This window comes from Vulpes vulpes, chromosome 10 (genome assembly GCF_048418805.1).
Source record: "Vulpes vulpes isolate BD-2025 chromosome 10, VulVul3, whole genome shotgun sequence".
Lineage (NCBI taxonomy): Eukaryota > Metazoa > Chordata > Mammalia > Carnivora > Canidae > Vulpes > Vulpes vulpes.
The window spans coordinates 78,771,384-78,915,562 of NC_132789.1; the positions used below are offsets into that span (position 1 = coordinate 78,771,384).

The window sequence follows — 144,179 nt, forward strand, 5'->3', positions numbered from 1 at the left end:
TCTGATGGCTGGGCTGGGTTGGGGTGAATAAAAAAAAAGGATTAGTGACACAGTAAGAAAATGCTAGGTTTGAGATTTTACATTTGTCTTTGTGGTACAAGGAGTTTTACATGCAAACAATGCTTTTCACCTGATTTTGCTAAATCAGATCAAATTAGGGAAAAAGGTGATCACTTGGTCAATGTCAGAAAAAACAAAGCTATGAACCAGAATGTACATAGAAAAGAGTGTTAGGGTATTATGCTGAGTGAAATAAGTCAATCGGAGAAGGACAAACATTATATGGTCTCATTCTTTTGGGGAATATAAAAAATAGTGAAAGGGAATAAAGGGGAAAGGAGAAAAAATGAGTGGGAAATATCAGAAAGGGAGACAGAACATGAAAGACTCCTAACTCTGGGAAATGAACTAGGGGTGGTGGAAGGGGAGGTGGGCGGGGGGTGGGGTGACTGGGTGATGGGCACTGAGGGGGGCACTTGATGGGATGAGTACTGGGTGTTATTCTATATGTTGGCAAATTGAACACCAATAAAAATAAATTTATAATAAAAACAAAACAAAATTAAATGTATTTTGACAAGAAAAGAAAAGAAAAGAAAAAAAAGAGTGTGACAAGGGGCACCTGGGTGGCCCAGTCTGTTAAGCATCAAACTCTTGGTTCCAGTTCAGGTCATGATTTTAGGGTCATGAGATTAAGCACCCCCCCCGCCCCAACGCTCTGCACTCAGTGTGGAGTCTGTGTGAGAGTCTCTCTCCCTCTTCCTCTGCCCCTCCCTCTGTTCACATGCTTTCTCTCTCTCAAAACAAACAAACAAACAAACAAACAAACAAATATATAAAAATTAAAGAATGTGACAAGCCAATGGAGAGGTCCTACCTTGGATATCTTAGATCTTTTGTTTTTAATAATAAATTTATTTTTTAATTGGTGTTCAATTTGCCAACATACAGAATAACACTCAGTGCTCATCCCGTCAAGTGCCCACCTCAGTGCCCACCACCCAGTCACCCCCACCCCCCGCCCACCTTCCCTTCCACCACCCCTAGTTCGTTTCCCAGAGTTAGGAGTCTTCCATGTTCTGTCTCCCTTTCTGATATTTCCCACTCATTTTTTCTCCTTTCTCCTTTATTCCCTTTCACTATTATTTATGGATATCTTAGATCTTTAATTAATTCTGTCATAACTAATAATAACAATGGAAGTGGTGATACTAAAGGTAATTGTACAAATGTTAGGAACCACACCATACAAGAGCTGATGAGCACACCAGTCAGGACTGTGCCCGTGTTTTAATCTAGCCATAAAGAAACTGAAAAGATGAAAAGAACAAATTAATACAAAGTGATAAGTTTTCATAAAGGATAATGTATTAAACTCAAGAAACTTCTCTTTATTCTGAGATTATATACTTGTTATTTAAATGAATTCCCTTATAATGACTTAAGGATCGATTTTTTTTACATGTCCTTATTTTAGTCAAATATATTTTTCCACCTTATATCAATTATACTTTTATTTTTTGGAAATTTCACTGTTTTAAGAAATCTAGAACTTTAGGGACTTGCATGATAATGTTCAATCCTCAAATAATATGAGGTAGATGGTATTATTATTATTGTCACTTTATAGAAGAGGAAACTGAGCCTCACAGAAGTTGTTTTAACTTGTCCAAAGCATCTAACAGAAGTTTCAGAACCACAACATAACCCACATCTTCCTGATTTCAGTGCTCGTGCTTCTCACCCGTAGGTGATTCCTGTGGGTGTTAGTTTGAGTCTAGTGAGGGGAGCAGAAACCACTTTAGGTATTGCAAACAGTATTTAATTTTTTTAATTTATTTATGATAGTCACACAGAGAGAGAGAGAGAGAGGCAGAGACATAGGCAGAGGGAGAAGCAGGCTCCATGCACGGGGAGCCCGACGTGGGATTCGATCCCGGGTCCCCAGGATCGCGCCCTGGGCCAAAGGCAGGCGCCAAACTGCTGCGCCACCCAGGGATCCCTGCAAACAGTATTTAAAATGGATAATGGAAGAGATGAGCAGCCAAATAAGAAAGGGGGGTCAACCCAGAGATCAATATCAGGAAGTCACTCCCATCCCTTAGACTAGGAAGACCCAGAGAGGAGGTGGTGCTCCTATTTGAGAAAATCTACCTGGATGGGTCTAGATCCCCCCAGGGACAGGGTGCTTATCGGGGTGGGGGTGGGGGTCATGGAAGGAGGAACTGCCATTGCTGCCATAGAAGCTATTTAACACAGAGAGAGAAAATGGGGTGAAACACCCTGGCTTCTTCCCTCCACCTGCCCTGCTTCTTTCATTAGTGCCTCTTATTAGGCAAACCTACTCAGAAACCAGAGAACATGGGGACTGGGAAATGGTGAATTGGAGCCAATGAAGGGAATGTTGGGAGAAGGATATCTGCACAGACAGATAAACAACCATTTATCGTAGCCTAAATATGTATTAAATCATTTCAGTGTATCTCTTACCATGGCAGTGAGGCCTAGAGATACTAGAAGAAACTTTTCAGTATTAACAGTGTAAGAGAATTTGTTTGGCTACAGGAGGGGGGTGGGCATATTTCCATTTCCAAATGACCTTTAAAGCAGAGAGAGGCAAAAGGAATAGGAAAGAATTCTGGTCTTGGTAACCCTGCCTTTGAATATTTTAGGTTCTATATGGGTGGCTGAATTAGAAGTTCTGGACCAAATAAGGTGGCAGAGCAAAGCTTTGGGTATCATTTCTGCCTGTCATTGTGTCTCCTTGCCTCTTTGGAGGAATAATCACTTTCTCCTCACACTCACTCTCTCTTTTCCTCTCCTAGATATTTAGGGTTGGGAAGGACAGTTTCATATTTGTGGAGCAGAATGCGATGCTCAGCCATAGCACTTGTATAGACATGGTCATGAAAAGACTATGATCTCCCTGCCCCCCGCCCCCAGGCCCCAATTTCCATTTGGAGAGAGGCTGTTACTACTGCTTTTTTTGGAGGAGGTTAGCGGCTAAGCAGGAGCAGTTTTGACTTCCCTGGTAATAGCCATTCACCTCCTGGGGTGCCAGGTGGCTCAGCTGGTTAAGTATCTGACTCTTGGTTTCAGTTCAGGTCATGATCTCAGGGTCATGAGGTCAAGCCCTGCCTCAGGCTCCATGCTCAGCAGGAGCAATCTCTGCTTGAGATTCTCTCACTAGCTGCCTGCCCTTCCTCCTACTCTCTTTGTCTCTCTCTCTCAAATAAATAAAACCTTTGAGAGAGAGACAGACACAGGAGAGAGGGACAGAGAGAGAGAGAGAGAAACCTCCTTTCTAGGCCACATTTTGTACCTTGCTTGAAATCCAAGGTCGAATTTTACTTCTGATACACTGCTGTAATTGTCTCAGATCCAATTTACATCTGTTCCTGTTTTTACTGATTGCTTTATTCTTTTCAAAATCATCTCATCCCATCACCAGGTGAAGGAAAGAACCTTTACAAACCAGATGTTATATTAGCCATAACCATTATCTTTTATGAGATCCCAAAGAGATCTAATCTCCATCCATAAACAGGTGAGGAAGACACCAGCTTTCAGCTCAGCTTCACACTTGTGCTTCACTGAGAAGAGGGCAAAGGCTCTGCCATCTACCTGCCATTATGACCCAGGGAGGCTTGTGGTTGGTATGGAAAGCCCAGTGGTTCAGTTCTTTCAAACCCAAAGCTCCCTTTCATGTAACAAATATTTCATGATACTCCCTTTGGTGTCCCAAAGAAAAATTTATAGATAATGCTGGCATATACAATTTCAACCACAATATGAAGGAGAACTAAAATGAAAACAGTTTGTCATAAGATAACATGCATTACAAAGTCAAATGCTCAGGCACAACTCTATTAGCACACATAATGAAGCGGTCAGATGTTTATGGGTACGGAGAGTCCTGAACTGGATGGCTGCAAGTTGACTGATCCACTCAGAGAATGGAGAGATTGAATTAGCACAATTAGCATAGTCATCAATGCTGTTTTTTTCTAAAATAGTGGATGACATTTGGTAAGGTTCCAAATGAAATAAAGTACCACCTTCCTCTCAGTTTACATGGTAATTGCATGCATGAAAATTCAGTGTATATTAAAATCATGGAAAAATACTTTGAGTTTATAAGCTTAGGTGATTACAAATACTTCTGTCACCTACATGAAATGTCTGGAGCCCTAACCACTGCCAATTTAGATGCCAATAATGCCATCCTCAATCATCATGAGTGACAACCCCGAATGTCCCTATACATTTCTAAAATGCCATCTAGGGCTAGCATTATACCCGTTGCAACTCCCTAGACTGGGCCAACTACAGTTCTTTTGAAGGGCTCTGATATAAGAAATGGGTCTCATGAAATTCACTCCCTGAATCCACATTTTTCTGTTGCTGTTGTGGAAGCCCTGATCTAATGATGTCCCTTGAGACCACACTAGCTTTCACAAACTGTCAAGAGAACAGCAGGTGTATTATTGCCAAAGCTCTTGCTGAGGTTCTTCATCAGCAGCTTCTAGTTTTACTTATGTGGGAATGATTTATTTCTGAACTGTGAAAGGACCCAAGTCGTACCTCCTCACTGAGGAATCCTGAGATTGGTTTACCACCGGGTGTTCCATGCACCACGTGAAGGACTCTCAGGAACTGACATTGTGTGAATGAGCAGAGAAATGGCAGCAGAGAGGGTTGAAAGCCCAGTGAGATATGTTGGTTATTGAGCAAAAATGCTTACTTATCTTGATAATATAATATTCATAAATAGTTTATCACTCAATGGTACAATTAGGTAGATTTCTGCCTGGAGCACATAAAAATTATTTTTAACAAAATGTATCTCTCACCATATGGAACTGTTCTTGTATCTGGTTTGGGGCATGAACAGCAAAGTAGTAAAAACACAGGTTTTGATATCCTCAGGCCCAGATTCAAGCCTGTCTGTGACCTTTAGTAAGTTACATAATGTCTTTGAGTCTCCCTCCAGTTCCTCACCTGTAAAATAGGGTTCATAATAGTGCCTGCATGATAGAATCTTTGTAAAGGCTAAAGAGATAAGGGGTATAAAGCTCTTGGCATAGTGACTGACCCATAGTAGTTGCTCAACAAATGTGAATATAATTTTTATTTTATTTATTTATCTATATCTGGGGGAGAAGGGGGCAGAGGGAGAAGGAGTGAGAATCTTTTTGTTTTTTTAAAGATTTCATTTATTTATTCATGAGAGACACACACACACAGAGAGAGAGAGAGGCAGGCCTCAGAGACACAGGCAGAGGGAGAAGCAGGCTCCATGCAGGAAGCCTGACATGGGACTTGATCCTGGGTCTTCAGGATCATGCCCTGGGCCGAAGGCAGCACTAAACTGCTGAGCCACCCAGGCTGTCCAGGAGTGAGAATCTTAAGCAGGCTCTGTGCTGGGCATCTCACAACCCTGAGATCATGATTTGATCGTGACTTGAGCCGAAATCAAGAGTGGCACACTTAACTGACTGAGCCACTCAGGAACCCCAAACATGAATGTTGTTAGTCAACAATATTAATCATTATTGTTGGGGTGGTAGTAATTATCACTCATGTAGATCTTGTGGGAAGGAAAAAAATGACATTTTTAGAAAGAGGCTACAATTGGACTTAGACGACTGTAAAGGAAGACAGAATTCCTCTTAGGGAAGAATTGCTCTTTTGTTTAGGAAAAATTACCTTTGGGGTATATTCAGTAATAAAAAATGAGCAGGCCCTGCACCAACTCCCACCCGGGTGAAGCTGGGTTGGGTAAGATTGCTCTGCCTGAGAACGAAATAGAATTTCCTTGCAAGGCTTATTTTTTAAAAAGTGTATGGTGGTGGGGGAGCAGCAGAGGGAGAGAGAGGGAGAGAATCCCAAGCAGGCTCAATGCCCAGCATGGAGCCCCACTCAGCGCCTGGTCTCACGACCCTGAGATCATGACCCAACCTGAAACCAAGAGTCAGATGCTTACTTGACTGGGCCACCCAGGTGCCCTCTTAGCAAGTTCTTTCTAAGGGAGGAGAGGAAGGATTGAGTAGGGGGTAATTCTGGGGAGAGTTTGCTGAGGAGATAAAGAAGTCTTACTAAAATAACAAGAGGCCCATGAGGAGCCAGAAATTCCTTAATGGATTTTAGTGACAGTGATATTTGCCATTGGCAGCCAGTGTCTGCCACGTGTTTAATTGCCTCCCACTTCATCATCCCCAAAAGTACAGAGAGAGGCTGTGCTCAGACTAGCCTAGTATGAATGAAGGGGGGGAAGTGTCATCGAGGGAGAGAAACAGTACAGTTAGAAGCTAATGGCCATAGGACACAAGATGCTGAGCACAAATAGGACAAGGAGGCCCGGAGAAGAAGGTTAAGGAGAGCTACAGAAGCTGCAAGAGTGACAGGAGCAATGGTGAGCTGCACGTGGGAAAATAATACACTGAGGTTGCCAGCAGTTCCTTAAAATCAAGTACAAAGCTCCTGAGCATTTTTTTTTTTTTTTTTTTTACATTTAGGTAACTTTCCAAACAGCTCATGAAAGAAAAGGGAAGTAGAATGAGATGCTTTCAAACAAGAGGGAAATTACTAATCTTTCCACCTTTGTGCTTCTACAAATGCTGCTGTGAGTTTGACATTCAGTAAAGAATTAGAAAGATTTATTAAAAATAAAAACTCAGTGCTGAGAGACCACATTCTTATGAAATCTTACCATATGGGAAAATAGTGAATGTTACTTGCATATCATGTGCCTTATATAATGGAAAATCTTTTCCCAGTCCCTTTGTGTCATGGATTATAACTCACTGCTGGGTTACAGTGAGTGGGGTCAGTTAATTAAACCTGCTTTATTGTTAATGCATATATCGTACAATTCATACATCTCTTACACAGTTTGTACAAGTTCTTTGAAACATTTATTTTTAAATATAATCTGTAATGGATGAGTAATATTCCATTGTATACATATACCACATCTTGTTTATCCATTCATCTTTTGATGGACACCGAGGCTCCTTTCAGTTTGGCTATTGTGGACATTGCTGCTATAAACATCGGGGTGCAGGTGTCCTGGCATTTAGAAACGACAAATACCCACCATTTGCTTCGACGTGGATGGAACTGGAGGGTATTATGCTGAGTTAGATAAGTCAATTGGAAAAGGACAAACATTATATGGTCTCATTCGTTTGGGGAATATAAAAATTAGCGAAAGGGAATAAACGGAAAGGAGAGAAAATGAGTGAAAATATCAGTGAGGATGACAAAACACGAGAGACACCTAACTTTGGGAAATGAACAAGGGGTAGTAGAAGGGGAGGTGGGCAGGGGGTTGGGATGACTGGGTGATGGGCACTGAGGGGGGCACTTGGCGGGATGAGCACTGTGTGTTATGCTAAATGTTGGCAAATTGAACTCCAATAAAAAAATTAAAAATATATATATAATCTGTAAATTCTGTAAGATATCTCCATTCTGGTGTATGATTAGTTTTATTGTTTTTCTGGGTAAGTTTTCTTGTTTATTTGTTGCAGTGACCTTAATCGATAGTAATGCTACAGAAAAACAGAATTCTTAAGGAATGACACACCAACATTGTCCAAAAGAACTAATTAATCAAATGTGATTAATTTTAATGTAATTACTAAAGAAAGATATATCATTTTATTATGACGCTCTAGCCATACATTTTTCCAAATATGCTTACTTAACAGTAAATGTAAGATAATGATTCAGTTAGTTACAGTTTTAGAAGTCATTAGGATTGATATTCCTCTGCCATAAATGAATAATGATTTCAAATACAATCAGAGTTAATTTAATAAAAAATATGCTCTTGAACTAAGACAGATATAATGAATGACCAATCATTATTTCCCAGTTTCAAAGTAGCAGGGAAAAAAATTCAGTGTCTGTATGTGTATTTATCACACTTGGCTTGTAAGTGTGATAAAACCGTATGAAGCAAAACACATGATGTAATCCCAGTTCTCATAGTTCATTAACTCCCTTAGTAACAAAAGATCTGATGTGATATTTGGGGCCTTTATGTAAACTGAATACAAGCTGCATGGTGTTTGAAAGTTTTTAATATTTTGAATAGACATTCTAATGATACATAGATACAGATAAGAGATGTGAGTAGACAGTTCGAGGTTTCAGAGTCCCTCCTGCAGTGTATTTAGCAGCAGGTACAAGATAAATATCCAAACAATCAGATTAAGGGATTAACAGAAGTGATTTTGCTCTCAGTAGGTAAATGGGGCCAGTGGGTGACTTGGAACTTTGAGTTTTTTTTTTTTCCCCTACTTTTACATCAGTGCATTTTGGGCAAAAGGAAATGGATAATGTTTACTTTTAGGATGCAGTAGGCCTGGGCAGTTAAAAAAAAAGGTAGATTAGAAGGGTTGTGAAAAGTAATTCTGAAGGTGATTCAGCAGGGATTAAGCAGGAGAAACTATTTCCATTTTAACTCACATTTCAATTGGGCAGTAATGTTTGTACTTTTTTGTTCCCCTTTTAAAATTATATATATTTTTTCCTTTAAATACCCTGTCAAGGACAGCTGAAGAACAAGGAAGAAAAGAGACCATGTTTAAGATCAACGTGTAGTCATAAATTAAGAGGGAATGTGTAGAATATGTATTTTTTAAAGAAGCCCCTTGAATTCCAGGGTTTCAGCTTGGTGACCCCCCTGTACAATTTTGAGGCAAATACTAATTGAATAAGGACTGGGAGGAATAGAGATAGTTTCAAAAATTCCCTGGGCCTCTGTCTTATGTATGAGAAGTTCCCCCGCCAAAAAAAAAAAATATTGTTCTAGGATGGACTTGGTTATTTCAGTTGGTATCTTTATCCTGTACCATATGTACTTTAAAGCTTCAGTCTTCTCATCTCCTTTTTTTTAAAATAGAAATCACAAAAAAGATATCTATGTATCAGTTTCTAACACCTAACAGGAAAGTCTTTTAGAATATTAACATAGCAATAAGCAAATATGTACTATAGGATTAAACACTAGCACTGAAAACAAACCGAAAACAAAGAATCCACAAAATTTTCTTCTTGTTTTTTACCCCTCATATTTTGAACTTCATGATCATTGCAAGAGAGGGGCATAAAGAATTGCAATTCTTGTATTAAATTTTTTAAAAAAATAAATGATGCCATAATGATGGATAAATCAGATTTATCTTTTGAAAACATTGATGGGAAAGCCCAGGTGATTCTTCTTTCTTATGAAGAGAGCCAAACAGGATCTGTCTCTAATAAATTAGTACACGTTTTTAAGATTAAAAATAGAAAAAACATTTTAAATAGTCTGATTATAGCTTTAACAAGTCAAACATACACTTCTATCTAGCCTATAGTTTTAAAGAGTCTATGTGGGTTTAACTTATCATCCCTCATTCCAATACAAAAAAAAAGAAGAAGAAGAAGAAGAAAGAACCAAATCAGTTTTGAACATTAAGATATTCATAAAGACTGTATAAAGTAAAAAAACAAAAGAAAACAAAAACAAAAAAAATCTTCACAGATTGTTAGCCATCTCTTTCAATGATTTCTCATAAATTCTTCTTTCCTTATCAGTAGATAACCCCCATCTCATAAGGAAATTCTTCCCAACACTTCCCAATGAGATCAGTGATTGCTTTTTAGGAGAGCTACTGCTCCTTGAGATGTTTAGACAAAGGGAGAGTATCTTCTATAAACCAGTAAATGCCAGAGAATGACTTGAGGGGGAGGTGGCGGAAGCTGTTTTTAACAGATTTAATCTATGCAATTTTTTCCCTCTTTTTTAAAAAAAATTTCTCCACTTGCTGAATATCTGTTTTAGAGCAGAGCACAAAAAATCGAGTGACTTTATCATCTTTTGTTCTGCCATTTGCCTATAAGATCCTTTTCCCCCCACATGTACTCTATGCTCTTGATCGAGGTGTTCAGATTGGATAACGTATTGCTAATTTTGCTGAGTTTAAGAGCCGACAGAGTAACAGAGCCTTCTAACTTTACAAAATTCCATCTTCTGCCCCTACACCCCCAAACTCATAATTTGGAATTTGGTGAACAGTATGCTACTTGTGAGTGATTAAAAAGTTGAAAGTTGGTGGTGATGAGACCTCATGCTATTTTATTAAGCCATCTATCTATAGAATTGTTGTTCTCATACTTTAAAAAAATATGTCTATGCTTTTTTTTTCCTTTTTTTTTCTTTCTTTTTTTTTTTTTTTTTTTTTTTTAGTCAAGTACTTTCTTAAAGAAACAATAGCACCACATTGGCATAGCCGGCCAAACAATAAATGGGAAAGCAAAATGTGCTACATCTTCCATTTAAGCAGTCTCCCAAGTGCATAAACTAGTAACAGAAACTCTGGAGCCACAGTGCATGAGATGGTTTCATCTACACAAACATTGACATTCCAAGGAGGGGATGTATTCTCAAGGGAGGCCAGGCTTGCTTTTCTTTCTTTCTTTCTTTCTTTCTTTCTTTCTTTCTTTCTTTCTTTCTTTCTTTCCTTCCTTCCTTCCTTCCTTCCTTCCTTCCTTCCTTCTTTCTTTCTTTCTTTTCTTTCTTTCTTTCTTCTTTCTCTTTTTTCTCCCAATAAGTTTTTTCAAGGAATAATTTCTTCTCAGTCTTTCATTGGACTTTTAGGGTGAGTGTGTGTGCACACATGCACTTGCGTGTGTGTGCACACATGCACTTGCATGTGTGTGTATGTGGGGGGAGTGGGTGTTGCGAGTTTTTATCTCTAGAAGAGTGGATTCTGATAGAAAGATAAGTTAACTTTTTCAGTGGAGCCTCCTCATCTTCAAGTGTTCAAAAGACACTGTTATGTTATTTGGGGAACAGGGAACAGAAATTTGATCTAGCATTGTCGGTTAAATTAGGACTTAAGCCTTTAAGCTTAAGAATTGGCTCATTCTTACCAATATTTACAGCTTTTTCATAAACATTTTGAAATTGCCTTATTTGAAAAATCCAAAGCAAAGCTTATGAAAGTTTTGAGTTGTGAAGTTTTAGGTGCTCCTTTCCATCAATCCTGGGTCATTCTGCTGTAGTGTATAGATAAACTGACTTTTGAAGTTTTGCACTGATTTGTCTTCTAGTTTAATGTCATTTAAAAGTAAGATAGTGCATTAGTATAATTAGTCAATTTTTGATTTGTTGATTTATGATACAGTTGGAGAGGATTATGTGTTAGAAAAATTAAGAAAGATAATATGGCTTTGCACATTTAAGCTTTCCTCACTGGGGTAGTTTTGGCTGTGAATTGAATTATTAAGTGAATCAAATAAGTCAGAGACACTTAGAATCACCATATCCAACTGTGTCTGGAAACCCACAGGTCTGCAGAGGATTGCACATAAGGGTATACGTGAAGAGCAAGAAATAAAAACCAGAAGTGCCATTTTGGGAAGAGGGGTCCAGCATCTAAATCCACAGAACACATCTGTCTGGAAAACAGATAAAGGGAGTTTCTTTTACCTTTGTCTGTAATGATCACAGCATGGCTCAGCATGCCAGCGGTGCTCAATTCAAGTAATGCTGAGGGTCTGAGGGTTTAAAGACTTACTGGCTGAGTGGGGGACCCACCATATAGGCCCTTTTTTTTGCATATGTTTGAAGATCCAGGAAGTCTTAGACTTTCTCTGGTTTCTGAAACTCAAGGTGAACCAGTGGGATGAAAACTAAAGATGCTATTTTTGTTTTCCATGTACACTTTCCAAGAATAAAGAAATACAATTTGCATGAAGTAATCAAGCCTGGTTGCTTTTCACCAAAATGTTTAAAGGCAGATAAAAAAGATCTGAATGATGGACGATTCATCATTCTAATAAGAAAATCTTAATATGTATGTAGATGGGAAACATTTTTTTAGGTCACCATGGGCCTGTCCTCACTGTTGGATTTTCTTGATATTAATTTTCAGTTGAATGGGTAAGATGCACCCACAGAGGGCCAGGGGCCACTCTTGTAAGCAGACATGAAGGAAAATTTCTAGTTTTGGAAAAGAAAATTTTGCCTCTCAACTAGCAACTCTAGTCAAGTATGTTTTAACAAAAATTTATATATATATGTAAATACAGCTAAGGATAAGAGCAAAATTATTAAAGAAAGTAATTTTGTGATTTTAAAAAGTTAGATACTATGTCAATATTTGGAATCTTGGGCAATTGTTTTTAGATTGCCCAAGGAGTAGGAATAACTATATTGTTCACAATGAATGGAGTATCATTTATAATATTACAAGAAGTATTGTCTTAGATTACTAGTAACTGCCTAGAAGAGTCAGTGAGTGCTAAAAGATGGAGTAGTTGCCCTTTCACTGGTGGAAGTCTTTTTCCCCCTTTTTTTCTTTTACTTTCTCTCTTTTCACTTTGTATTCATACATCCAAATGCAGAATTCAGACGAAACTGTAAATCAGATATTTCTAACTTATTTTGAAAGGGTTTTAAAAGAGATGGAACTGGCAGCTTTTCACAACTAGGAGAGTTGGATGGTCTGTGGAACAGCTTCATTAACGAGAGTTAGCGTGTCAGGAACGTTCAGCTAATCAGTTTCCTAGCTATACCATGAATGGGTTGTTTCTACAATTCCTCGCATCCCAGCAACTGAAGGGCTCTGACCTTATGCCCTCATAGCAACCCAGGATAGAATCTGGAGCTTTATCTGTGTAATCTTCATACCACCCCCATGAGGTAGGTAGATGGCATATTGCCCCCATTTTGTAGATGAGGAAACTGAGGCACAGAGAGGTGAAGTGACTTGCCCAAAGTCACACAGTGGTGAGTCCATGATGGAGTCAGCAGATGTTTGTTTCTTCAACGAGAACTAGAAGCCAGGACTGTTAAATTCCTAGCTTCTCTGCTTTTTCCACTCCTCTCTGGACTTGCCAATCGAATTGGCATCAGTGGACTTTGTGTCTTACGTTTTTCCCGGAAGGCATAATTGGGGGAATTTTGCCTTCTTCCCACATGGATGGATTTTTAGTACTCTTCCTCTTTGTGTCATCTTCAGCTCCAGGCTTCTTTTATTTTGCTTTCACCTTTTACCGTTTTGGCCAGACTCTTTCATATAACAAACTACAAAATAGCACCATTGTACTAAAAAAAACAGAGTTTTACATACTGTTTGTGATATATCCTGTATTCTTGATATGCTAAATTTACATAGTGCTCTATATGGAAAAAATAAAAAGAGAGAAGTTACTAATCAGGTTGTACACTAACTCATCATTTTAAGGAACTTTTAAGAGTTTGAGACTTTCTATGCTTAAAACATATGCCTAAAAATGATTGGCCTCAATATTGCAACTACTTGCATTTTTTTTAGCAAGATGTGGAAAAATAAAGCTTTTGTCTAAAATAAATGCATCCAACTTATATTTTGGTACAAATGCCACAGATGGAATCTTTTGGGTTAAAATCTTTTGGGTGTGCTATTTGACTGCTTGTTGCTGCTCTTGAGGAGGCCAAATTTGGCAAATGTAAAGAAGATGAAGTTGAGGGGGTGGAGATAGACAAGATCATCAGACACTGTAGAACAAACGGCCTGTGTTGTGTAGAAAGAAGTGCAAATAAAAAAAGATTAATAAACCACTTAGGCTGCTGAATGAATGGCTTCAGCAGCCAAGACTCAGAAACAAATTTAGTGCAACTGGATCTATACAACACCCATGCATTTGTGGCTCTTGAGAGGCAGGGATTAAGATATATATATATTTTTTTCTTTTTTCTCTATAGAACATTATTGATAAAGGATCAACAGCAATCTACCAACTCCAGGACCGTTTTTGCAAGGTGCAAAGCTTTTAACAATCACTCCTAAAGACAACGTTGGAATGTTTACTTGCGTATTTCATTGAGGGGAATGCCCATCTTTTAAAATGTGATCAAACATTTTTTGGTAGGTCTTCTGGTGTTTATCAGGTAACTCCTACAGAGCAAACGATCCTGCCGGTGGCATGTCATTCTTCACAATTCAGGAAGGTCTTCCTACATTCTGTAGTTCTTGTTTCCTGCACTCCCTCTACTTGCGTTCTTCAAATGTACTTCCTAAAAGTAAGGGAGAAACAGCAACATTAACTGATGCAGTTTTATGTGCCCCCCCCCATCCAGTTCTAACATGGGGTCTCATATTTTATGTCTCATTAGTCAATCTCATAGATAGCTTTTTTCTAAGAAAGACATATGTAAGTAGATGGGCCTTTAGCTTTTAATTTAGTCAAATCTCACTCAGGCTACTTTTATGTGCCCTGAGGGTGTCATGAGATTGTTTTATAATCACACAGAAATATGTTTCTATTCATCTGCCGCTGTCACAGATTTGTTGACAGGAAGGAGATTTTGAAAAATCCAGAATCCTGTCCTGTGGCATCTTTTCCTACTGAAAGGGGAAAAGAGAGAAAAAAAGAAAAAAAAAAAAAAAGGAACACATTCTGGGATCATCTGTTATTTTATTGCATTTTGTTTTGGTTTGATTTTTATAAAAAAGGAGATCTTTCTTTTTCATTTTTTTCTCTTTCTCCTATGGAGAGAGGGAGAGTTTTTAGAAGTAGAAGATTGGGAAGTTTAATGATTGACTTAGAATCTGTAAAATCATAGACATACTGAGCTGAGTTCCAATCCTGACTCTTTCAGTTTCAGTTATGTAAACTTGTGAAAGTGGCAATCTCTTATGTCTCAATTTTATCTATAAACTAGTATAATAATAGTTCCTACTTTGTAGGATTAAGAGTTAAAGAAGTAGTACCTAAGAAGATTTATAATAGGTCTGACACATGGTAAACACTACATAAATATTAGCTATTTATCATTATTATTATTTACTAATTATTATTATAATTTCATCTTCATTGGAAAGTAACCATTCCTAGACTACCTGGGTTCCTTCCTTTGGTGCTACCATTCACTTATCAGCAAGCAATGCTGTTGTCCAAGGCATATTAAGTTTTGCTTAGAATAGAAGCTCCATGTAGTAGAGACCAGTTTGTTCACTGTTATATCCTTGTGTCTAAAACAATGCCTGGAATATTGCAGTTGCTCAATAAATAGCTACAGAATGAATTTAACGAATAACTATAATAGGCCCTTTAACAGTGTGTGATCATACTTTTCCTATAGTTATTATTTTTCCTTGAATATATTTATGTAGCAAAGTTTATTTAGATGAATAAGAAGATATGGATTAAATCTGGGAGGACATGGCATCTGCGTGCATAGAAATTAGGTGCTGCTTCTCTTGGTTTCACCTTGAGCCAGAAGGACCTTAGAGGAGGATATAGTAACTATTATGTATAACCGGTAACTGTTACAGAGTGAGGTTCAAGAATTCACAGTATACCTTTGTAACCCCAAACATGTTTTCATCATGACCAAAAATAAGAGTTCTCACTATGGCGGCTGGAATCTCTAAATTCTTCCCTTCTGGCTAATGACCTCTCAACCCAAGCATTCTTAGGAACCCAGGGGTCATTGTAAGGGACCCTGGAGATTGCTCACACCAAAACCTACAGCGTGTGAGAAGCTGGGACAGAACCAGCTACTATCCCTGGAAATAATATCTATTGGCCAGGGCCCAGAGGGATTTGGTAATTTTTCTCACACCTATTTTTTTCAGCTCTACCTGGAACATTAAAGTTATCACCGAGTCCTTCAAAAAAGCTAGTAGCACTTTGCAAATTGATGGTCAATATCCTATATTGATTAAATAGAAGGAAGATAGCATTATTGTATAGATATGTTTATCAAAATAAACATAGCTCAGTGGCCATTGAGAAAAGGTTGTGGGAAGAAGTTTGGTATTTGGATAGCTGGAAATGCATCTGTTTTATTTATTTATTTTTTAATTAATTTTTATTGGTGTTCAATTTACCAACATACAGAAAAACACCTAGTGCTCATCCCGTCAAGTGTCCGCCTCAGTGCCCGTCACCCATTCCCCTCCAACACCCGCCCTCCTCCCCTTCCACCACCCCTAGTTCGTTTCCCAGAGTTAGGAGTCTTTATGTTTTGTCTCCCTTCCTGATATTTCCCAACATTTCTTTTCCCTTCCTTTATATTCCCTTTCACTATTATTTATATTTTAAAATCCTGGCACTTTCCCCCCAGATACCATACAATTTTACTACGTCCACTGAACATGCATTTGTTGCTGTTAAAGCACCTACTCTTAAGCTACCAGTAAATTTGTATTTCCAATTTTATATGCTATTTTCCTTTCTTAAAGGAGTTCTCCTGAAAAATGGAAGAAAGACAAATAGGGCTATATAGTAGGCTCACTATTGTCCTAAACACCTTGAAACTTTTCTGTTCGATATGCAATGGATCCTGCAAATGGTATGTGGCTCATCAAAACCCCCACCAATGGCTATTATTAAGGATGCTACCTCTCTATCAAACTACTAATCAAATCAAATAACAGATCTAAAAAATATGCTAATCTGAGTTTGCCTTCTTTTCACTTTAACAGGCATACTCGCTTAGAAAAATAAGACTCTTAAGAATCCTAATGATGCCCACACTTGGAAAATGCTCAAGAATGAAATAGTAACAAACTAAAAGATGAAGTATTTAATCTCTAGTCTTTCTCTCAAGCCAAATTAATCCCAGATTTACAGAAGAAAAAAAACTCAGGTTATATTTATTCTATATATCCCTTTCCAAATTCATGAGGGCTGTAAGTCAAAGGACTGAAGTCAGATTGGTCAAGCACATGGATCTTATCCTTTTCCCCAACAGAGAAATTCTTCTTTTCTCTGGATGGCAGAGGTGTAAAGTGTCAGTGAGCACAGAGATCCTCTGGCCTGTTTCTTCTGGGTCTGTTTCGACCTTGCAGCAGAGCCATGGGCAGAAGCTCACTTGAGTCGACAGACACTGCGCCAAGTAGCATGGTTCCCATGCACACACGCGTAAGGTGGAGGCCATTCAAAACCAGCTGGGATGTTGTCTGGTTTGCATTTGGCTCCCTTCCCAGGCTCTCACATGTGACTTCTTTGTTGCAGACAATGACAGTGACAAAACAAAAGCACTCAGGGATTTGGTCTCAGTCGCATCTGTTGCTTTGCTCATTGTCTTAATTTAATTACGCTGGCCACCCTCGACAATGGGCAGCAAGTGGAGGCATGTTAGAAGCAGCCGGAGCTGGCACCCACCTTCAGTGCACTTCTTGAAGGGTTATGAAACTGTCCCACATTCAGCCAAGCAAAAACTTTTCACTTCAACAGCTTGTCCAAGACAAACAAACCAGCTGAAACTGTTTCTAGTATGCAACTAGACAGATTTTTGAAAGGAAAACAGTAGTGAGTAAATACTGTTTCCTATTGACACCAGGGAAGGTAAGATTATTTAAGAAAAAAAAAGAAAAACAGCTGGTCCTCTAGCTTGCTCAGGTTGGTTGAGGAAATTGATCACTCCAAGGGAAATGTTAACGAACTCATAATAGGGAATAAGTTCCAGAAGGTCTTAATTTGCGATATACATATGTACATGTATACCATGTACACGGTACATGTGTACCATGCACACAATTTAGGAAGCTGGAAATTGCCCTGGATTATTACATGATATACATATCCTTCCATTGTCTCTTGGCTTTTATCCTAGCTCCTCACTTTACAAATGAAAGCAATCCACAAACTTTTTGATTAAAAAGATCACCAAGAGGGGCACCTGGGTGGCTCAGCAGTTGAGCATCTGCCTCTGGCTCAGGTTGTGATCCTGAGGTCCTGGGATTGAGTCCCGCATTGGGCTCACCATAGGGAGCCTGCTTCTCCCTCTGCCTCTCTCTCTGTGTCTCTCATGAATAAATAAATACAATCTTAAAAAAGAAATGGATCACTGAGTGTGAATAACAATGGCAGTAACAATAATCTTGATTAACCTTTGCAGACACTTCATAGTTTACACAGTAATCTCCAGTAGGTGATATTATTTGCATCAGTTTTATTTATAATCTCATGCTTGCTAAGATTTGGTGACTTGCTTGAGGTCACATAGGAACAAACTGATAGATCTAGGACTAATAATAAGACAGTTTATTATGTTAATAAGATACTTCTATGGCTTAGCACCTGGGCTCTATATTATGCATGTTAGTTGCACGTATTTTTCTTAATTAATTCTCCTAGTTCACTTGGAGGTGGATACTGTGTCTTGCTCATTTTACCTTTAAGGAATCTGAAGCTTAGAAAAGCCAACTTTCCTAATTTCTTACAGGGAAGATGTGACCGTGGTTGGGATTTGTACCAGTTTCCTCTGATTCTGGAGCTCACCAGTTAGCCATTCTATCATATGGCTTCCCCAAAAGATAAAACATTATTGGGTACTCCAAGGTCCAAATATCTTTCCAATAATATTGGAATAATGATTATTATTATTAAACATTATTGGGTACTCCAAGGTCCAAATATCTTTCCAATAATATTGGAATAATGATTATTATTATCATTATTGACAATATTATAAGCTGCCCATGATCCTAGACAGTGTTAGATGCTTGTTTAGAGGGCAAGGGGATGTCCTCCCTACCAGTGTGAGCTGGGCCTCATTTATATTGTTAATCATAGGAATCTAGTAGCAGAGTATCAAGTTAGCCAAAGCTAATCCTGTGGATATTATAAGCCTTTCTTTTTTCCCCCTGCCCATCTTTATGAGATTTTGGCTCGAAAAATATTATCTAAAAGAAGAATGATAATAGTCTCTTTAAATTCAGAGAGGAAGGGCAGCCCTGGTGGCTCAGCGGTTTAGTGCTGCCTTCAGCCCAGGGCCTTAATCCTGGAGAGACCCTGGATTGAATCCCATGTCAGGCTTCCTGCATGAAGCCTGCTTCTCCCTCTGCCTGTGTCTCTGCCTCTTTCTCTCTCTCTCTCTCTCTCTCTGTCTCTCATGAGTAAATAAATAAAATCTTTAAAAAAAATTCAGAGAGGAAGCAGTGATGTTTTCAATAGATTATGTTTCCATCTCAACTACTCCAAACAAGTAAGTATTGTATGACACAAAGTCTAAGAAAATCCTGGCACCCTATAAAAATGGTGGGAAAATAATGTCCAGTACAGAATATTAGCAGCCTACTATATCCCATAAAGTCCTAACTCAGCATTGACCTTTGCCCAAAAAGGGCAAAATGGGGGGAAAAAGGAGAGCAGATAATTGGAAAGATCGCCCAGGTATCAGCTCTTTACCTGCCAGAAAGGATGTGCTCTAGCTATTTTGCTTGGTTCGGCCTGGAGACACATGAGATTGTGGAGGACAATTTAGATATTTCAGTATCATCTTTGATATTTCTTTACTTGAGGGAATCATAAGTTCAAATTCCAGGAAGGTGGTCAGCCTTTCATCTCCAGGAGCCAAGAAAGTAAGTATTCTGCAATCTACTCAGCACTTTGGGATGTGACTTTTAAAGCCAAAGGACAAAGGTGCACATTTCAAGAGACTTGTGTTCCTGGTGCGATGGTTGCCTCTTAACAAAGTAAAAGGTATACAGTTTGGATGTAATGTCGGTCTGCTCAGCCTCTTACTTTTTTCCTGGAAATTACCTCATCCTACCATTTCTGCAGTTACAGTGGGAATGGCCATTTTTTCCCAATATGACCCTCTTCTCTGGCCATGGGGAGTGGCCCAGAGCTGGCACCTCCCCCAATTCCAAGACTGAGCATGGTGGGGACACAAGGTAGACCCATTCCTGGGACATGCAAGACTCCTTTCTTGGCAAACTTTTGGTTCAAGGACCCCCAGGGCCTTTTCTGCACTCTTCCTTAGACTGTAAAGCAGTTCGAGACACTTCCACCCAACACTCTCTCCCCCTGCCCTTCTCCTTCACTTGGGGTCCTTCACTTGCACTGTGTTCTGATGGTCTGCCCAGACTTCCTGGTTCCTCCCCAGTTTCCTTCCTCACAGGTATTTCTCCCTAATAAAGTCCTGCTCATGTAACCCAGTCCCATCTCTTTTCCCCCAAAGACCTGGGCTTATTATACACCTGGTTAGGATCCCACCTCCCCACACAGGAATTAAGGGACTTTGACAATCACAACATTGTTTGCTCCTATTTCCTCTTCTGTAAAGTAAAAGGCGGGGGTAAGCACACCCACCTCATAATGCTGTTATGGGGACATGTGATCACCCTTACACACTTGACCTGGCATAGTTGTGTGTGAGCCTACTGTTTCAAGGGCCCTTGCTTTTGATTCATTTTATGAGCTCATTTATTAGCAACATCCGTCTGTGTAGACCTTTATGCTCTCAAAGTCCACTCTGCCTCTATCTTTGTTAGAGCATTGAGGTGCATTCAGTAGAGTGAATTATGTCTGTGTGTCCCCACTGAAAAGTAAGCTCCTTGAGGGCAGGTAACATGTTTCCTTCAACTCTGGATCTTCCCCAGACTCATGGTGCTTTGGACAAATGGAGCAAACCAGGAAATGCTTGTCAAATTGTTTAAATTTTCCTACAGTTAGTAGAACAGAGTTTAGCCCCCTTGTCTCAGCTTCCTACTTCCTGCCATGTTCTCTGTGGGGACACATACTACGGAGGCCCCTCCTGTTTTGGAACTTACAATCAGTGGATGATAGTACAAGACACATATGTGAAAAAATGCAGAAGAAAGAGTGCAGTTCATGGCTAACGCCCTGGAGTCCATCTTGAGTTTAGATTCTGATCTGACCACTTGTTAGAGCAAGACCATGGCAAGACATTTAGCCTTACTCAGCCCAAGTTTTTAGATCGGTACAATGGGGATAATCGTAGTACTTATCCTACAGGCTAAAGATGACGATTAACTGAAATAATTCAGTATAATCCTCACCACAAGTGTGTGTTTAACAAATACCACCTATTCTTATTGCCCACTGCCCTTTTTATAATTGATGTGGTCAAAGCACATCCCATTGAAGGGTGTTGACCTTTCCCTGGCTGGAGAAAGGGAATCTTGACTTACTGGGTACTCAGTACTCCCTTCAGTGCTGGGATAGCAGATGTATACCTCTTTTTTTTTTTCTAGTGACTGGTGCATCCCTAGGAATCCCTAGGATTTAGGGAATTTATATTTGTCCTGTAATTCCTCGAGGATTATCCTGATTTAGCAACTTTCTTACTCTTCAAAGGATACCACCTGACTCTCTATTTCAGATATTTCTGTCTGTGATGTAAGAAATCACTACCAAAGTTGTTTAAAAGCCTGTAGAGAAAAAAAGAAAAAGAAAAGGGGAAAAAAAGTGCTGAGGGGTATTTTGGCAAGAGGTATTTAGGTTGCCTTTAATAGTCTTGAAGGATGTTGTAAAACACTTCAGGGTTCAGGTTGCTTAGACTGTTGATTTTATGGGCAGCTTGTTCAGTTAGCTGTTTGTGTCTGTGATATATATATATATATGTGTGTGTGTGTGTATATGTATATATATATAAAAGTTTAAGCCCACTATCTTTCCCAGAGGGAGTTGATTTTGGAATTGCTGAAAGGTTCAACTATTGTGGTATTTTAAAAAGTGAAACACCACATTCTAGCAATTTCACTGATAATGTGCTAAAGATTCAGTACATTTTTACCTAAAAACTGGATTTGATTATTATTATTTTTTTCTTTCTCTCCAGCCTCCAAAAGGCCTTTGTTTCCTCTGTCGTACAACTTATGCTGGGGTCCTGAAAGTAGTGTATGCAGCGATTCACATTACAATGTTCTGAGGAGATGTGAGGCCCAGGGTTGTACCTTTTGGTGTCATTTCAACGTTGTAGTGATGAGTTCACAGGATCAGTAGGAAAGGGTGTTGCCCACCTCCACTCATTCTTTGTGTGTGTGACACATCTGGGCACAACACTCAAAGGCTGTGTTCTAAATATTCCTCCTCGCTGAATTGAGAGAAATTTTGGAAGTTTGGAAGGCTTGTCTGAACTTCTGGGATGAACAAAATAACACTATGACAAGTTAAAGTGATTTGCATCTGTTTGAGGTTGATGGGAGCCTTTCAGCATATAAAAGTAAACACACAGGGTGCCAACCAGAGCTTTTCCAAGACAGAAAATGGTGCAAGAACAATTCATGCGCATATACAGTTTTTAGAAATCAGAATTGTTTCTACCTTCATCCTAATACTCACTTGAAGAAGAAAATAAATGTCATTGTTTACAGACAGACCCACCAGAGCATCCAACAGTGGCCTAAATCAACAGATATTGAGGAAGTAACAGTAATGATGCTGTCTTAATTGATTCATTTATGCTTCTCTGATTTTCTAATCCTGCAATGCCTCATGAACTACTCAGTCATACCACACTCACACCATAGCATAAATATGGCATACTCCCAAGTCTGCGACAGTCAGCTGATTAGGAATCCTTAAGCGGCCATCAACCTGCTGTGGACTGGCACCACATCATTTGGTAATTTTGTCTTACTATGATTGTTAGCTACAGTTGTGAAAAGAGCACATCATATTTTCACAGGTGGCAGAGATGCTTAGTCTTTGATTGCTTGACCTCTTGGAGCTGGCCAGGCAGAAAGCCCCATACAAGTGTTTATATATTTTACACAGAATTTTATAAAAACTTCAGGCATGTGAATCCCATCTTAGAAGATTAGGCCATTTGGTCAGCTTGGGTTTGATGTAAAATCTCTTGGTCTCTCACTGGGAACTCCAGGGTTACTTCATGAGGCAGAAGAATTGCCATCATGCTCAGCCTTTTATAGGCCTTGCTCTTAACAACGCCTATTCTCTGATAGAAGTAGGGGCAGGGCTTGCTGGAATGAAGACAGGCTGGATGCAACTGACCTTTGATTGTGCTGGGTCAAGAATTAGACCTCAAGGTTTCTAGAGTTTCAGACTGGTTCTATGTGAAAGTTTCTGTTTTCTAACCTACGGAGCCATTCTTTCTACCTCTGTAGATGAGATTGGAGGTAGTTGAAACCCATGGATCCTTAGAAGAAGATACAATAGAAAGAAAACCAACTTCTTTCTGGCACTTCAATAATGTTCCCGTTGTTTCCTGAATATTTAACTTGGGACTAAACCTTTGAAAAGACGAAAGAATAATGTGATTTCTCTCAAATGGTGATTAGTTTTCACATAAGAGTTTGCCTTTACTGAAAGAAAAGCCAAGAAATTGTATTTACCTATAATTTTGAAAGTGATTCACTCCAAATCACTAGTGGTTGCAAGAATCCTAGAACACAAAACTGCACACACACACACACACACACACAACGTGAAAGTAGAGAAAAGAATCCCTTTCTCCTCAAAACTATTTTCTGTAGTTAATTACAGATTTTAAATTACCAGCAAGGGCATTTAGAATAAAAATTAGTTGGATGCTTCTTTAACATTCTTATTTCTATCAAACTTCTACTTTTCAAGAGTCAGTTTCCTGACCAATGGGTCTTAAACCTGTAACCACATTAGTAAATAAAATAAAGATAAAAATTTTTCAGAAATGTTTTCCAGCTCTTGTTACTTATTTAGCCCATCAGATCTGTAATTTTGCCTCTAATATATGGTGAGAACTTTCCTGGCTGCTTGTTAGAAGTACCAGTTATAGACTCACAGGCCCATTGTCCCACATTTCATGTAATTTCCCTGATGTTCTCAATTCCTATTTCTCTCTTTTTGAGTTTAAGCATACGTCAGTATTTCTAAATAACCTCCTTTGGTTGCTGGATAAAAGGGAAGTAGCAGTAAAGGCATTAAAGGGTCCCATCAAAGATGAACCCCAAACCTGTGGACATCAGGGCAAGGTGCTCACATTTCAGTTAGCACCCTGAGGACGGAGAAGCTGATTTCAACCTAGAAGTTTAGTGGCCTCTGAAGAACCTTTGCCAACCTCACCTGCCCCCTTCTTTATAAGTGGACTTGTCTTGCTTAGGTCAATAAAGACTGTCACTGATTTTCATAGGAACCAGTTGCTGGGCTTTTAGCCATTTTGATGAGCATACAAACCTGAGGAATTCTTCACTGAAAGAAAAACCAAGAAGTTGTATCTACCTATAATTTTGGAAAATGATTTACCCCAAACCCCTAACCCCATAAAGGGGCATTCTGCTTCATCTCAAACAATGTATCTTATCGCTACCAAGGGCTTCCACTTTAACTTCCAACTGTCAACTTTGCCCTTGGATTAAAAGTCAGTTCCCTATTACCTATTAAAGAGTAAAAGGCCTTATTCCCATCACACAGACAAGTAAAGAGAATGGACCTCATCTTTCCCCATGGATGAATGCTCAGGGCCTGAAGAAATTGCAAAATGCATTACTTAAGAAAACTATTTCCTGTTGGTGGTTGGCGGGAGGGAGGTGGTCAAGGGGTGGAGGGAGGGAGGAGGGGCTCTTTGAGGACTTTTTTTTTTTTTTTTTTTTTTGCCTCTTTTTCCACCCTTACATCCCAACAGCACACACATTCGAAGCTGTATGAGGTTTTGTTTGTTTTCAAGAGATGTTTGAAAGAAGATCAAATGCTTGTGAAAGGCACTGGATCGGCAGCCCTAGGAACTGAAATGTCCCGGAAGCTGTGTGAGCCCGGAAATATCCCACATTTCTATTTATTTTGGCAATTTTACTTAAAACTAGTAAGAGCTGGAGTTCATGCTACAATTAAATTTTCCTCAGGCACCATGAAATGAAAACACATATTACATTTGATTCTAACTGGTTGAGAAAAATGGTGGTTTTTCTTTCTGAAAGTTCATTCTGTGACCTTGAAATAAAAGTTAATAGTTCCTCACATGGGAGAGCTGAGCTTCCATTTAAGATGGAATTATTCATAGAACTGGGGTTTTCTGGGTTGGAAGGACTCTAAGGTCACTGAGTCCTCTTCTATCATCTGCTTGAAACCTGGCTACCACCTCACCAAAAAGCACTGGCAAACGTGGCTTTGAAGGTTTTGGTGACAATACAAGACTCGCTTCCCCTTGAAGAGATCGATTTTTTACGTTTGTTTCAGATGGCTCTAATTTTCAGAACTAGATAAAATAATGTAACTAAAACTCTAAAGGTGATTACCATATGCCAGGAACCATTTTAAGCAATATAATATGTGTTTGTACACACATGCTCCCATACACATTTATATAGATGTTATCTCAGTGAATCCCTCACAACCCTAGGAAGTATCATCAGTTAGCACCCTTGTTTGACAGATGAGAAAACCAAGGCACACATAAATGTCTAAATGTCGTGATTTGCCCTGGCCACACAACCAGTGAGTGAGAGTCGGGATTTGAACCTGGGCAGTGTGGCTCTAACATCTGTGTTCTTAACTGCTATGTTTTCCTCCCTCTTCAATCTATTTTAGGATTCCCCTTCATGCCTTGTGCAGAGGTTGGTGCACTGTAGGTGTTCAATAAAGATATTTTTCTACAATTTGGCACATTGTAGATGCTTCATAAAGATATTTTTTGACGATTTTACTTCAGGATCATGATTCCTTCCATCTTCCCATTAGTTTTGCAGCTGGTCATCAATTTGCCCCAAGACAAATGGTAGAAACAAAAGAATTCTAAATGATGATGAATACTCTGCCTACTTTAAGAAAGCATTGGGGAGAGCAATAAGTGTACAACATTCACTATAAAGGACTATTCAATCCGTGGCCACCTTTCTCAGTAAGTCCTTGAATGCTTTCTGTGTAAGCTCTAGAAGGAAGTTCAAAACACGCAAGGCTGTGTCAGTACAACTCCTTTGCTTCCTTTTTTACTCTGCCTTTGTCTCGCTGTCTCATGCAAGGACGAGAGGAATCATTCATCTCAGCACTGCTACTTATTTTTATGGTCTTCTTTACCACTATTCAGCTGCCTCTCTCACCTTTTTTTCCATCTGTTTTTATCCAGCCATCCATCTGTCCACCTGTCCATCTAGCATTACATGTATCACTGGGTGCTTAGCATTGACACTAGAGAGGAGGAGATGGAAAGACAATAATAATAGGTTCTTCCCATTTAGTCGATTCATATCCTTCAGAAACCATATGTAGGCATTCAAGGTGACTGCTTTAGAGCCAATAAAACCCATTCCAAAAAGAAATTATTTTAATCCATAGCGTGAGAGTCAAGCATTCTTTAACTAGGAGGTTCCATTCTTTTGTTTTTCTTTTAAAGTCTTTGCCTCACTCCTTTTGAATGAAATTTATTGTAGAGTATAATTATAGTTTATCCAAAGCTTTCGGTCATAATTGGCATATACTCAGTCAACAATGAAAGAAGGAAAAGAGATAATCCTCTGAGGAACCTTTCCATGGGACATGAGTTGTTAGTTCTTCTGTGGAACTTGAAGAGCCATCTGTATTTGCAAACCACTCTTAGGTGGTGGTCACAGCAAGCATCAGCTCACTTCTGAGCTGGTCTCAAAGCATGGATGTCTTAGTGGAATAACTCAGCATCTCCTGAATTAGGTGGCTGGCTAGGTGGGTTTAGATACCAGCCTACCTGGTCTATTCAGACAGGCCAGGCTTTTGGAATCACAGCAGAAGTGGCTCGGCTCCCATCTGGGGCTTGACATGTATCTGACTAGAACTTTTCCTCCTGGGCTGAGCCTTGGGCATGGCCTGTTATGTTACATTATGTTATATTTATTATATTTTTCAGTGCACCACAGAGGAAGAATGATCCTGAAGTAGAAAGCCAGCAGAGGCATGAAGGACCAGGCAGAAAGGAGGTTCATTTATACAATTGACATCTTCAGAGTAGGTGATTTGGATGAAATGCTTCACTCTTGGTTTAGTCATCTTCTCACCACAAGTGTTGTCATGTGCTTGGCTAACCACTTCTCTCTTACACCCTCTCTCAGTTCCTATAGTTCATAATTTGGATGATCTTGACAATTTTTGTTTTATATCTACGAAGACTCCAACCCTACTAGTTAGATCAAAGAAGCTGAAGGAAAAGATTTAGAAGACCTAAATTCTGTGGTTCTACTTAGCTTTTTGTTTTGTTTTGTTTTTGTTTTGTTTTTACCTTCAGGGAAATCCAGCCCCTTGCTCTCATTCATGCCCTTCCTTCCTTCCTTCTGGTGGAAAAATAGTAAGCTAATGGAAGATTTCGTGTGCTGTGTATTTCTGCCCTGACTTTTCCTTTCAGAATTCTTTCTCAGTCCATGTTGATTATTTGTGCTTTTCTCTGCCAGCCAGAAGGAGTGTAGCTTGGAACTCAAGCGTGCCTTCACTCTTCTATGGTTCTCAGTATTCTTGTCTTTAAAATGAAGGGATTGAACCAATCAGTTTCACAGGCTTTTTGTCCTAGTGTTTCCATGGAACAGAAACTCACAGGATGTCATATCTGACCTAGATTCGTGTCTGTGTGTGTGTGTGAGAGAGAGAGACAGACAGACACAGAGTTTTCATAGCAGATGGCATCAGAAGACAGTAATCAGACAGTTATGGACTGAACCATGCCTCTCCTCAGCTGTTCATACATTCAAGGCCTGACTCCCAGTACCCAAAATGTGTCCTATTTGGAGATAAGGTGTTGGCTGAGGTAATTTAGTTAAAATGAGGTCAACCCCTTCATCTGGACTTCCAACTTCCAGAAATGTGTGAAAATATCTGTTGCTTAAGCCACCCAGTCTGTGGTACATTGTTAGCACAAACCCAAGCAGACAAATGCATCTTTTATATCTGATTCCAAAGTGCAAAAATAAAAAGGGAAGGATCAATGACCTCTTCTTCCAGGTTACCTCACTGGCCCCACAGGCCTTTAAGCAAACACTGAGTGCCCTTTGGCCTGAACATGCACTTGACTAAGAAACCCAGCCTCCAGTGACACCACAGGAAAGGAAATCTGGGAACTTCTGTGACACAATTCAGTCTTGCTGAGAATTTGGGGCTAATATTTAACTATGGACATATATTGACATGGGCAGTTCTACAATAGCTTCACACAGAACTTTGCATATAAAAAAACCTTGATTTTTTTTTAAATCTTAATTCTTTTACTCTTATTTGTTTGTTTATTTTTATTTTTATTTTTTTTAAGCAGGGAGGGGAATGTAGTGTCTTATTTGCCTCTTTCATAATTTGTGTTCCTTCTTTCATTCTGGCCACTTTTTTTCCTCTGGGCTTCCTTGGGCATTACATTCGTCTTTTCCATCCTCTCCATATTTGTTAGCCACATTCTACAGCAGCTTCCACCTCTTTCCATCACATGCACCATCTAGCTCCACCACGCCTACCGTTCTTCATTCCTCTATAGCACTTCCCACTTTTCTTTATCGCTGTCTGCTTCTCTCCCATCGTCCTTGCCTCTGTCTGCTTAGTCCTTCTCTCCTCCAGTTTCCTTTCTTGCCTCTGCGTTCAGTTTCTAGCTCCAGTCTCCCTTCTCTGCTCTTTCTTCTTTCCTTTCATCTGCTGACTTGCTTCAGTCCCCACCTTCTGTTCCCCTCCTGGGCGTTTCTTTGGCCCACCTTTCCTTCTCCTCTGAGACTTCATTCTCTTGGTGGTAGATGGGGGATGATACTGCAAACATCACAAAAATAATTGCATTGAGAACGAGTGGCTCCCTGGGTGTGTCCCAGAAAACAGAGCCTTTGCGTCAGCCCGGAATGCCTGGGCTTCATGTGCTACAGGAGACAGCATTGGTGGTGGAGGGTTGGCTAAGGCCTCAGTCACAAGACACAAACTTCTAGAACCCTAGGACTCATCTCTGACCACCCCCCCACCCCCCCCCACCTCCCCCCCACCCCCACTAGACACTGTGAGGCAGTGGTCACCGGGGAACAGAAAGAACTACCCTGCCTTTATCTCCCCAAGCACACTTCTCAGCCACATTCACTTACACAGCTTCTGTGGTGCTTGCTCCCTGACTTGCCCCCACCCCCCAGCTACTGCACTCCCCTCCCAGCCCCTTTCCATCATTCATGGTGGCTCCCTGGGGGTCACATCTCCACTGAGCTCCTGAGTCCTCCCCCCAGCTTGGCAGCAGTGTAGGACCAGGAAGCAGCAAATGTGTCACTGTGAGCTTCTCGGTTTCTCTTAAGCTCTCTGCACAATGCTAGCTAACTTTGGCTCCAGGGATTAAAACCACAGTTTTGTTTTTGTTTTTGGTTTATGGTTTTTTAAACAGTGTCCCAAAGGGGTGCTCCTTGGGCTTTGCTCTCCTTACCCACCCTTCCTTATTTTTTTTTCCCTCCTTCACCTACCCCCTACTCTTCAGTATCATTTTTGCTACTTCAGGACTAAAATTTAAATCACCAAATCACTTCTATTCATTTGTTCATTCATGTATTCACTCTTACAACAAAATTTATCAAGTGACTAATATGCATCAGATAATTTATGTACTTTTGATGGCATAAATAGTAGCTCTAAGGTACATTTGAAGTCTAGGTTTTTTTAAAAAAAAAAAAAAAGAAGTCTAGGTTTTAGAAAAAGACACCTATGGATTTTAGTCATTAGAAATTTCTAGGTTATTCTTAGAGCCAAACAGAAATTTCTATGTTTAGTGGTTTTTTTTCTTTAATTAAGTTTGCCATTGAATGTGAACTTCAAATAATTCCCATTTTAGCATATATTTTTTCTTTGCACCTTCACAGATTACTAGGACTTGAAAAAAGTTGCATGCCTTGTTATTAATTACAATTATGAAAGCTGTTAACACTTGTCCAACAGTTACTTCGTGCAGGATGAGGAAAGAATTGCATGTGTATTTATTAATTCTGAAAACGAGTTGATGTGGTAGGTATTATTATCCCAATTTTACTGATGAAACAGGTTTGGATAGGTTATGTTACTTGGTCAAGGGCTCTCAGTTGGCGACTGGACTTCAGTTTTGTCTGATACCAAAGCTCATGTTTAGTGACTGTTCTCCATTGTCTTCTGGTATCAGATCATCCAGAGGAGTGGAAAGGAGAATCTACAATGTGGAGTGACCAGAGGGATGGAGCTCTGAAGTGAGGACGGTGTCTTTCTGACCTGTGAGCCAGGATATTGGCCGTAATTCCTATTTGGCCTCCCCACAGATAGAAGACATTTCAATGTCTTGAGGATGGTAGATCCTTCCCCGCCAGCTAGCTTACCTTCTGAGCCTTGGGCATGTCGGTGTGGCGCTGGGCACGGACTGAGCGGGCAGACTTGGCAGGCTTGAGGGGTGCACAGTACATCTCTAGCCTCCTCAGATCACAGCTCCGGAAGCAGCACTCATCCACGATGCCTGTCTGAGGTGCCCTCCGACTGCTGGAGCCGTAACCTGTGGGCTTGTCTGTGCAAATCAAACACAAGGTGGCCTGGCTTTAGAGGGGAATATGCTACCTCCACAGTTCCACCCAACCCCGGAAGCCTCTCCTCCCCACAGCTGGTCAACCTACACATCCCAATCTCTTCCTGAAGCTTCCCCAACAATTCCTGGCCCCACAAATCCTTCTGGATCCCAGTGTGGCTCTGGACTCTGCCCCACATGCCTTAGCACTAACTTGTGCACTGGGGATTTTGTGTTAATTCTTGAGTTCTCAGAAACCTGTTGTCAAGGATCTCGTCTACACCCAAACTGAGTCTTTCCTTATATATTTGCTTAGTTTGGAGGCAGCTAGGAGTATTAATTAAATGAAGATCATGTGTTAAGTTTTTTTCATCTTTTTAGCAAATCTGCCTAGTTTTTATGCTCAGGATGGCTCAAGTGTTTGCTCTTTTGCTTAACTGCTTCCATTATAACATCAGGTTGAGTATCAAAGGAATTTTAAGTCTGGAAAGGGCTCCTCATTTTACTGATGTGAAAACAGGCCCAGAACGACTTGAAGCAAGTCATTCATGCAGTAAGGGGTGGAACCAGGATTCAAGGTCAGATCTATCCCTGCATGTTCTGTAATTAGGGACAAGTCATTTAAACCTTCTGGGCCCCAGTTTACCCATTTGTAAAGTAGGTTTATAATGTCTTCCTTATAAGGATTCTTTGAGGATTGCATGAGATAATCATAAAGAAAAGATAAAGATAAAGAAAAGTACTTAGAACATAATTTGATACGGAGCAGATCCTAAATAAATGTTGGTTCACTTCCTCTGAGCACCCTAGGGTCAGGGTCTTATAGAGTCTGTGAAGAAGCAGCTTTCATATTAACTGCATCCAGGTGCTTTGGAACTTGAAATTGGTAACAATACTAGTGTAATGGGCCTTCCTCCTCTATCACCATAGAGAGAACAGAACAATTGATTCTGTTTTCTCATAGAATAGCTACTACCCTGAGAGAGAGAACGAGCTAAAAGTCAATCCTTCGTGTGAGTCTCATTGCCCAGAGGCACATCATGAATCCCATTTCTTTTGATATTTGCAAATCAATTAGACCTCTTTACTTGGCAAGTAGGTTTTGGTTTAGTTTTATTTCTTATTGTTTTGATTCGGACACAGTTTTCCTGGCTCTAGAATTAAAAAGAGAGGGCAAAACAAGCTTACGTGTACTTGTCATAGGAACTTGAAAAGCACCTGAGTTCTTTGTAAACTTTTTGTCAAAGTAGAACTTCTGTTAAACCAAACTTTGCTTATACACCAATCGATAAAGCAGACAGAAGTGAAACTGCTGTGGCTCAGGGGAAGGCAGGGAGACTGGATCTTGGCTTTCTCTCATCTCTCTCATCTCTCATCTCCCTTGGGAGGTGTAGCGCCTGGTCTTCTGCACTGATATTCAGCCTTCACGGAGGAAAATTTGTGAACCACTGATCTAGGAGAATCCAACTAATCAATCTGGCATATGTTCAGTCTTTATTCCTGACACAGAAGACAATGTCATATTTTAAATAAAAAGTCTTATGCTTGTATAATAATGACACTATTGTTGGGAATGGTGTTCTGAAAGTCAAAATCCCCATGTGTATTTTGAACTCCCTGGTTGGGAAGATCAGACCCATGGAAATGGCCTGCTACCAAACTAGTTTGGCTGCTTCACTGCTTGAAGGGCCAACCGTTCATGGCATCCTCTACAAACCCAAATGTTTTCCTGATGTTTGGCACAGGAGCCTGGGGATGCTTCCTCCCCATAAGGCAGGTTTATTGTCATTCTTAGGGCAGCTGGGGGCAGTAATTCAGTGAGGGTTCATTTGTGGTCTCTTTGGGTGGGGTCTACTTTCTCGCTTAGGGGCAAACCCTGTGGGTGCCTCATAGTTGAGGGGTTTGGGAGGGACTAGGCAGCTGGCCCCAATTGAAGACTTAGTAGCGTTTTCACTTGCCATTGGAGGATCCACGTGCAGAAGACTCTCGTTCTGTTCGCAAGCCTGGCCCTGGCAAGCTGAGACTTGGCCAGTCCCTTGGGCAATGTAAACAATGTTTTTTGTTTTTATAGTCTTTTCCTGGGACTATAAATTAGAGGAAAGGCACAAATAGGCTTACATGGTTCTTTGTAATCCACAAAGGACTTCTACATACTTTTTGCTAAGTGGTTATTTCAAGAGGTTGAAGGGGTCAGCCAGTTACGAGTAGCTGATACACTTTGGTTTTTCTCTTCCGGTGGGGAGAAGCCTACTTTGAGCTCTCCCTGTTGTCCACCACAGGTAATGGCTGCTCTCTGTCGAAACTATAAACTTCTTAATGAGACATAATTGGGATTTTTTGTTGTTGTTGTACAGTATAGAATAGTTTGATGTTTTAGAGGTGGGGTGGTAAAGGTGGTTCCAAAAACATCCAACCTTGGCTAACTCAGAAACAACCCATTTCAAAATTCATGCTTATGGGTTGAAGATGGAGAGGGATAGGTTTTGTAACTCCAGACCTCTTTAGCATTTCCATTTCATGCATCTCTACTGTAATCTTCCTTCTGGAGGAGGAAAGCAACCTTAGTCTTGGGAAGGCAGAAAACACTATGTACTGCATATTCTCTTCTTGACAACTGTCAATAGCCATGAAACTCACCACACATCTATTTCCTTTTATGAAGTAGAAAGTAATCATCAGTGCAGAAAAAAAAAAAAACCCACACTGGGCATCTGCTTTGTCACCTTTCTTAGATGAGCTCAGAGTTTGACATGGCTCAGTCTATAAAATAGCTGTGCTTTCTCAGTCCATAGAGCAATGAATTTATGAACAGAAATTTAGGACTTTTCTGTAATGCTCCATAAAGAAAGTTTACCTTATGTTCATCTATTTCTTTTTAATATTGTTGAAATGGTGGTAAACAGACTTGGATTTTACCATAACAAATAACTACTGGTTATCTCTAGCTACCATAATGCTAGAGAAATGTTTTTCTTTGTCTATTCATGGTATCTACAATGGACTAATTGTACTTCATTGGGAATATATGAATATAACAAATATTTACATATTGCCCTTTAAAGTTAAATTCACCCTTTGAAATGTCCTATAGACTTGATTTCTGGTTCTACATAGGACATGTAACAACAAAAACAAATCATTTTTACTAATCAAGAGGCCACAGTTGAAGATCAAATTTCGTCCTTTATCTTCGAGTGCCTCATATTCTTTCTTTCTTTTTTAATTGAAGTGCAGTTGACATTCTACTATAATATGTGTACAAATGTGAAGTTTAGTTGATATACTACTATAATATGACTATTATATTATTAGTTTTAGGTGCACAATATAGTGATTCAACATTTATATACATTAAGAAATGATCCCCATGATAAGTATAGCTACCATCTTTCACCATACAAAGCTGTTATAAACCCTGTGTTGCACATTGTATCCTTGTTTTTCATTTATTTTATAACTGGAAGTTTATATCTTTTAATCCCCTTCCCTTATTTTGCCCATCCTCCACCCTTCCCCTCTGGCAACCACCATATTGTTTTCTGTATCTATGAGGCTGTTTCTCTTTTGTTTGTTCATTTGTTTTGTTTTTTTAGATTCCACATATAAGTGAAATCGTGTGGTATCTGTCTTTATTCATCTGATTTATTTCACTTAGTGTGATACCTCTAGGTCTATCGATGTTGCTACAAATGGCAACATTTCATTGTTTTTTATGGTTGAATAATATTCCATTGTATGTACTATATACCACACTTTAAAAAAAAATCATCTATTGATGGACACTTAGGTTGCCTCCATATCTTGGCTATTATAAATAATGTTGCAATGCAATGGGCTTAGATGTGCACATAATCTTTTCAAATTAGTGTTTCATTTTTTTTTCAGATAAATACCCAGAATTCCTAGATTGCATGATAAACTTATTTTTAATTTCTTGAGGAACCTCCATACCATTTTCCATAGTGGCTGTACCATTTTGCATTCCTACCATCAGTACACTCATATTACTTTTTTTCTAGAACCAAAATATAGACATTTGTTGCTATGGGCTGAAACTAGAAGTCTCAAACAATGTAGTGTAATAGAAAGGCTGTAAATTCATTTCCTCCAGTATCAATTTTGAGAAAAATGGGGATTTTTAACGACCTGTAAATTATAACTCTTGTCTTTATGATTGATTTTTATTATTTTTTGTATATTTTTAAATTATTTTTAAAGATTTTATTATTTATTTATTCACGAGGGACATGGAGAGAGAGAGGCAGAGACATAGGCAGAGGGAGAAGCAGGCTCTATGAAGGGAGCCCAATGTGGGACTTGATCCTAGGACTCCAGGATCATACCCTGAGCCGAAGGAAGACGCTGAACTGCAGAGCCACCCAGGCGCCCCTATGATTAATTTTTAAATGAGATAGAATGAATTGTTCTATCCTTGCCTTTAAAAACTCCTCATTAGGAACTATGTAATTCTGCTTCTGTGGGCAGAGTCAGAATTGGTAGGTGAATAGGAAACAAATATTGCCTTCATATTAAAAAAATCCTAACAATTTGTACTTCAAAAGTATTAAAAATGGGACAAACTTCTTTTAAAGGTAATGAACTTCCCATAGCTAGAAACAGTGAAGCAAAGTCTTTATGAACACCCACCAGAGATCGTGGGTGTATATTCCTGTATTCTGCACAGTGTACGGCTGCCATAGACCTGTCTATTTCAGAGATTCTGTTAAAAGTAAAGAAATGGAGGAGAAAACCCATCTAGGCCAAATATTCAGTATGGCTGGAAGCTACTTACTTTGTCTTGAAGAAAGACGTTCAAATATTTTTTAACTTAGAAAGTGAAAATATTTTTTTCTATTTATTACTTGAGTTCTCCAAGAGTCATAAAATATTTTTCTTCACTTGAAACTACTACAAAAGGAATAGAATAGAAAAAGGATAGTCCTTTCTGCAAGTAGGTGTAGTCCCAGAGTTCTGTGGTACTGGCGTTATGAAGGGACCATTAGCGTGAACAGACAGACATGTATAAAATTTCACAGAATTTTTCTTGCTGACAGTATTGACATTGAAAATTTTATATATTTATATATTTATTTTGTCAGTAGTTTTGCTCCAACGCATGCACACCAAATATTGCTTAGCAGAAAAGTTGGCCACCACCTAACCTAGGCTTTGACTCCACAATGAGTAGACATAATGCATAGTCACAGTGCAGTGCTGCATCTTGAAAGTTGGCCAACAGACAGAATTCCAATGGTGAAGCAGCTGGCTTCTATAATAATAGCACTTCCCTTTAAATAATGCATGGTCAGTGGAGTAATTCAATAATCTTCAGGGCAAACTTGCTAGTTACAAGGGTTTCGGGCAGAATTGTGGCATCATCAAAACCACACCAATTAGCTGAGTCTCACATTTTGTCATAGATGCAAGCAACTTGCTTCCCTCCATCTCTGAAGGAAAAGGTGTAATGCTGAGATTAAACTGGGATCATCACTGCTAGAACAAAGAATTCTAGTTGTTCATTACTGGAGGAGATGGTACTACGTCTACTGGCACTATATATGCTTGTGTTATAGGTTTCTTGAAATGCAATTAGGATGCTGTACTCAATTTTGATTTCCTTTGAAACTTTCTGTTTCATTGAGGAAAACTTTAATTATTTTAACCCCATCAGTGGAAAGAGGAGACATTGATTTGAAGAATCGCTAAGCAACGAAAAATGCAAATATTTTGCAAAGAGGGAAATAGCCAGTTCTGAAGACACAACTTGCTACTCTTTTGGTTCTGAGGAGTAAAGCTGTTCTTTAGAAATTGCGAACAGGAGTAGGTTCTGAGGTCAATCATATTTTGAAGGCAGAAAAAAAGAAGTAAGACAATTCAAGTTGGCTATTTCTAGAAAATTCACAATTATGTGTTTGATAGAAAACATGGATGCAGTTATTAAGTAATAAGAAACTACTTCCATTTAACTTTGATTAACTGAGGATTGATCTCAAAATTAAATACTACAATAAGAATCTATAGAAGCCAGAAAATTAGATTCCTTATACCAACTATTTATCCCAAACCTCCAAACATGTTGACAAGTTTAGAGTAACTCAGAATAACTAATTTTTTAGGGCAATGTTTCCCCATGGGCCACCCTGTCTAATAAAAAATGTCTGAGGCACCTGGGTGGCACAGTTAATTAAGCGTCTGCCTTTGGCTCACATCATGATCTTGGGATTGAGCCCCACGTAAAACCCAACAGGGCTCCCTGCTCAATGGTAGCCTGCTTCACCCTCCCCACTCCACTCACCCCTCTGTGCTCTCTTCACTCTCTCTCTCTCTTTCTCACTATATCACTATCTCTCAAATAAATAAACAAAATCCTTTAAAAAATCATTCAGCTGGCATAACTTTGGATGGTATACTCTAGGAAAGTTGAGTGAAACAGGAGCAATCTTAAAGTTACTTCTATTTTAGCATTTTAATTGTTATTTTCATTTGTTGGAAAAGTGAGAATCACCTCCCAATGCTTTTTACACATTTTATGGCTTCACAGGGAAAACTAGACTCCTTTTGTTAATTCCTAAAATGAGGAAAATTGTGATAAGACTATTTATCCAAATTCAAATGTAATACATTGTTGGGTTGATAGTTTCTGAATTTGTAGGATTGGCATTTAGTTTAAAGCCCTTTTGATGCGTCAATATTTTACCTTTAAAAAAATTTCTGTGGAAATCACACGAGTGAAAACATTATTAAGATCTATGTTGTCACGTGCTCAGTAAAGATACGGAAAGAGGCTTTCACTACTAGAAACTAGGCACCTCATTATGCAGTTAGAATAACACACACTTAAATGTGTCAGGGAGTCGAGTGAGTTACCATCAGTATCAAGGCTACTGTCAGACACTTTGAAATTAGGATTATTTTTGAAGAAGTTTTTCTAAAGTATCTATATATTCCCTGCCTTAAATGTTGCTACTGGACTCCATACATTTCTGCTTTTTGGCAGAAGGATCTTTCCAAGTAGGATCGACCTTTAGCATCTGTAAAAGTGAACACTGAGAAAATGTCCTCTCTTCTATGAACTACATGTCATGAACTTTTCTGAAAAACCTATCACATTTAGGCATTGATTTCATTTTGGCCTATGTTAAATTTTAACTGCTGGCGTTTGCTGGTCCCACTACTTCTCAGTTGGACAAGGTCATCTTTTCTAGGAATCTTGGCCCTATTTGACCCACGCCCACCCCCATCACTCCGTAACTCTTTCTCAGCTACTAAATCCCCACAACCCCAAAAGACCAAACTCTTCTCATCACCCAATCAAGTCAGTGTTTGTGTATCTGTGGGTCTGAAAAGAATGAAGCAAAGATCTATGGGGCTTCCCCTTTCTTTAAGCACTCCTTTCTTTTGGAAACCCTCAACTCAAGGGCAGGTGTAAAAATAGTGCTGTTTAGTCCACCTCTATCTCTAAGATCAGGAAGCTAAAACACAAGGCCTAGGGACAAGAAAACTAGCGATTCAGAGCAGAAACATTACCGTTTTAGGACTCTTTGGAGAAATGGGCCAACAGAGTGGGAAGCAACATGATGTATTACTTTAGCCTGATACAATCCCCTGGAGGACAAGCGTCTTGCCAGGACAGCACAATTTACTAGCTTAGGTCTGATTCCAGGGCTTGGAGGAGATAGATGTAGCCAACAAAATTATACTTTGGCAAGAGAAATGCTTTGCTGGACAGAAATGTCATCCTAAGGGAACAGTTTGGTTTATCAACGTCTAAGGTAAAAGATAATCAAATGCCAAGAGGTCATTTTTATGTTTGAATTACTTCAGTTGGGTCTGCTATATAAGTTAGCTACCATTTTCTGGTCACATTGTTTCAATTATTTAGAACATAGTACAGGATTCCAGTATGATCTGCCTGTGACAGGAGACATACCAGTGTCAGAGGCAGTATGTGGAATGGCTGGCAGCACAGGGCTTAGAGTCAGGCGGACCTGGGTTCTGCCACCTATTCGCCATTCACCTTGGGCAAGGAAGCAAATCTTCTAAGACTCAGAGGCTGTATAAAATGGACGTATGTAAAAGACAGCTCCCCGGGCTGATGGAAGATTAAGTGATAATGTATGTTCAGTGTTTTGCACAATGTCTGGTATGCACTAAAGTCTGAATAAATGTTAGGTCTTATAACTAGTATTATCATAGACTCGAGTTGGATAACATAGCTAGCTGGGCAGGTATCCCCTTCCTCTCTTTCTCTTAAAAGTGCATCCTTTCCAAAGTTTGGTTGCAAAAAGTCCTTTCCAGATAAAGGAGGACTGTTCACCATTAAAGTAAATGCATAACTATTCCTTTGAAAGGATACCCACACTCTATGTTGTATAGTCTGTTCTAAGAAATTTTAATCCACAAGAGACACCGTGACAATGGATCGTCCTATCGAGTTAAACAAGGCAAAGTCATATGGTCTTATGACCAAAGATAAGCTATCTTGACCTCTTGTAACCTTTGATTTCTCCTCAGTAGTTGTTCAGTGCTAGCATCCACATCCATCCACTTATTTCAAAACAGTGTTGTAAGGTATGAGATGGCTGTGAGAGAAAGAGATGATCAGAAGTGGTTTCCCATTCACTTTTAGCCAGCATATTTATTTATGTTTCTCCTCTCTCTTCATTTTGTGCCTCATCTCTTTCCTTTCTCTTCCTCTACATCTTCTCGCCTGCTGTTGACAGCCAGTAACGTTTTTACTCACTGATGAATTTTAGGACAAAAGTCGATGCTATGCAGACTAGGCTAGGTATTGGAGTTTAGTTCCTGCCCTGGAATGATGGAAAACTAGTGCTCCCTCTCCTGCCAACCAAACTTTGGGACTAAGCAGTCACCAAGGACACAGTGTCACCAGGCCCACTTAATCACTACTCCATCTTGGACCCATACTTGAATGAGATGAAAACAGACAACAAGAGAAAGAACACTAAGCGATGTTGAGGAATTACATATATGGACTTTACTTATCTCACATTTTTGAGAAAGACTATGACGGAAATTGTAAGATGAGTCTGGCTCCAACTTGTAGATTGTAGCCATGCTACCAACATTATCTCCTATACTCACATTGTTACTGCTTGTTTACTCTTTCAAATGTGGTAAGAGAGCCCTTGTGGACAAAACATAAGGCACTGGTGAATAGAGGGTAACGCCCCTCTCTCTGGTGCCACGGAAAGATGAATCAGCCAAAAGGGCATTAAAACACATTCTCTTTATTTTTAGTTTCACTCTAAAGTCTATCATTTCTCTTTTCTTTGCAACTTGGCACCTGCTCTGTGTTCTCAGGGGCCCTGTTCCCTGTCAGTCTCCTCACTCAGGCCTCTGTGTTTTGCTCAGGGCACATCTGGAGATTTTCCCAGGGGTGGGTGTGACATGGTCAGGATGGCAGGTGAAGGGGTGACAGCTGCCAGGGCAGTCTGGCATGTCTGAAGGGAGAGTGTTGGGAGGAGGAGGCCCCATAAGGAGAGGCACTGGGCCTGAATCAGGGAGTGAGCTGTTGGAAGGCAGCCTCCACAGCAGCAGAGACAGCCCTTGGCATTACCACAGAGAAGGAACAGCCAGAGTCAGTGACAGATTGAACACAGGGAGAGGAGGAGGGGGGAGGGAGAAGGTGGTTAAGGCGTTACATGATATAAATAACCACATGGTGTGCACTCCAGTCCCAGTTGGGTTGTGTGTGATGTCCCTTTCATGCTGGGATGTCAACAGTGCTGTTCCTGAATTGAAAGGTCCTGGGAAGTGTTTCTGTAGCACCTACAAGAGTGCCATATGCAGAGAGTGAATGAAAAGAAGGCAATGTGGTATGTGGAAAACAACATTGGATTTTAGCCCCAGATCCTTTGTGCAAACTCACAAGTCACCCAGACTCTCTGAGATCCAGTTTTCTTGTGTTGACAACCAAAGTACTGCTTAGTATCGAGCACTCGTTCTAACAATATGACCCTAAGGATTATCTGGATGGTCATGCTACCCAGTTTTTACTCAACCATGTATGTAGGGCCTATCAGTGCTTCTCTCTAAGAAGAGAAATTTGATGAAAGAACCAGGAGTTTCCTCTTTTTCAGGTTTAATTTTAGATGAAAACAAGATTTATAGGCTGAATTTAAGGAAAGCAGGGATCAGTGTTGAATTTGATGGAGGAAAATAGGGAATACCCAAGCCATGATCTGAGTAAGAGGAGGGGACAAGACCATCTATGGAGATTACAGAAGCCCCTTCCAGAAGGACATGGGCATGAATTAGAAAGAGGGTAAAAAAGAAAGTCATTTATTGGAGCTGTTGAAATAGTAAAAAGTATCAAGCTGCATTCTGGAGATCAGGGTTCTGAAGGCTTTGAGCAACAAGTGAGGGATGGCCTTCCCTTGTGTGGCACTGGGAATTGAGAATTAGTGTAAAATCCCACCAGTCTTTCACCATTACTCTTTTTGAAGCTGCATCTTCAAAAACTGAGTAAGTGACCTGCCCCTCGAGGGTTGCTAATGTTGTTGACCAGAACGCTAAATCTCATAGCACTCAGAGTGGCCAACTCTTTATTTTACTACTTTCCTTGCTGTCTGTGAGTGGTATATGAACCCTCTGTGAGATATTTAGTTCCTTCCAGGGGACATGTGCATAGTTTCCCTGGAAAATTCCACCTACAACTATATGCCGTCCCATCTCTGATAAAGTGAATGGGCTTCAGACAGGCCATCACCTTTGCCATTGGTACCCAACATCTGCCCTGAGGGCAAAATTAGAAGATGACCATTTTAAACATGGTTTTTCAAACATCACCCCCTCCACCCTTTTTGGAAAAATAAACGAATGTTAAGGTTATTAAAAATTTAAAATTTATACAAGGAGTTCTTAAGGAAGTTGCAGTATTATTTGTCAAAACACCAATCAGGTATGCAAACTGAAGCTGAATGGTTTATTTAGAGTGATTATATTATTCCAGGAACTTGCAGCTAAAATCTGGACTCATAAACCATCTTTTCTTTCTTTTCTTTCAATGGAATTTTGCTGCTATAATTTTTCTCCCTTTTATCTTAATGTTTGATTGCTTAAACATGACCAAGAGACTTTAAGTGCTCTCCTCAAATTATCGTATTTTAGAATTCCATACCTCTTTGGACAAGATAGCAAACTCAAGGTCAACTAAAGAGGTTTCTTAGTAATGTGGCAATCACTAAGTCTGTTAGCTTTTAACCACCCACTCAACCTCCTTGCCCCAAATATTATTTTTCTGAATTGAAGAAGTAAATTATGAATAAGGAGAAAGAGAGGTGTGGTTAAGTTGTGGCTTATCTCCAAGATAAATACTACTCTTGATTTTGTTTCATAGCATGCCTACCTCTTCAAAATTTATCAATGCTATTTGGCAAATATTACTATCAATTAAGAAAAATCTCTGATTCTCTTATTTATTTTACTAAATCCAACAACAACAACAACAACAAAGATTTTCATCTTGTGATATTGGGAAATCATGAAAGAGAAACCAAACTCCTTTATTTTTATTTTTTCTTACATAGTCAAACATACTATGAATGACCACATTGCTCTGGCCTCCCACTCTGATGCGGGGGCCTTTTGGCCTTCTAGCCAGTCACTCACTTCCATGAATTTACTTTCTGAGAACTAGAGATGGTTGCCCTAGAAGTCATTTTTCAGTTTATCACAAAACCTACCCATGGTTGGAAAATTAATGAACCTCATTAAGAATAAGCAAAGTAAGGACCAAAGTGTCACAGAGCTGGGGAGACTCCTTTGTGCACTGGGCCAGGATGACTATTTATGGGACATTTTATTTCCCTCAACATCTGCCTTTTATATGCTCTCTTTGGCTCAGATCTAAGTATGGGAAGGTTGCAAGGAGACATTGCTTATGCTTATGCTAATACTTAGGCATGATTAGCTCTGTCTTAACTCCAGCAGGAAGTGAGAGCCCAGGTTCACAAATCTCTTCTGATGCATATAATCTTCTAGCAAGGCAGCCTCCATTTTTCCTTCCCAGCTTTCCAGCAAGTATCATCTTGCTTGTTACCCCACACCAAGTCTCTCATACTTGTAAGAAAGAAGATCAGCAGTTTAGTGCCTGCCTTCTGCTCAGGGCGTGATTCTGGAGTTCTGGGATCGAGTCCCACATCGGACCCCCTGCATGGAGCCTGCTTCTCCCTCTGCCTGTATCTCTGCCTCTCTCTCTCTCTGTCTCTCATGAATAAATAAACAATCTTTAAAAAAAAGAATATCAAATCCATTGACCTCTTGATGGGTATGGTCTCCATAACCTCCACTGTGTCAATTAGATGCATATTTGTCTAAAAACTACATATAGAAACCTTGAGGTTGATGTGAAGAAATCATCAAGGTAGCAACTTCTCTATTTGGGGTGAGAGAAGAGAAAGTTTTTTGACTGAGTAGCAGGGTTTCTGATAAGAGAATGTGGAGAGAGCTGCATACATCCTCATTTCTGAACTGTGAGTTTAAGTCATTGATGATGACTTTTTTAAATAGAAGAATGATGGGAAAAAGGGGGCTGTTGGTCTAGAAACATTTTAATTACTTCTAAAGACTTGATAGCATTTATTTTTCTTCTAAAACAACTTCTTGTCCTCCTTCTCTTCCTCCTCCTCCTCTGCTTCTGGTTCAAGATGATACTCTAGTAAAGGTCACTTGTGAAGTCCTGGTCTTCACATATCTTCTCACTGAACCAGTGCTCCCACGGTCCACTGAGATCTGCCCTTGGCAGGCATTTCCCGCAGTTGGACTATGAATCGTCATAAATTCCTTGCATTCTTCACAACATCTGTGCCTTCTTTTGCCACATCTTTCTTCCTGGTACTCAACAGGCCACAAATTACCCTGGACTTCTCTTTCCAAGCTGTTGATGTCTTAACACTCTCCCTTCAAACCAAATTCCTCTCTTGTCCTTGGCCATGGCTCTTGGCTTCCCAGACTTCTCATCTCCCTCATCTGGGTTAGTCATCTGTGGCATCACCAGCACTGTCTCTTTCTCCTAGCCTTCTATCTGGCCTGAAATTATGCATTTCTTCAAATGTCAGAGTTACTATGCCCAAACATGCTACCCGGTTGGATGCTTGGTTAAATGCCCTAACATGATCTAAACACTGTAGTGCAGACAATACCTCCACACAGCAAGAGCACTTGACAAGACTCAAACACAGAGGACACTGATTAGCCAGTGGAGAGAAGGAGCTATAACAAGACCCAAAGACATACTCAAATGAAGTTGCAAACTTTTCCATTGAACACAAGTTTCTCTTGAGAATGAAAGGCAGCATTTCAATCTATTGAGCATTTTATATTCAAACTTATTTCTTTGACATTTAGAACAATGGAGGCCTTTGCAATAAAAACATTACCCAGAGCTTCCCTTTGTTGAGTGCTTTCTATTAAAGCACTATAGTAAATATTACTTTCCCTGTCTTTTTTCATTTACATCCTACAGTATTACATGGAGAGGCATTATTACTATATCCATTTTACAGATGAGGAAGCTGATGCTTAGCAAATTTAAGTAACTTGACTCAGATCATACAGCTAGTTCCCCTTGATTGGGAACAGCTTGAAAATGGGAGGAGAAACTCTGAAATTGATACTGTTACTGGGATTTTTAAAGGCATGTAATACCAATATCCATGAAGGATGTGAGTGAGGCCATCTGTCAGCCAGCTCCAAGGTTTGAGCACATGCAGGAGACAGTTCTGCACTAAGTAATCTAGAGATCTAGAGAGTATCCGAGGGAAGGCCATGCATGGCTTTTGCCCTTGAGAGAGAAGTCTATGCAGTTCTGCAGTTTGGGGCACAGCTGGGTATGGGATGCTCACATCTCACCCAGTACACTATGATTCTTTCTAGTTCCAGAAGGGGCAGCAGCCAGACGATCGTTTCCAATTCTTTGGAATTTCCAACGTTATAATAACTTTAGCAGAAATTAAAATAAAGAAATTTTATCCATGATTTTGGTACCTTAACAAATAATACTATCTTCACTTAAAATTTTTTTCTAGTTCTCCAGATGCATACATCATTTGGACATAGCTAAATTTAATGCAATACTGTTTTCTTTGCTTAACAGTATATTGCAAGTATTTTACATATTGGTACATAATCTTTGTAATTATAATTTTAAAGTGGCAGAATATTTTGTTGAGTAGAATTTTCATCATTTATTTCTTTAAACCATTTTCCTATTACTAGACATTTTGGTTATTTTCAGTTTTATCGTTATTTTAACTAATGCAGCAGTGAGTGTTTTTGTGAACACAACTTTCTACTCTTTGAGATAATTTATAAGAATAAATTCCCAGGAATGGAATTACTGAGTTTCAGAAGATGTTGTCAGACAACCCAATTTTGATGAAAGCCCACAATCTTCCATAAAGGCCAGAAGGGAAGACCAAAGGACTAAAACAGAGAATTATATCCAAATATTTTCCCAGGATTAGAAAAGACACAGCCAAGGTGGAGCACAAATAGAAATTTTACCTGCATCTCATGAATTAGAATAAAAGAACCAATTTCTGTTTTCAATTACTAGTACAATTTGCTCTGAAGGAAACATGGGGTGTAACCAAGGCTTTGGCTTGGCATCCAAAGGTTTGCTAAGTAGAAATAAAACCAGGAAAAAATGAAATTGATGACAAGAGACCCTAGATCTCAACTTTCAAAACTACTGAGTACCTATGAGGTTTCTTCTCTAGGGTGGGGAAAGTGGGCTCTCAAGGAACCAAGACAGTACCACACCCCACTGTATGGAGTGGAGGAATCTGTATTGTGAATAACAAAGTCTGTTCCTGTTCTCCTGAACCCAGGTTCTCTGTGGAATACCGGACTCTTGTCCAATCTGCTTTTGGGGAGTCATATCCCAGACCATTGGCCTCCCCATCCAACCCCAAGTTTGGGAAACTATGTCTATCCTTTTTCACCCACCTTATTCTTCTCCTGCTTAATATCATTTAATCACAGATGTTAATGGGGCACCAAACTATGTTCTAGATTCTGCTTTCAGTACTGAGGATAAGTGAACAAAACAGACAAAAATGAGGTAATATGTCACCATTCCCTTTATGTCCTGATGACTGGGATAGCCTTGAAGGAGACTGTGTGCAGGAATGCTGAACTCAACAGTTCAAAGACAGTTGCCCAGAGCAACTGAGGTCTGAGTATAGCAATAGGAGTTTCCTTCAGGCCCTTGTGAAAATTCTTATCTGAGGACTTCATTTCCACCAACGTCTCTGAAGGTGTAAAATAATTACTTTATACATCATAACCAACCCTTAACTACCTATTAGCCTTTATTTTCTGTTTTATGAAGACTGGCACATTTTCCCAACTTGATTTGAAGCATTTTAAGAGTAGAAACTCTGTCTCACATTTCTGTGTCTATAAGGACAGCACTGGGTACTAACTAGGCACTTCATAAATTCTTATTGACTAGTGGATTGGTAAGTCAAGTGCACACTTGGGACACAAGTGCAAACAGGAAACATGGAGGTGCAAAATGAAGACGTTTTTACCTTGGTAGAAGAAATCCAACATCAGGACTAGTCTCTGTTTATTTTAACTAATGCAGCAGTAAGTATTCTTCATTCAAATGACTTTATACTTCTTGAGATCATTTATAAGAATATATCCCATTAATAAGGGGGATGATAATAGTATGTACCTCTCTCAGGTTGTAATGAGTTAATGCACAAAGAGAGCTTGGAAGAGCTAGTGGCACAGAGCAAATATGACATGTCACCTCCCATCACCATCCTTAGATCATTACTCATGGATTAATTGTGAGGCTGTGTGATGAAGTTGGAGCTCCAGAGCCAGTCTGCCTGAATTCAGATGCTGGCTCCAACATTTATAAATATGTGGGCATGGATAAGGTTCTTAGCATCTCAGTTCTCATCCACAGAAGGGGGTACAAATAGTACCCACCACAAAGGGTATTTGATGAGCAAACATTTACCAAATGTTAGTTATAATTATTCTGGCCATTATGTGCTTGGGCTCAGGGTTTAGAATACTGATGAGGACAAAGAAAACACAGTCCCTGCCTATGCGCTGCCCCCCTGCCCCTAATTCATAATACAGTTCATAATATACTTCAGCATTATTGATTTGTGTAGCTAACTCTAGGGCTAACTGTATAGAGTGCCTTGCAGTTCATGAGTCACATCCACTTCTGTCCTTCAGCCATTCCAACAACCCCATGGGGGCAGAGTTGGGAGCTACAAAGTGGGAATGGGAGCTATTCCCATTTTGAAGATGAGAAAACTGAGAGTTCAAGTGACTTATGAATCAGGAAGTTCCTTTGATTTCAAATGTTAAAACTTCCTCACACACCAGTTGTCTCCACTAACCTCCACACAAGGATGAATTTCAGATTTCTAAACCTGCAGGTGTTCCTGAGGCAGCCAGTGGGCAACATGACTAATGGACCAGGAGGTGGGTGGTTACACAGTGATGCATATCAAGGCTTCTCCAACTTGAGCCTGCATCAGTATGTCCTGGAAGGTTGGATTAAAGCAACATTCCTGGGCCCCACCCTCAGAATTTCTGTTTCAGTAGGTCTGAGGTAGTGCCTGAGAATGTGCATTTCCAACAAGTTCTCAGATGATGCCAAGGCCAATGTCTATGTGTGATATGGGCTTCCAACATGTGTACACAATGTATGATTTAGTAGAACGCTAGCAGGAAGGAAGGGCCAGTGAGGATGGGAATCCTGAGAAAGACCTCTTATACTTTAAAAACCCCAGATATGGGCAGCCCGGGTGGCTCAGTGATTTAATGCCACCTTCAGCCCAGAGCATGATCCTGGAGAGCCAAGATCGAGTCCCACATTGAGGTCCCCGCATGGAACCTGCTTTGCCCTCTGCCTGTGTCTCTGCCTCTCTCTCTCTGTATGTGTCTCTCATGAATAAATAAATAAGATCTTTATAATAAAAAAAACCCCAGATATGCTTGATATCTCTTTTGATAATTACTAATCAAGGTACTCATGTGTTGTTAGTCTGGTAGCAGGACCAGTTTTATTGCAAAAAGGAAAAAAAAAAACATGACCCTCTAAAGTAGGACAGTAAACTGAACCTACAAAAAAACAAAAACCAGAAAACAAAAAACACATGTTGACCTTTTCCCCTTCCCTGCATTTTTTATTTACACAGTCTGTGTCATTCTGACTCCCACTAGTACCTGAAGACCAGCCTGGTCATAGGGAAGGAAATTAGAGCCTTAACAAATTCCCCTACCACATGGAAAGTTAGAAGCACAGGGACATCCTCTGATACTGAAAGCCACCTTTTCTAAGTACCAGGTTCAATTTATTTTTAGGTTTTCAAAATTTTCAAGCCAATCTGCTCAATTGTAAAACTTACTTCAGAAGACAGACTTCCCAAGGACCCAAATCTACCTTTTCTATGCCCTCACCCTCTATAACCTCCCAGGGTAACACAGGGAAGCCAAAAAAATGGGGTGGGTTTTTGGCACACCTTCAGGACCACATCATCAAAACATCCTTTCATGGATCATTCAAAACTCATGAAGGAAAGTGAAAGGGAAGTATGCCACTGATGATTGCCTATAGAACCAAGGTGGTTATATAAGCCAAAGGACATTCAATTTCGCAAAAATGAAAAAAATCATAATTTGTTATTTGTCAGTCAGGCTACACATAATCATCAAAATTTCTCAAGCAAGTGTCAGGATCAATCCTGCTGAGGAAACAGGGTTAATTAATCTAACTGCCTTCATCCAGAAGTGGCAGGAAGAGGGCAAGCGCTGCTCTATTTCTTTTCCAAGCCCTTCTCATGAGAGTGTGTGTGAGGCTCCCAGAGCTCTAAATCAAACGGTACCCTGCAGGCAGGAAATCCATATTGGGAGCACGGAGAGGAAAGTTATAACCCTCCTCCAGGTCCCTGTTTCCATTTCCCTTTTAAAGAAGAAGTTGAGTTTTTAATAATTCCCTTTCTAGTCACTTCCTTCTCATTGCTTTGCTAGGTCATTTCAGTGCATGCCTTCTTCACAGATCTATTTCTGGAAAAGATCAGAGGGGAAAATGATCTCATTCACTAATTGGGAAGCCAACTGGGTATCCCCAGGGTTGGTTGGTCCTTCTTTGTTGGGGGGGTCTCCCCACCCTCCCTGGCTGTTTCTCAGGCAGCAGCCACCACAGGACCCTCTGAGGAGGCGACCACAGGTACACGGGTGCATATTAGAATCCCTTGTGTACTGAGCACTCCACCAGGGCTGAATGAGCTCAGGAAGAGGTAGCACACCCAGTCTCAAGAAACCCACAGGCTAGTAAAAAAAATATGAACCAAGAGGTCATTATGATCTAAAAAATAGAACCTTAGAACTTTAACACTGAACAGTTTCTTAGGAGTTTTCTAGTCAGTGCATTTTTTTGTAGGAGACCCATGAACCCTCTGCATGATGTGTAATTATGTATGTTTGTGGATTTTCCTGGAATGAGGAAATTTAAGACATTCAGAAGACTCCCCAAAAGCTCCCCAAGGAAACAAGAGAAGTATAGGCCCAGGCTAATGGAGAAGCTCATCTTGTTTCTGTCATACCTTTCAGAAACAACCAGGGTGAGCCTGCACACTGGGCACTTATGATTTGGAGCCATATCCCCAATGCCAAACCCAAGGTCAAAAGACACCAAAGGATCCAAGACATCTTCTCAGCCCAGCGTTCATCACAGAATATCCTTCCACATAATAAAAGCTTAGGGAATAGCTGTAAATGTCCCATTTGGGAGACTTCTACAGTTCATTAACCTATTCAAGGTCGTAAGAAACCCTGCCCCAAAGAAATCTATGTGATGGTACTAGAGTCCACTCTCTCCACACTTGAGGGACCACAGGATCCTTGTTTTCTAGGAATGTCTATCCACTTCCTGTGGAACTAGGTCACCTGTATCCTGAAATTCATTTATTATTCTTTTTGATTAAAGAACATGAAAGAGTCCTTTGGAAATGTAATAATTTACTAAGAAACAGTGCATCATCAGCCATTAACATCCCAGCAGAAGTTAGTTCTGGGTCTGATAGAAGAGACCTCGAGGAAGGTTTGGTTTGCTAAAGAAAACAGGTTCAGAATAGCAGAACCCGGTGAGGATCTCAGGTCTGCAGAGCCCCCTCCTTGGGGAGGTCCTTCCTAGACAGGAAAGCCACCACCATGATGTCTGTCATTCCACTGCTTCTTTCAGAACATTTATCAGGATTTGACATAGTATTGTTTATTTATTGGTTGACTTATATTTTGTCTCCCTCTTCCTCTACTTTTCTTAGGATGTGAGGTCCATAAAGGCAAGAACCTTATATGTCCTGTTCCCTGCTGCAGCCTCTATCTACCCACCACAGGTTTGCAAAGATTAAGTACTTCATGAATATATTTTGTGTGTGTATACATTGTGTGTATATGTTACTGGATGGTTAAAGAAATTGTGACTTGTTCATCACTGTATGCCTAGTGCCTATCACTAGTGCTTGGAAAGATGTTTGTTGAATAGATGACTGGAGAAGGCTGGTCTGCAGTGCTTTTCATGCTCAAACCTTCCTCAATGAAATAATAGACTTGGATGTTTTTCAGATTGCACAAGCAAAAGATCTTCAAGTATTAGAAGGTAAGATTAGAATTTAAAGTGACCTTGAACCATGTAGAATGGGGGAGATCATGAAAAGCAGGAAGATGTTTAAAATGGGCAAAAATGGGCTCCATTTGACAGAGACAAGTACTACAGCAAAATAGCTGTGGGCCTCAAGTCAGCAGGAAAGTACTATAACAAAACTGTAATATGAGGCAGGCGTATGTCGAGAATTATGAAATGAAAGCCTAGAGAGTAATCCTTCTACAAAACTTGGCATTGCTGAGGTTTTAATTAGAGTGGGGACTCAGATTTCATCCTCCTATTTTTAAGACTCATTTGGAGAAGGTGGAAAGAATCCAGCTAGGAGTAGAAAGGAAAAAAAAAAAAAAGATGAACTGGGTGGAAAATGGAGTTAATGGAGTTAAGGTTTAGGCCACCCAAAAGGCTAATAGTTGACTTAATTCCACTGCCAGGTATAAGAAGCGTTATTATTACAGAGTGTCTTCCTCATCTCCGCTGAGTACCAGACAAGGGTAAACAGACGAGTGCTATACTGAAAGAGTTTCCACTTAAATACCAGGAAGAATTTCTTGATTGTAAGGGGGAAGCATGCTGACACAGGGCGCTGTGGGAAGCTGCCCTGGAGATCTTTAAATGTAGGATGACAACCATCTGCCTTGGAAGGCTTAGATAGAGACAGGGGACTGGACCTACGGACCTCTTGGATTTCCTTCCATCTTTGATTTTGTGTTCAGAATCACAGCCACTAAGCACCCCCATTCTATGGTAATCCTCCATTCCCGTCATAAGACAGACCCTGCACTGTCAAAATCCGAATGGCTTCCCCTGGGAGGAGCTCGATTGTTCTCTTCTGAATGGGAAGGAAACTGATAGTGTTGCTTCAGCTGCTTCCCTTCTCCAGCCCTCACAGAGAGAGGCCAGTTCTTGTCCTGATGGGCCTCTCCAAATACTGGAATGGGCTTGCTCTCCATCTCGTGTGGGATTAGAAAATGTGGATCCAGTTGGAGACTGTTGATACCTCCAAGATTCAAGGAACGTCATAGCTGCAAGGCATTTCAGAGCTAATTCAGGTCCATCTCCTTGTTACTCAAGTGAGGAAACTGATATCTTGAAAGGTTAAATGACTCTCTCCAGGTCACATTGCCAGTTCTTTCTTATGGGACTAAAATCCAGGTCCTCTGACTCCTTATTCTATACCATCTCCTCATGACCTGTGTTTGTACTTCAGTTGGAAAGAACATTTTTAATCAGGTAAAATGTCTAAAAACATATCTTTGGTAGCTGAACCGTAGCTGAAAAAAATAAGCAAGGAAGAACAGAAATTCTATGAGTAGGTTACAGTTACCTGGCTATTCAGCATGAATGAACAAGGATAGGTCACCTGGACTCTCTAACAGGTCAGTTTCCCCATATGTAAGTGAGCATTTGGGTCAGGAACATGTTAGGGCTTATTCCAACTGCAGTATGTTTTGATTCTGTAATTCCAAATTTTAGTTTGAAAAAATAGTAATGAATAAAAACTCAGTTGCTAGCCTAAAGGAATGAGTTTTTTTGGGAGATCATTTGTGATATAATTGGATGATGTTCAGTTCTTTTGAGATTCTAAAATTTATATCTTCCTTCTTATTTTAAAAAATAGCTTAGAATTTAAATACTGGGGTGTATTCTTTATAAAAAAAGAATTTAAATACTGGGGTGATGGGATCATACTTTGGCTATCATGTGTACAAGAAAACTTCCAAACCTATTTCTTTGGGTGCCGTCTCTCTGAGCTTTGAACCAGCACCAATAATGAGCCATGGGAATTGTCTTCTGAATGCACCATTATGATGCAGTAAAAACCAAAGTCAACATCTTTGCCATTGACCAAAGTCAACCAGAGTCAAATCTTCCTCTGGACTTGTCCATGTCTGCACCATCATCCTCTTGTTTATCCAGACTCAAAGTTTTACAGTCACCTTTGTTACTAGCTATCCCTTCCCCACTTTGTCCAGGCAGGCAATATATTGTATCAAGTGTTATCATAGCTCTGGGGACTCCTGCAAAGCTCCAGGCACTCACGACTCTCCTGTCTCCAGTATTTTCATACTCTAGATTCATCTTAATGGACTAGATCAAAGGGGGTGGGTGACAGAAGTAGGCATGTTCAGGAGTTTAGAGTGACAATTAGGAGGAGGAAATAGTAGTGGAGCAGACTGTGGAGTGAGTTAAGTAAGGAGAAGCCTGGTGCCCCAAATATTCAGAGCTTTTGGGCAGCACATGGGCTTCCCATGGAACGTGGGAAGGGGTCACAAGCCATTTTATGTAAATAGTGGATAAAAGCGATTCCTAAGGAGACCAGAAAACCTGGGGACATCTGATTTATACATATACTGTCTCGATTAATTCTTAGAACAATCCTATGAGATGAACGCCATTATTATCCTCATCCTACAGTTGAAACCACCAAAGCTTAGAAAAGTCTATTAATATGTCTCAAGATCACCCTCCTATTAAGTGGCCAAACCAGAATTTAGACTCAAGTCTGCTCAAGTACGAAATCATTCTACTACAGTACTTTTCAGAATAGTAACTTCCTGACTAGATAGAAAACAATGGGAAGAATTTAGTGCATCTTAGATCTTCTTCTAAGAGGAATTTAGTATGAAACAGTGGAAAATAAAGCCCAGTATACCTCTTAACCCATTTATTTGATGTGGCATAGCGGGCAGTACCAAAGTGGTATATATATTTCTTTACCCTTTTCCAGAGTGACTTTTCCACAGTAGTTTGCTTGACCTGATAAACAGAGTGAAGTGGAAATGAATACTCTTTGTATTCTAAAAAGCTCACTATCCCCTCCATCATTTTAGGCTCCTTTTAGGGTGCTGCTGATTCTAATTGTCATCTCTTGCAGTGCTGAGAAGTTTATTAATTGCTTTTGTCTTGTTTGACACCATCTGACAAAGAAGGGGAAGGACAGCTAAGGATAAAGACATTCTCTTGAGCAGCCATTCATTTGCTCTAACACATCTGGCTAATGGATAGGATGTAAAATTGCTCAAGAAGCACGCCACCAGGAGCTTTATTAATGTTGTCAATGTCCAACTTGGTGTAAAGCCTGCTACAGAGCAGACTGGAGTCTTAGAACGATAATAATAATAATAAATGTGGGCTCAGCATCTACTACATGCCAGGCACTGTACTATGCACCACCTGCCATCTCACATCACCCTATAGGAACCTAAGTGGAAGGTATTATTCCCATATTTAATAGCATGGGAAAAGGTTCAGAGAGCACACAGTTGATTTCCTGATGCTGCCAGAATTGGCCTCTGGATCTGGCTGACACAAGACCAACCTTTGACTTTGTAGTGCATAGGTGAGGACTTAAGTGACATGACTTAAAGGGCTCTGGGATGGTCCTTCCGGCAAGGATTCCTTCTCTTTTGCCCAATATCCATTCTCCTTCTTTCCATGATAATGGAAGAAACCATACCTATTCTACTAAAGCTGTTTGGAAAGATAGAAAGAGATGGAGTACTTCCAAATTCGTTCTATGAGGCCAGCATCACCTTAATTCCAAAACCAGACAAAGACCCCACCAAAAAGGAGAATTATAGACCAATATCCCTGATGAACATGGATGCAAATATTCTCAACAAGATACTAGCCAATAGGATCCAACAGTACATTAAGAAAATTATTCACCATGACCAAGTAGGATTTATTCCCAGGACACAAGGCTGGTTCAACAGTCGTAAAACAATCAATGTGATTCATCATATCAGCAAGAGAAAAACCAAGAACCATATGATCCTCTCATTAGATGCAGAGAAAGCATTTGACAAAATACAGCATCCATTCCTGATCAAAACTCTTCAGAGTGTAGGGATTGAGGGAACATTCCTCAACATCTTAAAAGCCATCTACGAAAAGCCCACAGCAAATATCATTCTCAATGGGGAAGCACTGGGAGCCTTTCCCCTAAGATCAGGAGCAAGACAGGGATGTCCACTCTCACCACTGCTATTCAACATAGTACTGGAAGTCCTAGCCTCAGCAATCAGACAACAAAAAGACATTAAAGGCATTCAAATTGGCATAGAAGAAGTCAAACTCCCCCTCTTCGCCGATGACATGATACTCTACATAGAAACTACCCCCCCCCCAAAATTTTTTTTTTCAGCTGACTGTATTTCCCAGCCTCCCTTGAAGCTATGTGCCACCATTTGCTCAAATTCTAGGCAATGGAATATAAGTGAAAAGTTTCACAAGACAGCTTCTGGGATCCTTCCTAAAAAGGACAACCAGCATGTATCCTTTGCTTTTAAAAAAATCTTCCTGCTGGCAGGAATGCTGTTCTAGGGTTCTAGTAGCTATCTTGGGCCGTGTAGATGAGGGCCACACTGTAAGCAGGGTGAAACAGAAAATTAGAAGGAGTCCGGATACCTGAGCTGCTCTGTTCAGCTGGTAGTTCAGCAGCCCTGAGCTATGTATCTTGGGACTTCTATGTGAGAGAGAAATAGACTTCCATGTTGAGTAAGTCAATATAATCCTGAAATGTTACTTGCACAGAATCTCAATGATAACCACTTCTTGAGAGAGCAAAGTTTACTGAAGGTCACTGGCTTTTTATTGGTGCCTCAAATGACCCCATTATGGTCTTGTCCCATTGGATTAGGATATATTTATACAGAATTTATGGGAAGGAAGGTAATAGATCACTCAGGGTGCATGCATGGAGTAGGATGAGGTATAAAACAGGCAAGTCTGAGGTTCCCATAATTCTGTGGCTGGGCTTACTAGGTGCTGTTGCAGGGGATATGGGGTCAAGATGAAAGGCTCAGAGTAGAGTTAGGGCCTCCCTTGCTCTGGACTATATGGAAGAGGCCCAGTTTATACTTTGTCTATTTAACAATTTAGTTCAGGAGCTGTTCTTTTCTAGGAAAATCACCCAGATCTGTGATTACACAGAGCAAAAGTTCAGGTTACATCAGAATTGGATTAACGGTGATGATGACACCTTTGTATCAGTGACACTAGCCTGAAACAGAAGAGGGTGGGTTGGAAAAATAAGAATTCTCTCAGTGCTGCCTCGACTTCAGTGGGGAGGAGGGGACCATCCTCCATGGGCAGCTGTTCATTGATGTATTCACTCACAAATTCATTCAACAAACTTATTCATTGTCTGCTATGTGTTAGGCATACTATCTATGGATTAAATAGTAAGGGAATATTAAGGAAATTTAAATCTATAATGACAAAATAATTTCTAATGTAGTCTTCCTGTAGAACTAGGATGGAATTCAATTTAAAAACAAGCCACGTTGGGGGCACCTGGGGGGCTCAACCAGTTAAGCATCTGCTTTCAGCTCGGGTCATGTTCCCAGGGCCCTGGGATGGAGCCTCACATCAAATTCCCTGCTCAGCAGGGGAGCCTGCTTCTCCCTCTCTGTCTGCCCCTGCTCATGTGCTCTCTTTCTCTCTCCTGCTCACTCTGTCTCTCAAATAAATAAATAAATAAATAAATAAATAAAATCTTAAGGAAACCAAAAAAACACAAAAAAAGTCACTTTAAAAAGCAAACAAAACTTTATGTTATCTGCCATTTTTAAGATGCACCATCCTAAGTGTGGTAGTTTACATGAAAATAGTTGGGTAAGGGAAAGCCCTTGCTTTCAAGGTATTTATGACCCAGCAGGGGTTGAAACAACCCATAAATAAACATAAGACAAAGCAGAATAAGGCTAAGTGCTTGAGCAAGTACAGGTATAATGAAGGTTCAGAAAAAGAAGCCTGCTGAGTCCCTGAGAGGTGACCTCTATTCATCAGAGAGGACCATCCCATGGGTTGTTATAACACCCTATTGCTGTGCTTTTCTGTTTGCAGGATGGGAGAGGCAGTAAAGTTGGGGGTGGGGCCATTCAGCAGAGTCCTTCTGTCAGGATGTTGAAGAGCAAGAGGAATTTTATGAGTTTGAAGGTTTTTTTGCAACCCTAGGATTCTACAGTCCCTCTATCTCCATTCTGTTTTATTAAATATTTTATTTTTTTATTTGAGAAAGATCTAGAGAGAAAGAGAGAGCACAAGCAGGGGGTAGGGGTAGAAAGAGAGGGAGAAGCAGAGTCCCCACTGAGCAGGGAGTCGGACTCTGGGCTTGGATCTCAGGACCTCAAGATCATGACATGAGATAAACTCACATGCTTAACTGACTGAGCCATCTGGGTCCCTCTCTCTATCTCCATTCTTGACAGAAGCTCTGACCCAATGGTCTACCATGGATTCCTAAGGCTTATCACATACCTAAGTGTTGTCCATATGGTAGAAGTGAAGCACGAACGTAGGTAGGCACGGAGGCCTCTGAGGGACTGACTGTACCTCATGGGTTCTCCTTTTCATCTCCAATAGGTGCAAGGTAGAGAGAGGGGGGAGGGAGAGAGAGAGCAAAAGGAAGTATTCAACCACGTTAAATGAGAAGTCATTATGATGACTTTAAGTCAAATGATGAAGACTTAAAAAGCATTTAGTAAAGTGATAAATTTTTCTGAATTGAGAAAACCTATCCAGAGTGTATCTGTTCTACAAGTGTGGATTTTCACACAGTGGATTCTCTAAAGAGGAAGCATCCTCTCCAGGGCTTTTATATTATTTCCCTATCACTCTTTCCCTCACTGAATTTCATGCTTTTCTTGCCAATTCACTCATTTTCTGCTTAAAGCTAAAAATCTTACTTTTACACAACTCTCATAGAAATTGCTCCATTACAGAGTAAAAGAGCAACACAAAGAGCTAAGTGAACTATTTTGGCTGTGACAGGAACCGTATTTGCCTTTTGGCACTGCTCTCTGAATTTCTTTGTGAAGTTGCTCTTGCTCTGATGGCCCCAGCAGCTTTCTGCATGAACAGAAACACAGACACCAGGCAATGTTCCACTTGGAGACAAATGGACTCCCAATAGCTCTAGGACTAAATTAGACCTGATAAAACACTGCTTCTCTGAACTTCTCAATCTCTTGTCACCAAATAGGTTGGATGCAAGGGTTTTCAACCATCTCATTTAGAGATTATGATTTTTACTCTATGTTGGCAAATACAGATAAAGGACACACTGGTTCTCCTTTCAAGTTCATTTCGTGCACTTAAACAAGGTTTCTGCTATTTTTGATTTTATTTTATTTTCTCAAGTTCTACATGCTGTTTATCAGTATCCTATCCTTCTTGTATGCATCTAATTTTGATTCATTCTTTCCATTCTAATAAGACTCCAATAATACCTTGGGTAGATTTTTTTCAGAAGAAAAGTCTTGGGTCATTTCTCCTAAATTTCTGTTAATTACAAGATTTGGGGTCTAGGGATATAGAATCACAGATGTTTAGCCTTAAATGAAGCCTCAGGTGATGGTGTTACAGCAGATTAGTCTGTGATAGTGTCAGAGGAGAACAAAGAAAAAGCATTTTGGAAAACCAGAAAGGCTACTAGTGAGAAAAATAAGCAAGGTCAAAATATACATTCTAATATATCAAATGAGTCAGTTTCATATCTAATTTGATATGATTTGAGCAATGATTCCCCACATTAAGTCTGGCTCGTCTGTTCCCAGAACTCTTCTAGGTAAATCAGTTGGCTCCTGGGTTGGTATTGAGTTCATTAATGAATTTGTAACAAAACTGGTGACTTCCTTACAGATTCTATCAAGGACCAGAGACCACTGGTTTCCCTCACACAGAGCACGTGGATATTTCTCAAACAAGTACCAGGAGACCTACCCAGTGTTTCTTACCGTTCTCTAGTTTTTTTGTTTACACAGAATAGGTAATACATTTCCAGGAAGCTGGCACTTTTAGAAGCTTGAGATCAAGGTGCCAAGACATGGACATTTTATGGTTTCCTTTACTTAACACCTCAGGAACTGTGGACCTTCCCAGGACAAGAAACTCCAGTGTACCTGGAATATCTCAGTATATGTGGAAAAATTGAGGCGAACAATGAGTTTGACTCCTGATGGAAGCACACAATTAAGTTGCCTCCTTTGATTGTCCAGGATAAGAAGAGGAAAGAGCAAGAGCCCAAACTAAACCTAAGAGCGAGGCTTCCTTGCCACCAGGAGTCTACACCAGTGCCTATAGCAGTGGGTGTACAACAACACCTGCTAGAGAGGGCAACAATAATAAGAAAAGGTAAGAAGAAGAAGAAGGTGGGAGATTGATTAGAACAATATTCCAACAGTTGGGAAGAAAAGAAAGCTTGGGGAATGTACTATATAATTCCCCCCACCCCAGGCAACTACAGGGCATAACTCATCATTCCTTGTTCATCCTTATCACCAGCCATCCATACCCTTCTGGCTAAACCATCAGTACCTCAAGTAGGAACCCTGTCAGTTTGGTTCAGCACTAAACCCCCAACACCTGCTACAGAGCCTGGCATATGATAGACGCTCTGTAAATACCTGTGCACCCATCCACCACACTTCAGCACTCAACCTTACAGATCTATAAAGCTCAATCTGTGTAGCATTGGCCTTGACAATTAGATCATTGTAGGCCATTCCACATGCTTGTCTGATGCCCTTTCAAAGGTATCACACTTGTTGTTATTGACCCTCTGAGCAAGGAGGTAACTAATGACAAACATTAAAAGGATACTTTTTTAAAAAGATAAGTCATTCTCTTCCTATTGGATACCTTCACCTGTGGGAGAAAGAAATCCTCCAGGCCAGAAAAGAGCTGAGTGGGAGAGGGAGAGCTTGGGCTGGCATTTGCCTGAGTGACCTGGCCCTCAGTTATACCTAAGCAGCAAAGCGATTTAAGGACATGGGCTGTAAAAAGAAAACAGCACCTGCCTTGCTGAGCAGTCTAGTCTGGAAATTGCTGGGTTAGCAACACGTTGCACCCTGTGAAAACTTGTGACTTCAATGTGAGAAAAAGAGGTTTTAATTAAATGGGGTGTTTTTGAATCTCCTGAAGGGAGTTGGGATTTGGGGGTTGAGAAGCTGAGAACTTTATTAGGATAAAGGGAGCCTTCTCAGAAATCCTGGAACCCCACAGCCCTTGGTGAGAGGGCTTCATCCACGTTTTAGCCTTTAAAAGCACTGTTAGAGCAAGCATTCTTTTCCAGCCAAGCAGGGCTAACCCTGGAATGGAGTTCTTGGTCTGTGGCCTGGGACTGTCCACATTGTGCTTTTCCAAATGGTTTTTGATGGGCTGTAGGATTTCAGGAGTGGTAGAGTTCCCTCTAGGGCTCAAGATTTCTTAATCTTTGTTGTTGTTTTGAATTTGGAAAGATGATCTAAATGAGATTTGGTGGGATTAGGGGACATTTCTCTAGGCTTCAACCAGCGGACTCTGGTATTCAACTCAGGGTATGTTAACTGAGCACTTTCTACATATAAAGCACTATCTCAGAGTCGGAGGGTATAAAGGGAGATAGCATGACAGTTCTGGCCTGTAGAAGTTTGTAAAGGACCTAACTCTAATATAAGTAGGATTGGAAAAATTACTGTAGATACAAATAAAGAGGACCTTCGAGTAGGGAAAGATAAATTCTTACTGATGGAGTTGGAAGAGCTCTCACTAAGGAAGGGATATGTGAGCTTTCCCTTAGAGGTTACCCAGTGTTTCCATAGCTAGGGAAGAGGGGATGGAGGAAAAAGTGAAGAAAAGAGGCATGTTATGGGCAGTATGCTGAAAGGCTACCAGGTACAATGGATGTTGGGGTCAGCTGCCTGAGTTAAAACCATGGCTTTTGTCCCACTTAGACACTATGGGCCTTTATACACATAATATCCTTCTCTGCCTCAGTAGTCTCACTCTAAAGTGAGGATACTGATAGTGTACACCTCAGTTTTGTTGTGAGGATTGAAAGAATCAACACATATTAGTGCTTACAATAGTACCATGCACATAATAAATGCTTGAAAATGCTAGTTATTATTATTCTTCAATACAAATGTTTCTCTAACCCATGTCTTTGGGCTTATTTTGCACTGTTCTCCACTAGCCTACTACTCCAACAACTGGCTGGATGGCTTATACACCTGCAAACATGCCCTATATTTTGCTATTCAAGGCTTTTCTACTAAGTTGTTTTTTCTGCCCAGGATTTCTCCATCTATCAAAATCCTGCCTATTCAAGGCCTCTCTTAAACATCAGATGTAACTTCCAGACAAATGTGAATATCCTTATTCCATTTCACAGGCATCATGGCAAATTTCTGGAAGCCTTTTTTTCTGAAACTTCCCATTAAGCACAGCTACTACTGACCTTTTTGAGTGATTCATGAGGTCTGGGGGATGTCAGGGTTTTCCCTTCCTTTTCCCTAGGGGGAGGGAAGGGCAGATTCATCTCTCTGCCATTTCTAGATTCCCTGAAAGATGACAGCAACACAAAAGGAACAAGGGAAGCCTGGTCTCTTGAATGTGCAAATATTTCACTTAACCCAATCTGAAGGCCATTGCCACCTTTGTGCATAAGACAGGACTCAGAGACAGCTCTTCATGAAGTTCCCAAGAACATTCTGGACTACCTTTTTCAGAATGGAGAAGGGCATCATCTTCTCAACTTTGAAAAAAAATGTTTCATAAATTGAGCTAGAGGAATGATCCAAGGGTATGAGGATGGAAGAGTCCCCACCAAAGAGTCAACAGGTCCAATGGCCAACATTGGAAGTAAAGTCAGGCAGTTGGACAGAATCCCAAATACTTGATTGGGAATGCAAGGCAGAGTGGGAACAGGCCTTTCCTATTTTCTGTGTGCCTCTCAGTCTGGGAACAAATGGATGAACTCAATCTCACCTTTTCACATTTTACTGTGTCAGAGGCCACCATAATGCAGTGCTCAGAAGAGAAGTTCAGGACTGAACAAGCAAGGCCCAGAGCTTCTTTCCCATTCAGCTCTCTCAAGCCTGGAGAATTTTGGCTGGGAGTGTGGGGGAAGGGAATGAGAAAAGAGGAGGACATGGCCCCAACCACCCACTGTGCCATTCCTAGGTTTTGATTAAAGAGGAAAATATTGGCTCTGACATTCTTCATTTGTAAGATCCAAATGCATTTTGACTTTTTAGAAGAACCAAGGGCTCAGGTTTCACGGGAATGATCCTGCTCAGAACTTCTGACTCAAAACATAAAGCTGCTCAGCTTCTCAGTAGTTGAATGCACAGCAAGTGCAGTTAGCAAAGTGACATTGCAATGGCTGTGAGTTGCACAACAGCATGATGTCAGTCTTCTGATGAGAGCTGGGCTGTTGAGCAATGCCACTTGGAAGAGAGAGGCCACACACAGAAACCTGTCCAACGGTTCTAAGAATTTTATATCTTTAAAAGTATTCAATATATTCTTTATGTGTTGGGGCCCAGTCCTTCCAAATCCCTATTAGTGTTTTTCCAGAAATCTCCCTTGAATCTTGGGTCAGGCAGTGAACTTCCAGTTGACAAGCTAAGTTCATTTTAAAATATCCTACGGTGAAACCGGGATAGGGCATTTAAACATTTAAAGTGGGGGAGGAATTTCCCAGAAAGGTCCCTGCTCATTGCATCTGTCCTCTCCTCACAATTACTCTCACCTACAGCCTCTTTCTTAATGCTAAGTCTGGGGTAGCTGAGATCAAGAGTCTCTAAGAAGCAATGTAGGTTAGACTCAGATAAGGTTTTCCATCCCCTCATCCTAGCAGGCAAGAGACATGCATTCTGTTGCATTCCATCATGCCTGGTACAGCAGCACCCTACTGCTTCATCTGCAAACCCTCGTCCCAGGATGAACCTAGGAGACAGCTTGGATGGGAAGCTGCCACTTCTCTCTCTGGACCTAGGAAGAGATGAGTCATGAACATGAGCAGAGGACAAGGAGCTGGCTAACCAGACTTAAAGAGTTGGGATCCCTCTGGATATTGCTCCCTGTAGAATGAAAGGAAAATGGCTACATATATGACAAGTGCTCAGCAGCAGCAGCCTATAGCATATAACCCTTCCTCTATTGATTTTTTACTTTGTCCCTTCAGTCATTATGTTAATACTTGATTGCTAAAGACCCACAATTTGGTAAAGAATCTCCTTCATGTTCATGAAAAGGCAAACTTTTCTAATAGGGTATGGTGATCATCTTGGAGCCTCTGAGGAGAATTTTTACCTCTTTTGAATTCCTAACACTGATATTCAATTTATTCAATTTTTTAATTTAAAAAGTAGTGTGTGTGTGTGTGTGTGTGTGTGTGTTATAATCTAGAAGATAAGAAGAGATCCCGAGGAGGTGGTGAAGTATGAATAAATATACTTCAAAGACTAAAAGTGGATTCTAAACACAAATGTCTTCATTTAGGGAAAATCAGAGAAAATACCTCAGGGAGGAAAAGGTATCAAATCTGTTAGCATGTAATAATATTTTGTCAGTTTTTTCCCTCATTTCAGTTCAACTACAGACTTCAGCTAGAACTAATCTTCTAATCAAAAGGGAACAAATCTATTTATAATTGACATAAATGATAGTCCTATTTATAGTTCTCTTTGGTGTTCCATGTTTCTCTGCGGGAGATTTTCCCTGATACAAAAGCCTACTTTTTGAAGCAACTGTGTTCCAGGGGCAGCCTTGATCATTTCTGTTGCCCGAGAGATATATTTAATTAACCTCTTATCCCTACTCATGGGATGGTGGACTATGGGAAGCACTGACCAAGAATATAGCTACTCTTACTTTTGCCCTTGTAATTCTAGCAAGAAAACACACACGACCCAAAAAAGAATGGCTGTCCCAACCTCTAGAGGAAGGTGCCTGAATGTCATCTTAGCTAACCCAATTGCAACTTTGGAATATATACTCTGGCCTAGCACTCCATGAATTCAAACAACACCTTATTCAAATTTTCTCTAGAAACCGTAGCTGGCCTTGATTCCCTGATGACTCCACAGGCATTATCTTGCCTGATACACACAAAACCCCCTTTTTGAAGGCAGAACAGGGCTGATAGTACCCTGTTTATAAGCAAGAGATATACCTAAAGGCACCCAGCTTATAACCAGCAAAGCCAAGTCTCCTCAGGATGTTCAGATATCCTCACCTCATAATCAGAGCCCCTTCTGATACCTAACATTATCGCTTTGGTTAAAAAAAATGTATATGGGGGATCCCTGGGTGGCTTAGCGGTTTAGCACCCGCCTTTGGTCCAGGGCGCGATCCTGGAGTCCTGGGATCGAGTCCCATGTCGGGCTCCTGGCATGAAGCCTGCTTCTCCCTCCTCCTGTGTCTCTGCCTCTCTCTCTCTCTCTCTCTTTCTATGTCTATCATAAATAAATAAATAAATAAATCTTAAAAAAAGATGCTACTCCTTTAAAAAATGTATATGTATATGTGTATGTGTATACATATATATACATTATTCAAATATACCCAGACACAGTTGGATTTCTATTTATTTTGGAAAAATATCTATTGAGGAATCTTTTTGCTGAAAGAAAAGGAGCCAATGATGCCCATGTTCTCTGTGTCTGATCTGTCTGGACTAAGAGATAGAGAGAATCAGGTAGAAGGGAGCCTCATGACTCTATGTAGGATTTGGATACATCACTGGACCTGAGTTGGAAAATTTGGTCTGGCGACTTCACAAAGGGAGGGATTTTTTTCATGTACTCTCCATCAACTCAAAGTCAAAGCAGCTTGCTCACCCAGTGTTTCTTGCCTCTCTCAAGCAACAGAGCACATCCATACCTCTACCTAGTTAAGAACCCAGGCAGACAGAAGGCCCATGAAGATGACAAATTCTACCTTCCTTTTAAACATCAATGAAAAGCCTCACAAGACTATATGTAGAGAGAGAATGGAAATTCTCAGTATTCATTTGGAAATTTAGTAAGCATGTTTTGACATCTACCATGTCCAGGAGAAATAGAAAAAAAGAATGCCATTTTTATATTTTATTTTTATTTTAATGCTGTTAGTTTACCTTGATGATAATTTCTACACATGAGTAAAGGTTGCATTCTTAACCAGATTGCAGGTAACTTAAGGCAGGCTTTTGTTACAACTGGAAAACATGGTGTGTGCTTATTAATATACTAGTTTTTTCCATTGTGTACTTGTTTTAATTTTCCCTTGATTTCTAGCACTGTCCTGGGTACATATTAGTCCATAAAACATTGCTGGGTTGAATTATATTTTAGAAGAGTAATTTTCTTCCTTTTAGTTCATATTCTATACCTGATCATTCTGATCAAAATCCATTAAGTTGGATGCATTTCTGGAGCCGCTCAGTTCTGATTCCTTGCAACTTGTTCCTGCTAGGGCAAACAAGAATGAGAGTGCCTTTTCGGGTGCTTGGTAAGTCTGGAAATGGATACTTTTGAATGCAGTGTGCAGAGTTCTTTCTGTTTCATTTTTTCCCCAGCATATTTGTGCTCTTCCTGGCACTGGCTCAACTCACTGTTTCAGCTGGACCCCCAGGAATAGACTGCCTCCTGTAATTCTGACAAAGTCGAGCATACTAAAGGGTTTGCTGATGCTCCTTGTGAGACATGCAATAGGGATTTAATCGGAAGATCACAGCCGGCTTCCAACAAAAAGGATCATGTTCTGTTTACCTAAATTCCCTCAGTAGTTTCCTTTAGATACAGCATTTCTCACTCTCTACTTGAAAATGCTTAGAAGTCCATGGGGACCTTCCGACTCAGTCATGTCTGCATTTCAAATGAGTTACTACCTTCTTATGGGCACACACAACTAATGTAGGCCTGGAAGGCCAAAGAAAAATGGATAGCTTAATTAATTCCATGCAGACATTGACTGTACGAGGGAGTATGTGGGATTTTACAGAAGATTAATAAAACAGCCCTCACCTTTGAGGAGCTAATAGCAAACCAGATGGTATAAAGCATGAACACTCACCAAAAAGCACAGTATAGAATAGATTATAAGGGCTGTAAGAGTAATATTATTGTTATTCAGAGGAAAGAGAGTTGACATCTGGTAGAAGATTTTTCTGAGCAGGTGACATTTGAAAAAAATCCCAGGAGGAAAGCTCAGGAAAATAATATCTATGTTAGGAAATCACCTAGGTTAGATGTTGGAATATGTAGAGAACATTTGTAAACTCAAATGTCTAGAAAAGCCAAGCAAATCATGTAAAGAAGGATTGGGCCACAGTAATGCAATCAAAAGTGGTGAAGATTTTGGTGCCAATGTAGAAGTAAGAGTCATTTATATTGACGGATTGTTCAAAGTTTTGTAAAAACACTGCCATTTGCCAATAAAATACTTCTGAAGATTGGATACAATTTGCAGACTGCCAGTTTGTGAGCTTTGTTGTAGGGAAATGGTAGGAAAGGAAAAAGTTAGAGGTCTTATATAAAATGCCTTACTGTCAAATTGTGGAGTTTGGATTCAACTTACTTAGCCATGGATGGTCCCTGAAGTTGTTTAGAAAAAGAATAAAGTGATTAGAACTGTGCTTTAGAAAGATTAATTTCATGGGTGGGATGGCTGGTGTCAAGCAGTATTGGACACAGAGTGATCATTGAGGAGGCTGTTGCAATAGTTTTGGTGAGTGATGAGGAGGTCCTAAATAGTGATGGGAATGGAAGGAAGGACACATGTGTAATCTTCCAGTGAATTGTTAACAGCTGTTCTGGATCTTGGTGCAAAACAAACTACAATGCTACAACTCACTTTGTCTGAAGAGTTGGGTTTGATGGCCTCCATTGTCCTAAACACTTGGAGTGATTGCATAACTTGTCCGTTGCATTGGCTGGGAACCTGGTCTTTCCTGCTTTACAAGGTCACTGGCCAAAAACTTGACTTACTCTTGAAGAAATATCCCTTTGATGATCTCTAAATTATGGAATGTTCAGTTTTTCAGATTTGGGCTCTTCCCTCACCAGGAAGACTTGATCATCTTTTAAATCTTACCTGAGCTATACCCTTGCTATATTTGAGGAGAACCATGAAGCCCCTTAAAGAAAAGTTTTGTGTCATATTTACATGAATCAGCAGTGGCTAGTCTAATATGTGGGTGATAATGCAAGGCAATAAATGAATATTGTGTTGAATAAGGGAGGAAGGTGCATAGTTAATATCCAAAGAGATTTTGTATTTCTGGGGTAGGAGCGGCACAGGTCCATGTCGGCTGAGGCCAGATAGGTGTATAGATGAATAAAGCAAGCCTGTAAGGCACTGTGGTGAGCTGGAGGGGCATATGTCCCACCTAAAAAGCTCTCGCCAATAGCTGCTACTCAGGAATGCTGGCCAGCAATGCTAGATCACCTAACTTTTCAAGAGAAACTGTTAATCTTTGTTTTTGTTTAAAATCTCTTGGTTTTTATAATTCCAAATTTTTAAAAGTATATTTTCTGGTGCAAACAAAATGTATTTGTGGGCTAGATTCAGGTGGGGTGGAATAGGATACCATTTTGGGACATCTGCTCTAAAGTAACTCCATGAGGGTTGTTGGTATCTTTACTCATTTCTTTCATCATCAGTGTTTTGCCAACAAGAGGGCATTCAATGAATGGTGTAGGCTGAAATAATCTAGGGGAGAAACATTTATATCTGATCCAAGCTTGGGGTTCAAAATTGATATTTAATGGGTCCTCACATATGAGTGAGAAATCCCTTTGAAGGCATGGGCAGTGCCCATGAGGGGCATGCCCCTCTCTTGGGCAGTGCTTAGCACAGAACAGGTGCCCAGTTGATGCTATAATTAAACAGGTTAATGCCATAATTTTACTTCCATACATTTTACTAAAGCTCTGATGAAAGAAGAATGCTAATAAAGAACAATAGTTCTGTATCCATTTGGATTTCTTAAAGGATTTTAGAGATTACCATGAAACAACAGTAAATGTTAGTTTTGGGAAAGGTCTTCAAGAGTATCTTGTCAATATTCTTTCAATGGGTAGAGTGCCAAGGAGTAAGGGATATTGCATTAAAATGCTGTGGACTAAGTCTAACTAAAATAAATGTATAATTGTGAGCTAAGTCCAATACTGCCAATCCTAGAATTGAATACAATCAAAAGGTGATAGATACTTAAAAGTTTAAGAAAAATGTGTATGAAAAGAATGTGAAAACTATTATCTATGACTTATTATTTTCTCCCTGGAGAACTGTGAAAAGAGATCAGAGTGACCCCATTTCAGAAGTGGAATGTCATGGTTCATCTTAATGTTATTGTTCCAATGGAAACAGATTTTGAGACTCTTGGGACTATTCACCAAATTTACCAAGTTATTTAGTGGTAAACCTCTGAGTAAATCCAAGATTCCCAAAGTCCCTATCCAAAGATCTCCCTCTTTTTTCTAGTGTCATTCAAGGAAAAGAAGTTATAAACTGGCCCTCTCTAACTTGTACTTGCCTTGCTGTAGGTTGAGGTCTTTCTGAACAATCGTGTCCTTTAGATATCTGGACCTTCATTAACAGGTTCAGGCTTGGGAACTTGCCAAACTCCAGAAAGGGTCTAGTGAAGGCATTCAACTGGGGAGCCAGCTGCTTCTTTGGAAAGCGGTTTTAGTTTACCCTTCATCTTCCAATAAGAGACAGAATCCCACTTTTCTTAGCTCAAAACCATTTCTTTTAGATTCCAATAGCAAACCTAATGGAACTAATCAACTCAGAGTCCTAAGAAATAATATTAGAAACTGGCTAAGCATGACAAGGGAAGCAATTTGATATGAGTAAAACACACATTTGTCCACTCAATGCAATTAGAAATATTTTTTTTAAGGACTCTTGCTTGGCTGTTCTTATAAAATGTAACTATTGAAAAAGAAGCTGGCAAGATCTTAAGGACTGGATCTCAGTTCCTGGCCCCAGTGATGGGTTTGGAAATTGCAGCCACAGCAATTAGGAGTTCCAATTTCCAGTTCACAGAAGGTCAGGCCTTGGGGTTATCCTTGGAGCAGTTCTATACTTCCTCTGAGGAAAGGCTCCTCAACCTGAAGGAATTGGGTACTTGATATGGTTGAATCAGCATATATGTTAACGATCACAAGCATGTTTGGCCCCAACAAGATTTTTCAAATCTTCAGTGGGAGTTCAGCCCTGACTAGCTTGTGTTCTCTTTCTTAACAGATGAGTCACCAAGCAACATGTACCTGTTATTTCCTGTGATTCCCTAAACCAGGGCTCCTCAAATCCTAATGAGCATACAAATCCTGTAGGTGTCTGTTTTATAATGTAGATTTTTCTTTTAATTAGTCTGGAGTAGAGCCTCTGAGTTTGCTTTTCCAATAAGCTATCAAGTTGCTCTGAGTAGCAAGGCTACTCTCTGTGTGAAGACTCACACTTTTCATACACTAAACTATGTATTTACCATGTGCTATGTGTGACTCTTAGAACATTTGTTGGTCAAACCAAATTTTCCTGTCATAAACAAGAGACTATTTCTTGCTACAAAACACTTTCCATGGTCTTCAATAACATCTGGTTTCTTCTAAGAGACTTCTCTGTTCCTTATTATTGCCATTGTTTGTTGTTGTTGTTGTTGTTGTTGTTGTTGGGGGAAGATACTGAAATCATTTTTGTTGATTGAAATCAATGACCTGATGAATGACTTTAAGGCAGTAAGTGATCAGCGTCTACCTCAGAACCAGCCAGAAGTAAGTCCTTCTGTGTCTTTAGCTTACACAGCATAATGTTTTCATGCAATGTTACTGAACCCTTGTCTGGCTTCTCTGGTAAGGAAGATTTCCATAATTGCATGCAAAGCACTAGTAATCTACAGAAATGCCAGCCAGATTTGTGGCACTAATACGTTTTACAAGTCTTATGATTCAAATGACTCAGGGCCCACAGACTGTCTATCTTAAGGTAAGCCTGAAATGATGCTTATTGTATGTCATTGATCTTCTCAGAATCTATCCCCAAATATCTGTTCCGTAGTAGGAGGCAAGAATCAGCATAAAAGAAGGAATCTTTGGAAGCCAAAAACATCTCTACACCAAATTAAGAGAGTGGAATTATAAGGTGAATGCAATTAACTGGCAGTCATGTCTATGCCGAAAACATAATCATCCCTTTAATAAGGAACATTTGCTGTGTTTGACAAACTCACAGTGAAATGCTTGAATCCATAGGAAGGAACATGTTGAAAATGGTTTCAATATGATCCTGTTTTTTTCACTCAATAACCATTGATTGAGGGTATCCAGCCAAAAACAATGGGAAAATGAGCCAACATAGTCTTACCCTTTGACCATATTAGATATAGTTGCAGATGAAATTTGTTATATGTTTCAGTAATAACAAAGCATCCATATGGAACAAATATTTGGCAGTATGGCAGCTGATGAAACCAGGAAAAATCAGACAAATTATCAATCGTTCGCTCCCAAATTACCCTGAAAAGAAATTAGATCCATTTTCAGTAGCTTTGCTTTCAAATTTCTTCATTCCATGAGTCACCACTACCTTCTGCCAAACTAAATATGTCTATGAACGGCTGGAAAATTTAATGGAAAGAAACATAAAACTCAAAATACGTAGGAAAATTTAAGCTTCTTCATGGAAGACCTTCATAGAAGACTAGCAAGTCAGAAATGTGTGGAGACAGAAATAATGCGTTGACAATACCTTTTGTTTTGGGTAGCTTCTGAGTTAACAAGCAATACAAAATACATAAACTAGACAACCAACTAACATGACTTGAAATTAAAAGTATCTCTAAAAAGAAATTAGTTTTTTACTTTTTTTCTTTTAAGCTACCAATCCATCAAACTACGAGAATCTATGAAGAAGTCAGGTTGATCAGATTTGGAATAAAGGAACTTGATGATGTTTTATCCAGTGGGTGATAGAAGTTGGCAAAAGAAGTTTTCTGATTGGTTAAGGGCTCAGATTTTCAAACACTATTCTAATGCATTGTACCAAAAGAAAGACAGAGTAGTTCTGAGTTGTTAGTACTACCTTCATGTGAATTTACCAAGGTTAAGTTTAAAGGGTCCTCCTAGTACCCTAGACTGAGGGAGGTGACTACAGTCCTGGCTTCCCCACCAGTGTGCTTTGTAACCTTATGTCCATTATGTTATTTTCTGGACCTCGCTTCCTTCACCTGGGAAGTGAGTGCAATGAACCGGATTGCTCTATATGATTCTTTCTAGATCTCCAATTCTTCAATTATGCTTTGGCAAATAAAAACTACTTGTGTTCTCTGAAGGCTGGTGTTCCAGTGGTTATTCCTACCTTGGGGGCTTGTTTGCCAAGGAGGTACCATTTGTTATGTGCCTTCCCTTGACTATCATCTCTCCTTTTAGTAGGAATATTTCAGATGAAATAGAGAGGAACTGAGTGGAGGTTCTGTTCACAAAACCATTTCCACAGGTGGAATTTCTTATGAAGGCTCTTTTGGTAGACCTTGAAAATTACCTGTCGACTATAATTAGCTGGCTGTTGAGCTAGGAGATATTTTTTCCAGGACAATAGTGAAGAGGTTCCCAAGAAATGATACCTCAAATAAGCTTTTTTATTCTATACTTTAAATCTCAGATCTTTAATAGTGGTAGTAGCAAATGGAAAGTCATGGGGGTACATTTAGGGGACTGGTAGGAGGAAATAGCTGTTGGAATGACTTTGTCAATATCAAATCAAGCAGTTTTATTAAGTGCCCAACACTGATGCTGTGGAGGACAGAAAAAAAAAACCCAAAAAACTCAAAAAACTTTGTTTTTCTGAAAGAGCTCAAAATAGAATGAAAATTCATGGCAGCAGTAACCAGTATTTGATTGTGAGGTTCAAAAGTGTCTTTGCTGAGTCAAATATTGTGTTTCTGACAGCTTTTGGATGTGAAGCCTCAGGAATAGAAGAACCACATGCCACATAGTCAGTGGATCATATGGTGATAAAACTCACAATTTTGATTTCATCAAAGCCACTCTCAAACAACAACAACAAATCAATTCCCCTAAGTCAGACTGAGATAAGGAAGCAGTTATGATGGGCAACCTGAGAGTGCAGAGATACTTTTCTGATTAGGAAGTACATTCCCGCTGCTGAACACTGCATTTTGAGGCTGAGCAGAAATCACCAATAGCTGCCTTGGGAGAATGGAAATCTTTTGTCTACCTGTGAAACCTCAGTGACTACCTAACCACCTTGGAGACAGATGCTGTAAGCAAGCTTAGTGTGGTAAAGTAATAGGCTCTATCTTTTTTCTGCTTCCCACAATGAGGACATGAACAGTAATCCTGGGTGAGCATCTAAAAATCCATTAGTTAACTCTTGGGCTGTCTAAATGCAAAGTGATATGTTAATGGAGGATGCCAACATACTTTTCTTTCCAATTAATAAGGTTGAGACAATACACTACCAAATTAACTTTTCTAGATAATTCTTGCAGAACAATTGAACTAATGGGTCAATGTCATTAATAATTGAAATTGAATCACCAAACTAATTTGTGGTGGTGATTAGAGGGACAAGGCAAAACATTCAACTCAATCAATTAATAGTAACATATTTGGATGGCCCTCTAGGTTTTCAAAGCCCTTCTATAGCTGAGTCTCAAAACAACTCTCGGGTGTAATATTTTAATTCCCACTTTATAAAGAGGAATGTAAGACCCAAGGATATTACCTAATTGTTCCAAGGAGGAGAAGTGCTGTTAAGTATGGGAACTGGGTGAGGCTTAAATGTGGAACTTCTGATTTCCAATGTATTGAACTTCTTTCTGTTTTTCTGCTGGGGCTGTTCCTGGGCAATAACCAGATGCCTCTGGTGACATTCAGATAGGAAAGACACAAGAAAGCAAGAGAAAAATTGTGGCCACTGTATTTGAACCAGGCCTTTTCACTTATGGGGCATTGACAGCTTATTTATTATATGACTAAGAAGGGAATGGCCATAAATATTGAGGCCATAGGTAACAGGTTTCTTTTTCATTTGCTCCAGGTGGTCATAATCATATTTTTAAGCACAAAGTTTTGCTTTACACCATTTCTGCCTTCTTTTACTGCTGTTACTAAAATAAATGAGTTCCATAGCTATAAGATGAAAGGGAGTGCCTACAATATCTTCTAGATAGCCTATGGGAAAAGCTTGTTTATTTTCAGAGAAAAGTTTCTAAAACCACAATGAATCTTCTCATTGTTTACTCTGGGCAATGGAACATAGACTAATAGTTCCTGTGTTACTTTCACTCATGGCTTTCCCATCCCTCTAGCTGCTTCCCTTCTGTAGACCTCTAGTCCAATAGTTCTCAACTAGGGATGATTCCACACCCTCACCCTGGAGACATCTAGCAATGTTGAGATGTTTTTGATTGTCATGATGGGTACCATACTGGCACCCAGAGGATAATAGCCAAGTACAGTGCTAAATAGTCATGATGCATAAATTCCCTCCTCCAATAAAAAATTATCTAGCCCAGAGCATCAACAGTGCTGAGGCTGAGAAACTGTTGCCAATGGCACTGCTGGGGAAGGTGAGTAGGGAGTATGAGAATGAAGTAGGATTTAAAAACATGCCACTTGGTCTCATAAAGGGGCTGAGGCTGGGGGCAGTGAGGAAGGAGAAGTGAGGAGGCCAAAATCTACAATATCCTTATGTCAGTTTAATCCAGAATTCTAACTCTTAGTGCTCCTTTCCCCAGTTTCATAGATAATCAGGAGTTGGCTGCATGTAGGTTGGCTCAGTGCAGTCTTTCTTAATCATTTGCCTCTGATGAAAGAGCCATTTCACCAGGGTAAATGGCACAGAGGTAGTACCATCTTCCCAGCAATATTCACAGAATTGACTCTATGACTAACCCAATTTCAAAGTTTAAAAAGACCCCCCCCCCCGCAACCTTTTTAGTACCCCATAAAGCTACAGATGAAAGAAGAAAGTCCGAAGAGTTTCAATAGAGTATTTGCTTGGAAGTCTGCAAAAAGATCAGGTGTAAATTTCTTTTGGCCTGAGGCCGTCATAGAAATCTCCAGAAAAAAAGCTGATCCAACAACTCGTCAGACTGTTTCAGATTTTCCAGGAGCACAGCTTTGCTAGGTCATTCCAAAGCAGCTCTACCCAAGTTGACATTGGAGAGAGTGACCAAAGAGTCAGAATAATATAATATACAATAATAGTCTAAATTATGACCTTAAGTGGACTTGGAAGATCTAAAGCACATCTGAAAGTTTTGTGTAATGTATAAGGAATAGGCAAGGAATTACTTTAGTTCGTGCAAATTTCTATAGCAAGGGAAAGTGTTAAACTTAAGTTTCAGGTGAGTTCATTGGAATGAGAGAGCCACCAAGTTCTATATTTATTTGGGTGAACTTGATTGTAGACCTTTCCCAGGCCATTTTAATTTACCACGTAACTCTGACATAGGCATGATTCACGGCTGCCAAAGGGCAAGCTCTGCATTGGAATCAGAAAACAGAATCAAAAGTATCTTTTTATATTTCTGCCATTAATTAGAAGTGTGTCCTTGGCCACATCACCTCTCTGAGTCTCTTTCTTGATGTTTAACTATTTTTCAAGGGTTTCCAAGGTTGTAGCAGTCTTCCTTTGAATAATCAGGCATTTTTAAGAGGGAGGTATTAGAGGGATGTATCCTTAATCAATAACCAGATTCTTGGGTATCATCCCAGGGGTTTTAGCATGCTTTTAATTTTTTCTAATTTTTAATTTTTTTCTTTAATTTTTGGCTTGGAAACCCCATCATGTAGTATGTCTGAGCATTAAATGCAAAAGGTTTTAATTTAAAAGACTGTGTGGTCTCTACTGGTTGCATAATTTCTCTTTGTGTCCGTGCTGCTGCTGATCAAATATTGCAAAGCTATTAATTACCTTAGGACAAATGCAGAGGGCCACGTGCAAAAGTTCTGGCCAATTGCATAAAGCAATATGCCAGATATAAAGTAATTGAAGGGTTTTTCTTGGTATTTAAGGTTCAGTGAAAAAGTAAGAGGGGCAGCTATGCCAAGAATGAAAAGCCAGAGCTTGCCAAATGCTTCTTTAAGTAGCTTTAGCCAATGTGAGACTAAACAATGCATTAAATAGGCGTACAACTTACTGCAGTTAAGGAATTGCATGTCAAATAACAGCTCTTTGCTGTTTTAAACATGATCTCGCATATAGATAAAGACAAAGTGCTGTGTTGTCATCTCCTTACTCTAACAGCTAATAAGGCCTGAGGATTTGAATTTTCCAGGCAACCAAAAGTAATTCTTTGTGATGTAAGAGCTTGCTGATGTTTTACAGAGAGGTATAGGATGGAACTATGCCAGGGCAGGAGCTTAGTGCAAAAACGATTTTTTGCCACCATGGTTGTCAAAGACGTCTGGCTGCATAAAAGAGCAAAGGCTTTGTAGCCCATTATTGAGAACAATGAGAAATCTAATTGAGAGAGATCTTGTACATGTTTTCAATGTCTGATTTTTTGTTATAGGCTGTGAAACAGGAAGGAAGGCTGCTGGCAGAATGAGGTCAGCCCTTAACAGAGGCCCTGAGGAATGCTGGCATGGTACATAATGTCTGGAGAAGGTGTATGGTGGCCCAGGGAATTTGAAGGACATCAAAACTCTCTTCTGGATCCCAAATGCCTAACTTACCAGCCATGTAAGATATGAGACATCTGAAACCAATAGTGTCAAACAACTGGCTGAATGATGCCTGCACATCCAAGCCCTTGGCTGCTCTCATAAGTCCTTCCATGGTCAAGCTGGAGAAGCCTCTTCCTGTCTAGCATACTCTGGATCATGGCACCCTGTGACCACCTCTCCTTTACCACCTCTCTCATAACACCCAGAGAAAGATTCTTGGTCAAAGTAAACAGCCCTTTATCAGTTGGTCTTTGAGAAAAAACAACAAAGCTAAGAGCTGCTGGAAATGAGGCACTTGAGGTTTGCTGGTAGAGAAGGAAGAAACTTGAAGTTGGCCAGAAAAGAAGCTCCCTCAGATCATATTGACTATCATGGTGCTCACAGGTGGTCTAAATTCCATCTGAGTGGAGTCTAATCTGTGAAGGCTTTTGGACAGCAGCAGCCCCTAATCAAAGACTTTTCTTATGCACTCTGGGGGAAATTATATTAGTATTTCCTAAATTTTTCTGGAAGATGAAATGTAGTGTTATCACATAACTATCTCCCTCATGACTCCTTTCAATGAAATGTTCAGAATCGACTGGGTTACCCTCCCTCAGAATAGGACTGGTATTTTTGGAAGCATCTCCCTATGACATAACACTTTGAGCCTCTAAACAATGTAAATGGCTGAATGAACATGCTTCTTAGAGACAAGAGACCTTAACTTTGGTTCTGGATCCGTCCAGTGAGGTAAGTCACAAAATCTCAGGGTCTCACATTTCTTATTTGTCCAGTGAAGCAATAATTCTTGCCTTCCAATAAAACCAATGTGAGAGAGCTAATGCAAGTGGATTTTGAAAAAGTAAATATACTAGCTAAACACAAGATATTCTTCTTGTTACTAATACTGCTATATACCTATTACTACTAATAATAGGTTTTATCAGCAGCCCCTAAGGAGAGAAAATGAATGTATGACTAATTGGGCTGTTCAGATACCTCAGCCTTTGCAATAGACTCTGAAACAGACCCCACGAGAGAGTAAACAAGTGTAACTGCTGACATGTGGGCAGCCCCTGGTGGCTCAGCGGTTTAGCGCCGCCTACAGCCCGGGGCGTGATCCTGGAGACCTGGTATCGAGTCCCGCATCGGGCTCCCTGCATGGAGCCTGCTTCTCCCTCTGCCTGTGTCTCTGCCTCTCTCTCTCCTCTCTGTGTATTCTCATGAATAAATAAATAAATAAAATAAAATAAAAAAAAACTGCTGACATGTGTATGATGCTTACTATGTGTCAGGCAGTATTCTAAGTTAGTATGTTCTAATACATTAACTCATTTAATCCTACCACCAGTTCTATGAGGTAGGACCCGTTTTATAGATGAGAAAATTAAGGAACAAAGAGTATAAGTAATTTTCTTAAGCCCACCCGCTAAGTAAGCTAGAGTTCAAACTCTAAATTCTTGGCAATAGAGACCATACTCTTGGTCTTGAACCCTTCACTTTTCTGCTTCTTACAATTCTCCATCAGGGAGATGGTATTAAAGAATATTAAAATGTCAGAAAAATGCAGATTATTTTCTAATTTTGTACAGAAACTATTACTTTTTAAGTGGTCTTTTGATTGCATAGACTGGTCCTCCTGGACATATTTAAAGAGAAGTAGCAAGCATTTAGGGTCAATATAAAAATTCATTACTTTTCTTTAAGAATATCTGTGGTCTATTAGCTTAGTGGTGCTAACGAGGCCAGGGCCATAACGTCAAACCCCATATGTGCCAATTAATTTCAAAGATAAAAGCTTTTCCACAGCCAGAGACTGCACCCTTAACTCTGACCAGCTGTCATACAAATGCATGGCTGGCGGATACATGGACTACAAATGGTGTAGCTCAAACCCAGCCCCACTCAAAGCAATGGTAATGGTGTGTATCTTGGAGTGCCCACAATTATACACTCCTTTCTATAATCAGAAAGGCAGTATCAGTAGGCTGGCAAAAGGCAGCTGGTCAAGGTTTAGAAGCCTATAGATTCTTATTTGTCCCATCTGACTCACAATAAAGGGCAACTAAGAACTGACCTACTCCCTACTCCCTTGTTCTCACACCCAAGAGAGTGAGAGAATGTAAATATGAGAACAGTCAGTTGGTCCTTCCTTGCAAGAAAAAATGGCAATCTGCTTGCATGAGGCGTGTGCTCTTTTGGCCAGATGACCTTTGTGTATTTGGTCATGCCCGAGCTTCCGTTCCATCCCTGAGGGGTTGAAACCCAGTTTAAAACAAAACAAAGCAAAGCAAAGTGTAAGTAGGTAGACTCTCCTATCTTTAGGGGCAAACAGAAACTCTTTAGAGAAGATAAAGGACACTAAATATTCTTTGGTCACTACTTAAATCCAAGGCACTCCTTTCTTGAATAGCACCTAATCCTAGTTCATTACTACCTGGACTCTGAGTCTGTTAAAGTTAGAAGAAGTCATTTACTTTAACAAAATCCCCTTGTTTATAGACAAGGACATTGTGACCAAGAAAGTTTAAATGCCTGCCAAAGTCATACAGCTAATGAGTGACAGGTCTAGGAGCAGTTTTCCAAGCACTCTATTTCAAATGAAAGAAGCCTGAGTTAATAATAATACCTAGATCTAGGAAGGTTGTGGCAATCAATAACAATGAAATTCAATGCAAAGTTTCACTTAACCTCCATAAAGCAGTATGTTTTAACACATAAGAATGTCCTTAGTTTATTCAGACTGTTCTTAATAAAGTATGTTTTACATAAGCTATAAATCTAGAATAGCTGAAAGGGGATCTAACTTTCTTTTCTAATTGATTTACTTCTCCTTTTTCCCAGACCAATGAGGTAAAGCATATACAATTTATTTAAGGGACTGTTTATAGACTCTTTAAACTAAAAAGGACCCCAGAAACTTGCTTTCTTTTGGTTGCTCTTAATTAAAACCATCCAGGATGGTTAGTTGTCTGTCAATTTTTTAAGTATCTCCAAAGAGAGAAATTCCACAAGCCCCTAAAGTACATGTTAAAATGGTTAATCATCATGACTGTCAAGAAATTATATCTATGGCGAGCTTAACATCTTCATTTTTACTTGAAGCTTGTTTCCTCTTGCTATGTTTCATGCAAAATGAGGTTATAATAAGCCCTCCTCTATGAGGGCTCCATCAATCTGACGAGATAATATCTAGCTCTTTCCCGATGTGCCACTTCATTACGCCACCATTTTTCTCACAGGACTGTGAGAGCACAAGACTGGCTGATACCTTCTCTTACTATGATGCATAGGGAAGAATTAGTAATTAGCTCTTCATTGGAACTTTCATTTCATAAAATGTCTGGGGAAGCTGCATTAATTATAGAGGAACTGTTCCACTTATGTTGGAAAAATTGTTCACAAAACAGATAATCTAGAAGGTTGCTTCCACTGTGTTGTAGTGGAGCTTGTGCTTGCAGAGAAATAGGAGCTCATCCACACACTGAGTCAGTCCATACAAAGTAAACATTAATTTTTTTTTCAAATTCAGAACTGTTCTGTTTCTAATAGGTTAAGAAAACTCCCCTTGTTAAACATTCTGACCCCTGAAAAAGATAAATATGGAGCCAATTTTCTTTCAGATGTTCAAATTTCAAATGCAGATCAGAAACTGTTTTCCACTATTATAAAAAAGAAAACAACAACAAAACTATACTTTCAAAATGGATTTGAAGCAGTTTAGAATAAAAGGCACACCCACAATAAAACGTTGAAAATAAGGGTAAAAACAATGAAAACGGTCAACTGACAGAGGGTAGAAGTGAGGAAGACCGCTTTCCTCTAAAAAGTATCTCAAAGACTATAAATGCTTAGAGCTGATTTCTCCACACACACTAAATCTCAGGGGACAAAAAGGAAACTCAATAAAATTGGTTGACAACAGTTAATGCCTGTTAGAATAATTGGCTCAGACACAAAACAGACCATCAGTGAGGCTTGGGGACAACCAAACTGCAGCTTCTAAGTCATTGTTAGTATATGCTGTATTCAGTTGAATAAAAGAAAAACAGTTTTATCCAATAGTTGAGTAAACAGGAGATACGAATTACCCAAAGTACTTGACAAATCTAATTCTTTATGGTTCTGAAGACTAAGATCCCAAATAAGTAATTTCATTCCATTCAATTGGATTCAAGTGGATTCAATTCAATTTAAGCTTGTCAGTTCAGTGATCAAATATGAGACTGTACTATCTCAGCCAGGCATTGAGCTAGATACTGGGATTCAATGGTAAATAAATCTAGTCTTTGGCATCAAGGAGCCCATCGAGAGGGTAGATCCTGGCTAGGTGATTTCAAATGGGACAAAATATTCAGGAAAAGCATAAAGGATTATATCTATTCTCCTATGATTATGACACTTGATAATACTTATGTGTGTTTTTTAACCTCCTAACTAGACTATGAGTTCCTGGACATATACTCACTCTGACATATAAGCATATGATCCACTGATGTTTTGGATTAAAGAATGTAAAGGGGCTAACTTCTCTTGGGCAAAAAGGATTGTCTGATTAACTAGAAAGGTAACAAGAATACTTTAGTTCATGAGGCTCTATGTCAGATAAGTCATGGAATTGTATAAGGCAGAATTTATGAAACATGGCCTCAATGACAATACTGACAATAATCACAATTCATGAAACCACTTTCTATCCAAAGTCATACTCTAAACACCAAGAGCTGCTATATATAACCTTTCAGTTTCAAGTTATTATAATGGAATTTAAAAACATTTCCTAAAATTTGATCATTGTAGTAACCGTAAAAACACCTTTTTGGTGTCTTGAAATTGGTTTCCATCATACATGTCCAATACTGTCTGAGTGCACATGTATCAATATTATATGGTTACTTGGGACCAAATGATTATTTCCATTCCCATTTTTCATCATCTAATGCAAACATTGCAGGCATCAAATAATCCAGTTTCCTTGCACTGTGCGTGGAAATTTTGGAACATGTCAAGTTAAACAAGACAATTGATCCTGGCACATAACAGAAGAGAATTGTGGGCTTGCTATTACCTTGATCCTTGGCTCAGAGGAAATTGCACAAATAGATTACCAAGGCAAAAAAGTCCTCTTTGGAATAATAGGTGAGAATTATTCATTTTTCTAAATATGTGAATCAGTAGCAGCAAAGTAAAGAATAATGTCAACCCACCATTGGGTGATGTTGATGTAAAACATTTGCCTTTCATTTGCCTTTCATTTGCCATATTTCAAAGGTAAAAAAAAAAAAAAAAAAGTCTGCTATTTGAAAAGTACCCACCCAATGAACTTATTCATCTGCTCTATAACAGAGAACTGGATAGAATTGCTTTAATGACAGAAAAATAAGTGAATTCACTCTTTTAAACCATTAGCTGGAAACAGAGAGGGGGCGTTTGCCCATGCAAGTAATAAAAAGCACTTCTCATTCTCTGTCACTAGTTGTTTAAAGACTATTTGTTGCCAACTCTATAGTGAGTACAGATCACCAGTCCTCCATCAGCCTCTCCCTTCCTATCTCCCAGGCTCATCCCAGACTGCTGTATTCAGGCCCCTCTCCCTAGTCTCCCTCTCTCTCTCTCTCTCATTCTCTCTCTCTCTCTCTCTCACACACACACACACACACACACACACACACACACACGCACATGGGCACACACCACCTTCCCTGGGAAGAAGATGAGAGAGACTTGAAGTGTGTGAGTCATCAGAGGAGCTATTCAAAGCTGAGTGGGCAACTGAGGTAAGCTGTCTACACTCGAGTGGTAATGAACCTCTAAGAATGATTCATGCTCACTGAGGACCTGAACATCAGTTTCCTGGAACTTTCTAAAATTCCAAATAATTAATAGACTGAACAACTGGCTTTAAATCTTTCACTGCCCTCTAATATACCATGAGATGGACGCCTCCAAGGTAGATTCTGCAGGTGCTCAGTTCTCCTAGGCAATGTGTTGATTTATGTTTGTGTTTGTTATTTGCAAACATTGACTTGGCCGTCCATTTTTTATTGGCTGTCAAGTTTTTAATCACCTGAGACCTACTTTTGGGATAAGTAACCCCATACTTGTCAGAAACCCTTTTCCAGATGGAGTTATCACCAGAGAGCCCTGGAGTAATGCTAAATCACAGGAAGGCAATCACAAAAAGTCAAGGTCGATTTGCATAGAGGACACATTAATATGGCATTTCCGTTTGCATTTTAGAGAGCGCCTGTGTTTTTGCCAATGTGCCTTTGAGCAAAGTTCACCTTCTGTTCCTGGTGATGTCACAGTGCGTGGATACATACGGTCTGTGCTCCCTTACTCCTTTTTCTGAGTCCACCTCACTATTTTACTCCAACTTACCAGAGCACTTAAAACAGGCCTACGCATTTCTGCCTTGTGTTTAGATGTGCACCCTGGGGTCTCAGACACCAAAACCTGATCCCCCCCAGGTCATTTTGTCCCTTCCTCTCACTGAAGGGGAAGGAATAGTGAGGGCAGAGCACAGTGATTTCAGGAAAGCCCAGCAGGAAGTACTTAAGGACCAACTGCCGGGAAGAAAATTCCATCCTAAATCTGCAGGACCTGCCTCAGCTCCTCCTCCTGCCTCACCTTCCATAAGGTGAGGAGTCTCAGAGGCCAGATGGCCTCCAGCTGAGGGCTGTCACTCAGCCATTCACACTCTCTCTGTAGTTAGGAAGCCACCGAGTGGCAGTGGGGGGGGGAGGGGGGTTGTACTTACTGAAGTAGAACCCCCTGTCTCCGCACACGAACTGAAGAGCATCCACCAGCTCAGCCCCGCAGAGCGTCTCAGGCCCGGCTGTGGCGGGGCTGGGGAAGGTGAGCAAGCACAGTGCCAGGTAGAAGAGGTGCGAGGAGGACACGGTGTGCATCTTCACCTGCCAACAAACCATAAGGGATGGTCACCTTCCCTCCTTGGTCCTCACGAGGCCGTGGGGCACCTCCCCTCAGCCTCCCATCCCTGCCAGGGTCAAAGCCACCCAGCACAGGGGTGCAGACCGTAGGCTGCGGGTGGTGTGGACCAAACGCGCCCTGGCACCTGACGACATTAGCACTGAGGACTCCCCTGAGCCCCTTCTTTGCACAGTCCCATTGCAATTCAGTGAGAGATCCTAAACATTTACTCTGTAAATGAAAGATGCCATTATTGCCGTGGAATCCTACCCCACTCAGAGATCCTGGTAAACCTTTTGAACTTATCACAGGTTAAACTGCGCTCAGTCCAGATTGGGGGCCGAATACGTTTTATTAATTTAAATTCTCTAAAGACTGGCCACCCACAGATGGCATTTGTGTTCGATATGACCAGAATATTAAGTTAACCAGAACATAGTTCCCTGGCTGCTGATTGAATTTAATTTACTGTGGATAAGAAAGGATTTGTGAAAATACTATATGTCGTTACGGGGTTTTTTTGTTTTGTTTTGTTTTGATTTGATTTTTGCTTTTCACCTGATGAGAGAGAGAAAGAGAGAAACAAAGACACAGAGAAAGACAGAGACAGAGAAATGTCTTACCTGTGGAATATCAGCAGTCAACACAACCACAAGTAGAGGTGAGAAAAAAATAGAAACAGGAAAAGTAGGATTTAGGCATGAAATTGGCTCGAGCTAAGTAGGCACTACACCTTTTCTACACGAAAGCCCTCTGAATCAAATGCAATATCAAATCCACATTATGTGGAGAGATTGCCCTCCGTGAACAGAGCATTGGACTCAAAACTTGCAAAAGAATTTTTTTTTTTGTCACAGGAATTCTGATTTCATGTCTTGGAGGGACTTACGTGTCACTGTACCTATTTTATAGCAGAATACTCTGAGAGCCCCTGGTTGGCTTACTTAGCTGATGACTGATAGCCACAGGGCTGCCTGGCTGAAAGCTAGATTTCTGTGGCTCAGGGCCCCATCCTCTCTCAAAGTAGTAGAAACAATGCCAAGGTGATCACTGACTCTCCCACATTGCTACTTATGGCACAAAGACGGGATTTCTTCTAGGAAGCCTCCCAAGGCGAGTGGCTGCAGTGGCCTTGGAAGAGTCACCGGCAAGATGCAAGTGAGGGGCTCTATCCAAAGGGCCTTGGAGTTACTGGAAGCAGGCACTGTAAGGAGAGGCTTCTCCAGTTCTTGGGGTCATGGCCAGCCCGGCCAGCCCCCATCCCTTTTGGAGAAACAGACTCAGTCATTTGCCTTCCTTGCCCTCCATGAACTCTCAACTTAATGGCTCTTTACCTCTGTGGCAGAGTTTGCTCCATCGTTTTAATTAAGATTTCTATGTGGCCAGATCTTCAGCTCACACATTGGAGGAAAAAAAAAAAAACAACAACCTTAAAACTCCTGATTCTTGTTAACACAACGTAAATGTTTAGTTAATGCTTGTAAAACATTTTAAGATGAAAAGTGCCTTCTATTTGCAAATCATCATAAATAATGGACATAAAGTAGAAGAGGAGGTGAAAGCTCAACTGGACACCTCTTCCACGTTCTCGGGAGGAGCTCTGCCTGGAGACCCTGCACTCCCACATAGCCAAAGCCACCAGGATTGCTGGAGACAGGGTCTCATCCAACCTGTATTTTTCTTAGTTATCAAATAATTGGCGGAGTTTTTTTTCCCCTTCAATATTCGGAGTGGAAATCTCAACGGTTTCAACCTGTCTGGACCTCAATGCCTTTTTCGGAAGAGCAAACTCCGAACTAATCTTATAGAACATATCCCACACTCTGGCAATCGGCCTGTTCTAGAGTGCAGGCTACCCTACCAACTTTATTTCTCTGTCCCTCCCTTCTTTTTGAGTCCACAGCGATGCTGAAGACCAAGCACCTGCACCTGGAGATGGCTTGAAGTTCTATAGTTCTCGTGAAATCCAGTGGAAAAGTGGATTAGTGAATGGAGAACTTCGTGAGATGTCAAAACTATATATTTTTTAAATAGCTATTTCTGGCATAACACCTGTAAGTTCAACTATACATATAGATCCCTAGCATTTCAGAATATAAGATTTATTTTTTATGGCTTTTTTTTTCTTTTTCCTTTCCTTTCCTTTCCTTTCCTTTCCTTTCCTTTCCTTTCCTTTCCTTTCCTTTCCTTTCCTTTCCTTTCCTTTCTTTTCCTTTCCTTTCCTTTCCTTTCCTTTTTTTTTCTGAGTTCTGTTTTTAGATAAATATCAGCACTTACAGTGCTAGGATGAGAGAGAACCTCCACTGCATTTCCCTTTAGTTCAGGGAGCAGTCCGGTACACCCACAAAGAACCAGAGAATTCTGTCTCATTATGTTCCCCAAAAGAAAACAATAACAAACTTGCTTAGGGGTTAAAAGTTTGAAACAAGTGGCCCCATATGTCCATCTTCTTGGTCTTTTATTTTGCCAAACACAAAAGAAACAAAGAGAAAGAAAGGAAAGATAGAAAGGAAGGAAGAACCAGAAAGAGAAGAGAGAGAGAGAGAGAGAGAGAAAAGAAAAAAGAATTCAGAACAATCCCTCTCAGAAATCATTCACAAATTCACAATTTAAAAGACCTTTCTTTTTTTTTTTTTATCTTAAATAAATGGAATATCAATTGATTCCAGATGTCTGGGCTACAATGAAAATGCCCAGCAAAATTTGAGGGCAATAGTCATAAGAAAATACTCACTGTAGGTGTAACCATTTTTTGTTTGTTCCAGATCTTTTACAGCAGGTCAGGGTGGGTATTATGAGGCTGATGTGAATAGAAAACTGAGGACTTAAAAACATGTGCTGCCTTGTGGGTGGGGTTTGTGAAAGCATCTAGTTACATTTGGACACCCAGGCAGGTATGCCATTAGCCTGAGTAAATTGCCTTTTGTCCATTCAAACAATGAACAAATTGCACAGCTGGGATTTGAGTCCATCTCCCCCCCAACCCCCGATCCCCCCAATCACGGCACAGGTTTCCATTGTGTGCCTATGGTAGCCGGTAGCCGCCTGGGACAGTGATCCTAATGAGGCTCCCTCCAGTCCTCTGTCTTTACACCCTTCCCCAGACTCGAACACTCCCAAACATCTCGAGACTCAGTACAATCAGCTTGCACGTTCTGCCTCTAGGCAGGACACCTTTACTTACTGAATTACATCTGGAGGAACCCGCGGCTCCCTCCAGCCACTTCTATCTCCAGGTACTGGGGGGGAGAAGTAACGGCATTGCTAGCTCTACTTTTGAAAAGTTCAACACACACAGCACGAAAAGTTCATTCGGAGACATTTTTCCAAACTTGTAGTTAATGCAGAGATGACACTCAACAACCCCTTTTATGGTCGTCTAAGTAGGGAGACAAAAACCTTAGCTGCCGGACCACATAGTATATTACAGACACGTTATAGGTCGTATGTGTTTATATATGGACTTTGCTGCTTGTAAAAGCAAGGCAGCCAGCATGTGTCTCGGCACCCGGAGGGCAGCAGAATCAGGTGCCTGACAAACATGTATTCTTAACTCCTAAGCCACTTATTTGACTAAGAAAGTCCTAGTGGTGGAGTATTTGAAAGCAGCGACTGAATCCTGTACTGAGTGGCAGGGAGGTTTTATGAATCGAGCTCTTAGGCAATTGCATCGAGGAGCCAGTGACAGCGGCTTAAAAATGCTTGCAAATTGGAAAAACACAAGTCTTGAAGGATATAATTTTGCTGAGAATGGAAACTTGAACTAGGGCCAGTGATTGGAAACGAGAAGTTGGCATGAACGGCAGCAGCCAAATTTACCTAAAGAGACTTCACAGCACCGAGTATAAAATCAGAGTTTTACAACATGAAACCCCAAGTCCAAACTTCGCCCACGAAAGCCCTCTTCAGAGGAAAAAAATTGGACATGCAGTTGCTAGAAAGTTTCCGCTTTCCGTATATACAGCATGCATTTGTTAAATTATCCGAATATCTTGCAGGGACAGCAAGAGTTGTCAAGTTCTTTTTCAGAAGAACAAATTAAACTTCGCTCTAACTTTGACTCCCTGAGCATAAGTGCAGAGAGTTCTGGGACCTTAGCTCCAGAGATCATATTTAAAAGCTTTAATATCATCTCAAAGGTAACTCTTCATATGTGGCTTGCCTTATAATAAAAAGTCCTGACAAGTTACACACACACACACATGCACGCACAGACACAGACACACACACACAAACATGGTCTTAAAAATAAAACATCTGCACCTGCAAAAAAAAAAATTTGAAAGTTCATATCCACGCTCCATAGCCCTTAACCATCGATAGGATTTAAAGGAATCTTCTATAATGATACCACTGAAGCCCTGCAGAAGTGGAGGATTTAGCATAAGTACCTTGCAATAGTTTCTACTCATACAGATATCTGTGCAAAGGCACCCCTCTCCCGGAGCTAATTTTTCAGATCCCACAGAATTGCATATTCAGCAATTTATAAATAACTCCCAGTTCCGAAACAATGAAAATTCTAAAGTGAATAACATTTCTAGGCAGAAGCAAACAGTACACAATTTAAAGAAAATTCCCCCAATGACTTCAAAGAGTAAGAAATATTTACCTTCAAGAAATCACAAAAGCAGCACTTAAATAATTGGGTTGGAAGACTGCTGATTTTTCCCATTGCTTCTGAAGTGCAAAGTCTGGAAATGAATTGGTTAGCAGGAATAATGAGGCAAAAAGAAATCCAGAGAGATGGGAGATGTTGAGAGCAATGTCACATTTCAATTTTGAGGACTTTATTCCATTGCGCAGGCTCTATCTGCTCTGAATTTAGCAGTGACAGTGAGATTTAGCAAACAGAAGAGGGATTTAGAGAAAATCCTCACATTTATCTACAAAACACAGACACTGTAGACAGGAAACAGCTGGGGGAACATTTGCCTTCTCTCTCTCTCCCTCTTCTGGCAAAGTTATCGAGTAAGGACTTTTTTGGGCATGGTGACAAATAACATCATACCTTTGCATTTTAAAACTAGAGCACAGAAGCATTTTTTTCCCTTAAAAGAATGTGTGTTAGTGACAGGGTTCGCAGACATTAATATACGGATGCTGCCATAGAAAATAAGGATCCGTCCTCTGATTAACTTTCTCCTGGGCACGGAGAAACACACATCTGCTAATACACCTTACCAGTATTAAAGGAACACACAGTGGAGGATGGGTGAGCGTTTTCATATTCTAGAGCAAATGCAAAATTAAAAAAAAAAGAGAAATGAAGAAAAAACCCATCTCAAGCAAACCCTACAGGTTTAACTCTGAAATGACCGGGGTGAAGTAGGTTGAAAGACAGCACCGGGGTGACCCCTTGTCCTACTTGCCAAGCAAGGAGAATGATCTCATTTCCTAGAACCTAGGAAAGGGGCAGGCAGCGTTGCAATTGGCTCCCTTTAGGACTGTCTCATGGTTTTTTGCCCGCGACAGGGCAAAGACTTTGCTGAACTGTAAAGCCAACTGAAAAAATAATTTTTTTTTTTTTCCTTTCTCTCCTAGGCTTCCTATCACCCGCCCCCACTCCCCGTCCCGGGGGAAGGGCACCTGAGGGGCAAACTATTTTTCCATTGTTCATGTTTTTCTGCATAGCTTGAACATGTGTGTGTGTGTGTGTGTGTGTGTGTGTGTGTATGTGTGTTTTCTTTCTCCAATTTTTGTGTATTCTAAATAACACCAGCTGGCTAGCAATAGCCTCTCAAGGGTTATGATGTCATTCAAATCCCTCAACTGGATGAGTGGCCGGCAACATGGTCCAAGCCAGCTGTTTTGCTATTTATAATGTATACTTGCCTTTGCCATTGAGAATCAAGTTCTGATCCTTTGTCAATACGGTTTGTACCAATTGCTCTTCAGTTTTGTGAGATAGTAGATAAGAAAGTGGATTATGAAATGAGGTTGCAAAAGCCCAGATCAGACATAACACTTTCCCTAGATGTCTATCCAAGCTTGGTTTCCCAGGGCGGGTGGAAATAACCTGGACTTTGCATTTCTCTCTCATGATTCTCAGGGGACTCGATGAGACTGATGCAACAATTAAAAACAGAGGCCTGCTGGATACCTTAGTCTGGACCTTCATGTTGTCCTGTGGCCAGAAAACTGAGTGCAGAGTTGAGTGCCTTCAAAGGAAAACCTGGTTGGTTTTGAAAGGGAGCTGCATTTGCTTGCGTCTTCTGTGTAGTAGTTAATAATTTGTGCAATGTTTACCTTCCAAAAAGAAGGATTAGAAATCTGGAGTTCTGCTGTTTTGATGGTGCATTTCATTCAGTCGCATTGAGTGAATGTCTACTACGTGCCCAACAACATGCAGTCAAGGCCCTGCAAGGGCTTTCAGCCGAGTGGCAGAGCCAGAGAGGACAATGTCCCTGTCATGTGGTGGGTATGGACTCTTAAAAACACAAACAGTGCACAATGAAAGGGAATAAGAGACTCTCCAGAAAGACAGGGAAGTGAAACTCTTTTGAAAATCCAAAATGAGGGATGTGTCACAAGAACATGTAGGGCATGAGGCTGGGAAGTTTCGGGAGATGTGATTTGACCTGTAGAGTACACAAGTACGCATTGTCAAGAGGTGGCCTGGGAGGCAGCTCCAGGTAGGTGGGCAATTCTTGCCCCTAAAGAGCAATTCAAACCTTCCTTTAATGAGCTCCCCTTCCTGCAGTTACTATATGACTTGATACACCAAGCATCTTCTCTGCCACCTCTGTGGATTACGCCCTTTGTGAAAATCAAAGTCCATGCTTTCATGGACTTTGAGGATGTCGATTGCGTTAACCCAAAGACCTATTCCTATTTCCCACGTAGAGAGAACTGCATTTTCCGAGCGTGCGGTCCGGGGTTGGCTAGAGTCTTGGCACGAAGGGCCCTGCTCCACCGCTGGGCACCATCACAGGTGAAGGCCAAGATGTTCTCCTGCCATCTTAACGGATTTTAATCTTGCCAAGATATCCTCGAAGCTTACTGCATTTCTGTAAGGCCGTGGCCTGATCTGATGTCTGCCCCTGGGATGCAGTGTGCACGGATTGCCTGTTCCCCAACCATCCTGTGTGAAAGGCTCTTTGGGATACAGAGCACACACTGTACCATCAGACACTGCACTCCTGCCATATCGACATGCCGACTCCCAGCCTCTTGGCTTTATAACCCCAATTACCCTTAAAGGATAATTGGGCTTTAATTTATGTCCCAGTTTTTATGTCACAATCAAAGAAAACTGAAATTTCAGGGAGTCGTAATTATCATCAGCTGTGCTGTGGCAACATTCCTATGTGAGCTCTCAGTTTCCAATAGGGAAAGCAATTTCCTGAAGCGATTATTGTCGACTCCAATAGGGAAAACGGTCTGTATTTCTGGGTAGGGCAAGCCAGCGACAGAGCAGGGCAATAATTCCTAGAGAAATGGCCATTTTCTTGGCTAATTCCAGGAGTCAGTCTGAAAGGGAAAGGGGCAATAAATGTGCCACATGATTACCTTTTGATAACTGAGGGCTGTACCTGTTTAGGAGAAAAAGAAAGGAGATGTATCTGTTACTAGACAGACCAGGGTGGTAATAAATCTAAGCCCAGGAAAAGTCCGGGTCAGTAGTCTCAGGGGATGAGGAACGTGCAGGGTCAGTCTAAAATTACTAAATGAGGGCAGCCCCGGTGGCCCAGCGGTTTAGCACTGCCTTTAGCCCGGGGCGTGATCCTGGAGTTCCAGGATCGAGTCCACGTCGGGCTCCCTGCATGGAGCCTGCTTCTCCCTCTGCCTCTCTCTCTCTCTCTCTCTGTGCCTCTCATGAAAAATAAAATAAAATCTTAAAAAAAAAATAAAATTACTAAATGATTATGTCGTCTCCTGCCTGGAACAATCTAATGGTTGGGTATGGGAATCATGTGCCACCAAAATAGCTAACTGCAAGGATGCGCTCATCATGAGAACATCCACTCCTGGAAACTCAGAGATTCACAGTTTCACCTTTTGCGTGTGTAATGCCTGTGTGATATAAATAACTCTCCCCTAAAGCGGTCTTCTTGAGTAGCCTATTTGCATAAAGCTGCCGCCTCAGAAGACTTCTGACACCTTTCTTGAAAAAATAATTAAAAAAAAAAGAAGGTTGTTCATCTCCTTAGAGAACAGGCTGATTGAGACTCACAGAACTGGGTGGGCAAGGCCCAGTCTTGTCTTTGTGCTCCAGCCGCGTTCCCAGCGCTTGGCCTGCCCACCACAGGGGAGCTCACCCAGGAGGCAATCCTATATCCACATACAAGGGGCCTTGCTTACCATGTGGCTCATGAACGTCTTGCTGACTCTCAAGAAGAGCTCAGAGTGGGTATTTAGTGGGAAGGAGACTTTGGGATCAGATAAAGGGTGAGGTCTAAGGTGCTAGGGCCACCGACCAGGCAAGGAACTCAGGCAAGTCCGGGATGTACATCTTGGATGGTGATTTGTAGGGACAGTCGGTCTGGGAGTGTGTTCTGCAGTGTTTGACATCCAGGGCTTGTCGATTCAGAATGTAAAAGAGAAAAAAGAAAAAAAAAAAGCCAGAGACCTCAAAAATACAACATGCGGCCCACAAGGGCACCCATGTCAGCTCGGAGAGATCTACTGGGAAGGAGCTCTGTCATTCCTCAGAAAGATCTCCCGCTCACAGGAGCTGCTTGAAATCCGTAAAGGAGCATTTTCCCCACAGCTAGGGATACCAGCAAGAGGGAGAAGAGGTCTTCTCACTAAATAAATCAGTGCTTCCTTTGCAACATCACACTTGGACCTTATTTCTTCTAAAATGTTAGAAGGACCAATGCTGAAAACGGTCAGAAGTGCAACTGCTGTGGTTTGGGGAGCAGAAGAGCTCTGGTTCACGGCAAAGAACGGGTCAGTGCAGGGCCGAGGGCGCTTCGGGGGTGGGGGAGCCTGGGGCTGAACGACAGTGTGGAGGGAGGCACCCTCCCAAGCGCCCAAATACGCACTTTCTTTCGGAATCGAAAACTGTGCGCGCCGCCTAGTGGCCCCGCGGGTGGCCGCTCGCTCCTGGCCTGGCCGCGCCGGTGCCCTTGGAGGAGCTCCGGGCGCCCACGCCCAAACCGCCCTCCTCTCATCTTTACATCTGTCGGAAATCAATAAGCTGCGTGTTCGATTCGCTGCGATTCAAAAAAAAAAAAAAAAAAACAAAAAACAAAAAACAAAAACAAAGACAAAACAAAACAAAACAAAAAAACAAAAAAAAAAAAAAAAAGGGGGGGGGGAGGGAGCTCAGGGGAGAAAAGATGAGGACTGTCAGCGAGGGCAAGACTGTCTTCCCCGGGCCTGCAGTTGCAAAGCGGAGCTGTTGGTTTGGGTCCAAACCGTTTTGTTGATTTAATCAAAGTCTGGAAAATAAGTGTTGATACCAGTAAGCTATTTCTAAGTGCAAACTATGGTAGACTCTCTTGAGAGTGAATAGGGAAATGAGGAGGGGAGCATTGATGGATAGAAAAATGAGTAGTTCAATGAAACAAATTTAGGGCCTTGCACGTGGGTCTCCGTTCCAGTCTCCCTATCTGCTCCGTGCTCATCAGTGCTCAGAATGTGGGCTTTTATGCCAACGGTCAAAGACAGGGCATCAAAGAATCACACAGGTGTGGAAGCGGCTTCATGTGCAATTCTCTCCACCCTGGTAACAGGGAGAAAAATCCCAGTTGGGCACTAGCAGCATGTCTTCCGTGCTCCTCCAACACTGATCTTCCGGTCTGATGACAACAATCAAAAAAACAAAAACCATGGACCTTAAATCCAAAGTCTTTGCATGCAGTGGTTTTATCCAGAATTTACCTGTTTTCTTTGCATGGTATTTATTTTTAGGGATCACTTTTTATTTAGGGCAAGTGATGCTGTTTTTGAGGTAGATAGTTTAAAGCTCAGTTTTAGAATCTAACTTAGACGTAACTCTTAAAAAAATCGATTTAAGAAAAAAAATTAAGTAAATACTATTACAGGTGGCCAACAGTTATGACCAAAAAGAAAAAAAAAAGTGTAATTGGTATTTGAATGTCTAGTGTTTGGGAATCACTGTTGTAGAACATGCCACGTGTTGGGGAGGAAAGTACATAGCCACAACAAAGAAGCAGGGAACAAAGACCCTGCATATAAAAAATACCACCATATAAATGTATTCATTATGTTTCTTGATAATTTAAATACCCTCTGAGCTCACGCTCATTTTTATTCTAGTCTTTCACAGAGCTTAGACGTGTTGAAAAAGGTTTGGGGGAGTGAGTAGCAGTTGCATTAGGTCTTGAGGCATGAGGTCATTTCCAAGATGACGAGAAAATAGTAAAGGCTGTTCTGGGTAGAAGGAACAGTATGGACAAAGTTGTGTAAGAATGAGGAGGTTCCCAGTGTTGGGGCAATGTGGGCAATGTGGGCAATGAGGCTGTAGCTGGGCTCTCAGATTCCTGCACTCTGGAGGCCCTTTGGTCTTTCCCTTTCCTTATCAGTTAGCCTGTGCTTAGCTGGAAGACTGGAAGACAGTCTTAATTTGCTCATGATCCCCTTGTATCAAAATATTTGTTTTTAGCTGAATTTGTGATGTACTCTGAGAATGGCATCGTGCCTCAAGATATGTACAGAACAACAGACCTGGGTTATGTTACAACATCGGTTAGTTTGAGAGAAAGGCTAGGTAAGAACTGAGATGTCTACTGGTCACCTGATGGTCTTGCCAGAGCTTCCATTTTGAAAGGTTAAGTTGTGTTTCTACTTTGGTAAGTAGATTTTAATGGAAAAATGAAATAATTATGCCTGAAAAAGATTTTGCCCACTGAAGGTTGAAGCAAAAAGGTGTTGTTTCTGGTGAGCCTGAACTTGCTAGGAAGACTAGCTCATCAGAGCATCCCACTCTTCATGTGGGTCAGTTAGGGAAGTTTTGCTGTGTTCTTTGACAGCAGGAAACACAGCCTCCAGCCTTAATTCTTTACATAAAAAAGTCTGCTAGGGAACATTTCAGACTACTTCCTGTTAGGGTTCCCTGCATGAATCGCGGTTTGAGTAATCAATTGAAGAGAAGATACAGACTCCAGGGAAGCAATTGGTAATGATCCATGTGGTAAATATGTACCCTTGATGACTGTACCATATCCTCTGCCAAGCACAGACCCTTGATCATGGAGGGAAAGTAGGCTGTGAACACATTGCAGGCATTCAGCTATGTCTACAACACTTTGCTCCTTTTTTCAATGCCTGGTGTAGTCCTCGGCTTCTTCCAGAGCTCAAAATAAATGTTTAAACACAGTTGTATTGATCAGAATTCTCCAGAGAAACAGAACAAATAGGATCAATTGATTGATCTCTCTCTTTCTCTCTAAGTTTATTTTAAGGAATTGACACACATGAACATGGAGGCTTAGCAAAATCTGCAGGATGGGCCAGCAGGCTGGAGGCTCAGGGAAGAGCTGCAGTTTGAATCCAAAGGTGATCTGCTGGTAGAATTGTCTCTTCTTCCAGGGAGGCATTCAACTAATTAGGGGAGGCCTACCTACTTCATAGAGAATAATCAGCTTTTAATCAAAGTCTACTGATTTAAATGTTAATTTCATCTAAAACTTACCTTCACAGAAAAATCTAGAATGTGACCAAATATCTAGGGACTGAGGCCTAGTCAAGTAGACATATGTATTAACCATTATATCACTGGTTCACTCACTAGCCCTCCTTCACTAAAATTAAGCAATAATAATATCACTTTTTCCCAGTTTCAGAAAAGAAAACTCAAGTTAATGCATTATATTTTCCAATTCTAAGCTTTCCTTCCATATATTTTTCTTAAGCCTTTGACTCCTGTACTCACTATTCCCTAATAATTGATAGAAGGAAGTCACAGGGCACTTGCCTTGGCTATGTCATCACATTTTATAAAGATGCTGCTCATTGATGTCAAAAAACCCCATTTTTTTTTCTACCACTAAGGGAAACAAGTGTGCATATAACACACATGTACACACTCATACACCTTAAACACATGCACACAATCACACACATAAACATCTGTGCTTAGTTTCTCTAGATAATAAGAAATGGATTCATCTCTTTATTTAAAAAATAGCTGTTTAGATCACTGGAGAGAAGTTTCAGACTCATGGTGGTGTTTGGGTAGGGTGATGTCTTCCCTTTTGGCAAAATGGGGAGAGAAGTTTCCTACAAGCTTCTGCCTCCAGAAACTGACTCCATGCCTGGCTTTATGGAGGGTGATGGCCCTTTCAGTAGCTGGACAAGTGATTTTAACTGTCTTCTTAATGCTTTTCTGTATTTTCCAATTATCATTATGTTCTATATTCAGCGGGTATTACTTTTACAGTCAGGAGGAATCTAAAAAGATATTAAAAACATCATTGATAGGTGCTATCTGTCCTTAGTTTTGACTGAATATGTAGCACATATGTGTGCTTGAGTGGATGCCCATCTAGTAATCCAGTTTACCTTTGCAAATCTTTTGAACTTCTCTGATTACTTGGTCTTGGCTTGTATATGTGCTTGCTCACCAAACCTCACCCTTGTTCTTCCACCTTCCATCATAATGTTTAAAAAAGCTCAGCCTCTTCCTCTCAATTTGCCCAGCACTGTTCTAGATTGGATCAATGAATTCCTGGAATTTGCCGTGGGCTTCTCCATAGTCCTCCTTCAGGTCAACCTAGCCAGTCCAGTTTTCTGAAGTCATCCTCCTCTGATCCCATGCTCATGTTTCATGCCTCCTCAGAGTCCATTGGCCATGTCTATATCTCTCTCCTCCCGTTCAAAATGCCCCCTTCTTCAGCAGCGTCCTCTCTTACTGATGCCCATCATGGCTTCTTCATAACCTGCTGTTGTTTACCAGAATATCCCTAGCCTCAGCATAATGCTTGATTTTTAATGGGTTCAATATATTATTTGTTAATTAATAATGATAATAATCACTAGCTTTATTGAGTATATGTTGTATTCAATTCTTTACTTCATGTAACTTTAATTGTCTCAAGTCTCACATACCTCAATGAAATGCTTTATTTCCACTTTCATTTCAAAGTGTCTGGTGAAGTTCTTGGAACATAATCGGATTCTCAAAAATATTTGTTGGAGGAATGAGGAGAAAATTGAGTTAGGAGAATGTAATGATTTACTTAATGTCCCATAGCGGGTAAGCTACTGAGCCAGGATTCAAATTCAAGCTGGTCTAATACACAACACTATATGATTTACACATCTTTAGTAGCTGGATGATCCTTTTCAGTATTTTTTTTGTGTGTGTGTGACCCCTCTATCCCCTTCGTAAAATGCTGTGCTTTCATTGCTGCTCAATAAAGGGATAATTAATTCTAAACATGGATTTAGAGCAATTGTAATAGTGATTTCCAAAATAGCTAAAAATTTTTAGAGATGAACCCTTTGGGCAGAGTTTGATTACAGCCATGTTTGGAGTATTTTAGGAGAAATTAGCAAAGAAAGATTATGCTTACTTCCAGCCTGAGCTACTGCCTCAGAAACAGAGAGAAGAAAACAGGTCCCTATAGATTTTTCACTACTATACTCCCTCTAATAAAACAAAGTAACCAAAGTTGCTTAAAGAGACAATTACTCTCAAGAAGTAAAAGGTGCAAGAGCTCAAGACAAAAATTCAGGCAGAGCTTGCCTCAGACAGGAAGCCACTTATACTCCTCCAATTGTAATAAGAACAGGGGACAGATTTTCTGAGATGTAGATGTGGGCAGCTGCAGTAAAGCAACTCCCTGTCAAGCATCTATCTACTGAATCTTAATCTGATTTATATAAATTGTGTTTCAATGAGACATAAACACCTTAACATTTCCTATCTAAGGGTAATTTATGATCAAGTTTGTAGACTCTTAGGGGTTAGGGCAAACAAGCTCAGTCTTTGGTGTCTGTATTTCTTAAGGTTAGGGAAACATCTACAGGTTGTCCTGGGATAGAGACAGCATATTCCTCTCAACCTGCCTTAGAACCAGGGCGGCTAGAGGGTTCTCAGAAAGTTGTTACTTTACCTGCCTGGCAATTCCCAAATGGAGCTCAGGGTGGATTAGGGACAGTTCCTGAAGTCTTACTGACTTTTCTCAATTCAAAATAGGATGGTTTGACTAGATTGTATGCTCACTAACTAGAATTTTGGCCTTTTACTCCCAGCTATGCTTTGTGTTTGTTTACATCCTCCTGTCTTTCTGCTCTTTTCCTGGCTATGAATACTAGCTGAACTAGTTCCCTTTAATCAACTGCTCTCTGGCTTTCCGTCCCTGATTCTTCACAAGGAAGATGGTGACTTCAGATTTGGATCTTGCTGAGGCTAGATCATTGCCAATCCAACTGGCAGGCCCTTCCCTGCTTGGGTTCCCATCAAGGTAGCTATCCCATATCCTGGAATGGCCAGCTTCTCTGCAAGATGCCAAGGCTGTTAAACTCACTCCATTACTTTGGAAAGCAAGAGACATCCAGAGGTATTTGTGGCATTCGCAGGGTTTGGAGAGAGGCTGGGGCTGCTAAGGGAGGGCATCTGTTTTTCCCAAAAGGCTATCTAGGTCAAGTTTTCCAACACCTAAACTTTTCCTACGCACTCACTTTTGTGGATTTTTCAGATAAAGCAAATGTTGTCAAACCAGACAATTTGCCAGGTGTTGCCCCCATGGACAGCCTCAGTGGGGCAAGTGGCTCTTGTGACCCAAATCTGACCAATTCTTAGGACCCAAACACGAAATAGACAAAACATGAAACCCAACGTTTGTGAGGAATGAAGGGAATCTTTTCAGTGGGAGAGAAGAACCAAGAACAGATGCTAAGTGTAGTCAGGAATAACCAGACAATAGCAATTGTCAGCATTTAGCACCAACGGTGATAAATTTGCTTTTTTTTTTTTTCAGTTTATACATAATAATTCCACAGGATCTTCATTGAGTCCTTCTGAAAACTTTTAGCAGCAACCATGCCGCCAAACATGCCAAACCCAGGGCTGTGTTATCCTACACCAAAGAGATTGTCTTTATGAAAGTAGAGCCATTTCTGAAACATGGGACTAGAAGATGCAACTTCTTAGTTGGGCCATTCCAGCCACCCACACTGAAGCTGGAGTCACCCCAAACTGGAGACAACATTCTGCTATAACTACTCAACTCTGCTGCCTTAGTTAGTAGTTAACTACTAAAATATGCTTACATAGCTTAGTGTCAGGAAAATGGGCCGTTTGTCCAGAAAATGAGCAAGAAATTCCAGGGCACGGCTGACATGGGTACCCTAAGTTATAGCATCACTTTGAATGAGACTCTTATTTACTTTTTAAAGTAAATATCATGTGGCAAAATCATGCCTTATACAAACCAGCTGAAGTGTGTGATGTAACCATGTTAACACGTTTTTATAGTCTTGGAAGAACGCAACAGGATTGGGTCTATCAGTAATCATGTAAAGAAGCCGAGTATACATTCCAGATGTTCATTATGTCCCAATCATCTGCTGGGAGCAAAGTGGAGGCTTTTTCCCTGCCCGGGAAGTCTGATTTTAGTAACTGAGACAGAGACACACTTGAAATATGATATGTGTGGAATTATAATGCTAAATCCCATAGTTCCAGTTAAGTAAGTGTATGTGTGCAAAACAAAACAAACATGTAAAAAGCAGTGGGAAAAAAGAGAAAAAGAAAAGAAAGAGCAAGCAAAAGCGATACTGAAGGATCTTTCCTCTGAGACCTTTCCTAGTTTAGCCTCACAGCACCATGCTCCTTTCCACCGTCAAACAGAATCTTTGCTGGCAAGGTCTGGGGCATGGGATGCAAATGCAGATGGAGATCACCTTGACTGTATCACTGAGTAACCAACCTTCATTAAATCAGACCTTTCAATGTCCTGCATGATCAGAGTAAGAGGCTTTTATTTGTGGTGTTGCTAAAGTTTCAAAATCTCCTCCAAAAGGAGAAATTCTAAGCAACCTCTACAGTGTCATCTTAAAAAGTATTTAGACTTTTAGACTGTAGATATCCATTTGACAATGTTCTCTGTCCTGGAGGGTGATGTTTTGAATCACAGTAACTTTTTAAAAAGTTATTATGAAATTAATACAACTTCCAAGCCTTTTGCAGTTCAGCCTGAACTGATCTTTGCAAACAAATGTACCTCTTGTTACATAACTTCATATGTCCCTTGGGCCAAATAGGACTAGTTGCTATACTCTAGACATGTTTGCCCTATTTGTCCCTGTAGCCCTTACTGAAGTATCTTTATGCTTACCTCAACCCTAGCACTTTGGGCTTGAAAATTCTGGCACATTTTCCACCCACCCTTCCTTAATCCTCCTGGCATTTCTTCCGCACCCTCCTTACCCCTGCACTAGCTAGACATGTTAACTCATCCCTATAAGCTCCTATATCACTTGTTCATGCCCTTCTCCTCTTGTATGCATTTATGTAGGCATATAGATATTTATTTGTATATTTATTCGTATATTTATTCCTTCATTCATAAAGTGGTAATTGAGCATAGGCAACATATGAAAAAGTGGAAATACAACCTGTATCCTACTAGCTGTATTCTTCTATCCAGTACCTAGATTAAATTGATTGTGTCACTGACTCACTTTGAAAAAAAAGAAAAAAAAAAAAAGGCCTCCTAGAAGCACAAAGGGAAAGTATGCTGCGGCCTTTAAACAACATGAACCCAAGTAACTTTTAAAAAAATGCAGATAGAAATAGATTGAACTCAAGAGATGGTAGATAATTTAAATATTAGCAACATAAGCATCTAGAGGTAGTTCTTTAAAAAATTGAACATATAGAAATCACCTGTTATAATAGTCATGGTGACAAGACACAATAAAAACCAAAATCTCAAGTTGCGTGAACCTTTTAACTAGCAGAATAAATTAAGTGCTGTAGGTTGAATCAAATGTCCTCCTCATTTGAAATTGTAGCTTCTACATATTGAAAACACAGGGTGAGGAAACAAATACTCAAATGTTCTTGAAAAACGAACAAGCAAATGGATTAAGAATGAATCTCAGTTAACCTACCTAAATGCGACAGATAAAGGTTTTACTGTATTTGCCATGGGCCACATAAGGTTTTATCATGCCTCTTCGGTGACATTACTTGAACACATTAAGTTTTCCAAAGCCCTATGTGTGGTCTACAGTCTCCACAGAGCAGATGGCTCTCCAGTATTTGCATCTCAGTTGGTCCCTTCCCAGCCATTATTCCCAGCCCAAATCCCTAAGCCCCAAAGGCCAGGAGCTCAAAATCAACCATTCTGACCACATTCTCTTTCTGTGTTGGCATCAAGCATGTGATATCCACCACACCAAGTCAGTTCTGATTCTAGAGAGGTACTGGGTATGGCTCTAATTGAATGCAGTGAGTATTCGTGGAACCTCTGCTATGTGCCCAGCTCCTCTGGTAGGCACAATAGGAACACAAAGGAGGACAAGACATGATCTATGACCTTGAGGAGCTTGCTATCTTGCTTAAGAGACACTACACACACAACAAATATTAGAGATGATATAATCATGAAGTATTGAACTGAGCATGTGATCATTTTCTAGGTCATGTGATTATGGATAAGTGTTTATTGCTATGGTAAGCAGGGAGTGGAGAATGGGCCCTTTACCTTGACTAGCAATCATACTTCATTTTCCTTATATGTTTACTCACTTCCTCTTGTGGATGGCTATTTTCATTTTCTCTTCTCTCCCAAATTCTCTACCACCTCTGCCCACATCCTCACTCGTAGGTGAAGACCTTACTTTCTGTTTCATCAAAAATATAGAAGCATCCCAAGACACTTACTGCAAGCTCCTCCCACAGTACACTTGTATCCACTCATTTTTTGTTACCACATATATTATTTTCTTTCTCATTAGTAGGTGTAAATATCCATGCTCCAAGTTGAGGCTAATCACCATTTGCATATCCTCTTGCCTATTCAAGGTCCTCACCCCAGAAATTCTTCCCCTCTCTCCTGTATTCTCAATTAACCCTCCCTCCTATGTCATTCTCACCAGCACAGAAATACGCTGACCCTTCTCCTATCTTGATTCTACCTTCCTAACCAGCTGACACTTCATTTGCTCTCCTTCTTTTTACCACAAACATTGTTTTGTTGAACTTTTTCCCACTGAATTAAAAAATATATATATATTGTTACATGGAGCAGGGAAAATCACAGTTTATCAGTGGTAAGAGTTTCTAAAGGTCTGATTCCAACTGGATAGAAATGAAGTAATTTCCATAGGTTAAAAAAAAAAGCACTTCTCAAAAGTAGGTACGATAAAAAGAAAATTGGAATAAAAATAAGGGCTTGTGTATTGTAGAGTGACTTCATAGCCAATATTCTAGCAAAAGTGTTATAGTATCCGTAGGCTTGAGTTTCTTCATGCAGCTATGATTTCTTGGAGTTCATAAACATGTAGAACACTTTGGTGAATTAGATACTGCTGCTTATGTAACTGAATTATAACCATGACAATTTTAGTTTATTGGCAGCAAATAATTTACTCTCCTAGAACTGCACCAAAATTGTGTTACATGTAGGTGCATAGCTATTTGAGAAAACTCATGGAAAATCAGAATAGACAAAGCTCAACTGGTAAATTGCCAAGACAGTTTCTAAAACAGCCAGTCTGTAGACATCTAGATGAAGCACATGAACCATTTGATAAATACACACTTACTATCAGCCTCAGAGACAGGCTAATCAATGTCATCTTACTACCAAGTATTTGAAAACTTGGATGGCAAAACAGAAAATCATGACCTCCTTCCCTCTTTATAATCAAATCTTATTACTTGACGTCATAGAAGAAGCTACAGAAATGCAAATGCAACACTTAAAATAATTTATGCATGTTTTTGCTGGGGTGGAGGGAGGTGGGGTGGTAGCAGTGAAAGCACTTGTCTGCTATGAGTGCTTAATGTACCATATTTCAAGACAAGAATCAGAAGTGCAGTATTGAGAGACTCATGGCATTTTAGAATTGGAAGGGACCTTGGAAACTACTTCAAGTCCAGCTGCCTGTGCATTTGATATCTTACTGAAATGGAGAAAGAGAGATCTGATGAGGTATATGTACAGAATAATGAGGTACAGTGATCTCAACTGGGCAAGAGAATAAGAAGGAAGAAATGGGTATTTTTGCTACCTATGTTCACTAGTGTGGCACTTCATAGAAGTGGCAAATGGTAAGGATGACTTCTTTGACACATTGATGGGCACTTAACCAGGAAAAAGATTTCTCCTAGATTTGCATGCCTCAGGGGCAGCCTGAGTGGCTCGGTGGGTTAGCACTGCCTTCAGCCTGTGATCCTGGAGACCCGGGATCGAGTCCCAAGTCGGGCTCCCTGCATGGAGCCTGCTTCTTTTTCCCTCTGCCTGTGTCTCTGCCTCTCTCTTTCTCTCTGTGTCTCTCATGAATAAATAAATAAAATCTTAAAAAAAAACAGAACTATTTAGATTTGCATGTCTCAGAAAGAGAGGCAATACAAAAAGAAGGGAAGTTTAGACATAGATTTTTGGGTGGATAAATCAAGCTTCAAGATGGCCCATGTTGGGGAATAGAAGCATCATGTTGGAAAGAGTAAATAACAGTCCCCCAAAGTAAGTGTCACAGAAGCTGAACCAAGACCTGGGTTTAAATCCCAGAAGTATTGCCAAATAGTTCTATGGCCTTGGACAAGTTACTCATTCTCTCTGGGCTTTCCTATCTATAATCCCAAATTGAAACAGATTGGGACTTAAATCCCAGCAGCACCATTAACTGTTGGTGTGACCTCGGGTTTATTTATTCTCTGGGAAACTACTTGCCTCTAAAATTAGATTATGGATACCAACGTCACAGATTGAGCACACAAAAAGTGCTGAAAGTGCTAATAGATTAGACGTTGTTAGTATGAGAATGTTTGTATATATTTAGTTCAAACCACTAATATAAAGTTTTCCAATTTGGAACTTACTTTGTGTTATCTGTATACAGAGTCTCCTGATGGCCTCTCTGTAGTAGAAAAGTTGGGTTAAGGTTAAGGTGACCTGTTTCAAACTGATTTGGGTATTCCCTCACTTATGTAAGCATTTTTTTTTCAAGATTTTATTTATTTATTTGATAGAGAGAGACAGAGGGAGGACAGGCAGGGGGAGTGGTAAACAGAGGGAGAGGGAGAAGCAGACTCTTTTTTCTTTCCAGGATTTAAAAATTTATTATTTTGTTTTATTAACGTCTAAAAACAATCTTGATTTCAAGTTAATGTTGACTGTTCACCCTTTTTAGGGCTACTGAGATTTATGATTTCTTTTTTTTATAAATTTATTTTTTTATTGGTGTTCAATTTGTCAACATATAGAATAACACCCAGTGCTCATCCCATCAAGTGCCCCCCTCAGTGCCCGTCACCCAGTCACCCCCACCCCCGACCCACCTCCCCTTCCACCACCCCTAGTTCGTTTCCCAGAGTTAGGAGCCTGAGCAGGGAGCCCAGTGTGGGACTCAGTCCCAGGACCCAGGGATCATGACCTGAGCTGAAGACAGAAGCTTAACTGATTGAGTCACCCAGGTGCCCCTGTAGGTCTTGATAAATAAGCCAGCTAACAGGAATGATTGCAAAGCCCTTAGGAATTATCATCTACTATAAAATGTACCATCCCTTTCATTAATCCACAGTGGACACCAAATCTAAATATCCAACCTAATAGCTACCCCCCCCCCCCAAATTTCAGATTCTGAAATCTCATTCAGATCACAGATAGTCACATTGATCTCTCTGTCCTATTTGTCAGCTGTAATTTAGAAAGATATTACATTAAGTATTAGTATTATTTTATTTTGATGATTTGATGATAGGAGAGTAGCAACTGTAATCCTTGCTCTGCCATATTAGCTCTCTAGACAATTACCTGAGGTGAAGTGGGGACCATACATAAAATGGGTCAGAGGAGGCAAGATGCAGGGGCTCAGATCTCTTCCCTCCATACATGTAAGGAAAATAGCCTCACTTAAAAATACAAACAGTTCCTGAAAAAGTTTCAGTTTATGCAGAGCTTAATAGGAATTGTTTTGGGATTCCTCATAAGGCTAACAGAGCTTCTCATGCTTTTTAGCAAGATCATGTTGCTTTCCAACACTTCTCCCCTCACTACTGAAAACTACTTCAGAGAACAGTCTCAGAAAGGAGACTACAGTCAGAGGGGGCAACTAACTTCCCTCTAAAAGACCAGATGGACTAACCCCCTCATGTTGTTGATCCCTGTTTACTTGCCAAGTCACATCTCGTCATGAGTACTCTTTATCATGCTCTATGCATTCTTTAATCTGACACAGTCCTCTTTATTCCTTCCCCAAATTCTTCTGCTGTGCTCTCTGAAACTCATGACATGTCATCAGCAAAATCCCCCATTTCTTCATCTTCTTTTGCTTCCCTTTTTTGCTCTAACTGAAACCCATCTGTCTTTCAAGAACAGCAATTTTTCTCAGTCTTCTCTTGAGACTTTTATTTTTTAATGTTATATTTCACGAACAACAGGGTCTGGATATGATGGATAGGTGTCCTCTTTATTCCTCATGGCTATTTTCTGATTTTTGCTCTCTTTTCCCTAAGCTACTCCACTTTCGGCTCCTTGGGAGCACATGCTATTAGAATATACCACCTTCTCTTCCACCTGATTGCTATTACCCATTGTCTTCTTGGTTGTTCCCCTTTGTTTGTTGAAGATTTGCTGTCCAGATCATTGCTTTTCCTTGTCACAATTTTTGAGGACTTCAGCATCTATATGGACAGTACATCTGTGTGGCATTTGAACTCCTTGACCTCCTTGCGTCAGTTCCTCCACTCTATCTCAGCTATCACCCATCTCCACACACACACACACACACACACGCACACATACTATATCCTATGTGTTACTATGTCAACTACCACTATCTTGGATATCTCAGTTGGATACATCAGACTTTTAATCTGAGGATTCAGATTTCAAGTTTCTCTTTGGGGATTTGTGGCATTTGCCACTTACTTAGGCTACCACATATTATCACTTAAAATTCCAATGCTGAAGCATACTTCCACTTTAAATTGAATTCAATCATCTTTTCATTATTCATAATAATCTAGATAAACATGTTTTTAGGGAAGGAAAAAAAAATCATCTCCAAAATCTTCATTTCAAGTATACCACTGGCTGCATATCATTCTCTACCTTTCCAGTTTACTTCTTTTAGTTCTCTAACTATTCTTTACCCCACTGAGATATCTAATCCTTTGATTCTACCATATTTCCCTCTTATTTCCTTATGTCCTTGTTTCTGTCTCTACCCAACTTAGATTCTATGACTCATCATTTTAATCCATCCCCATGTGCATATATACCTTGTCATCCATCCTCCCATCATACTTGTCAGGCAAAACCTCAATTCTGAATCTCTGTTGACTCCATGGCTGCAGCTGAATGTGGCTAAAGAAAACATGTAATCAGGCTGAGCAACCTCACATTAGTTTTTGTTTGTTTGTTTGTTTTTTTGTTTTTTTGTTTTTATATACGGCAAACATGAAGTCAACCTACAGTGCACTACTGCTTGGAAATCCAAGACCTTTCTAGAAATAATGTGAAGAATATTGGGGGAGGAGATAAGACTACAAGCAAAACACTGCGTAGGATTCAGATGACAGTCAGAAAAGAGATGATGGGCCATGGACTAGAGAAGTCGTCACAGGAATGTAGGTCAGGAAATATTTTCTAGAAACATTTAGGAGGCAGAATTAGCATGATTTGATGAGTGAAACTTGACTTGGGAAATTAGATAATCAGCTTTGCTTATATCATAAGCCATCAAGTAGAAGCTAGAGACAATGGACAAACGAAATCATTCTAGATTTAAGATTTTACCCAGAGTACTTCATTGGGGATTAGAAAGGACTTAATAGGAAGGTTACTGTTCATAGGAAGTTGTTCATTTCTGTTATTCATTGGTTGTTCATTTATTTGCACTCTGACCTTCCTTCAACAAGCTTTCTAAGAATTCTAGAAATAGTCTTCGTAGCTCCTTTCCATTTGTTTGTAAAGTTTCCATTCTACTATCCTTTGTTATTTATAACCTCCAATTTGAGGGGATGAAGATACTGATCCTTATTAGATCAAAAAAATCATTAACTTAAGAAGAAAAATCCATTCAAAGAAAACTGAGTAGGAAGTTAAAAGTAGGGAATATGTTAATTTCAGTTTGGGACATTTTAATCTTCTTAAGTGACAGTGTCAGTAGGCAATTGGTTATAATTTTTAAAGATGTAAGCCAGGGAATTGTATCTTCTGTTTTTACCCAGCTAGAATTCATTATTCCGACTAACATCCTGACTCTTCAGGAAGTTACCCTGATCCCCCTCCGCAGCCTCATCACTCTCTACCCCCTTATCTTCCTAAGCTTATATTTATCTGTTTGTTTCATTTACTGACTAAACATTCCTCTGTAATATAAGTCCCATGAGCCTAGGAACTTTGACTCTGTTGGTCACTGTTGCATTCCTAGAACCAAGAACAGTACCAGGCACATAGTAGGTGTTCAATGTATGTTAAATTAAGGTCAGTTTGCTTAAAGTTGACCTCACTTCTACCTTCAGAGATGGTGATATGACTCAGGCTTAATCAAATTCTACTTTATTGGAGACAATCATTGGTTTAGGAAAAAACTAATATGGCCTTGGAACTGAGAGCATGTGCTTTTGGAGCTTCAAGGGGTAACATAGCAGGGACCTGGACTGGAAACCAAGCCAACTCAGATGCAAGCAGAACTAAGAGACAAAGAGAATGAGTCAAAATCCTGATAACGTTATTTAAGATCCTGGGGCAAGACAAACATGTTACATGAACCAGTAAGTTCTATCTTTTGTTTAGTGATGCTAAACATCACTCAAGTTGAATTGCATTTTCTGCCATTTATAACCAAGAGTCCTAACACTAACAGTTTGTAACTGAAGTGTTGTAAATAGATGACATCCCAAGGGCAGGACAGATAGTGAGATAATAGAGCACCAGGAAAAACCATATTTATGGATGAATGGAAGAAGGATACTAGAAAGGATAGCTTAAAGTGTAAAAGAAGAACCAGCACCTCTAGCTCATAGGAACTACATGAAGAAAGAATTTTGCAAAGGAAGAGAAGAGGTGTAAAGTGTAAAAGTGTAAAAGAGGTGTAAAGTGTAAAAGAAGAACCAGCACCTCTAGCTCATAGGAACTACATGAAGAAAGAATTTTGCAAAGGAAGAGAAGAGGTTAGAAGAAGAGGTTAGAACTTAAACTCAGAGTCACCTAGAGGGCTTACTACAAACAGATTGCTGAGCCCCAGCCCAGCATTTCTAATTCAGTAAGTCTTGAGTGGAGCCCAAGAGTTTAAATCTTTCAAGAGTTCCCAGGTGATGTTTTATTTTTTTTTCTCATCTGGGGCCCACCTTTGAGAACCACTGCTATAGAGATTTTGAAGAAGCTGCGATTTGAAAAGAGTTTATTGGAATTGAAAATGTGGAAAGCAGTATGTGTGTTTGTGCTGGGCAGAGAAGATGCAGGGAGTTAGGAATGATTGGGAGGAGAAGAAGTGAAGGCAATGAAGACAGGCAATTATTTCAAGGCATCAAATTATCAAAGAAATGAGAGGGAGCCAGTTAGAGGGACTGACAGAAAAAGTGCCCTTTATTTAAAGATGGGAAAGATCTGGGCATGTTTATTTGTTAGAAACCAAAGGCTATGTGACATTTTGAAAAAGTGAAGATACAAGAGGAACCTCTTAAAGATACAAGAGGTGAGCCCTAGGGTAATGAGTTGGAGGGGACCAGACAAATAGGTAAGGTTCTTTAGTCCTCTCGGTAATCGAGAGCAGGAGATGGTACAGACATGGAGAGATTTATGGATGGAGGAGCTATACAAATTTGGATTGCCCTTTCCCCCCCCTTAAAATAGGAAAAAGGTTCATGTGTTTAGGTTAAGGCCTAAAGTAGAAGACCAGGGGGTTTAAAGAGAAAGGAGAAAATTTGAACTAGCTGCTGAGAAAAATGGGGAAAAGTTGCTCATGGACAAGTAGAAGTGATATTCAAAGTGTCCAGAGCCCAGCTGTAGTTGGAGTCCATGATGATAGAATGGAGGGACTTCTTCCCAGCAAAGCTTGGCAGCCTGGCTTAAGAGCAGAGAAGGCAGACCATGGCATTCATCCAGGATAGGGGTGACTTTACTTTTTGTTCTTTTAAAAACAATTATACCTCCATTAATTTGTGCTCCGGGAATAAAGCTCTTTACTATGAAAACAGGCAGTCTGAAAAACAAAAACATGTCCATAAATCATGAAAGCAGAACATTTGTAGCTGTATGACAGAACTGCTCACCACACAGTTTCTTTTTGTCCTGGACTAGACCCTAGTCTAGATCACCATGTGAAATCTCTGAAGAATATTTTCTGTCCCAGGTCCCCCTGACCTACTTCAGGAGTCTGACATCTCCTGTTCTCTTCAACCCCAACTTTCCACAAACCTGGGGAGGATTTGATCATCAGTCATATTGCTGCTGATTACAGATTTTTGGAACGCCTCTCTTGTGTGTTTCTTTAGCCAAGATTATGCATTTTCAATGCATTTATTCCAACTGTGGAATAAGATTGGAATTTCTTTTCTTCAACACAAATGTGGTGTCAACCTAAAGGAGGAGGAAAACAGGTAATGGAGGTATGTCTGATCGCTAGTGCTTTGTATTATATCCAAGGGCCAGCTAAGTGCCTGAAACATAGAAAAAATGCTAAAAAATGATCTATTGAACAAATGAATAAATAATAATACTGATGATGATTTGGGGGTGGGGATGGAATTGAGGCGGGGATGGGAAGAGATATAGTTGGTGGAAATGCAAATGATCACAACCTTTGTGGAGGGTACTTTCAAATTGTGTTTTCTCAGAAGTAAACCCTGAGACAAAGATTAGAGCAAGCAGTTTACTTAGGAGGTGATCCCCTGTAGCACTGGTAAGGGAGAGCAAAGACAGGGAAGTCAATAAAAGGGAATGTTAATGAGAGAGTTATCACTGGGGACAGCTGAGGCTCAGATCCACTAGTGATCTCTGTATAGAGTTGTTCCCCGTGACAGGATGCAGAAAATGGGGGTGTTTATTTGTCATTGACTGAGAACTTCCCTTGGGTATGTTCAGTCCCCAACTTTTCTGGCCTACCTTGTGAGTGCACAAAACACACTTTTACAGCCAGGGAAATACCTCAGACAAAGAGGTGCAGGTGCTTGCAGTAGGAAGTCATTAGTGACTGAGGAAGGAGTATGGTGGGGGCATCAAGAGCAAAGCTACAGAGCCTGTCTGGCACAATCTTTCACAATTTTAAATGCCTACACCCTTCCAGGCAGTAATTCCAATTTTATGAATTTATATACTTGATAAAGGCTCACATCTGCACAAATATACACACATATACGTGCAAGGATATTCATTACATAATTATTTGTAGTAGCATGATTTTGGACATTGTCTCAGTATTGCACCATCATATATTGGAATCCTGTGTGGCTGCTAAATAAATAAGAAGGTTCTATCTGTACTGGTACAGAAAAATCATCAACATATATTATTAATATAGAAAAGCAAGATTAATAATGGTTTGAAGAGTATGCCACCGTATGTGTAAAAATGTGTGTATATATGTCTGTGTATATATATGTGTATATATTTATATAAGAATAGAATATCCCTGGAAGGATATTAAAGAAATTGGACGTGATAATTCCTCTGATATGGAAATTGAGAATGAGAGAAAGGCAGACAGGTGAAGGAGAAAAAGCATATTTTTTTTTACTATAATATGTTGTACTGTTCAATTTTTAATATACTCAAGTAGGACCTATTTTAAGAAATTAAAATAGTAAATGAATTGGAGTAGTTGAGTGTGTATGTATGTGTAGATTGTAGTTAATGAAACAAAATAGATACTTTTCTCCCTACTTCCATTTCTGCCTTCTAATCCCAGGGGAATTGACTCCCAAAGGATTCCAGCAATTTTCTAGAACTTTTAGATGCCCTAATGCTGAGATTACTCCATTTCCAGCCAATCGTGAAAACAACCTCCTCCAGACTCCTTTTGCTGTTGCATGTTTTGTAGTTCTCTGCTTTACTGTGAACCAAAGAAATGGTGGTTGAGAACTGTTTTTAAGGCAAACACAAACAACAAATAAGTTCTGGCACAAGATGGACTAGATGTTCTTGATAATACATTGCCAGCAGAAGTGTTCTCATCCTTGAGGGAAGTCCCCGGAGTGGTCATGACACTCTGGGACAGGCAAGCCACTCCTTAGGGGTCCCCAGAATGTCTCAACATTTGGCTGGGCAGTGGCATGTCACAGAACTCTCTAATACAGAACTTCATTTTGAGGAACTGGTGCTTTCTCTGGAGTCCGGGAGCTAGAGGAACTAATTTTCCCTAAAGAACTGGTGAATTGCTATAATTCCTTCTGCCTTCTCAGCCTCTCCATGGAGGAGATGATTAATTAGCTAGTTGCTCAGTGGAATCAGTATGGGCAGCCACATTTAGCACAGACTTCCCAGATTAGATGGTTTAACCTTTGGCAGGGAGTTGGGGGAGAAGTACAGAATTCCCATTTTTCTTAGTTGGCACCATTGAAGAATAAAAGAGATCACAATCACATCTGGATCATCGCTATGACAAACCTTAAATACCCTTCCTGTTTCCAGTCCTGCCATTTAAAAAATAATCTTCCAAGATGTGATCTTTCTAGAATACGGATGTAACTTTGATGATCCATTTCTTGAAACCCATCAGTGCAATCCTATTTTCCTATAAAGTAAAATATATCCCATTAACCAGGGTACTCAAAGTTTTTCATAGTCCAGCCCATGCCAACCTTTCTAGCTATATTACTCACCAGTTCTCACCCTTTTGTATTTTTAGCAGTGCCTATGGGTTCCTATATGCTGCACATGTTCTCCTGTATTTCAAAGCACAGAGACACATTTGCTGGTCCTCTGAGTTCCCATGGATGCATTAGAATCCTTCTTTCTCACAATACTTAACACATGGTATTACAATTGCATGTTTGTTTGTCTATGTCTGTTATTATATAGTAAGCTTTTCTAGATAAAGATAGTCTCTTATTTTTTATAACCCCATGCAGTAGGCAATCAATAAAAGTTGTTTACATAGACTGAATTCCCTCTACACTCTTCCCGTCGAGTGCCTGTGCTTGAATGCCTTCAGCCTGTGGTCTTTGTAGGCATCTCATTCTATTTTAGTGATGGATAAGAATAGTGTCACAGGCTAGGTTCCCCAAGAAAAAGATTCTAAAATGGAGATTTGTGTGCAGGAAGTTTTGGTGGAGGTTTCTCAGGATCTGCACCTGTGGAGGAAGTGAAAGAAGCATATTGGGAGAGAGGATGTACTGTGGTACAGCAGCCACAAAGCCTTAGCTAACCCCAGAGAGTTCTGAAGCTGGGGCAGACCTTCAGAGTTGGCCCAGGCTGGGGGAAGGAGGCTGAGCTTTCACATCTCTACATGAACTAGATGTAGGATGCAGGCTCTCTCTGGGGGAGTCATGACCTTAGGCAAGGTGTCTCTTTTCAGCCAAGGGCAATTACTGTGGAAGCTTGAGGACTGAGAGCTGTTGATGAGCAACACACCCAGCACTTGCTGACTATGCCTTTCTTTGCTGCAGGGGTATCAGGCCAGTGCATGACTCTGTATAAACTGCAAATATAGACTCTGGCATTAGAATGCCTGTGTTCAAATGTGAGCTCCACCATTGGCTAAGTGTTCCAGTTGTCTATTGCTATGTGACAAACTACCTCAAAACTTAAAACACAGCAATCATGAAAAATTTCATTTTAAAACAACTTTTGCCTTAAAAACAACAATCACTTACATAAATCTGTGATCTGGGTACAGCTCAGTGGGGACAGCTCATCTCTGTTCTACATGGTGTCAGCTGGGGTGGTACATGTAAGGTTGGGAGATCTACTTCCAAGGTGGGTCACTTACATGGCTGGCAATTTCAATGGGGACTTCTCCACACAAGAGCTTGGGCTTCCTCATAGCATGGCGGCTGAATTCCAAGGCTGAGCATTTTCAGATAACTATGCAAAAGCTGTATCACTTTTTCTGACCTAACCTTAAAGCATCACTTTTAGGTAGAGGAGTGCCCAGGTTTCATTGTAAGAAGAGTGTGTAAGATTGGAACTATTGTTATACTACTTTTTTTTTTTTTTTAGAAAATACAGTCTCCTAAAAAAAAAGTATAATCTTATGTAATCTATTTTCTGGTCACAATAATTAACATTATTCTTTATGCAAAATATATTTACACCCCTCTCTAGACCCCCAAGTCTCATCTCATTATGGCTTCGGGTACAGTCATTTGACTCTTGAACAGAAGACCTGTGACTAAGAGGCAAGTTATCTGCTTTTCTCATACTCAACATATAATTTGGGACAGTCATTAAATAACCTCACAGACAAAGAAAGAAGTTTTCTTTCAGAGAGAGGGAAAATAAGAAACATACAACTGTTTGAGGCCATAATAATTTTGGAATCCTGCCAGACACATAATATTAGTTCCTTGATTAGGGCTCATCCTACTATCTGGGAATAGTTCTCCATGGCTCTTGGTTTTATCTTCTTACTCTGGGTTCCATCTCCTGAATTATCCTCTATTTTCCATCAACTGTAGACCACATTTGCAGCTGAGTAATCTTCTTAGTCCACATTCCAGGCCAATTGTCTCTTTTAATTTTGTATAGTCTCTGTCCCTTTTCAGCCCAAATTGGTAGTGCTTCCACCAGAAAAAAATTATCTTAAAAACATTGTGGGTTTTCTATGTATCATATTGATGTTTACCCATTAGACAAAAGTTATACCCACAAAACTATTTGGAACAGGCATTTAATATTTGGCTCCCTGTGAGTCTACTGAATGACATTACTTTTAAGATTTTTGGAAGCCCTGTTATTTAATGGAGAGAATTGGTGATCTATGCCTCTCATATTCTCAGAGGTCCTTTTATCAAGGTATCTGAGGCACCAGCTCAAGTATCTTTGAAGTCTTAACAAAGGGATTTATAGTCACATCCTGATTTTAATCATTTTTGCCTTGAAGCCATTTGTAGATTTTATTATCTTGAAGAGGCTAGGAATGAGACACAGTTTTATTTTCAAACCTGCAAATCCTGGCTTATTTGTATACAATAGTTTGTTCTTTAGCTAATCTGTCTCCCCTTACATTTTATCATAGATATTGAGAAGAAGCAAGGTGGCTTTTCCAATACTCTTGGAATTCCCCTTAGCTAAGCCCTTAAATTCATTAGGTACCTTTCCTATTGGCCATATTTTCCTACACGACTGACTTGTCAAACTTTCTACCACTACATTATATGGATACCCTTTCCTCCAGCTTCAAAATAACATTGAATTCACTTTTCCATTTGATACCTTTTAGAGGCCTTTAGGCTTTCACTAACACTCCCTTCAAGATCCTTGAGATTTATTCCCTGTTCAATCCCAAAGGCTTTCACTAACACTCACTTCAAGACCCTTTACATTTCTGCCTTGTTCAATCCTAAGGCCAGTGTGGTTTATTTTTACTCCTCCCATCCCCCATTCTCAGTACCAAACTTTGCTCCCTAACATACCATTCCAAACACATGGATTAGAGTAAAACCAATAATTTATTTGGTTCATGAGCCTTTAACCTCAACAGCACTCAGCAGGAACATTTCATGTCTGCTCCTCCCAGTTGGGGTGGCCCATATAATATTGGATGGTCCTCTCCCAAGATGACTTATTCACATGACTGACAATTGGGCGCTGACAATTTCTCTCCTTGTGGTTTTCATCACAGGGAGACTGTAGGCTTCCTCACAGCAGAGTTACAAAGGTTACAAAGACAAGTGTCCCAAGAGAACCAGGTGGAATCAGTATCACTTCTCATGAACTTGTCTCAAAAGATATACAGTGCCATCATGCCGTAGTCACGATTTTGCCCAGAGTTAAAGGTAGGAAACGTGGACTCCATCTCTTGATGAGAGGATGTTAAAGTCTCATTGTATGAATAACATATGTAATGAGAGATGTTGTTACAACTATATTTGAAAAATATAAGCTACTACAGGCATATTATATAAGCTGTTTGAGCTTCAGTATATTCTAAAAGTGTGGTACCTGAGAGAGACACACTGCTGTAGGGTGGAGAGAACTTGCCTTCTCCTTTTGTTCTTCATATCAGGGTGCTTCAAACTATAGCTCAGGGTCAAATCTGGCTCAATGCCTGGTTTTATTTGCTTTATAAACCTTTATTGCAACATAGCCACACTCATTCATTTATGTATTAACTATGGCTTCTTTCATATTATAATGGCAGAGTCTAGCAGTTGCAACAGAGACCATATGGTCTGCAAAGACTGAAATATTCACTATTTATTCCTTTAGAGAAAATATCTGCCAATGCCTACTTTACATCCTACCAAAACAGAGAATGGGAACTGAAAACCATCATAAAGATAGTCTTGAGCACATTCTATTCCATGGATAAGGTTGCTGAGACTTACAGAGGACTAAGTGACTAGATAGAAGTAGAGTAATGACCTTTTTTTTTTTTTTTTTTTTTTTTTTGCTATTTGCTGTATACCTTGTTAATGTGCTTCTGAATATTTTACAAACATTCTCTCCTTTTCATATAACAGGAAGGTCTTATTGTCATTCCCAATTTGTATCTAAGGAAAGTGAGAACATAAGTAACTTGTCCAATTATGTAGAGACAGAGCTGAAATTCCAATCCAAGTCTTCCTGACTTCAGAGCCTGTGCTCTTAACCACTGGAGTAGCCTTTCTCAAAGTGCAGTTTGCATTCTACTTGCCTCAGAATCCCAGTCTGAGACCCATTGCACCACACATATGCTAGGTTCTCAACCCTGGCTTTACATTGGAACTAGTTGAGGAAGTAGATAAAAGTACACATTGTTTTACTCCATTTGGGTTGGTATAACAATAGACTAGGTGGCTTATAAACAATGGAAATTTATTCTTCACAGTTCTGGGGGTTGCAAGTCCAAGATCAGGGTCCCAGCATGGTTGGGTGTTTTCCAGGTTGCAGACTTCTTGTTGTATCCTCACATAATGAAAGGGGCAAGAGATCTCTCTGGGAAATCTTTTATAGGAGACACTAATTCCATTCACAAGGGTGCTGCTCTCATGACTTGATTACCTCCCAAATGACTCACTTCCCGATACTATTACCTATGCTGTTAGAATTTCAGTGTATGAATTCTGAGGTGACACAAACATCCAGGCCATGGCTGAGGAAATCTGTGCTGGATCCCCAGGCATCTCTGTTTTTAACAAATTTCTTTGGTAATTATGATGCTCAGTCAGGATTGAGAACCATTACTCCCTACCTACTAGAACAAGGTCCTCCTAACTCTTATTTAGGAGTTCAGTGGACAGTATTTTTGTCCAACTTCCATCTTTCTGTAGCCTCCCCCTTACTCCATCTTACCATTGTGGCCAAAAGAGACAATGAGACAGGCAGTTATGACAGCTGTGCCCAATGCTGGGGGCATTTAATGCAGTGACCAGAAAGAATGCACATCTTTTCCTACCTGGCCTGACTCTTCTTCCCAAGACAAGTTTTCCTTTGAAGCAGGAAGAACATGGGTAAAGGCCAAACAAATTCTTACTCAAGAGCTCTGGAGCATTAGACTAGGAAAGAAAAAGTGGGAAAAATTAGGAGAGGAAAATGTGGCAGATTATATGGCCTAAGGAGCAGCTTCTGGCCAGCACTATGATGTGGAGCTTTCTTCTGCCTTCAATCGTAAGTGTATTTGCAGAGGATCTAAAAATGGAATAGAAATGCCAGCAACAGCTCTAACCAGTCAAAATCAAAGAAACTAACAACTTTTTAAGTCATCACTACACTCATGAGCTCATTTAAACCTTGGAACTTTGAAATGGTACAACAATTATATCTCCATTTTACATATGGAAATTTGGTTTTATTTATAGTAGATGTGATTTCTACATGTATCACAGAAGTTTGGTGTGCTGCCCCATTGGGAGGATAGGAATTTAATCCCTGTCCATCAGGCACAAGACTGGGAAGAGAGAAACTTTGTAATTGAGATTCTCACGTTGGTTAATAATTTAAAGCATTACTATTATCCTGGGAAGTGGCTTTTGAAAAATTATACATTCTTTGGTTGTGGGAAGATATGTTTTCTTTATTTTTTTTTTTTTGGAAGATATGTTTTCTTTTCCCTTTTGCTCATTTAACCTGTTGAAAAACTGCAAAACTTGACAATGTTTTGGAAAATTTGACAGTCCTTTGGATTTTTAAAGAGTTATTTTGTAAACTAGATATTAAATGAGGTCTCCAATTCCTGTCAGTATGTGTGTTGCCCTGGAGTGATTAACTCCTCTGGTTTGTCCAGAACTGAGGGGTTCCTGGGACATGGGACTGTGACACCTACACTGTGAAAATCCTAGGTAAACTGAGATAAATTGGGATAAGTCAGCCTAATGGTTGCCCCAAATTGGGTTCAGGATACAGTTATTTCATGGACCTCCCAAAAAACCCAACTACTCACCAATACTTCATGACCAATATTTCTCCTCTCTTTCCTCTTTCTTCATCCCTCACTTTTTAAGAAACAAATACAATTCTCTCCTCTTCTGGAGAAGAGTTCTTCCCACCTTCCTGAAGCTTTGGAACCAAACCATTTCATGGCCCCAATGCCTCAACTTCCAGTCCAAGTAAGTTTATCACAACATGCTTTGAAATAAATACTGTGCTCTCCTCCAGTGGAATGCTAGCGAACACAGTTTTCGTCTTGCCTTTTCCATACCTTGACCAGTTGCATTCAACTCAGTGAATAATACAATGGAATTTTAGGGTTTAAAGGAATCTTCTTAATCAATTTACTTTGCTCCCTTTCTTAGATGAGGTATCTAAGCTCAGAGGAGCCAAGTGACTTGCCTTAGGCTGCAGTGTTAGTCATGTCCTTGTATATGACATTACACAGAAGGTACATTGAGGTTCATATGATGAGTGGGGAAAGATTATCACAGATTAGAAAGACCCATCACAAAACTACCCATTTGCAGCAAGGTGGGTACAAAAACAGTAATAAGATAAGACGAAGGGATCCCTGGGTGGCTCAGTGGTTCAGCGCCTTCCTTTGGCCCAGGGTGTGATCCTGGAGTCCCAGAATTGAGTCCCACATCAGGCTCCCTACACAGAGCCTGCTTCTCCCTCTGCCTGTGTCTCTGCCTCTCTCTCTCTCTCTCTGGAAAACTTATAACATCCTTAAACATATAATATAGAACAGGTGAGTATCAAAAAGGTTAATCCTTAAAATCTTTCATAACCATAAGTGGCTATTTGTGTTCCCATCATTCTCAGAAGTCACTTCTCTCTACTCTGTTCCCCTATGGTGGAGTGCTATTCAAAAAGTTGTTTTTAAATCAACTACTTAAAAACAAAAAGATGCATGCTTCACCCTACCTCCTAATTTTGAAAGCAAAGTAAGCACTTTATAGAGATTGCAGAAAATTTAGAAAACATAAAGAATCACAGAGGATGACAAAAGCCACCAATAATCCCTTCATGCAGATGTAACCACTATTAAACTTTTGGAGTATTTGGTAAAAACAAAAAATAAAACCCCCAAACCCCCATTGTACTGTACTGTTTTATAATCAGCTTTATTCACTTAACAATAGATTACTTTCTCATTTCATCATGAGAAGTCTAGTGGCTCATTGTATTCCATTTTATGGGAAGCTATACTTTATTTAATTAAGTTTCTGGATAAGTTGGGTATTGTTGGATCCAACAATATTGGATTAATCCAACAATTGTTGGATTAAGTTGGATATTGAGAAGTTCCTCTCCAAGGTTTCATAAATAAGCATCTAATGTATTGTTTTCCCACCAGATATTTTTAACGGTGAATTTCTAGAATACTAGCTATATACATTTCTGAGTTTTAAATATGTCTTCCAAAAAGTAAGGACCAGGGTCTAACTCCTAAGATTGGGGTTAGTGGATAAGAATAAGGCAGAGAGAGAAGCAGAAGAGCAAGGCAGAGTCTATTAATGGCCTGAAAAATAATGTGGATATTTAGATGAAGGAATAAGCCATAGCCTTAGGAGTTAGACTTCAGGCCCAAGGTGAGAGCAGGCCTAACATGAAGGGAATTAGATGTGTGATCCAAGCAAATCAGGGCTCGTTCAGCCTTTCCTAGAGTCTGGGCCCCAGGGGGGCCAAAGTGTGTCAAAGGCTGTGTACTGAGTTGAGGCCCAGAATAGAGGAGCTGGCAGGCTGATGCAAGAATTCAGGCATTCTTCACTCACAAGCTGTTAAAGATTTGCCTTACTTCATCCACCTGATAAGTAGTTATTGAGCTCATTTTCTGTTCCAGCCACTGTGCTAGTTGTTGAGAATAGAGTGTTTAAAACATAACTTGTCTTCATGGAGCTTCTATTTTAATGGATAGTCAACAAGGGAGCAAATATATAAATAAGTAAAATAATTACATATAAGGACAGTGTTATAAAGTAAATACCCAGGATGATGGAACAGAAATACCAGGGAGGAGGTCCATTTTAAATAGAGTTTGCCCAGGGCAGTTGATTAGAGGTCTGAAGGATGAAAACAAGCCACCCTTAGGAAGAGTTGCGGGGGAACAGGCCAGGCAGAAGGGAAAGTAGGTGCAAAATTCTTAGGTGGAACAGGCTGCAGGTTCTAGTTTCAGGGAAATGAAAAGAGGCCAGTGCAGGAGAAGAAACGCTGAGATGGGGATGTAGAGACAGATATGAGGTAGGACGGTTGGGAACTTGGAGGCCTTGAGGAGTTCGGGCTTTATTCTAAGCACAGTAGGAGGACAATGGAAGGTTTTTGCTGGTGGGATGACGTGATTAGAATTGCATTTGAACAATTTCACCCTGGCTGCTCTTTGGAAATTGTAGAGGGGCAACAGAGCATCCAGGTAAGAGACTTCAAAGCTCTTTGGGGGAATCAAAGCCAGTCCTTGACCTCTTGTAAGATCTCCCAGAAAAGGTAGTTGGCAAAGGATTATATTGCTCTTTACAAGTATCTAAAATTTATATTGAGATGGAGTCATAGCGAGAATCTATTAACTATTTGGGCATTCTTTTCTGAAGGGATATGTAGAAACATATGTTTAGAAAAGTGACCCCAAAATTCACGCATCTTTTAATTAAATCAATCATTCATTCATTAATTTTTGTCTTTCTTTTATGTAACAAATATATATTAATCCCTTAATCTGTGCCATCTACCCAAGGAGTTAAATGGTGAATAAATAGATTAACTCTCTTCCTTCCTGTGGCTTGTGGTCTACTCTAGGGGTTAAGGACCAGGATCTAATTCCTAAGATTGGGGCAAGTGGATTAGAATAAGGCAGAGGGAGAAGCAGGAAGAACAAGGCAGAGTCTATATATGGCCTGAGAATAATATTTAGATGGAGGAATAACCTTAGGAGTTAGACTTCAGGTCCAAGGTTAGAGCAGGCCTAACGTGAAGGAAATTTCTTTTTAAAGATTTTATTTTATTTATTTGAGAGAGGGAGAGACAGAAACAGAGAGAGCACAAGCAGGGGGAGTAGCAGAGGGAAAGGGAGAAGCTGACTGTCATCTGAGGAGGAAGTCTGACACAGGGCTTGATCCCAGGACTCTGGGATCATGACCTTAGCTGAAAGCAGATGCTTACCAGACTGAGCCACCCAGATGCCCCTCGAGGCAGTTTTCATAGCCTAAGTTCTTTAAGAACTGAGCCACAGGGAAGCATGGGGAAGAGCAATGGAACTTTACATGGGCAGAGGCTTGGGTTCTCTCAGGAGTGAGAGCTTGATAAATATTGGTTGATGAACAAATGACATTGAACAAATCATTGAGCTTCTTTGGTCCTCTGTGCAGATGAAAAAAACTGGTCAGAGGGTCATAAACTTGGAGTGGATTCTTTTTCTTTCTTTCTTTCTTTCTTTCTTTCTTTCTTTCTTTCTTTCTTTCTTCTTTCTTTCTTTCTTTCTTTCTTTCTTTCTTTCTTTCTTTCTTTCTTTCTTTCTTTTTTTCTAAGACTTTATGTATTAATTTGAAGTGGGGAGAGGATGAGTAGAGGGGAGGGATAGAAGGAGAGGGAGAAGCAGACTCCTCACTGAGCAGGACTCCAAGATAATGACCTGAACCAAAGACAGATGCTTAACCAACTGAGCCACCCCTTGGGGTGGCTTCTTTCAGTGTTGAAATTGTATCACAAGGAAATCAAATTGAAGGATCAGGGCAACATTCCCTAAATGCCCTTAATACGACTAAAAGCAAGACAAATAGACATTACTGACCTCCTGAAAGGCACGATACGATGTATGTCACACACTCTGTAAATTCTACTTGCCAAAAAATTGAACAATAATCCAGGTCTGGGGGCACCTGGGTGGCTCAGTGGTTGAGCAGCTGCCTTGGGCTCAGGGTGTGATCCTGGGGTCCTGGGATCGAGTCCCACATTGGGCTCCCTGCAGGGAGCCTGCTTCTCCCTCTGCCTGTGTCTCTGCCTCTCTCTGGGTGTCTCATGAATAAATAAAAATAAAATCTTTAAAAAAATAACCCAAATCTAGTCAAGTCTCTGGTCTGGTTCTACCATCAGCTCTCAGTAAATATTGGGATAAGGAGCACAGCAAATTCTCCCCAGGGTGCATGGGCTAGATCTAATGTGGGCAATTCGATAGGACAAATGACCTGGTTTCTATAGCAAATAAATGGCACAAAACAGTGCCAGATTTGCGGTAAAAGGGCACTGTTAGATTAAAGGAAATTTTTCTTAATAATATCATATTAATTTTTAAAAGGATGACAATGGTACTGGATTTTGCTACAGAAAAAAAGTCCTCAGGGGCTGCCACAGATCCAGGGTAGTTGGAGGCGATGATATGAAGAAAGACTCGGAGTCTCACTGCATTTTAATCTGGGGGACAGGGGGACGGAGACTGGGACTCAGACTCAGATCCGAGGCTTTGTCTCCTCGAGCTTTAATTAAGAGAGCTGGCAGATTGGCTATAGGCACGATTAACACTGCGAAGCAGAGAAAAATGTGCTTACTTCAAAAGGTAAAAGAAGAGGCTGTTGACTCCGGGGTGGGGTGGGGAGAGCAGAGGAACCGCGTGTGGTTAACCATGTGGTCCGGAGTCGGGGAGCGGGCTCAGGGCCTGCCACGTCCCCGGTGCGCCCAGGGCCATGGGGTCGGTTCCCAGGCGGGCTCCGCTGCTGCCTCCCCATCAGGGTGACATGCTGCCACATGGGCGGGCCGTGAGCAAACTGTGCTAACTGTAGTAAGCCAGACACCAGAGGACAAATATCATCCAGTTCCCCTCAACCTAGGATCCAGAGGAGCCCAAAATCTTAGAGCCAGAAAGGGAAGGGAGAACGAGGAGTATCTAGTGGGGCCAGAATCGCAGCCTAGGAGGACGGAAACAGTTCCAGGGAAGGTGGTGGCGATGAGTGTGCAGCAACGAGTGTTCTCAACACCACTGAGCTGTACGCTCGAAAGTGCTTAGAATTGTACAGTTGGTGTCATTCTTGTTTCTACCAGCACAACAAAAAAAGCCCTGAGGTGCTAGAGGTAAATTCCTAGTTATAGGTGAATAACACTATCACCTGGGATTTGCTTTAAAACGATCTAATAAAGCAAAATGAACAAAAGCGCTGGAGGACAGAGAGGAAGCAGAACTGGTGAAAAAAACCTAGTCATTGACATCTAGAGATGAGTACCCGGGGTTCCCTTGCGCTGCTCCTTCAGTTTCATGCATGTTAAACCCTCGATAACAAAGTTTGAAATACATCTATCATGTTGAGCTTCATTTTCTGAGATGCTCTGAGCATTGCTTCTTTTTAGAGGACTCAACTAAAAAAAAAAAAAAAAAAAAAAATCCCTGCAGCCCTTTGATGTCCTGAGCTGTCATAGTATAAATAGGCCCAAGCTTGAGGAGAAGGCCACCCAGGCCACTTTCTAGGGAGCAAGCCCCTCACTGTCCTCCTTGATCCTCCCACCGACCTTGCAGGTTTGCAGGGGACGATACATGAAATTGTACATAGCAGCATTGCTTACTGCTGCCCTGCCTTAGAATCACTAGAGAGTGTTTAAAAATACTAATGCTCAGCCCCCAACCCAAACCAATATGAGCTGGAATCTCCAAGGGTGGGCCCCGCAGGAGCAGTATTTTTAAAAAGCTCCTTCTGGGACTCTAATGTTCAGTCAAGGTTAAGAACCACTGTGAACCCCAGGGTACCTAGAGGTGCTCACAAAATACTGATTGAAAATGAATCTGGAACGAGTTACCTAGTATGCTCTGTTTCAGTCATTTGACAAAGCCCTTTTATGGGACAAGAATTTATACGCAACCTTTTCTCCCTCCCACCCAGGAGATCCAACTTTCCAGAGACTGTAAACTTACTTCCTGAGACTTTGCTAGGGCAGGTGTACTTATGCCCAAGAGAGTATCGAGGTGGCTGTTAGCAAGAGCCTAGAAAGATAAGAACAGTTTCAAAAATGTTTTCGGGGTGTCACAAAAAGCCCATTGTGACACAACACTCTTTGAAATAACATTAAAGAAAAGTGAATTATTCTGTTTATCAAAGGGAAAATGAAAGCCCATTAGACACAAATTTTATTTTGGAGCTGAAGCCTTTAATCAAATTGACAATTAAAGATATGGCCCTCTATGAACCGAGGAATGATAAGCAGCCAATATGTGGCCGCTGGAATTTAATTCTATGTTTCATCCCCCATGTATTGAGAATGGATAGATTTTCCTAACAGTCAGAGAGAGAAATGTAGTCCTTATGATGATTCAGTTAACTGCATGAACGTGGAGTAGAAATAACTCTGCATATCTTCATTCCCTCACCTTGGCACCTCAGGATTTGGAGTGAATACTCACAGGGCAGTCACTTCAAACAGACTGACAAAACAACAACAACAACAACAACAACAACAACAACAACAAATGCTCTAAACTTTCATGGCAAATAACTCTTCCATGAAGTGAGAGAGTAAGTGATCCTAAGTCTGAGGTATATGCGTGTGTGTGTGTTTGTGTGTGTGTTGTGTGGGATTGGCATTTTTCTTTTCTTTTCTTAGCCCCAATCAGAGTTAAATGGTAGAGGAATAGGGTGTCAGATTTAATATATAGAAAATGCAGGATGCCCAGTTAAATTTGAATTTTAGATAATTATTTGCAGATATGGCTCTGAATATACTAACACTAAATAATATTCAGGTTTTATTTGAAGTGCAAATTAAACTGGGAGTCCTCTATTTTACCCAGAAACCCTACGGGGAAGAAAAAGAGGAGTCCTTCCAAATGTGAAGTCTAAATATCTTATTCCAAGATGCTCATGTTGTCTAGGAGGTGCAGGTACTCAGTGAATGTCCACGAACATGGGCCACAAAGGGGATATCAACAGCCAGTTTGAGGAAGTCGGTGTATCCGTTAGCAAATGCTACATAACTTATGCCTCCAAAATTGTGTGGTCTAAAATAATAATCGTATAGCATTGCTAATGCTTTTGCAAGTTGGCTGTGGTTTGTTCATCTAGAATGGACTTGGTTGAGCAAATATGTCCATAAATGTGGACCTTTGGTTAGGTTAGGGAAACTCAGGTCAGACTATTGCAGTTGGGAAGGCTGTCACAAATCTCATCCTCTGCTTGGAACCGGTGATAACAAGTATAAATAGAAGTATGTGAGTCCTCTGAAGGCCTAAACTTGGAACTAGCACATTATTATTTCTGCCCCCATGCCATGGGCCAAAGCCAGTCATATGGTCATACTCAAAGTCAAAGGGTAGGGTAGTACCTTGCTCCCAACAAGAGGCCATGGCAAGGTTGTGAAGGCAGAAGGGGTGAAAAACAGGAGCTGATGATCTTATTTACTGTGAGCAGACATGGGGAAAGTGAGACCCAAGAGAAGGAAGTGAAGTCCCTGGAAGCTTCAGAGCCCAAAAGTCTGACCCAGGGGAAGGGGGATGCAGGAGATCAGTTCCTAAGGGTTTCAGGAGTTAGAGGACCCAGATACAAGGCCTATTGGATTCCAATACATCTATGTTTGCCTAGAAAGGTTCTCATGAACTGAGGTAAGAGTGCACAGGTTACTCTTTAGTGGTCTCAACTTTAAAAGTTAGAGGCCAGGCAAATGGTTTGAAGTTCTCTTAAATGTTATTACCCACAACTCACATGGACTCCTTGCCATCTTGTCCACCATTTAATTACTCCTTTGGTTGTAAAGGTAAGACATTAAGGCCATTATAAAATGACAACTAATTTGTATCCATCAGTGTTTTGTAGTCGGTACTTTTCCCCTTCAAGTAAGAGAAGTCAACTAAAACTAGCTCAAGCTGAAAAGGGAAGTCATTAACATAATTGAAAAGACTGAAGATACAAGCTTCAGACAGGGCTGGAGCCATGTGCTCAAATGATGTCAATAGGATTCTGCATCTCTCCATTCCTAAGCCCTGTGCTGGCATAATTCTGAGGAAAGCTATTGCTTCATAATGCCACAATGGTCTCTGAAAACTCCAGATTTAGGGGATCCCTGGATGGCTCAGTGGTTAAGCATCTGCCTTCAGTCCAGGGCATGGTCCTGGAGTCCTGGGATTGAGTCCCACATCAGGCTTCCTTCATGGAGCCTGCTTCTCTCTCTGCCTATGTCTCTGCCTCTCTCTCTGTGTGTCTCTCATGAGTAAATAAATAAATAAAATCTTAAAGGAAAAGAAGACTCCAGATTTATTTTATCAACTTGGCACTCTGGCAGAGAAAGCATGCCTTTTATTCTTCAGCTCAGTGAAAATCCTGGAATTGAATTTTAGGTTTAATGCAGGTCAAGTGTCCACCTTAGAACCAACTCCAACGGTCCGGATACTGATTTGCTAGACATGGGTGTTGAAACCCGAATCATGATGTTTGGTCAGCTCCCCCTAAACCACAAGGCCTGAGAATGGGGGAGGGAAAATGGAAGTATGATAACAGATGGGAAAAGGGTGTTAGGTAGGCAGTAAAGCAACAGATGGCTCTGTCCAATGGCTCCGCATTTTCCTTAGAGTCAAAGATACTATAGCATCCACCCTCCCTAACCCGTTTCCTCATCTCCTACCTGTCTTCCCTTTCCATTCTACTTCAGCTGTATCAAATACAAGCATTCAAGGATTACCTGGTCTTAAGGACTCTGGGCTGGCCACCTGTTCAGTCACTTTCCCACTGAGACCAACCCTAGAGAGAGCCAGTGCCCACTGCCCAATTTCCATTTGGTTTTCTAAGGAAGAAATATTTGTTACTCACTAATACTTAGGCTGATGCTTTTGAGGAATGCAATGGAGAGATGAAGAGTGAGTTGGGATTAGTGGTGAGTGGGGATGTGTGCCACTTTTGGACCAGGGCAAGCATTTGGGATAGAATACATTTGAAAGGCCCTATTTGAAAGGTTTTTTCTTAGGGCTTTTCTGAGAGAGCTGCACTTTAACTTAAAAAACAATAAAAAAAATATAAGCGGCTTGTGGTGAAAGCAGAACAAAGGGGAGAATCCCAAATTAACACTTGGGACTTTCTCAACTTGGGGATCTCCAGGACAGCACAGATCCTTGGGAATGTCTTTCTTTGCTAGTGACTTCATGTGTTTATTTAACTGCCCAGCTGAGAGCTCACCCTGACATTTCAGCAACTAGGCAGCGTCTGCCCATTTAGGGTGACATAAGAAAGGGAGAGCTGTCCCACAGAGCTGAAGGAAGACTATTCAGAAACCTGCTTTTCAGGATTTTTCTTTTTTCATCACAAGTGTTGGTGATTGAGCTCTCATTCTTTCATCCCATGGCTGTGCTCAAAATGAACTAACTGTGCCAAAGTTGGCAAAAGCTGTTTCTGCCCTCCAGGAAGGGCAAAGAGGCCTTGGGGTGGAGGTGGGGCAGGGAGATGCAAAAGACAGGAAAAAGGCAAAGAATGCTTTGTGTCCAGAGAGTGCTGCCCTAAAATGTCAGGGAAGGTAGGAAAAGGTGATTTAAAAGGAAGAACTACTTTTTTTTTTTTTTTCATATGCAAAGGGGATTTCTGCAAGACACCTTCCAGAAGCTTCAGTTGTTACCCTCACGGAGGTGGACAGGAAAGCAAAAAAGGGACAGCCAGGTAGGGAGATTTCTGCTTCTCACTTTGTCACACTCCACAATGTTCAGTTATCTTGTGTACCTATTGCTTTTTAATGGAAGTTTTTAGAAAAGATCAATTTAATGAAAACAAACTAAATCACAGGGACTTCACCCACTTTATATTTTTTATGATCCAAGAAAAAGGGCTTCAGTTACTCACTGTGTGGACCTTGGCAAATTTATTTAAGCTTTCTGTGGCTTATTACCTCATCTGGAAAATAGGGTTAGTGACAGAGCCTGCCTGCATCGTGAAGTGGCTGTGGGGATTCAAGGAGTGAAAGTGTATAAGGTACTAAGCAACAGTTTTCATAAGCACTCAATCATCCTAGCTATGGCAGGTATTGTCCAAATTCTGTCCTAACACAGAACTCAATAATTTGGGCTTGTTCATTCTAAAGTCAGTGCCTAACTGTCATGGCAGGTGACCACAGCATCTGGGGTTGTGATGAATGCTGGTGGTGATGGTGGAGGTGGTAGTGGTGGATAGTTGGTTCCTGAACATTCAGCACACTGGAAGTGGGGAAAGGAGCAGATGGTTGAGACTGAAGCCACAGAAATAGGCAGAAGGCAGGGTTGATGGGGTCACAAGCACACCTGTCATTATCTTAGTGGAATAAATTGTCTGCCTTTTGTCATGTCCTGAATATGTCTAAGATGGACCTGAGAGGAATAGATAATGTGTGATGACTCAACAGGAAATAAGAAAAGAAGTATTCTTTCATTTGGTGAAAAATGTCTTCCCTGCCATCTCCTACCAGAACCCCTGTGCATTATTCATCTTTCTGTTGAATACGTACAGGGCTAGAAGCCACATCTAGGCCTTACCCATATCTAGGATCATGAGGACTGAAAGGAACCATACAAATCAATTTGCCAGTGTCTCAAGTAACAGGAAACATGATTCAAACTAACCTGTACAACTAAGGCATTGATTTATCTCATGTAATACGTTTAGCAATGAGGTGGACTTCAGATTTGCTTGATCCAGCACCTCAACCATGCCATAAAGTCCAGGTTCTCTTTCTCCTCTCCATCATCGTTGGTGTATGGGTTGTGTTCTTGGACTGCTTTCTTCCTATGGTCATAAGGTTTTTGTCAGTGACAGGTGGGGCAACATGCTTTCTTGTTTCTAACCAATTGAGGGGGTGGGGTTGAAGGAGAGAAAATGAGGCAGAGGAAGAAAGAGAGATTCTTCTCCAACTGTAGGGGGAAAGAAGTCCTTCGTTGCAGCCAGATTGAGTGAATTTAGGATAGTGCTTACTCCTGGACCTAAGCTGGTGGCCAGGTGGATGCTATGAGGTACAGGCATTTTATTTTATTTTATTTTATTTTAAATTAATTTTTATTGGTGTTCAATTTACCAACATACAGAAAAACACCCAGTGCTCATCCCGTCAAGTGTCCGCCTCAGTGCCCGTCACCCATTCCCCCCACCCCCCCGCCCTCCTCCCCTTCCACACCCCTAGTTCGTTTCCCAGAGTTAGGAGTCTTTATGTTCTGTCTCCCTTCCTGATATTTCCCAACATTTCTTTTCCCTTCCTTTATATTCCCTTTCACTATTATTTATATTCCCCAAATGAATGAGAGCATACACTGTTTGTCCTTCTCTGATTGACTTATTTCACTCAGCATAATACCCTCCAGTTCCATACACGTTGAAGCAAATGGTGGGTATTTGTCGTTTCTAATTGCTGAGTAATATTCCATTGTATACATAAACCACATCTTCTTTATCCATTCATCTTTCGATGGACACCGAGGCTCCTTCCACAGTTTGGCTATTGTGGCCATTGCTGCTAGAAACATCGGGGTGCAGGTGTCCCGACGTTTCATTGCATCTGAATCTTTGGGGTAAATCCCCAACAGTGCAATTGCTGGGTCGTAGGGCAGGTCTATTTTTAACTCTTTGAGGAACCTCCACACAGTTTTCCAGAGTGGCTGCACCAGTTCATATTCCCACCAACAGTGTAAGAGGGTTCCCCTGTCTCCGCATCCTCTCCAACATTTGTGGTTTCCTGCCTTGTTAATTTTCCCCATTCTCACTGGTGTGAGGTGGTATCTCATTGTGCTTTTGATTTGTATTTCCCTGATGGCAAGTGATGCAGAGCATTTGCTCATGTGCATGTTGGCCATGTCCATGTCTTCCTCTGTGAGATTTCTCTTCATGTCTTTTGCCCATTTCATGATTGGATTGTTTGTTTCTTTGGTGTTGAGTTTAATAAGTTCTTTATAGATTTTGGAAACTAGCCCTTTATCTGATATGTCGTTTGCAAATATCTTCTCCCATTCTGTAGGTTGTCTTTTAGTTTTGTTGACTGTATCCTTTGCTGTACAAAAGCTTCTTATCTTGATGAAGTCCCAATAGTTCATTTTTGCTTAAACCAATCACAAGCAAAGCATATATAATGATTAACTTAGACCAGGGTTTTCTACTTTAGCCCCATTGATATTTAGGGATAATTCTTTATTGTGGAGGTCTCCTGTGCATTGTTGTTATCAGCGTTCCTCATGTCTGCTTACACGGTACCAAGAGCGAGGGGCAGGTGAGTGTGGGGAGGCAGGCAGGGGCTAGGTGGGGGACTTTGATTTTTATCCAAAAAGCACCAAATGGTTTTAGCTGGGATCTGTAGAAAGAAGAGAAGACTTGGAGGGAAAACAATTATTGCAGGAGAGCAGGTAATGAATGATGGCAGTTTCAGTTATGGTATAGATACAGAAAGAGAGGATGTAATTTAGGAGTTAAGGAGTGGACATAAGGAGTGAGGAAAGGAGGACAGTAAGGATGTTTCATAGGTTTCTTGTTTTCGCACTCCAGTGCACTAATATTATTTCTCATGGAATGAGGAACACCAGAATAGGAGCAGACTGTGGAGAGATTATGTTCTGAGGTTGTGTTTAGTTTGAGGCCTGTGTGAGTTACCCAAGTAGAAATATTAAGTGGGCAGAAAGAGACACAAATGTAGTGCTAAGGGAAGAATATAAAACTGGAGATGATAACTGGAGCTGTGTGTGTGTGATTGGGACTCACCTTAAGGATGCTGATGGGTTAGAGATCCATGAGTCTTAAGAGGAGCAGCCAGGGGAATAGAAGGGTTCCAGGAGAGAATAACTAGGTTATCCCATAACCCACAGAAAGAGAACATTTGGAGAGACAGGGCTCTCTTGTCAGGGCTCAATCAGCAGAGGTCTGTACTATTGGGATGGGGTGGGAGATAAAGACCAAAATACTGACCTTTGGATCTAGTGACATGGAAGGCCGTTGGTGAGCCCAGCAAGAGCCTTTCGGGAAATGATGGGTGTTGTGGTCAGAAGGTAGGCTGGAGAGGCCTAAGCAATGCCTGGAAGAGACGGGAAGTAGATAGATCCCTTCTGGAGAAGTTTGGCTGTGGAATAAGGGAGGAGGGCCTAGCTAGAGGGGAAGTGATGACCAGTGAGAGTTTTCCTTGAAGATGAGAGACCCTTTACCATGTTTAAATGGTTTATGAGGAACAGAGGTTTGAAATATAGGACAGAGAGAGGTAGAGGTAGAGGCAGAGAGAGAGAGAGAAAGAGAGGTTGGAAATGAGTAAGTTTCCTGAGAAGGCAGGAAGGAATGTCATCCAGATCCTTGAGGCTTAGAAAGGAGAAGGGGCATCAGTGCAATCATAACTACAGGGTGGGGGAGAGGAGGGGCAAAGTTGCAGGTGGACTTGAAGGGTTTGTAGCAAGAAGTTAAAGAGCATTCCTGTTTGAACTCTTCTGTAGTTTCTGTAGAGCAGGAGACTGGGGGGGGGGTGGTTTCAAATACATTTGGGAAACACTGTTAAGGTCAAGCAGTGATCATCACCAGTGGACTTTTCAGAACCTTTACTAACACGAGAATCTGTTGCAGATGTCCCGGGATGCGATAGAGCACCCATTGTCAGAGGAAACTGCAATCCTAAGGTGGGAAGGGGCTCAGACAAAATCAATTGATTGGCTTAGCAGGTGTGGAGGGCCCTTCTGTAAGGAGAACAGGGACTTCCCCAAGCCCTCCATGCTGTGAGCAAGTGCCTCTCATCCTGACAGCACCGTGTAACCCTGGATCCCAGCCACTCTTCACAGTTAGGCAGGGATAGCCATCAAAACTTCCTGTGTGACCTGAAAGAGTATGAGGCAGGGCACAACTCTGTTGCCTCTGAGTTCAGCCTACATGGAATCCACGACTTAACTGTGTGTCCTTGAGCAAATCATTTAATTTCTCTGTGCCTCAGTTTCTTCATCTGTCCAGAAATGACACTTGTGGCATCCTTGTCATGTTGTGATGGTTAAATAAAACAATACATATAAAGAGCTTAGAATAGGGTCTGACCTGTGTGAATAGTAACTCTGAACTATTACCTGGAGCAGAGGGACAGCTGTGTTCCATCTCAGAAACAGAGCAGCAGAAAAATCTATTCTAGCAAAGAAAAGAAAAACGAACAGATGTGTCGAGCAAAGTAGAGAAAGAATAGTAGAGAAATAATGGAGAAGGCATATTCCCTCCAGAGGTATGGATCAGCCTCTGGGTCAAACACTCCATGTCTTTATGATAAACCTCCCTGTTAGTTGGAGCTATACTGGGGTTGCACAGAGAGGTAGCATGAGTACAGTGGCCGAGACGGGATTTGAACCCATCTCCCCTGGCTTCCAATCCAGTGCCCTGGTGTCATGATGACTGCACACAGTTCATTTAGGCTCTGGATGGGACTTGGTGAGAAAACTCTTCTCCCAGAGGAAGAAAGCATATTTTTACAGCCAGGGGCAGGTTGTATCAGAGATTAAACTGAGTGTCCCGGTTTCCAGAGCAGCAGCCTTCTGATCTTCTGACTGCTGTGGCCCACACCTGATGGAAGAAGCTAAAGGGACTGAGGGCTCCTGGAGTATCTCAGCTCTTCCCTTTAAGGTCTTCAACTCAGTGGTCAGTCTACAACATCATCCAGAAATGGATGCAGTGCATGATTATTTTCAGGTTCTGAGTTTTCCATGAACGTCCGTAACTCCAGACACACTTGGACATGTCTCCCTGCCTGAAATGTTCTAACCTTTCCTTTCTGGCTGCAGATGGCCTCTTCTGGTGACCTCGAACTATAGCAGATGGGCCAGAGAATTAACTGCTGGTGTTGGCTGGGGTGGGTGTGGAGGGTGGGGCAGGGGGGCTTGTTAAATGGCCACTTTTCGGGACCCTCCTGAGACCCTGACTCTGGCAGCCTGGGATGGGACCCAGGAGTGTGCCTGTTAGACAAGCATCTCAGATGATACTGGTGTCAGAGATTTGGGCACCACTGTGTAAAAACCTCCCTGTTCTTGTATCCTGACATTGTGCAAAGAACTCCAGAATTAGGGACCGTTAAGGGGTGGGGCCTTAAAACACAGTTTTGATATTGGAAGTCAAAGTTGTGTGGGGGCTACTTTTTTGTTTGTGTTTCTTTTTTACCCCGAGCTCCAGTTTTCTGGTCTGTTAAATGGAGTTGACAATGGACACACCTCTCTCTAGAGGCTGCTGTGCAGCTTGAAGGAACTCAGTGCAAGTTGAGGCCGTTTGTTAGCTGTAAAGTCAGTGGTGGTGATTATTTTGTATTAAAATGTGAATCTCTTCCGGAAAGGATCTTAGTGATGTGTAGCGTAGTCTTTAAATTTTCAGCAGGAGTGAGCTGGAGCAGGATCCACGTCTTATTTCCTATTGTATCCCCTCTCCTGGCTCAGTGCATAGTGTACAGCAGCAGGCTTAATTTTTTGATAAGGACCTAATATTTTTAAGCTTTTGAATGCAAATGAGTCATCATCCAAGATGCCGATTGGCTGACATCAGTTCTCTCTGGTCGGATACAAAATAATGAGGAGGAAAAAAACTGGTTATTAATGCAAAGAAGCTAAGAAAAGGCAGTGAATAGCAGTGCAAAAATAGCCTCAATAATTATAAGTCTTACAAAGCCTGTTGCGACACACTTTGAGTCAAAAATGAAGTGTGTGTGACATGAAATGAATCACTGTGTGCATAAGAGAAGGAATCTTACTTATGCAAGTGTGTTTTGTCAGCAGTAATGCTCTCACCTGGATAACGTGCGCCCTTAAACAGGAATGATGGATCACCTGTGACCATCTAACAGACTAAATATACAACACTTATGGACCTAATATGTGCCAATGTGTAAAATCATGGGTAAAATTCTTCTTGTAAAAAAAATCATGGTATTTCAATATCAAGTTGGCCCTGGCTCCCCTTGAATGAAAAAAAAAAAAATGAATCGGCTCCTTGCTCTTTGGGAACGTGTGGCTAGCACATTTTTTGACTTTGGAATTGGACACTGGGTAGAAATAAGAAGACCGTACTTCCCCACTTATCTTCCCTTCGAGTAATCTCTTGGTATCGCTACATGCTAGTCTCAAAAGCTGCTGCCTTCTATATCAAAACATACATATTTTCATACTTATATGTGAATGTTTCTAGTGTTTTTGTTGAGGGCTTGGGGATGGAAGGTTTTTCTTTGGTATATCAGCATCTTGCTTCCAGAAGAAAATTGAGGCAGATATATTAAGTGTACCATCAGTATCAATTCTCTGTAATGCATTGAAGGTATTGGATTTCAGTAAATCCCTTCTTCCACTCCTGAGCTTGAAACAACTGAGAAGTCAAAGGAGATCCACATTTTCCCCTCGTGACTAATAAACTGAAAATGTAGGTCTAAACCATAGCTAGACAAGCTTGCTAAGATTTCTCTTATGAATTAAGTAGCCAAGACTGATGGTCCTAATAGCCAATCCCTCCTTTTCCTTAGTAATAAAATTTTATTGGAACACATCATCATTCAGATTAAGGACCATATTTCCTAGCTTCCTTTGCTGGTAAATATGGCCATATGATTGATTGAGTCTTGTCCCAAGCAGTTTAATGGTGTGTGTGTAACTGCTAGATAACCTTTAAAGGGAAGTCTTTCTTTATCCCTTTCCTTCTTCCTATTGAGTGGAAGATAGATGTGATAGTTGGAACTTAATAAGCCATCTTGCACCATTCAATTCTAACTGCATATTGACAATGATGGACAATAGGACAAAAAAAAAGCTGGTTTTCTGATGGCCACCATGATGAATAATTTTGTGTTCCAATTTGACCAGACCATGGAGCACCCAAATATTTGGCTAAACATTATTTCTGCATCTGCCTGTGACAGTATTTCCGATGAGATTAGCATTTGAATTGGTGAATTCCATGAAGCAGCTTGCCCTTCCTGATATAGGTGGACATCATCCAGTCTATTGAAGGCCTGAATACAATAAAAAGGAAGAGAAGGGGAGAATATAATCTCTCTGCCTGACTGCACAGCTGAAACAGCAGCCTTCTCCTGCACTTAGACTCCAACTAGGACTATATCGTTGGCCCCTCTAGTTCTTAGGACTGCGTTTCCAGATTCAGACTATACTACTGGCTTCCCTATGTCTCCAGTTTGCAGGTGACAGATCATGGGACTTCTCAGCCAATTCTTTCTATGTCTCTTTCTCTGTCTTCATTTATGTTTCTCTCTTTTCCGATCTGTTTCTCTGGAGAACAGATTTGGTTCTGAGAATTGTCCAGAAGGTGAGCCTGTAGCTGCAGTGGGTGTGAAAGACAGAGCATTGAGCTAAAGAGGATTGTTCTTGAGCATTAACATCTCATGAAGTTTGCCTTGCTAAGTTTTAGATTCTCCTGGGACCCGTTATCCCTTCTTTCTTTTATATTTCTCATCTTTGGAATGGGAAGGTCTATCCTATGCTGTCCCACCAGGTATTCCTGTATTTGAACATCTAGCTTGCACATGTTCATAGCTGAAGATGCATTTTGCCTCAGGATGAGTCATTTCTTGAGTCTCCCCCACATTTGATTTAGATGATATTTAGATAAGACTTTGGATTTCAGATGTTAGAGTTGATGCTAGAATGAGTTAAGACTCTTTGGGCTGTGAGGGTGGAATTAAAGTATTTACTTGTGAGAAGAACATGGATTTTGGGGGGCCAAGGGAAGACTGCTATGGACCAAACGTGCCCTCCCAAAATGTACATGTTGAAGTCCTAATCTCCAATGAGATGGTATTTGGGGGTGGAAAGTTTGGGAGGTAATTAAGTCATGAGAGTAGAGCCCTCAGCAATAGGATTAATGCTCTTATGACAAAAGATAAGACAGATATAATCTTCTGTCTGTTGTATGAGCACACAGTGAGAAAGCAGCAGTCTGCAAACCTGGAAGAGAGCCTTCACTTGAAACTGAATTGGTTGGCACTTTGGTCTTTGACTTCTAGCCTCCAGACCTGTAAGAAAGAAATTTCTGTCATTTAAGTCACCAGTCTGTGGTATTTTGTTATAGCAGCTCAAGCTGACCAAGACCGTAATGAGATGCCATGCTGGTCCTAGATGCTTGTCTCCGAATTTCATTTACACAAGGCAAAAGATAAACTTCTATGTGACTTAAACCCTAGTCATTTTTTATTTTTGTCATTTGCAGCCAAACATAATCTTAAAGTTCTTTAAGAAGCTGAAAAGTACCCTTGAGATAATCTGGTCCTATAATCACTTTACTGTTGTGAACCAGAGTGGTTAAGAGAATTTTTCAAAAGCTGGTTACAGGATTCCTATGGGTGCCATTAAATGAACCAGGACCAGAGCTTTAATCCCCCAAAGGTCTGTGCCTTTCCCCTGGGACTTTGACAAATTGGGAGGAAAAGAGGACCAATACAGGTGGAAGAGAAAGACATGAGCAGAGGCTGAAAAATAGAATTACCAAAACATGTTCCACAGGCAGTAAAGTAGACCATTGTGGTTACAGTAGGTGGTTCATTGTGCTAAGAGGTGGGATGAGCAGGGCCCGTTATATGTGTTTTTAAATGTCACATGGAAGTGTTATGAGTTTATCTTTTGGCAAAGGGTTTTGGAGCTGGTTTATTTATTGTTATGTGACCCTGGACCAGGCATCACACAAAGAGTGTGTCATGGGACTGTGAGCTCCTCAAAGGCAGTAGGGTTTGGCTAAAGCATCTCCCCTGATTTTCAAGATAAAGCTTGAGTGCCTTAGATGCCCACCAGACACACCTCTTAACGTTCTTTGATTTCAGACTCCATTAATACTAAGGTGCTTTCAGGCTGCAGCATCTGACAATTCCATATTTTAATGGATTAAAGCAAAATGTATTTCTCCAGTGTGTCACATGTCAGCTGCAAGCAAGCAAAAGGACTCTGATCATCACAGTAGGTCAGCTCCAAACTGATGGAGGCTCTATCCAAAAAACACACTCCAGATTGGCAGAGGCAGGGAAAAGGAGAGTGCAGTAAACCATGCACTGAGTCTTAAGGCTGCTGCCCAGAGACAACACATCCCTTGTTCACATCTTGTTGGCCAAAAATTCACATAGCCAAGACTGCCTCCATGCCTCCATGGAGTGCCACGTTTAATACTCCCTGGGGAGGAGAAGCAGGTAATACAGTTTACCATGGCCCCCACACCTGCTATCTCTGCCCTTGCAGGGCTTGTGTTCTGTGCTCCTTTAGCACAACCGTGTTCTTCCTCTCCATCATTGCTCACTGTGCACCAGGCACTGGGCCAAGCCTTTCCCACCCTCTCTCTTATTCAATCCTCAGTGACTATACAGGCCAGTGCAGCTATTAACCTCACTCTACAGAGGAAGACATTGAGGTGGAGAGGTTAACAGCTAGCTCTTCACTCCCTGCCTCTGTCTGTGTTTCCGGCCCTGTGGTAACTCATTCTGATTTCTGCCTCCACTGGTCTTTTTTGTCTTTCTCTCCTCTGCAGCTTCTGGTGAGAGACTGCTGCAGTTTTGGGAGCGCCAGAGGTCAGGGGGCATCTGCAGTACCTCCAGCCAGGGATAGGGAATTAGGGAAAAAGACAAGGTGCTTTGGGAACACAAAAAATTGACTCTTTGATAAAGAGGAAAGGGAAGGGCGATGGCTTAGGAAACATGTCAAGTACCAGTTTGCTGGGCAAAAGAACTGCCTGTGTGATGTGTGGGAGGCCTGGGAAGGGACAGGTGTTGCTCTTATTAGAGAGATGCTTTTTATTGGCTCTCTTATCTCTGTAGTTCAGAATCTGGGCTCCACATCTGATGGTGATGAGGATGACAGCAAACATCCTATCATATGCTTATATGGCATATAACTCGTAATAATATTGCTCAGATGATAAGTTCTCTATATACCAACATATTTAATTCTCACAGTACTCTTAGGAGGGGAGACTATGATTATCCTTTCCAGATGATGAAACTGAAGCAAGGCAGATAAGTGACCTGCCCAAGGCCATACAGCTACTAAGTAGCAGAGACTGGGTTTAATCCCAGGCTGTCTGTCTCAGAAGTTTGTGTTCTTAACCTTTGTAATTGTGACATGGGTGCTTTCTATAGGCCAAGTTTTAAGTGTTCTACATGTGTTATCTTATCTGCCACATGCAACAGGAAGTTTTTGGTGTTATTACTCTGTACTCTTTTCATTTGATACATAGGAAATTGAGGGACAGACAGATTAAGTAATTTGTCCAAGCTTGCCCAGAGGTAATTAGCAGAGCTGGGGTTTAAACCCAGGGAACCAGACTCCAGAGCCAGTGCTCTCAGCTACTGCGCTGCACTATCCCTGTGTTTGCTCATTTATAACCTACTGGATACAGAGCTCTCCATATTGAGACCAGATGGGTTTGAGTCTAGAGTTAACAAAGACAACATTGACTGATCTATCCCATGAAATAAGCTCTCTATAGCTAAGTGAATAGTTATGTATATGTGTCTGTAATTAGTACATAAGCCTCAAAGGCAGTGCGATTCCAGTGTTGTGTCAGTTCCTCTTCACTAGAAATTTGGCAAAACTTTAATTTGATAGGGCCATGAAAATCTCCTCTGTTCCGGTTCTTATTAGAAGCTATTCTGTGTCCCATGATGACCCACATCCCACACAGACCCATGTAGTTTTGTTTGTTCATTTTCCATGCATTCATTGATCCATTCAATAAACACTTATTGAACCCTACTGCGGTCCAGGCATTGTTGTAGATTCTGAATCTAAAGAATTGAGCAAAAACTGTAGAGTCTACAGTATAATAGGAAGAGTCAAATACTAAACAAATAAATAAGTGATAAGTCCGAGGGAGAAAAAGAAAGCAGCGAGGGATGAGATGGAATTCCAAGGAGAAGGGGAGTTGCTTATTTAGGCTGGGAAGCTGGAGACAATCTTTTCTATTTTTTAAGATCTTATTTATTTATTTGACAGAGAGAGAGAGAGAGAGAGAGAGAGCGCACAAGCAGAGGAAGCTGTAGGCAGAAGGAGAAGGCCAGCAGGGAGCCCAATGTAGAACTTGATCTCAGGACCCCAGGGTCATGACCTGAGCCAAAGGCAGGCATTTAACTGATTGAGCCACCCAGGCACCCTGAGATGGTCTTTTTTTATAATAAAATTATTTTTTATTGGTGTTCAATTTACCAACATACAGAATAACACCCAGTGCTCATCCCGTCAAGTGCCCACCTCAGTGCCCGTCACCCATTCACCCCTACCCCCCGCCCTCCTCCACTTCCACCACCCCTAACTCATTTCCCAGAGTTAGGAGTCTTTATGTTCTGTCTCCCTTTCTGATATTTCCCACACATTTCTTCTCCCTTCCCTTCTATTCCCTTTCACTATTATTTATATTCCTCAAATGAATGAGAACATACAATGTTTGTCCTTCTCAGATTGACTTACTTCACTCACCATAATACCCTCCAGTTCCATCCACGTTGAAGCAAATGGTGGGTAATTGTCATTTCTAATGGCTGAGTAATATTCCATTGTATACATAAACCACATCTTCTTTATCCATTCATCTTTCGATGGACACCGAGGCTCCTTTCACAGTTTGGCTATTGTGGCCATTGCTGCTAGAAACATCGGGGTGCAGGTGTCCTGGTGTCTCATTGCATCTGAATCTTTGCGGCAAATCCCCAACAGTGCAATTGCTGGGTCGTAGGGCAGGTCTATTTTTAACTCTTTGAGGAACCTCCACACAGTTTTCCAGAGTGGCTGCACCAGTTCACATTCCCACCAACAGTGTAAGAGGGTTCCCCTGTCTCCGCATCCTCTCCAACATTTGTGGTTTCCTGCCTTGTTAATTTTCCCCATTCTCACTGGTGTGAGGTGGTATCTCATTGTGCTTTTGATTTGTATTTCCCTGATGGCAAGTGATGCAGAGCATTTGCTCATGTGCATGTTGGCCATGTCTATGTCTTCCTCTGTGAGATTTCTCTTCATGTCTTTTGCCCATTTCATGATTGGATTGTTTGTTTCTTTGGTGTTGAGTTTAATAAGTTCTTTATAGATCTTGGAAACTAGCCCTTTATCTGGTAGGTCATTTGCAAATATCTTCTCCCATTCTGTAGGTTGTCTTTTAGTTTTGTTGACTGTATCCTTTGCTGTGCAAAAGCTTCTTATCTTGATGAAGTCCCAATAGTTCATTTTTGCTTTTGTTTCTTTTGCCTTCATGGATGTATCTTGCAAGAAGTTACTGTGGCTGAGTTCAAAACGGGTGTTGCCTGTGTTCTCCTCTAGGATTTGGATGGATTCTTGTCTCACATTTAGATCTTTCATCCATTTTCAGTTTATCTTTGTGTATAGTGCAAGAGAGTGGTCTAGTTTCATTCTTCTGCATATGGATGTCCAATTTTCCCAGCACCATTTATTGAAGAGACTGTCTTTCTTCCAGTGGATAGTCTTTCCTCCTTTATCGAATATTAGTTGACCATACAGTTCAGGGTCCACTTCTGGGTTCTCTATTCTGTTCCATTGATCTATGTGTCTGTTTTTGTGCCAGTACCACACTGTCTTGATGACCACAGCTTTGTAGTACAACCTGAAATCTGGCATTGTGAAGCCCCCAGCTATGGTTTTCTTTTTTAAAATTCCCCTGGCTATTCAGGGTATTTTCTGATTCCACACAAATCTTAAAATAATTTGTTCTAACTCTCTGAAGAAAGTCCATGGTATTTTGATAGGGATTGCATTAAATGTGTAAATTGCCCTGGGTAGCATTGCCATTTTCACGATATTAATTCTTCCAATCCATGAGCATGGAATATTTTTCCATCTCTTTGTGTCTTCCTCAATTTCTTTCAGAAGTGTTCTATAGTTTTTAGGGTATAGATCCTTTACCTCTTTGGTTAGGTTTATTCCTGGGTATTTTATGCTTTTGGGTGCAATTGTAAATGGGATTGACTCCATAATTTCTCTTTCTTCAGTCTCATTGTTACTGTATAGCAATGACATTGATTTCTGGGCATTGATTTTGTATCCTGCCACGCTACCAAATTGCTGTATGAGTTCTAGCAATCTTGGGGTGGAGGCTTTTGGGTTTTCTATGTAGAGTATCATATCATCGGCGAAGAGGGAGACTATGACTTCTTCTTTGCCAATTTGAATGCTTTTAATATCTTTTTGTTGTCTGATTGCTAAGGTAAGGACTTCCAGTACTATGTTGAATAGCAGTGGTGAGAGTGGACATCCCTGTCTTGTTCCTGATCTTAGGGGAAAGGCCCCCAGTGCTTCCCCATTGAGAATGATATTTGCTGTGGGCTTTTCGTAGATGGCTTTTAAGATGTCGAGGAATGTTCCCTCTATCTCTACACTCTGAAGGGTTTTGATCAGGAATGGATGCTGTATTTTGTCAAATGCTTTCTCTGCCGCTAATGAGAGGATCATATGGTTCTTGGTTTTTCTCTTGCTGATATGATGAATCACATTGATTGTTTTACGAGTGTTGAACCAGCATTGTGTCCCGGGGATAAATCCTACTTGGTCATGGTGAATAATTTTCTTTATGTACTGTTGGATCCTATTGGCTAGTATCTTGTTGAGAATTTTTGCATTCATGTTCATCAGGGATATTGGTCTGTAATTCTCCTTATTGGTGGGGTCTTTGTCTGGTTTTGGACTTAAGGTGATGCTGGCCTCATAGAATGAATTTGGAAGTACTCCATCTCTTTCTATCTTTCCAATCAGCTTTAGTAGAACAGGTATGGTTTCTTCTTTAAACGTTTGATAGAATCCTCCTGGGAAGCCATCTGGCCCTGGACTTTTGTGTCTTGGGAGGTTTTTGATGACTGCTTCAATTTCCTCCCTGGTTATTGGCCTGTTCAGGTTTTCTATTTCTTCCTGTTCCAGTTTTGGTAGTTTGTGGCTTTCCAGGAATGCGTCCATTTCTTCTAGATTGCCTAATTTATTGGTGTATAGCTGTTCATAATATGTTTTTAAAATCGTTTGTATTTCCTTGGTGTTGGTAGTGATCTCTCCTTTCTCATTCATGATTTTATTAATTTGAGTCTTCTCTCTCTTCTTTTTAATAAGGCAGGCTAATGGTTTATCTATCTTATTAATTCTTTCAAAGAACTAACTCCTGGTTTTGTTGATCTGTTCCACAGTTCTTCTGGTCTCGATTTCATTGAGTTCTGCTCGAATCTTAATTAAATCTCTTCTTCTGCTGGGTGTAGGATCTATTTGCTGTTTTTTCTCTAGCTCCTTTAGGTGTAAGGTTAACTTTGTATTTGAGTTCTTTCCAGTTTTTGAATGGATGCTTGTATTGTGATGTATTTCCCCCTCAGGACTGCTTTTGCTGCATCCCAAAGATTTTGAACGGTTGTATCTTCATTCTCATTAGTTTCCGTGAATCTTTTTAATTCTTCCTTAATTTCCTGGTTGACCCTTTCATCTTTTAGCAGGATGGTCCTTAACCTCCACGTGTTTGAGGTCCTTCCAAACTTCTTGTTGTGATTTAGTTCTAATTTCAAGGCATTATGTTCTGAGAATATGCAGGGGACGATCCCAATCTTTTGTTATCGGTTCACACCTAATTGGTGACCCAGTATGTGGTCTATTCTGGAGAAGGTTCCATGTGCACTTGAGAAGAATGTGTATTCAGTTGAGTTTGGATGTAAAGTTCTGTAGATATCTGTGAAATCCATCTGGTCCAGTGTATCATTTAAAGCTCTCGTTTCTTTGGAGATGTTGTGCTAGAAGACCTATCGAGTATAGAAAGCACTAGATTGAAGTCACAAAGTATAAGTGTATTATTATCTAAGTATTTCTTCACTTTGGTTATTAATTGGTTTAAATATTTGGCAGCTCCCACATTCGGGGCATATATATTGAGGATTGTTAAGTCCTCTTGTTGGATAGATCCTTTAAGTATGATATAGTGTCCCTCTTCATCTCTCACTACAGTCTTCGGGGTAAATTTTAGTTTATCTGATATAAGGATGGCTACCCCTGCTTTCTTTTGAGGACCATTTGAAAGGTAAATGGTTCTCCAACCTTTTATTTTCAGGCTGTAGGTGTCCTTCTGTCTAAAATGAGTCTCTTGTAGAAGGCAAACAGATGGGTCCTACTTTTTTATCCAGTCTGAAACCATGCACCTTTTGATGGGGTCATTAAGCCCATTCACTTTCAGAGTTACTATTGAAAGATATGAGTTTAGTGTCATCATGATATCTATTCAGTCCTTGTTTTTGTGGATTGTTCCACTGAACTTCTTCTTAAAGGGGAATTTTAAGAGTTCCCCTTAAAATTTCTTGCAGCCCTGGTTTGGAGGTCACATATTCTTTCAGTTCCTGCCTGTCTTGGAAGCTCTTTATCTCTCCTTCCATTTTGAATGAGGCCTTGCTGGATAAAGTAGTCTTGGTTTCATGCTCTTCTCATTTAGGACCCTCAATATATCCTGCCAGCCCTTTCTGGCCTGCCAGGTCTCTGTGGAGAGGTCTGCTGTTACCCTAATACTCCTCCCCATAAAAGTCAGGGATTTCTTGTCTCTTGCTGCTTTAAGGATCTTCTCTTTATCTTTGGAATTTGCAAGCTTCACTATTAAATGTCGAGGTGTTGAATGGTTTTTATTGATTTTAGGGGGGGGATCTCTCTATTTCCTGGATCTGAATGCCTGTTTCCCTTCCCAGATTAGGAAAGTTTTCAGCTAGGATTTGTTCAAATACATATTCTGGCCCTCTGTCCCTTTCGGCGCCTCCGGGAACCCCAATTAAATGTAGGTTTTTCTTCCTCGGGCTGTCGTTTATTTCCCTTAATCTCTCTTCATGGTCTTTTAATTGTTTGTCTCTTTTTTTCCTCAGTTCCCCTCTTTGCCATCAACTTGTTTTCTATGTCACTCACTCATTCTTCCACCTCGTTAACCCTGGTCATTAGGACTTCTAGTTTGGATTGCATCTCATTCAGTTGGTTTTTATTTCTGTCTGATTGGATCTAAATTCTGCAGTCATGAAGTCTCTTGAGTCCTATATGCTTTTTTCTAGAGCCACCAGTAGCTTTATAATAGTGCTTCTGAATTGGCTTTCTGACATTGAATTGTAATCCAGATTTTGTAACTCTGTGGGAGAGAGGACTGTTTCTGATTCTTTCTTTTGAGATGAGGTTTTACTTCTAGTCATTTTGCTCAGTGCAGAGTGGCCAAAGACAAGTTGTATTGGGAAAAGGGGAAAAAGAGAGGAGAGAAAGAAGGAAAGAAAAGAGAAAAAGAAAAAAGGAAGAAAAAAAGAAAAAAAGGAAGAAAAAGAGAAAGAAAAAGAAAGGGAAAAAAAGGTGGGGGAAGGAAGCAAATCAAAAAGCAAAAAAACAAAAACAACAACAACAACAACAACAACAAAACCAACAAAAAACTACGGGGGAGTATCTTCTGATTCTGTATACTTTAAGTCCCTTGATTTCCCCTGGAACTTGTCCGTCTAGCTGGTCTTCTGGGGGAGGGGCCTGCTGTGCTGGTCTTCAGGTGTTAGCACTTGGGGGAGCTGCTCTGCCCCCTGCCTAGTGCAGGGCTCAGTGGGGGTTGTTTACCCCGTGAGGCCCCAGGAGGAACAACCACAGTGGCGGCGGCCAGCTCTGGAGCCCTGGAGTCAGCTCCGGCAGTATCTACGGATCTCTTGGTCTGCAGGGCCTGGAGGCTCCGGGGCGGGGCCACTGATCTGCTCAGCTCGGGGCAGGAGCGTCATTGCTGTCCTGGGCCCTCCAGGCCTCTCCCAGTCCCGGGGGGGGGGAGGCCGGATCCTGGGCTGTGTCCCGGCGCCCTGTGCTCCGGGGCCTGCGCTGTTGGATTCACGCTCCCGGCCGCGCAGCCCCCTCCGCGGAGCCGCCGCCCGAGCCCCTCCGAGCTGCTCCAGGACCCGCTGTGAGCGCTGCAGCCCTTAGGGAGCTCGGCGCACTCTCCCCGGGGCGCAGGTGTCTGTTAGTTTCCCAGGGAGCCCGAGGGCATCCCCGCCCTCTTGGGTCCTGCTCCAACTCCCTGCGAGCCTCTTTCCGCCCAGGAAGATTGGTGCAGCTCCTGCTTCTCCGGGAGGGGGCTCTCCTGCCCTGGGGACACTCGCCCCGGCCTTAGCCCGGCTCCTCGCGAGGCCCCTCTCCCTGGAGGCCTTTTGTTTCTTTATTTCTTTTCCCCCGTCTTCTTACCTTGATAGAAGTGCGAACTCTTCTCACTGTAGCATTCCAGCTGGTCTCTCTTTAAATCTCAGGCCGCATTCATAGATTTTCAGGATGATTTGAAGGTTATCTAGGTAATTTGGTGGGGACAGGTGATTTGGGGACCTTGAGTAGGTGGACCTACTCTTCCACCGTCTTGCCCCTCCTCAATCCTGAGATGGTCTTAATAGAGAGTCCTGGAGAAGGTGAGGAAGTGAACCATGTAGATATCGGTGAAAAATGTAAATCCAAGAGAACAGCAAGTATAGAAATCCAGAGGGAAACCGAGTGTGTGATGGATTTGAAGAGCCACAAGGAGGCCAGTGTGGCTGGAGCAGAGTGAGTGAGTGAAGCAGAGAATACCCAGAGAGGGTGGAAGGAAATGAGGGTCGAAGAATCATTCACAACCTTGCAGACCATGAGAAGGCCTCTGGATCTCATTTTGAGGGAGGAAAGGCACCTCTGGAGGGCATTGATCAGCTGAGTCACAATCCATGAGTGGCATTTAGACCGTGGAGCACAGGAAAACTGAATGTTCACCAAGAGGTGGTGGTTGAATAAATTATATCACAGTCAAACCATAGATTAGGCCATGATGAAGATTGACTTAGAGCTCACCTCTTGATTTGGAGGGAATTCCATGAGGAAATGTTGAGTGAGAAAGCCAAAATGAAGAAAAGCATGTATAAATCCCATTTTATAAGGGCTTTTGCAAGTTTCCATATGCAGTATAAACATGCATTTATTGATATGATTATATAGGCATGGAGACAATTATGGAGCTAGGTAGTTCTCAGGGGCTACATAGTTAGGAGAAGGTAGGTTTGCAAGGGTTGGGGAGAGAAGGAAGACGCTAATTTAAAAAAAAAAAATGAGTGCTTTTCAAAAATCCAGTATGTCTGAATTGATCACATTTAAGCATTTATGGAAAAACCTCTGTGTGTGTGACACATGCATTTGTAGATATATAGTGTATATATACACATATATGTGTGTGTATATATATTCATATATATGAAGAAATTTTAATATAAATATGGCATTAATCCTATGACACAAGCATGATTATTCATGCTGAGGGACTTGGTAAGTTCCATGTCCAGGGCCACAACTGTACAGCAACTGCAGAGGAGAGGTTAACAATTCTTACTCTACAGCCTGCATTTCTCCTCCCCCCCACCCCCGTTCATTCCTATGCCTATTTCCCCCTCCTTCTAGAGGGAATAACTTTCCTTAGCCAAAATGGAAAGAGAAATCACCCACAGGATTGTCCATGAAGAGAACAGATTTCCTGAGATTTTAAAACTTTGGAAAAGCACTTCAGTCTCAAATTCAGACCTGCAGGGACTGTGGCATTCATGAAAGGGGTGTCTGCACCATGTGGAAAAATACCATTGCTGAGATAATTGCCCTCTTCCATGGTGAACAAAAGAAGGTGAACTGGAATCTCTTCACACTGGAAAAGATAAATTGCCAAGGGAAACCAAAGGGAAGAAGGCCCTATTATGAAAAACAAAACAGAAAATGACACTTGTTGGTGAGATTGTGCAGGAATGGGGACTCTTGTGCAAGGCTGGTGGGAATGTAAAATGCTGCAGCCTCTATGGAAAACAGTATGGCGGCTCCTCAACAAACTTAACAGAATTACCATATGATCCAGCAACTCTGTTTCTGGGTATATAACAAAATAATTAAAAGCAGAATCCTGAAGAGGTATTCGTATACCCATTTCATAGCATCATTAATCATGATAGCCAAGCGTCTATCATCAGATACATAGATAAGCACAATGTGGTCTATACATACAGTGGAATATTATCCTGCCTTAAAAAGGAAGGAAATTCTGATACATGTTACACCATGGATGAACAATGAAGGCATTCTGCTGTGAAATAAGCCAAATACACAAAAGAACAAATATTGTATGATTCCACTTGTGTGAGGTTCCTATAGGAGTCAAATACATAGGAACAGAAGATAGAATGGTGGTTGCCAGGGGCTGGGGGCAGAGGAAATGGCAGGATAGTCTTTGATGGGTACAGAATTTCAGTTTAGGATGACAAAAGTTTTGGAGATGGATCGTAGTGATGGATATACCACCAAATGTGAATGTACTGAATGCCACTGAAATGGACAGCTAAAAATGGCTAAAATGGTGAACTTCAGGTTGTATAATTTAGCAATTAAAAGAAAAAAAAGGATAAGGAAACCTTGTGTGACTGAAAATCCACCATCCACAGTGGCTGAGGTCCTATGAAGACCACACCAGGGAGAACTCACCTGAGCCTAT

At 40.7% G+C, this 144,179-nt stretch overlaps 1 protein-coding gene across 6 annotated transcripts; it reads right to left on the minus strand.

The window, feature by feature from the left end:
- Positions 1-7,613: 7,613 nt before the first annotated feature.
- Positions 7,614-86,594, minus strand: IGF1 (insulin like growth factor 1). Of its 6 annotated transcripts, none has more exons than XM_072724737.1 (5): positions 85,815-86,055; positions 81,030-81,186; positions 29,982-30,163; positions 28,371-28,422; positions 10,461-14,059 (listed from the first exon to the last, which is right to left on the minus strand). In XM_072724737.1, exons 1-5 carry the CDS (start codon positions 85,875-85,877, stop codon positions 14,034-14,036), a joined length of 480 nt encoding a protein of 159 aa, XP_072580838.1. In that variant the 5' UTR covers positions 85,878-86,055; the 3' UTR covers positions 10,461-14,033. The 6 variants fall into 6 exon arrangements, with proteins under 6 accessions (XP_025868880.1, XP_025868881.1, XP_072580838.1 ...); XM_072724738.1 differs by lacking the exon at positions 85,815-86,055 and adding an exon at positions 83,937-84,007; XM_026013095.2 differs by lacking the exon at positions 28,371-28,422 and having other exon boundaries at positions 7,614-14,059; positions 85,815-86,594.
- Positions 86,595-144,179: the final 57,585 nt, after the last annotated feature.

Coding starts and splice junctions, on each gene's coding strand:
- IGF1 (XM_026013092.2), bottom strand. CDS start 85,877: ATGGGAAAAATCAGCAGTCTTCCAACCCAATTATTTAAGTGCTGCTTT. Junction 30,164..81,029: donor AGACAGGGGGTTCTACTTCA/GTAAGTACAACC, acceptor TGATTTGCACAG/ACAAGCCCACAGGTTACGGC. Junction 28,423..29,981: donor ACATGCCCAAGGCTCAGAAG/GTAAGCTAGCTG, acceptor TGATGTTTGCAG/TATCATCCCCCATCTACCAC.